This window comes from Nelumbo lutea, chromosome 4 (assembly GCF_056320005.1).
Source record: "Nelumbo lutea isolate HS-2025 chromosome 4, American lotus-T2T, whole genome shotgun sequence".
NCBI classification, from domain to species: Eukaryota; Viridiplantae; Streptophyta; class Magnoliopsida; order Proteales; family Nelumbonaceae; genus Nelumbo; species Nelumbo lutea.
This window is the reverse complement of record NC_142687.1, coordinates 11,754,440-11,865,045: the sequence shown is the minus strand read 5'-3', so window position 1 is coordinate 11,865,045 and position 110,606 is coordinate 11,754,440. Positions and strand designations below refer to the sequence as shown.

Genomic DNA, 110,606 nt, shown 5'->3' with positions numbered 1-110,606 from the left:
CGGGGGGCCTTACGCTGAGACTACTCATACGAGCGCTCCTGCATACTTTAGTGCTCTTGCTCACTCTAGGTCCGTTCATACGCGAGCTGGGCCCTCGGGCTCGGGAGCTCAAGGGGAGTTCAGGAGCGTGTTGACGCTGAACTATGCTCTTCAGAAGAGTAGGGAGGCTACTTTCCCCGAGGAGATCGCGGCATGGACCGATCTTCCTTTGAACTAGGTCACCTGTCGCGCCGTAACACATGCTATGGTGGTAAGTCAGATTTCGTCTGCCTTTTTCATTTTCTGTCGCTTTTGCTGCCATTGCTCATTTGTTTCTTTTGGTAGGTGAATTCTTCAATTCATGCCTTAGCAGCCCAAGTGGAGAGGAGCTTGCGACAGGCGCGAGCTACTGAGACTGCCGCCCATGCTGCTGAAGAGGCTTTCCGTGCTGCAAAGGCGAATACCCGAGCTGCTGAGGCGGCCACTTATGCTACCGAAGAGGCTGCTCGCGTCACAATGGCCAGGCAGGCGAGGTCTCAGCGTGATGTCGAGGCCATGGGGGTCGTTGTCAAGCACATGGCAAACTTGAAGTTGGATTTGCAGCACCAAGTCGAATATCTTCAGGAGGACATCAGGGAGAAAATGCAGATTTTTTCCCAAGGCATTGAAGATGCCAAAAAGAAGGCCGTTGAAGAACATTGCCTCTCCACGTTTTGACGATCTGATGGTGGATTCTTACAGAAGGGGGTTCAAGCTGAGCTGGTGGATGATCCGGAACACGTACCCCAACCTCGATGTTAGTGCCATATCTACTTCACATATAACTCAGGAAATGGCCAATGCTGCCGATGGCGAGCCAGACTCTGAAGGAGAGGCTGGGCCTTCGGGTGTTGTTGAAGTGCCTTATGATGGCGAAGAAGTAGCTCCGGGCATGTGAAGATAATCTTTTTTTTTCAAGTATCTTCTGATGGCCAATGTACTATTGTTTCTTGCAACGGAATAGATAAATCTTATTGCCCATGTTCCTTTTTCCCGAACTGATTCTTTGTCGAATTGATAATATGCCACTTGTCCGGATTATTGTACTTCTGCGACCTGTTTTGCCGCGAAGGCTTTTGTAGCGAACTGATTTTTTGTCGAGCTGATAATATGCCCGACTTTTCTTTGCTTGTTTACGCCGAGGTTCCTCTTGGCTCCGCATCGTGGCCCATAGGACCTTATAGCGATTTCGTCCACTTCGCTTGGCGGTTTATAGGTAGTATCGCCTTAAGTTCAAGATGTTCCACGCTCGAGGTACTAGTTTGCCTTCCAAGGTTTCGAGCTCGTATGCCCCCCCGAGGGCTCTCTTTACTTTATAGGGCCCTTCCCAGTTTGGTCCAAGTTTGCCCACGCTGGGCTCGGGCACCATAATCTTACGAAGGACCAGGTCGCCGACTCGGAAGCTACCTACTGCTGGTAGGCCGCTGTCTGGATGTGCGCGAGGTCCCTTACCTCGTCCAGTAGGTCAAGGTTAGTACGTAACTCATCTCCGTTTGTCCGATCGTCGTATGTTTCTAGTCGCAATGTTGGTACTTCGATTTCCGCCGGGATAACTACTTCAGTGCCGTAGGTGAGGTTGAAGGGGGTTTCTCCCGTGGCGGTTTTTTCTGTAGTTCGGTGAGCCCACAAGACACTTGGTATCTCTTTGGCCCATAGTCCCTTAGCACGATCCAGACGTGCTTTCAATCCGTGCAGGATGGCTCTGTTCATTACTTCCGTCTGACCATTTGCCTGCGGGTGCGCGACTGATGTGAAGTTTTGCCGAATCCCCATGTTCTGGCACCACTCTTGGAACTTGATATCCTCGAACTGCTTGCCGTTGTCGGAAATTAGTATCCAAGGTAACCCGAAATGACATATTATGTTCTTCAAAAGAAGTTCTGTATGTTTCGGGCCGTAACAGTTACCAGAGGTTCAACTTCTATCCACTTCGTGAAGTAATCCACTGCAACAACTAAGAATTTTCTTATGCCTGTTACTGGCGGGAATGGCCCCAGGAGGTCGATGCCCCATTGTGCAAAGGGCCACGGGCTGGCGAGGTTCATTGACGGAGGCACCAATCTGTAGTGTTTGCGCCGGATTTGTAGCCGAGGCCGGGACGGCGACTGTTTCCTCAGTGGGCGAAGCTCGTTCCTCACCCTGCTCCGCAAGTTGCTTTAGATCGAGATCATCGACTGCCTTGGTTTTTCCCTTCAGGGTGGCAACATAGCATTTGCAGGACTCAAGTTGGTCACCCCGCACTACCCCCACACCGAAGTCCGTGGGGAACTTCATTGCCAGATAATAGGTGGAGACCACTGCATGCAGAATATGCGTAATTGGTCGCCCTATTATGGCGTTGTATGGAGAGGGGGTCGCGACCACTAGGAAATCGTGGTCGAGTCTTACCGTGCACGGCCGTGTGCCAACTTCCACAGGTACTATTATTTTTCCCAAGAGCCTGACTTCCTCTCCGCTGAAGCCTACCAAAGGAGTGTGAGCGGGTTTCAAATCGCTTTTCTGCAACTGCAACTGGTCGAATGCCAATTTGAATAGTATGTCCGCCGAGTTGGCTGAGTCTACCAGTATGCGCCGGACTTCGAAGTCGCTGATCCTTAGCTTTATGACGAGTGCGTTGTCGTGGGGGTAATGAACACCTCGCGCGTCGTCTTCTGTAAAAAAGATCGGTTCTTCCTTCTTTGGCCTCTTGGGAGGGTTCTACTCCTCTTGGGCTGCTTCGCGAATTGACGTCCTTGCTGCCGCCGAAGTGCATCCTGCCACCACCGAACCGCCCACTATCACGTGGATGGTTCCCCGGACTGGCCTTTCTTTTGGGGGAGGTCACTGCAAGGTTTCGGCCGGTCTGTTGCTCGGCTCGGGGACATCCTTCCCGTCTTCCCCTTGCCGACCTGCTTTATTACTATTGTCATAATGTACAAAATTTCTTAAGTACCCGTGACGGATGAGTTCTTCTATCTCGTCGCGGAGATTATTACATTGCTCGGTGCTATGACTGTGATCTTTATGAAAACTACAATATAAATTTTTGTTCCTCTCGTTGGGATTGCTCTTCAGGCGAGGTGGCCACTTTACGTAAGGGGCGTCCTTGATCGTCTTCATGATCTCGGTCCGCCTTGTGTTCAATGGCGTGTAATCCGTCCGAACTGCTAAGGGAGCTCAGGGCGGCTGGCTCGGCTTCGCCTCTCGATTGTGGCCTCTTCTGTCACCGGGGTTGGAGGGCTCGCCTTTTCTTTTTCTTTTTTCAACCCCGCCTTCGTTTCTCCGGTTGATCTTTTCTTCTGTTCTCATAAACTTGTCCGCGAGTTTGAGGAAGTCGGCCATGGTTGCTGGCTGGCTGGCTACCATGTGCCATTTGAATTCTTTATGAGTCACTCCTCTTTTGGCCGCGGCGAGCTGTACCGCGGGGTCTAACCGAGGGATCTGCAAACATGCTTCATTGAACAATTTGATGTAGCTTTTGATGGGTTCTCCCTCTCTTTGGATCACCCCGAAGATACTTTCCTCGGTTTTCGGACACCTTTTGCTAGTAACAAAGTGCGCAGCGAAGATCTGCACGAATTGGGGCCAACTTTTTATTGACCCGGAAGCTAGGTTCCGGTACCAGGTGCGGACCACCCCTCTAAAGGTGGTGGTGAAGGCCATGCACATGAATGACTCACTTGCCCTAGCGAGGTGCATTTGCGACTAAAACGCATCGACGTGGTCGTTGGGGTCAAAGGACCCACTGTACTTGTCCAAAGAAGGGAGTTTGAAATCTCTAGGCAAGGGGACTGCCAAAAGTTCTGCTGAAAGGGGGGAAGGAACTGAGAGAATGGGGACGGTTTTTACCTCGCCCAAGCTTGTTTCTTCCTTGCCTCTGAGCTCGGGTAGCATGCGGGTTGCAGTTCGGTGACTTCTCTGGCGCCTTCTTTGATTGGGCCTGGTGCTGGCGCTGCTTGCCTCTGTGTTGCCGAGCTCGATGGGCTCGGATTGCTGGCCTGCTGCTAAGGCGTTGAAACGGTTCTCCGTGAGTGGGAACTCGGGCTTGGAGCGCCGATGTGACTTTGTTGGCGAGGTTCTTGACCCACCCGCGGGCTGCGAGGTTGGTGTGATCTTTCTTGGCTTTCGGCCCGGGGAAGAGGCCTGACTGTTAGGGGGGTTCTGTGGTCGGGAAGCCTCTCCTTGGTGAGGTCGTCCACCTTGGGGGGAGGCCTTGACCGGCTTTGAAACAGGGTGCCAAGGGGGGAGCGGCTGGTTCAAGGGTAGCTGAGGGAATTGTTGTTGATAATGGTGTTGGGAGAGGTGGTGCAACACATGGTGTTGCTGGAGGCTGTGCTGCTGGAATTGCTGCATTTGGGCTTGCATTGCCCGCATGCATTGCATCAGACCATCTATCTGGTTTTGGCAGGCTGCCAGTGGGACAGCAGTTGGTTCCGCGAAGTTCGTTTCGACGGGGAGTGGGAGAGGTGCCACCGCGTGTGGCACATTCAAGCTTGGGATCCCATCCACTGAAAGGGGGATGGTGAACTGCCCAATGCACACCGCAGGAGCATGAAGTTGCTCTCCGGTAGTGGCTATTTCGGTTCCACGTCCGGCACTGCTGGAGGAGGCCATTTCAGTGTTGGAGTGGGTGTTGGAGCTTTTGAAAGAAGGGTAGGTAGAAGAGATTTAGAGGGAGGCTTTTAGAAGCGTTCCCACAGACGGCGCCAATTGATGGAGAGCAATTCGGTCGGTCTTAGCTGTCAACGAACTCGCCTCTGAGCTGGAGCGTCAGGGAGCCTGAAACGGGAAAACTGAGAGAACTCCGGGGGGAACCCGGTGTGATAACTTCGAAGCTTAAGTCAGTAATCTCTCAAAGGCAAAGTGTAGACCAGATGACACAAAGTTCACATACCTTGTTTGTTGGGGGCAAGGGGCTCTTATAATCACTTCGCGCAGTTGCTCTGAGGCCCTTGTCAGGTCGGGTATGATTACCCTTACGTCTGTCAATTCGGCCGTTGTCCTTTCTGCTGGGACAAAACCGTCACTGCCTAACCGTCTCTCTAACTGGAGATGGCAGTGTCAGGTGGCGGTGGCAAGTGGCCGTTTAGAGTGTGGCCGTCAAGCGTCAGATCCCAAGCCAGTCAGGTGCGGCGCCCTTGGGAACGGACTTTCTCAGTGTCAGGAATAGTACAGTTTGTTTGGTTTTGGTGCCCTGAAGGTGTGGAGTGGTGAGCGAGGCGAAGTCTTGAGTTCGGAGGTATGTATAGGGTAGGTCAGTTCGGCGAGGTGTATCCCGAGCTGTTACCAGGTAGGTCGGTTCGGTGAGGTATGTCCCGAACTGTTGCAAGGCAGGTCAGTTCAGCGAGGTGTATCCTGAGCTGTTACCAGGTAGGTCAGTTCGGTGAGGTGTATCCCGAGCTGTTACCAGGTAGGTCAGTTCGACGAGGTATGCCCCAAACTGTGGCAAGGCAGGTCAGTTCGGCGACGTATGTTCTGAACTATTGCAAGGTAGGCCAGTGGATTTCTTTTCGGTTTGGGGCCAAGGGTGAGTTTGGGCCCCTAGTAGGGAGCTCGGTCCGTTGGTTTCTCCTCTTGGTGAAAACGCCTTAGGCTTGCTTTTGTGCCGAGCTGTTGCTTTTGCCACGTGTCGCATAACTATGACGTCGGGCCAAATCATCCTTCGTCAGAAACAAATAATCAAATCACTTAAGTAACTCAATGGTCAAGTGAGATCATGGACTTTGTAACTATAAGTGCTTAGATTCAAATTTTCACATCCACAAAAGTATTTTGGGGTTTACAGTTAGACGACATCTCAACACCACGTAAGAAGACCTCGGGAGCGCCTTGGAGACCTCTCACCTACCCTGATGACCTCGGCACCACTTCGACAAACTGAACTGCAAACGACCCGATAAGACTTCAGGTCGGCATAAGAGGCGACCTGCTTTCGCCAACTTTGCCTGAGTTTAGCTAGTGACCTGCTTGACGTTCTAGGCGACCTCCTTGTTCAATAGATTATCATCTCTGACTTCCTTGGGATCACGATGCCACATTGAAAGAGCCGGTTATCACCCCACCCACTTCGAACGGGACTGGATAGACACTACCTGCTTATGTGGAGTCCATCTTTGGGCATGAAACCACATCCAAACCAGACGGACCGAAGATCTCAGACGGATTTCATGAGCCTCATGATAGTTAGCCTATACAAAAGCATCCCCATTCACAAAAAAGGTATGTGCAATTTAGCTTTCACAGTTCACTAGCTCTCTAGTTCATTCGTTTTTACCTCTCCCAAAGCTCTTCGTTGACTTAAGCACCGAAGTGCCCACCCTTGGGTAAAGCAACCTAGATGCTCTGATTATCACTTTCTTGCGGCTCGACCTGGCAACCTACTCAATCCGACATCCGAGATGTCAGCCAGCAGGGAGCACCAAGTCATGCACCATCAAAAAGCAAAAGAGTTTATTATCTAAACATATAAATAATTGATATTCTTTCATTAAATTGACAAAAAGAAAAAGAAACATTATTTCTTTTAATCTGAATTAAAACAGGGTATAATCCATTAAAAGCTATCTCAACTACTTTGAGAGAGAGAGAGAGAGAGAGCACCATCCATATGAGTTTGAAAATTTTAGGGTAGATTTTGAAAATTTGAAAAAAAAAGAATGAAATGTAAAAGAGTCACAAGGTATTTTAAGTCTTTTACCCTTAGTTTATCTAAAATAGCACCCACATGTAATCCAAATAAACAATAATATATATTAAGATATTATGTTCAACTATAATAAAAAACAATAATATTCAAAATTAGTATTTTATAAAAGGTTAATGAAATGATTATTCTATCAAATCAACCAATTCACATTTACATCGAAAAATGTTTTTTACTTTCAACTGATTTATAGAAATAAAACACTAATAATAGAATAATTATTTTAATAATTTCAATTTATGAATCTACATATGATGTGTATCTTAGAAATTTTAACATATAAGGTATTTTTAAGTTAAGATAATATATTTTTATAAATTATTAATTAATATTAAATACCAACATATTTATTATTTACAAAAATAAAAATATTACTTAGCAAACATTTGAGAATTTAATATTAATTCAACCTTTTTGTTAGTATAAAAATGTAAAACTAAATAGACAATAATTAATTTAGTAATTAAAGTATAATAGCTGCATATGATTTAGATATTGGGTCTTCCACATTCTTACAAGTCTAATGTTTGTTTTAGGTTGATTATATATTTTTGTAGTTATTAATTGACAACATAACTTAAATAAGTAATAACATAATAATAATTTAATGCATGTAGTAATTCTGTCTTGAATTCTTAATTAATGCATACACTTCATTTGTGGCTATTTCAACTTTTAGATTCAATGTTTATTAATGTATTTGCGGGATTTATAAGAGTTTCCCTTATGTATGCAATTGTATCCATACACTTCCACTATATCAATGTATTTTCAAACATATCCTTATCTGTATTCAGATTCAAGTTTACTGATACTTTAAATCTTGCTTGATAAACTAACTGGAACAAAAAGAGATTGTTCGTTTCTTAAGCTCAGTTAGGAAAGAGTACAAATGCAAACACGTACCGTGCAAATACATAAAAATAATACAGAATATAAGATTTTGCACCCTACATATTTGTATCTCTACTCTTTCCAAACAGAGCCTAATATGTGCACATCTGGAGAGAGGGAAAGCAAGTGGCAAATTGGCTAGCAAAAGCAGGTCATGTAGGGGTGTCAATTGGACTGAATTTGGCCCAACCCAATCCAGTCCAATGTGAATCCATTTCAAATGGACGAGGTCCAATCCAATTCAATAAATATTTTTAACCAGTCCAATTCAATATCTAGATATAACAATCTGTTCAAATTTATTTCAATTTAGATTAATTCTAATCCAGACCTGATGCATTGACACCTATATTTCTATTTTCTATCAATGAACAGAATATTAACTTAATCCAACCTGATGATGCGCTATCTTCTCCCAATCCAATATAAATTCATTACGGATGGACCAGGTCCAATCCTATTCAATAAATACTTTGAATCATTAAGTTTGAATTAGTCAAATTCAATTTATCTTATTGGTCCGTCCAATCTGCCCAAATTAATTATGGTTTGGATAGATTCGAATCCAAAATCGGTCCATTGACACCCCTAATCACGATAGATCAGCTTCTTTTCTAAATCCGATCTATTGGGATCAAAGATCAAACTTATATTGCTGTATTTATGGGATTGAGTTGTCACCCGGCATGTTTTTTGGGCTCGATTTCCATTTGCCCCGACATCTTAATTCTCCATGTTTTGAGGAATCCTCCGGCATTGAAAAATGCACCTGAACTTGTGGTATTAATAATTTCAATTCTTCCTCCAATCTCTCAGTGGTTTTACCGTTTACGAAAACAAAAGGCAAAAAAAAATAATAATAATAATAATAAAATAAAAATAAACACCCTTCAGGCTTCATAAATAATGATTGTAAAAACTAAAAAGTAAAAACCTTCACCCTGAAAATCCCAACGACATAATTTTTCTCTCCGTTAACAGGCAAATTGCCTACAAATGGCAGCAAAACTCCAGCATTTCTTGCACGCAATGGCCTTCCTACCCTGTATCTCGTGCTCGTTGGCCCAGCATTTTGCTGTCACCAAGCAAAGTAATGACCTGAACGTGGTTGATAGTCAAAAGTTAAACCCCATATATCCTTCTATTTTGTTGTCAAGCATTCTGCTGTTAAAAAAACATGAATTTTTTTTGTTTTGTCCGCAATACTCCTCCGCTCTGGCATGACCACAGGAATTGAACACCGGTTTGGAACCTTTTTCAGGGAGTATTCCCCCCATTATATGACCGGCAATCTTGTCCTGGGCTATGTAGATGTTTATATTGCTAAAATAGGCATCCACCAACCCTTTCATGGTCATCAAACAACCAATCTTTAAGTACTCCTAACGGCTTACACTGGACACTGGTGAATTTCATTGATTTATGCTGGAATGCTGTCCACACAAAAAAGACAGATGGAAAATTGCAGATGATCAAGTAATAATGGACTATAAAAACTTGGAAGAGATAGTTATAAATCATGTTACAAGAAGCAAGTACATAGGAGCAATGGTTCCAAATCCACGTCTTTCTTGTTCCCCTATCCCCAAGCGGAGAACTGCACCAGATTTCCAGGATTTCAAAGTGCACAGCGCAAGAAATGCTAATCCCTGTAAGTCGGATTGAAAAAAGGAATTAGTATCCAATGATAATCAAAGAAGAACCATACAGATTCCACATGCAGAAACAAAATAACACCTTCAACAATCAACAAGGACATATTTACTCTCACATGGGAGGGCATAAAAGCAAAGCAAAGAAAAAATGGAGAAGCCAAATCCTCTCTAGTTTGGATATCATTAAGGTAGGTGGTGAATAGCATCAGTTTACTTACTGTTAATGGGTTATAAGCAAAGCCATGGGTAGACAACACTTACAAATCGTGGTCCTCTCTGCTGCTAAGAAGGTTGTAGTGAGAGCTTTGAAAATGATGAAATGGTTGGGTACAAGTGTACAACTATTCTAGGTAAATTATATTTAACATAATCTGTGGCAATAGTAAAGAGAATTTTATTTAAACATATCAAAAGACATAAATTAACAATGGATATGGCATTAAACAGAAGGGATTGGTGAAACATAAACTCCAGAAAGTATAACTTGAGGCCATGCACAAATAAAGCAAAGATACCATGGAGAAAGAAATCAGTCTTCTTCCAATATAGTTGGCCTGTGGTTCATTTATGCCTTTTAATAGTTATTTCTGGCCTTTTGGCATCTTAGAATAGAGGGAGTCATCATATAGATTCAAATTAATTTAAAAGAGTCCTAACAGGGATTTAAATTTTTTTTTTGAAGTTCAGATGAAATCATACCTTTTTTTTTTCTTTTAGCTGCTTTTCTTTTTTCTTTCTTTTTTGAAAAAAGTAAAAAATATTTGCATGATTTTAGTATCATTCTATAGGTGATTGAGCTATCCATCCAACCAGACCAAGATATTGTAAATCAGACGTGTTAAAGTTATAACTATCTTACCAATAAAGTGTCTCTGACAGAATTTGGGCCTTTCAATTTCTCTGGGTCAATTTTAGAATTGTCTGATTTGTTTAATCCAAAATAAGATTAGTGACATATCATTAAAGTGACCTTAGGAGTTAGAGTCTGTATTTGAGTGTCCTTATGGATTTACCAATGGGTTTGTCTTAGTTATGAAGCAGTTAGAAATTGTTTTGGGTAAGTCTTTTAGTCTAAATTGGAATATGCAAAGGGAGATCTGAGCCCTTATGTTGGATCTATGAATAGATTCATTGTAATTGGAATTTTAGGGTTGAAATGGTCAAGTGGAAAGCTTCTTTTGAAGTTACCTACATGTAAGTGTGTAATCTCCTTCTTTCTCTCTTTTTAACCTCTTTATCTCTGAAGGTGCATTCCCCATTCTTTATCTGCCGTGTTCACCCGATGGGACTACTCTATTCAGAAAAAATACAGCATTACATGTTATCCCCTGGACCTGGGATTCTCCATAACAACCCAACCCCGTTAATTCCATCTTGCAGATCTGGATATCCATCCGTTAGTCCCATCTCTATTCAGAAAAAATACAGCATTACACGTTAGCCCCTGGACCTGGGATTCTCCATAACAACCCAACCCCGTTAATCTTGCAAATCTGGATATCCATCCAACTGGGAAATTCAGGCTATTTACTAGATGTTTGGCCTCTCCAATTAGTAATCTTAAAGATCAGGGTCCTTCCAGTCTTGATTTGAACCAACTTAACACAACTTGACAGTCATCTTCCACAATGAGGTCATGCCAACACATAGATTGTGCTAACTTCAGGCATTGGAGCAATGCAAGAAAATCAGTCCTGAGGAATAAACTCTCACCTGCAGGATCTTACTACTTCAATTGCTGCCAAAAGCAATATCTAAACCCCAGGATAATTTTGTAGCAAATAATAAAGTGAAAAAGTGGGTAGCAATAATCATAAACACTACATAACAAGGACATAGGATTGTGCGGAGACTCATGTCATCTGCTATTTATTACATTAGCTCTAGAAATGCCAAACTTGCTATCAGAGTAAAGTCCATGCACATTATGATTTCTCACCAGAAGATACGAAATTTAGAATTGGACACAAACTAACACGTATTTACAGATATTCAGTTGTCATGTTCTGAAACATTCCCACTTCCTTCAAGGCTGGCAAGGGGAAAATGAGAGTGGAAGACTAGAATCAAAGTTTTCCCACCTCTGTGGGGGTCACAATCTCCAACTTGCCTTTTGATTCTAAGTCCATCCTTGACTTCTTTAGAGCTTATGGCTATCACCTAAATATAGATAGGATGAACTAATGTTATTCTTTTACTAGAACATCCTAAATATCCTTCAAGACTAAGGAAGAAAGAAGAAATAGAGACAGCCAAATGTGGTGGGATGATAAGCAATGGTGTACAAATATTCCCATGGTAGATTTGTAGCATTGAGCATTAACCGATCAACTTTAGGACCCATCATAAATACATACTTGTTCCTCAGTGTTCCATATGCTAAAATCAACTGGAAGTTCATTCAGGATAAGCAATATCTAACAGTCACTAGACATCCCTTGGAATTAACAAAACAGGAAGATTATATAATTATATGAGACATTCTTAGAAACATCAATTAGAGAATGCCACAAAGACAGGACAGTAACCAACTCAAAATGTCCTAGATAACTAATCTCAATGTATTTGTATTATTATTGTTATTATTTATCAGTGTGGGAAAGATGTTCCAAGAAACTTATAGGCACTTTGGCTTCTCAAGGCAAGTGTATGCAAAGACTTGTTCTGTTACCAGAACTAACATATATTTTAATTCAAATCAACAAAGCTGTTGGTCTACTAAATTGTTGCATATTTAAATTGTAACACAGGCAAGTATATTTGAGACCTGAAGATGTTTTTACTTGTCATATATGTGTTTCTCATCTCCATTCCCTCTTCCCTGCTGGACTAAATTATCGCTTCCCATATAAGTATTTTATTATATTATTAGTGCTAAATAAGGTTATAGCATAACTAAGATATAAACAAAGAAGGATTTTATGCACAAATTATACACTTAAAATATTGCTGTTTAACTGGCATATAGGCACCAACTGCCTAGAATTTAAAGCAAGGGTTAGTGTCTTAGCTGGGCAAGTTGAACTGCTATGTGATGCTTTAACTACACTGCATTTGATATTAAATACTATTTCAATATCAAATTCTAATCAAGACAGTAAAAGAGTAGCTGGTGGATATGGTGAAAAAAGGCACCTGATCTATGCCAGTTGAAATATTACTGGAAAATGTCTCAAAAAGTTCTAGATTAATTTATATCAAACTTCTTTCGGAACATAAAAAAGTGCTGACCCAACATATAAAAATGTTCAAATACTAGTATGTTTCACTCATTGTACTTCAGATCAGATCCTATATAGAAATCAACTTGAGAAGACATAGTTGCTGAAAATGAGCTTGAAATTTGAAACCATAACTTTGAAATGGTTAAGAGTTTAGCACATCAAATTTCTGCTCAAATTCCATAGATGCAGGATAGATACAATCATTTGAATACTAAGTGTACAAGTTACTATGAAGATAATAAAAAAGAAAGAAATTAACTCATCTAAACTGTACGAAGATTTTATATCAATTTGAAGAAGATAGTATTACCAATACTTAATCATGCCATCCCAGCCACAAGTTGCGACTTTGCTCTGTTCCAGTGGATGCCACTCGCACCCAATGCATACACCCTCATGACACTTCAGGGTTCTAAAAACTTTGCAGCTTTTCCAGTCCCAAAACCAGCACTTTCCCTCACCATCTCCTGACATAACAAACCTTCCATCTGGTGAAAAATTGACCTGGCAAGCATATCCTGCAACTATATGCCCTGCAAATCTCTTCTTCTTGTTGAGCTGAAACCTCTCCCTTGTACTGTAAATAAGAATTTGATTGTCCAAACTCTGGGCTGCAAGCCAATTTGAATTGGGATGGAGTGCAATTGATGGCATAGAATGCATGTGAGGCTCACTGATGTACTTTATAACAACAGGAATCCCAAATTCCCACACACGAAGGGACTTGTCATCACTCGATGTGACAAACCTTCTATTGTTGTCTACAAATGTGATGGTATTTACTGCACCCAAATGCTGATCATACTCTTGTGTGATTTGTCCAGTGTTCATATCCCACTGAACAATCTTCTTATCACTCATTCCCGCAAGTAGGATGTTCTGCTTATCATCATCTGGGTTGAGCTTAACAACATAAGGGATCTTCCCAGTAGAGAATGCTGATATTACCTTCCCAGTCTCCGTATCCCAGTACTTGATATTCTTATCATATCCAGCACTCAAAAACTTGGTCCCATCATTAGAAAATGAGATGTCTCGAACAGCTTTTGAATGACCCATGTAAGTCCGCATACACTTGCCTGAATTGAAAACATCCCAGATCTTGACTTTTGTGTCCATTCCTGCAGAAAGGAGCAGATTCCCATGCTTTGGAAAGAACCGAATTGCTGATACACCCTTAGTGTGACCACTCCATGTGTGAACCCACCTTTTTGGTATATAACAATGATCATTTGTTGCCTTAACGTCTTTTGGAGGGGCAATCCATGACCTACCCTGATAATCCCGTTCTTCTTTCCCATGAAAAGTGCTTTTATCTGTTACTACTTCAGTTTTATCTCCACCACCACCTCTCTCTTTCTCAGCCTTTTTCTCAGCATACTCCTCTGCATACTTCTTCTGCTCTTCTGTCAATTCTGTCTGCAACCCTTCCTTCTTCCCTGCCCATGGGCTCTTCCTGTTTTTTCTCAGCCACTCTTCTGATGCTGGATTTTCTACCTCAGACACATCCACATCATCACTCGAAGGATCATTCTCCTCATGCTCCGTTACTTCTTTCTTTTTCTCAAGCTTTCGCTTTTTCTGCTCATGTTGTGGAATATTGTAAACAGAAACACCGTTATTCTTCTGCAATGCATCCAAATCACCAATATAATTATTCCCAGCTGAAGCAGAGGGATCAGCAGCATAACCATACTTGTGGAAGGTATTGTATTGCTCATCAAAAATAAAAGGCTCTATTGCTGCATTTTCCACAAACCCTAGCTTGTGATTCCGCATGCCCTGAGCGATACCATCCTTTGCATAGGGGTGTGCAGGGCCATAGATTGGTGCCCAGAGTTGGTCGTATGTAGGGTTGAAGGCTACAGCATGCTGTGCAGGATCAATTGGTTTGTGAAGGGCTCTATTTCTGTCAGCAACAGTTAGGGCAAGCATGGTGTCATCAACCTTTGGAGCTGAGCTTTTTGATGGTAGAGGTATTCGAGGAGGAGATGAATCTGGGGAGGAAGGAGTGGAGGATGTTGAAGTAGGCTTCTGTTCTTCGTCTTCACCATCACTCTTATCTGTGTAGCTTTGCAGTAGATCCATGGATGCTTCAAAGGGTAAATTACAGGTTAAGGAGAGAGAAGCCCCCTTAAGTTACTCTGTGTAACAGGTGAACTAGGATTGATTCTTATTCCATATGAGCTGAAAGATAATACCAATATCAAGCGTTAGGTTTGCTCAAAAGATAAAAGATACAATACAAATATAGCTAACGAATGCTTGACAAAAAAAAAAAAAAACCAATTTTCAGCTTTACAGATATTGTGTCTATCAAAATCAACCAGTAGTTAATGCAAATGAAAAATCCATGCCAGAAGGATGTAGATAAAGAACCTAGATACGTCTATCCAGTTTACTTTCTGTTTTCAATAGCTGAAAGGAGCATAGTGCACCAAAAGAAGACACAAGCAGTTAATTCCAGATTCCCCCGCAGCACAATGACGGGAAAAAAAATTCCTATTGAATTAATCAGAGAGAATTAACAGAAACCCAAGGAGCCGTGAAGAGAGAGGGAGAGAGAAAGGATGAAGAAAAAAAATGAAAAAATTCAAGTTTCTTTACTTGAAAATTAACTTAAAGCCCTACTTTGTCCATCAAACCAAATACCTAAATCAACATTAAAAACCCAGCAGCCAACACATCATACACCCATCCGCGGAGAGGGAGAGGGAGAGAGAGAGAGAGAGAGAGAGAGAGAGCTTACGGACAACTGTTCATCGGAGGTGAGGATGGCCGCAGGCCCGCAGTAGACGTTAGGGTTTGTTGGCTCAATGATGTTTGGGCTCGGGCGCACAGCTTTTGACATCCAGAATCGCGGCTACTGATTACTGCCCCCCACGTATGATTTTGTTTTTGATAAACAGAAGTAACCGCCTCGGACTCGGAGGTTTATTTTACGACGCCCACGCCGATACCTGCCTTGGCCTCACGTCCGGACCACCATCGAAAACTTTGCTCCATTTATTTTCCTCTGTCCAACATGAGTATTGTATTGTATGTATCTGACTATCTAAAATCTGTATGACACTATCTCCTCTCCACTTGCAGCTGGCAGTAAACTACTTTAGTAATCACGATCTATGGAGATGATGGATGGAAGGAGAGGAACATCACGTTCATCCGTCAAACTGTGCTGGCCCACTTACAACATATGGGATCTGAACCATTGGATCTAATGGGCCCATAGTTCAAAGCAAAATCTTATGATGGGGACATGAGATCATTTCTGATTCATCTGAATCCTCCATCTTGTAAAGTGAAGCCGCATACCATTCGATCAACTTTCTAAAACCGTTCAAAAGATCAGACGGTAGGAATTGTTTGTTGCTGTATATCTCTATCCCGATCACATTTCAGAGTGGAGCACACACATGATATACATTGTACATTGTACAAAGATTACACATATATAAAGGAGAGGTCAGGATTTAACGGGAACCGGATTAGATTTCCAGCTCTCCTTCTCACAGCCATGGCGGGTGTGACATCCGCTGCTACTGCTACTACATCTTCTCTCCACGCCAATCCTCACACCCAGATCCATGCTAACCTACGCCATCACTCCACCGTCAACTCTAAATTCTCGTGGACCCCTTTTTTACATTTCCGGCACATTTATAAGAACCCGACGGAATCCAACAGATCTTACGGAGTAGCAAATGGCAATGGAGTCTTATCTGTTAGGGCTTACATGGAAAATAGAAACTCTGTGTCTAACTTCGCTAACAAGGTTATTGGTGCTCTTCCTGTTATTGGCCTCGTTGCGAGGATTTTAAGCGATGAAGGAGGCGTCGGGGGAGATATTATCGATTTCGCCGAATTCCGACGGAGGGTGGGGAAGAAATGTGGAATAACGGATTCAAGAGCTTTCTATGACTTTCAAGATCGGCGAGGCCGGGTAACAGAAATTAGATTCTATTCCAATTTTCATGGTTTCGGGTGATTAAATTGTGTGGGAAAGTTCATATTTCTTTTTTGAGTATTTGTGATTATATTTTCTTAGTTATAGCGAATAAATTATTTGGAATTTATGGAATTTTTATTTTATTTAGTTTTTGTGGTTCCGTTATTATGTCATTTCTATTGGCTTCTTCAAGATTTATATTATGAATTGTACTCGCAAAAAGAAAAAAAAAAGATATATTTATGAATTTATCTGCATCTAAGTTCTACGAGTCTCCCTAAATTAGTTTCCTCATTTAAATAATTGTAGGACCAACCCCCCCCCCAAAAAAAAAAAAAAAGGAATTTTGTTATGTCTAAATTCAGTTATTGTTTTTATTGGTAGGCAGGGGATCCTTTGTACGTTCTATTATGCTGTTGGTTGGCTGCAGTAGGTGCAGGGTTGCTAAAATCAGAGGAAATTCTGCAGGGGGTTGCAAGGCTTCGCATTTCGAATGATATTGAATTTGAAGAGGAAAACTTTCTTGCTATTATGAGAGAAGCAAAAGAGGTTGGTGGCTCTCATCATTTTCTATGTAAAGATTACTATTTCCAATTTATAGTGTTTTGATATGTAAATTCATTGGAAGTTGGCGTTGTCGCTTTATGTATGTGATTGAACAAGTACAAATTTATTCTGATAGGGAGGACTTGTATTTGTTTCTCTGGTAGAAAGCAAGAAAGATTTTGTTATGATTGCCCTACTTTTAGTTGCTTAAATTATATGGAGACCTAATTTTATGTTGATAGTCCACACCAAAAAATGATAAAATTAAATTGATGCAATGATCTTTCTGAAGTTCACTTCTTGATACCTGAATTGATAATGAGAATATAAATTAGAAGTTTTTTGCAGCTTATTCAACAGGAATTCCGTAGCTTCAAGTTTGGGGCTTTCCAAAAGGAGGATGTATAAAAAAAATGAAAGCCCTCTGGGGATTCAACCAAGTTTGCTGCCGTATAAATTCTATCTATGGACACCTGATTTTGCTAGGGAGTGCGACTGTATTGAATTCTCTGGGGATCCAACTAAGTGAAGCTCACAGTGAGGAAATCAGGTCTCTTGTCTCAACTAAGACTCAGCCTCCAAGAACCGCCCTCCCCTCCATTGAATTCAGCCACCTGATAGAGTTAATGGAGTCTTCTTGAACAGAGAATGAATGAAACCCATAGTAGTGCAAGAAGCTCTGCTTTGAATGAAGAATCAACCCCTAACAGACCACTAAAGGCCCATATAAACTCACCCAGGTTCGATAAGAAGACACTGCCGATGCCAGCAGGTCCAGGATTTACCATTGCATTGCCATCAAATCTGAGAACCAGTCAATAGCTGGCAGTATTCTAACAGAGCTTAGCGCGGGGGGGGGGGGGGGGGGGGGTAGGTAGAAATATTCCTGCTGAAGAAGATGACTGTGATTCCTTTCCTCCCATAATCCCCAAATGATTGTGTGTGAGGGAAGATACCCATTCTGATAATTTTAGTTATTGGCAACCTGTCATTAGAATATCTAACAGAAGAAGGTTGTCCGCAAAACTTTCATGCTCATGGAAGGACATCAAACATGTACGTAAGCATATTTCTGTGTGCTTTCTGTTTTTTTTTTGTAAAGTATTTAAATTAACTAACAGAAGGATATTGTCCACAAAACTTTCATGCTTATGGAAGGGCATCAAGCTTGTATGTAAGCATATATGTGCACGTGCCCTCTGTTTTTCATAAAAGGTTCAAATTAACTAGAAATAGTGGGAAAAACATGAGTATCATGTATTACCATATATGAGAACCAAGCCAATGTAAATATACAAATACAACAAAAATTTGAAGAGAACCTTGCATAATTTCCATTTTTCCATGTTTCACTGGCAAAGAGTCAAAGGGAAGTCCAGGTTATTCCACTAAATGCAATAAAAGACAGTACAAAACAGCTTACCCTCTGATAATGACTTTAACAAGGTTGCAAATATGTGAATTGTCCATTGTTGAATGAGATCCTTGGCTTGTTGAATTTGGAAAATATGCAGTTTCTTCATATATTACGGCAAATATTCCAGGGCAATTAGTGCATACAATGATACAATTTGCAATATGAAAAAAAAGCACTTATAATAAGCTGATCTTTACAAAGTGGTATATGAATAGCATACAATTAATACTTGACAACATAAAATGTATCATCAGTTATGTTCTCTGTAAGTGCTATAATATCTGATACTGTGTGCAACATGCACAAAATTCATATAATGGGGAGTCCTTGGTTAAAAAAGATTATTTTAGTAAAATCTACATCTTCCATGAATGTCCTTCACCCGGCCTTTGAGTCATGAATGCAACATTGTGAATGTTTTTGTTCTAAAATTGGTAGTAGATAAATGATGCTTAAACTCTAAATCAGTTGAGATGACAAACAATTCCATCTTGATGAAGGAATAAAGAAGAGTGTACCCTTGGTATAGGACTTTGCCTGATAATAGTTGTACCCCTCCCCCGCCCCAAAAATAAACAAATAAATAAATAGAACTTGGTATTTGATACTTGTTTTGCCTTTTTTTTCATTTCGGTGCATTTTGCCTTTATTTTGCACTACATACTTGATAAAAGCAATGTTTAAATGCAGAAACGAGCAAAGCTGAAGGCTGGAGCTCCTGTTATCCCTATGGAGATTCGAGTGGAAAAAGCTCTTGAAGCTATTTATGTCTGTTGCTTTGGTAGGGACCCCATAGAAGAAGAAGATGAGAGATTACTTTCCATCATGCTAAATGCAGTTTTCCCCTCTGTTGGGAAATCTGAGTTAGATAGGATTGTCAAAGCTAAGGCAAAGAAAGTAGCTGAAGGTGGTGAAAATGAATATTTTCCAGAGCCAAAGACATTATCAAAACAAGCTGTGGAACTACAAATGAAGGACCTCCAATTCTTGAAACAGAACAAGGACACTAGAAGTTGATCCCTTTCTCTTTTTTGTATCTTGTAAAGTAAACCACTTTTGGCTTGTTAATCCTGAAAAAAAGTCATACAAGTTGTTGGTAATCTTCTTGTACCCATTAAGTAGCAATTAATAGTAAATCTCCTATTAGTTGAACACCATTCCAGGGTTGTTTTTAGCTAAGGTAGAGTGTATTAGTGTAAGTCCACTGCACTTTTTATGTGCAAATGGATTGAGAGTGGCGAAATGTATCTGGAGCTTTGATTCAATGTACTACTGTAATTCCCTCTTTGTCTCAACACCAAAAGTAAAGAGAGACACCATTCCGATTTTTCAAGGCACACAGTCTGTACATAAATATGAAGGTAGTGAATTACTTTCCGACTAAATACTTATACCATATTTTTCCAGGCTTGGACCATGAAATATATGTTTTGAAATTATGAAGTTCATTCATTTATTCCCACAATCTGTACATAAATATATTAAGGTATTTTTCCATATATACAAGGTGTCAAAAGAAGGGTAAAACGAACTTTTGAAAAGCTTCAAATGTCATTTTTAGCATTCTGTTTAATTGAAGCTATGTTAGTGGAGGTGGGACTTGAGTAATTAACCCTAAACCATTGGGCGTTCTTTTTTTCGGATTTTGAGAGGGAGGAAAGTTGGTCAATGGGATTCTAAGAAACCCATGTTCTTTTTTTCAGATTTATGTAAGTGATACTGATTTCCTAGGTGGGTAAATAACTATCCCACCTAGGGGGAAAGTTGTCAACACTTGAATGGGACACAAACATGTCCCTTTTAATAATGGATTTTTATGGCTAAAATGGTCATTGTCTTATTTACATGGGTAAATGCACTTACACATTTATACAGGTAAGTATAAATGTACCATATGTCAAATTCAAAGACTCATCAGCTGCATTTCTCTTGCAAATGCCATCATCAAGAGATGCTGCAATAGGTTGCTGGAAGGTTTGGGAGAATTTGCATGCCCTCCAATATGATCAGAAACACCCGTATGAATCAATTTTTATCTTTATATACATGTTATTCTCCATGTATTTTTTTTTTTCTTCTCACTGGGATATGGGCGGTTTATAAAATGTCTAACTGCATTTCATCCACACTAATCTGAAAAAAGAACACGAGTGGAAAAATAATTTATCCACCACCTACCCGATACCCAGGAAAAATCTTCCCTTGTCCCCACATAAATCTGAAAGAAAAAACATGGGCTTTTTGGTCAATAGGAATCAAACTTCATTTTCAGGAAGAAATACATGTTTACATCACTCCGTTTAGATCCTAAACATAACTTCCCTCAAGGATTCTTCACCTTGATCCTTAATTTCCTGGCTATTTGTGCTGCCCTAGGATGAACTGGTCTCTTAGATCTATCACACTGTTCCACCTCCACCCAGTTGATAACCTTGAGTATGAGAGATTGTGGGACTTTCCGACTATCACCCTCTGTCATTCTTCCTCTTGGTTTCTTCATACCTGTCTCCAAGGCTTTTTCTAAGAAGTCCATAAACCAGTTTCCAGCTTCATTCTCAATCTTCTTACCCATTTTGATTGTATTGTTGATGGTGTTAGAGCTCGGCTTCTTGTTTTCATCGTTGTCAGTGGCAGTTTCAATGGGTGCTCTGCCGTTGAGGTTGAAAACCCCTTTTCTTTCAGAAGAAGGTTTTTGGCTTAGATTCAATCTAAGCTGCTTTCCCATGTCCTTCAAATCATCCCTATCTGGGATGGCTGCAACTGATTTGTATAATGCCAATCTTCTCTTGGATGACTTCTGGTCTGTTGAGTTGTGTTCAATTTCATGTAAGACGGAATTTTCTTCAGCTTGCTTCTTTAATGCATCTCTCTTGTCATGGTTTGGAGTTTGTGCCAATTCGCTACTTGTTGTAGCTGCTTGAATGGTTTCCATATCGCTTACTGCTTGTGTAATCTGCTGATGGAACTCCAGAAACTGATCAAAACAGGAAGCAGGCTCATCTGGTTTTGCTGATTTAATCAAGTCTGAAAATGTCCTGCAGAACCAAAACCAAACTAACGATCTCAATTTGCTTGGTAAATCCAACTGACCACTAATCATTTACAAAAAAGGAAAAACACAACATGCAGACCGGGGGGGGGGGGGTCTTTGTACCTGAGAGATCGAACTACAGTTTCAATTGCAGAAGCATCTCTTAATGCTTGAAGAGCTATTTTCTGAGCTGTTTCCCTTTGTTGTACAGCTTCCTGTTACCGGCAAATGTGAAGTTATGGAACTTGATAAAATAAATATTGTAATTAATGGAAATAAAGAATGTTTCATACTATTACTATCATTTACCTTCCCAAGCATACTAAGCTTCCCGGGTAGAGACATGGGTGGACTGATATTGTTCTTTGAGTCCGGATTGTCGCACTGAAATTTTGGTTGAAAAATTGCATTGTAACTTGAAGAGTTCTGTACATCCCCAGACTGATTTGAGGTCCCTATTCTAATGTTTCTTAATCTGGGTGGTGGAGTTGAACTCCTCTTTTCCTACAATAAAATCAAGTAGAAAATATATTCAGCTTTCCTTCAAAACAAGCTGAGAAAATGCAAACTTTTATATAATCCATCAGGTACTGTGGCAGGAACAGAAGTGTTCCTGTAAACAATATTCAGGTAGTTTTGCAAGAAGTAAAGAGATGGAGAAGAGGAAAGATGTACCTACAGTTGAATTAAAGGGACTTCTGGGGATCTTCGGCTCCAGTTCACAAATGCTCTTGCTCCTTGGAAGTTTTGATGCAGAGGAAGGGGCAATACAGCTCTTCCTAACTCTGGCAGGGCTTTCCCCCTTTGAATCCACCATTTTAGACAAAAGCCCACCCACAGAAGATCTGAAAACAACTCCTGAGTTTCCTTCTTTCTCCATTCTCCCTTTGATTAATGGAGAAATCAAAATGTTAGTACTCTTCTTCGTTGAACTAGGCCTCTCTTTTAGTGGTGTATTCTGATCTAAATCTAAAGGAATTGGCTTCACTGGCAAAGGGGAAGAAACAACATCTGTTCCATTCGGCTCTACTCCCCAAGAACCTCTTCTGTGAGCAGGAAGCTTCTGCGAACATGAAGTTCTCTCTCTGCTGTCTTTGAGACCAATTAGTGGTTCAGGTGTTCCCACTAATGGGTGTCGACCAGGAAGAAGCTTTGCGCCTTTGATTATAGGAACAGGCGACCCTGGCTCTAATTTATCCACATATATGAACTGCCCAAGCTGCATTTTATTGCTGAGGACAAGATCATCTTGTTCAAAGGGCAGGCTGACATAGATCGAATGGGAAGAATCAGATACCTTTATATAGAAACCGTGTTTGGGCAAGAGGTTTTTTTCATCGAGATCTGCAGGTACGATGTCTGTCACCTGCAGAAGTGAGCTTCTGTGCTCACTGGTGGCTTTGGTCCCTGTATTCATGCCATTAAGTAGCTTCAATAGAATTCCTGGTGCCAACGTGGCCATGAACTTCGAGTTCTGCACAAACAGATTTAAGGTGCTTGGAAGTTTATCAGTCACAAAAGTACCAAACAGAGCTGGAATCAAATAAGCAGAAAATTCACAGCATGAAAGGTCGGAAACAAAAGACCAAATTTTGGGCCATCGAAGTGGGTAATTGTCAAGATTCGAACTGAACCACGGGATAGCTAGGAAGGAAATAAGAATCAATAAAGATTACTAATCGGAAAAAGAGAAGGTGAATGCATTTTGAGTATCAACTGAAAGAAATTAAGAACAGGGAAACTCGTAATAGTGGAACAGATTCTCTCGGTAAAAGACAAACCAATCCAGAATCACTTAAGAGTAAAAGAAAAAGGCCCAGAGATTTCTTGATGCTGCAATTTCCAATCAATACAACATTGAGAGGAATCCAAATAGGAAATTCGCCAGAAACGATCAAGAAATTCTGTCTCTTTTTCCAATCCACCTCTGCCCTCTGGCGCAAGGAATAAGCAAGAAGAGATTGGAACCGTATTCTCTCAACTCGTATGATTCACACACCTCAAGATTGTCGAAATCTCTCAATTCTCGATCTTAGACGGGAATGCGCGCATGGCAAAGAGGAAGCAGTCTCAGGTCGGGTGATGGAGAAAGACGAGTTATCTTCTTCTCCGGTTCTCCCACCCTATAGCCTGTTAACGGTCAGTAAGGAGTCTTGAGAGCTAACTTTTAAAATTTGGACTTTGGAACGTTAGGGCAACGGTAATATTTCGCTGGCCGCTGGACGCCTGGACCCTCGGCGTGACTCATGATGACTTTGAATCGATGGAAGGACCGAAACACTGGACTCTTTTTACCTAATGACGAACATATCCATCGGACATTAATACCGTCTTCATTCTTGAAGGGCGAATTCGTCATTTAAATGATGCTAGACCGTGAACGTATGTATCTTACTAAAAATACCGTGAACGTACAGTTTTCCTAATTTGGGCGGGCTTGGGTTGAGCAAATGTTAAGGCCCAGGCCTTTTCCGGCCCATCGTCGTGTAAACTAAATTATTGCTATTCAACATTTCAACCTGCGTCTAAGGCGATTCTATGCTTTATATTTTTAACTAATTTTAATAGTAAAAAAGAGGATTAATTTGAATCACATTCAATCTTTTATGAAGTGTTCGTTTGGAATCATGAGCGGTTATTGAATAAATGTTGTTACATAAGCGCCACTTCAGCATTTCCTCATTATAAGGACTTGCAAGAATAGATTTTGGTTTATGTAAGTGCCTACTGTTGGGGGAATCCTGATCCCATACTTTTTCTCTCTGTAATGATAATCATCACAAAAGACCATTTTTCCAACCTTTTTTTTTATCTCCTATCTACTTCAACATCAACATTTTCTTAATTTGATTTGGGCTGCCATTCCTTTGTTTTCAAGTTTGGACATTCAATTTTTTTTAAGAATTAAAATCGCAAATTGAATCCTTTCTTGCATTTGTTTTTTTAAGGAATTGGAATCGATATTAATGTTTATAGAGGTAGATTCAATCGCAAATTGAATCCTACCTCTAGTAATCAAATGTTCTATTCATTTTCTCTAACCGCACCCTATCTACAATACATTGCAGTATGCACTTCTCACAATACAAGATAGGGATATGCTTGGGTGATAGTTGAGCTGGCCAAGGATGCTGTGTGGCAATCTCCACGGCCAGCCCCCCTCTCAAGCCACGTCGACGCCACACATAACGGAAGAGCATGACTAAGAAAGAGTGTCCTATACAGGCAAGGAAGCGACAGGGAAGAGAAAACCTCCTAAAGACCTCGGTGGATGCCATCATCTTGACAACCCCGAAAGCCCTATATATCTAGGACATGAACGCCCAAATATAAATAGGTATTCCCCGCTCAAGGTAAGAGACTTTTGAGAACAACTACACTCTTTGAATACCTCTTTGCACTACCTCTTCAGTCGAACCAACGTATTTCAACCTGCTCGGCCCAACCACATCCTTCTCGGACCTACTGGCTTGAGCGCCAAAGTACCTACCCGGGGAATAACTCCTCGGGCCTTTGACCTTTCTCCTAGTTGCAGATCTTGGTGTGGGGCTTCGTCCTTTCACCTCGACCTCGTCCAATTGGCAAGACTATTTGATTGTGCCTTCAGTTTGGAACAACTCAGATTGGATAGCATTAGATTGGCGTTGTTCGTGGGAATGTACAAAAAGTCATTTCCCAAACCCCTCTCTATACACTAAAAGCAATCATGCCTAAGAACACATCCAACCACTCCGGAGCTCGTTCCCCATCTCGGGGGTCCTGCTCCTCCACAGATCCCCACCTCGAGAGCCCCTGCATCAGGAGTAGTTGACCTTGCACAGTTCCAAGCCATGTAGTAGAAGGTCGACCATATCCTAGCCATACGTTGGGGCAATTGGCGCATGCCTCAATCTACTCTCCCTGCCGCGTAAGAGCCTACTATAGTCGATCTTCGTATCGAGGACCCCAAAAGGCACCATGCAGACAAGCATAGTGCCCAATTTTACCGTGAACGAATGCAACCATCCAGAAGGTCTGACTCCTAGCCCAACCTTGCATGCATGATGACTGCAATAGATCCACTTGGGTACTGTCGAAAGAACGGCTCGGCCTACGTTTGCAACAATCTCCGATCTCGATAACCAAATACAGCTCAGTCCGAGATTGGACTACGATCCTGAAAGGGGAAAAATCTGCAAACGTGGTCCCAACCGATAGAGACACTGAAATCAGAGAACTAAGAGAGCGGTTGGATGAACTGGAATGCAACCAAGTGGATAGAAGTGAAGCTCCTCCGATGGCCTGACCATCAGAGCAACACTACAACTTAGGGGTGAGCATTATTCGATTAAAACTGAATTACCGAACTGGAAATTTTGGTTTCGGTTTTTGGGTAATTCGGTTTTCAGATTTAGAAATTTGGTTAATCAAAAAAGTCGAATTAACTAAAATTCATTATATAATATATAATATGTTATATATTTATATATTAATTTATTATATATAATGTATTATAATGAAATTAAATTTCATAATATATATTATAGGTTATAATATATAATATTATATATATTAATTAAATTCGGTTTTTAATTGAAATAACCAAAAGTTGAACCGAAAATTTTGGTTCGGTTTTCATTTTTTATTTCAGTTTTAAAAAATTTTATTTATTCAATTCGTTTTTTAACTGAATAAAGCGAATGCTCACCCCTACTACAACTAGCCTACAAAGGAACCCGTCTTCATCTAGGAGATCGTTGAAAAGCTTCCCCTAGCCAACTGAAGACCCCTACAGTTTGAGAAGTACAATGGAGCCTTGGGCCCCAATGATCACATTGAGGGGTTCAAGGCGATATTGATTCTACACATCTCCTTCGAGGGCCTCATGTGCAAGGTCTTCGTTGCCACCCTCAACGGAGTCACCAGAACCTAGTACGCCCCCCTTTCGTCGCGATCCATATCCTCTTGGTGCAGTTCATTGTCAACCAAAGGCACTAGAAAATGTCAACCAGCCTAATGCAAGTTTGAGAGAGGAAAGGAGAGACCTTGAAGGAATACTTGGCAATGTTCAACATCGAGGCCCTTCAAGTCCGAACTCTAGACCAAACAGTAGCTATGGAAGCCATCATAAGTGGATTGTGCTCCTTAATGTTCAACTTCTCGCTACAAAAGAACCCTCCACCCAACTTGATCGCGCTCATGAAACATGCACAGAAGTACATGAACGACGAGAAAGCCCAGGCGCTACAAAGGAGCGAAGAAGACCAACATGATCGGAAGCAAAAGGACCATGATGAGCGCAAATCGGATAGAGACAGGGCACCAACCTGACTGCTGGCCGAGGGCCCCATCGTCAACGTACAAAAACTTTACTCCCTTGAACGCGCCATAGGCCAAAATATTGATGCAGATCCACAACCATAGCTCTATTAGGTGGCCTAGAAAGATGAAGTACTAGAACAAAAGGAATCGAGACAAGTACTGCAATTTCCATCAAGACCATGACCATGAGACTGAGAGCTGCCATGATGTATGCCACCACTTGGAGGACCTCGTCCGACACCAGTACCTTGGTGAGTTCATAGACATCAAGGAGCACAAGCCAAAGGGAGAAGAGTGCCACACTGACACATAACCAGCCCGATCTCCCCCATTCAGAGTCATCGCTGTCATCTCAGGCAGGATGGCCTTCGAATGAGAGAGTAGCTCGGCCCGCAAGGCCTATGCTAGACTACATCAAGTTGAAGACAAGGAACCAAAGAGATAGAGGCAGGATGCCCCCATCACATTCTCTGTAGATGATCTTAGGGGAGTTCAAACACTGCACGACGACGCCCTCGTGATAGTCCGGTGCATACTGGTGGACATAGGGAGCTCAACCGGCATCATCTTTGAAGAAACCTTCGAATAGCTCGGCATCGGGAAGGGCCGTTTGACACCAATCAACATCCCCTGGTGGGATTCTCCAGGGACTCATTGATACCCCAAGGGAAAATCACTCTGGCACTACTAATAGGCGACGATCTCATCACCACCACAATGACGATAGACTTCATTGTCGTTCGCATCTTGTCCCACTACAACACCATCCTCGGCTGACCTACGTTGAACTCTCTACGAGCCTCAATTTGCACGTACCACCTGACCATGAAGTTCTTGACCCCATACGAAGTGGGCGTAACCCGTGAAAACAAAAGAACTAATTGTGAGGTAGTGTTACCTGACGGCCTGTAGAGGGACACCACACGCCATTGAAGAACTCACCACAGAAAGCATGGACATGAGAAACCAGTTGCAAACATAGCGCAGCCAGCCCATGGAAGACCTCATCCAAGTGCCCCTCTTCAACGATAACCTCGAGAAAATAGTCCAAGTAGGATCTCTCTTAGAAGGCTGCCTCTGAGATGACATTGTGCAACTACTCAGAGACAACGCCAATGTGTTCACCTAACATGCTAGGGATTGACCCCAAGGTTATCACTTACCATTTAAATATCGATTCACGCTACCAACCCATGAGGCAGAAGAAGAGGAAGAAGTTTAGAAACTGCTCGATGTCAGCTTTGTCCGAGAAGTGGCATACCTATATTGGCTGGCGAATGTGGTGATGGTAAAAAATGCTAACAGAAAGTGGAGGATCTGTATAGAATTCACTGACCTAAACAAGGCCTACCCCCAAGGACAGTTTCCCTTATTAAAGATTGACCATCTTGTCGACACAACAATAGGGTCTGAGCACAAAAGTTTCATTGGCAACTTCTCCGGTTATAATTAGATCCAGATGCACCTAGATGACTAGGAGAATACCACCTTCATCACTAATCGAGGATTGTACTACTACAAGGTGATGCCCTTCGGGTTGAAGAATGTTGGTACCACTTACTAGAGACTAGTGAATCCCATTTTCAAAGAACAACTCGATTGAAAAATGGAAGTTTATGTGGGTGACATACTGGTGAAGAGCAAGAAAGTTGAGCAACACCTGGCTGATCTAAAGGAAGTCTTCGACACCCTCAAGAAATAACAAATGAAGCTGAACCCAATGAAGTGCACCTTGAGCGCCGATTTTGGAAAGTTCCAAGGCTTTATTGTTACATAAAGGGGAATTGAGGCAAATCAAGAAAAGATTCAAACCATCCTACACATGTAGTCACCGTGAACATACAAAGAAATGCAACACCTCACTAGACGGGTAACCGCACTAAGCAGATTCATGTCAAAATTTGCGGATTGGTGCCTACCCTTTTTCAAAGCATTAAAAAAGGTGAAGGACTTCTAGTGGATTGAGGAGTGCGAATGGTCCTTCCAAGAATTGAAGCGTTACATGAGCTCGCCACCCTTGCTCACAAAACTAAGCCTAGGAGACCAGCTCCTACTCTACCTGTCTGCTAGTGATGAAGTAGTGAACACTGTTTTAGTAAAGGAGGAAGGTTAGACCCAAAGGTCAATCTACTACATCAATAAGGTCCTCATGGGTGTAGAGACACGATACTCGAACCTAGAGAAGGTTGCCTTGGCCCTTGTTACCTTGGCGAGGAAGGCCAGGCCGTACTTTCAAGCACATAGCGTCCGAGTATTCACCGACTAGCCACTTAAGCAGGTCTTGCATAGGCTGAAGACATCAGACGCCTGATCATATGGAGCGTAGAACTGAGCGAGTTCGACATCGACTATGCACCTCAACCCACCATCAAATCCCATGCATTTTCAACATAGAATCCAGTCGAAGTCCCACCAGCCTAGACTCTACATGTAGACTAGGGGTGCTCATGGTTTGGTTAAATGAATAGTGGGGTATTTTTTCAAACCAAACCAATCCGATCGGTTTTTTAAATATCCAAACCGAAACTGAACCGATGCAACTGGTTAACCGGTGGGATGGTTAACCGATGCAACCGATTAACCGCATCTCTGGGATGCCAAACCACCCGAGGTGACTCGGTCTATTGGTTCCAACCCTTCCTCGAGTTCTACCTCTGGTTCACTAGGATTGTCGAGGGATGCAACTTGATTCGTAGAACATGCATTTGACCCCCTTGAGGAATTGTCTGAGCTATCCAAGCTAGACATCGGAAGGAGAAGAATCCCAGGAAAGTACTCACCCGAAAAAAAAGCAAACGGACTACGGGAACGTGAACGCGAGCTAAAGGCTTGAATGTGAGCAGAAGGTTTGAACGCAAGCTGAAAACTTGGACGCGAGCTCAAGAAGCAAAGCGCGGGATAATGACAGCGACTGGGGTCCCCCACTATTTATACCCACAATAACCTAGAATCAATGGTTTTGATCAAAGCAAATCCAACGACCCGCAGTCGCGCTGAGCGCACGTCTCCTGAGGCCAAGACGCGCACGTCTCTTGGAACTGAAAAAGGCGCCAACGCACGTCTCCTCGCATTAAAGGCGGCAGCGGCGCATTTTTTGAATTTTAAAAGATGCCCGCTGTCACGTCCCCCATGGCGCGCTTTTTGAACTTTTTAAATAAACGCACGCTATCACGTCTGTCAGCATTTGTAGACAGATTGGCGCGTTTCCCGTCTTTTTGGTGCGCGAGAAACCCAAAAAAATCCTGATGAATGCGCACTTCGCGCTTGCAGTCAACCAGTTTGGAGTACGTCCCTTAGCGTAAGGAGTGGGTAGCAATTGATGAAGGAAGATTTGGCCCGACCTCTTAACCACTCAACACGTGGAAAGGCAACAACTTGGCACAACAGTACGCCCAAGGCGCGGACTCCGAAAAGAGGAACCCACGGTCCGAACTCCCCACAAGGAGCACGAGCCCCCCCTTGGCCCCCGAGCCTTACAAAAGGCAACAACCCGAACTGGCCCGCTCCATGGCAGTTCGGGCCATATCTCTATCCAAACTCAAGACTTCACCTCACACACCACTCCAGCACTTCACCTCCGGGATGCCGAACTGAACAACTGCACCGTACCTAACACCGAAGGAGTCCGTATCTAGAGGCGGCACACCTGATTGACTTGGGACCTGACGCTTGAGAGCCACACTTCAACGGCCACCTACCACTGCCACCTGCCACCGCCATCTCCAGTTACAAAGACGGCTCCAACAAAGAGAGCAGTGGCGGTTCTGCCCTAGCAAAGGTGAGGACACCCGAACTGGCAAAAGCGCAGGTAATCATACCTGAACTGGCAGAAGCGCAGGTAATCATACCCGACCTGACAAAAGCTTAGGAGTGAGTGCGCGAAGTGGTTATAAAAGGCTCTGTACCCCCTAAGAATGAGGTATGTGAACTTTGCGCCATATGGTTTATCACCTTGTCTTTGAGGATACTAACTTGAGCTTTGAAGCATTCTCACCGGGTCTCTCACTGGGTCCCTCCCCAGAGATACTCACTTTCTTCCTCGTTTCATGCACCTTCTGCTCCAGCCAGAGGCAAGATCATTGACAGCTAGAACCGGTTGGATTGCGGTCCATCAGTACACATGATTTTTATGTTTTTGGTAGAAATGTAAGTATATACGTATATATGCATCTGTTATGTATGATTGTTTTATAAATATGTCAACAATTATAAGTTAGGAAAATTTTTCTGATGCATGATAATTATGTTATATTGAATATTAATAATGTTAAAATTAAATTTGACCTCAACCCCTGATTGTATGGGAAAAAACATCTGACAAATGGCAGTAGAGTTTTTGGACCAACCCGAACTAGGGGGTGCAAACTTGGGCGGATCAGATTTGGGGTTTTGTCAAAATTTGAATGGGCCCAGCCCGGAGGCCCAAACCCGAAACAGTGTAAAATACTAAATCGTGCCACCCTGAATTGCATCCAACCCGATGGGTTAGAGGGGAGAACACCTCTTATATTGGAGAGAGTTGACCAAGGATATCATCGGAGAACCCTAGCATTCTGATATCACTGCTTCTCATGTTTCCACTTGCCTGAATTCTTATAAGGTTCTTTCATATTATAAATTTATAATGTTAAGCGAACAATTTGGCTCGGTTCAGTCTGGTAAGCATCCAGCAACTGTGTTTGTGTTTAAAAAATTTATAGAAAAGTATGCATAGGCCCAATGCAGATTTCTGAATTTTACTGTAGAATTATAAACATTCAAAATGTCAAAAAACCCCACCTATACATCAAGACCCGCTCGTAAATTGACATCAATTCTGATCTGCCACCTACCCAACTGTACATTGTGCCTAGAAATTTATTATACCGGTTTTGTAGCTTGGCACAACTTATCTATTCCATTGCTGAGAAACTCCAATGCAACAGTTTACCTTAATGAACGCAATATTTTCAGTTATTCGATGGAGCAAGATCCGAGACGCATAAAAGTACAACCCCATGATGGACTATATAGTCCATCAAAGAAGAGCTATAAGCCCATATTACCCAATGTGGCCCATCTTTGTTTCGATTCTTTAACAAAAGACAAGATGGGGATGGGCCTTTAGTGTATCAAAGAAGACCTATAGGCCCATGCATCCCAATGAGCCTAGAAAGCTCAAATCATCCACGCAGTCGGTATGGACCAATACTATGTCTTGTAATGAGTCCCCATCATTTGTGAATCAAAAAAAAAAAAAAAGTGTAGAAGGTGAGGTTCTTAATTACCTACATGGCTGACGCTTATTTTTTTTAATTTATTTTTATTATTCACGTGATGTCGAATTAGGGAGCAAATGATTCGTGTCACCTGCAATCGCACATACAAAATAAATAATTATGAGAATCAAATCAAGCCAGCACGCAGTTGCTTTGTCAGGATTGAGGAAACAGGAATAGCTGCTGGTTTCAAGCTTCACAAGGCAAAAGTTATCCGATTGCTCAACCCAATTAATTATTTTGTTATCATTTTATGCTTTTAAATAAATAAGTAGGCACTCCACCTGCACAGAACTAATGCTTTATCATTATCCATACAATTATGCAATTTCTTCATTCTTATGGTAGGGAGGGGATATAATTAGAATTAAATGGATTCATTCGATATAATAATAAGTTGGGTGCATGTGAGGCCTATTAGCCATACCATGAACATTCGGCAGTTTCATGGGGTTCGATCCCACTTCTAGGTTTTTGCAGTAATGTTGAATGATAGTCTCGTAGAGAATCTCTACCATAAGTCATGAGCAAATGTCACATTACGAATTTTAGAAAGTTAACTATTTTATTTTTTGTTTTTTATTCTCGCACAAGCATACTCTAACTTTTTCGTTTTTTGATATCACATACTTCATATTATAATTAATTCCACCTGATATACCACGAAGAGAATGCAGCACTGCAGGTTTGATTTATTTGGAAGGGTACCAAGTGACCATCTTATCTAGTGGGTCATCATATTTGAATAGGCTCAGCTCGAAGCAGTGTAAAATGCTAGATGAGGTTCATTGACTTTATCATAGAAAGTGTGTGGTTCCATATGGTTGATCCCATGCCTCCGTGACATCAAGTGAGCTTTTTTTTAGGAAATTGTCTAAAATTCATCATGACTTTTCACCATTTCTCTTAATCTTATCATAAATTTTCAAAACGTCCAAGGAGTCCCATGTCGGTAAATTTGATAAAAAAGAACAATAAAAATATTTCTCAAATAGTTCAGTCTAAAAAATTTCTGCCCATTTATATATTTAAGTAAAAATGGAGCTTAAAAAAAAAGAACGCTTTTGATCACATCAAACTCATTTGACGCTCCATATCTACTTGTACAACTCAACCACACCTCATCCTTTTTAATTTCAAATGCAACAAGTAATGAGATCAGTAAAAGATCTATGGTTAAGAAGAGGACACATTCAGGGGCATATTTGTCATAAAAATTGCATTTATACTGACATGGACAATTTTTGTCAATGAGCACTGGTGTTCTAATGGATGTTGAGTTTTGAAAAAAAAGAAGTCACTGAAATGGGGTTCCGTGGACATTTTGAAAAGTTATGGTGAGTTTAAAAGAAATGTCGAAAGTCATTGTGAGTTTCAGACAATTTCCTTTTTTTTAATGCAAAATGCATTAAGTATCACTAGTCTCAATGCAAAATATCAGAGTTGGGGTATACTATTCAAAGATTTTAGGTCCTGCTTGGTTTGTAGGAATATGGGTATAGAATCAGAATCGAAATGAGCTATTCCGACTCCAACTGTTTGGTTGGGTGGAATCAGAGTCCCATTCTCATTCTTTCTAGAATGGCATTCCCCCATTTGAGGTAAGGGTCGTACCCTGCCCCTCCCTTGGGAATGAAATTCCAGTCTTGTTGATTCCAATTTTCATTCCCATTCCAGTCTGAACCAAACAGATTATGGGAATAGAGCATTCCAATTTCAATTCTAAAGGATTTAGATTCTAATTCTGACTGTGATCCAAACTGATCCTTAATCTCCAACAGGCCTGGACTTCTTGGATGGACCCATTTAAACTTTAAAAAAAATCCCAACCAGAGCCTGCCCAATATGCACACCTACCTAATCACAATTCACAATGGGACATCAAGTCCCACTCTATTTTCAAATTAATAAAGAAATCAAATGAATCTTGGTGGTGGAAGCAAGTAGTTGGTCTTCTGGATCAATTGAAAGGGATTTTTTTTTTCTCACAGCTAAAAGATGAGAACTCAGTCCACCTTCTTGATCCTTGGAATCCAGACGAACAATATTGGAATCTTCCTTTATTAAGACAGTTGTTTGAGGAAGAAATCATTAACCATATTCTCCTATTGAATAGATCTTTGTCTATTCACTCAGACAAACTGTCGTGAACGAATTCACCTACTGTATTCAAACAAGAAAGAAATTCTTCATGGACCTTCTACCATTCTCTTCGGGCTCAAATGAGAACCGGAATCCCATTTGGAAGACCAAAGTGCCATTCAGGTTCAAATTTTAATGTGTAAGGAATGGTGCAATGGAATGAAAAGTAGGGATACACTCCATTTCCTTAGGCTGTGATTGCAGTGCAAATAAATTTGTACTGATCCAAAACTATGGTAATGCAAATGATTTGTGTGTAAATTCTGATTTTTTTATTTCAAAATTTATCTTATTTTCTTTAATTGCAGCACAAATAAAATAAAATAACATCTGGAGCAGAATGAATTAAAATCCAAAATAAAATTGGCATTATTCTCATTTGCACTCCCATGCATTTATAGTTATACTAGTGCAAGTAAAATTATACTACAATCAAATTTAGCCTTAAATTCAATATGTAAAGTGCAAAATCTTGCATTTTGTATTATTTTATATGTGATGTGGGGTGACCCAACTCATCCCATTTGAGGTTGGGAGGCCCAGCGCGCCAGATTCGGGAACAAGATCCACTACAGCAGGGGTTGCCCTGCTTCCCTCGTATAGAGCCAATCGAGGGGTGTCCATGTGTCCCCGCAGAGCTCTCTGACTGCCCTCGTATGGCACCCATCTTAGGCATTCATCTACACCTACCTCCAGGCCGTTCAAGTATAAATAGGGGTGCCCCCCTCCAGGTAAAGGGATCGAATACAATCTTCAGTCTAAATTTGGAATTGGACTCACAAACTATATCCTAGTTCCCCTCTTTGTACCCCGTACTAACTTGACTGTTGGAGACTTTGCCTCGAATTCTCACCCGAGGTCTCTAACGTATTCTGCCTTGCAGCACCTCAGCCACCTAACTTCGGCTTCTACAGTATTCGGAACCCTCTTCGCCTCAGCCAGCACACCTCGGCCCTCAACAGCAAGCTCTCCAAATCCTCAAAGTATTCGACCAGCCTTCGGAGTCTATTAGCAAAATTACTTTATTGTTCTCAGCCAACCCGAACACCAACGCATAGTGTACATATTTGTATTTGAAGTCTTTCAAACTGAACCTTAATAAAGCAAATAAAAATTTTGCCCACTCTGTTTTTTCAATGCCACTTGGCAAAGCCACATGGCTAACAGCTCAAATAGGGATCAATCCCGAAGAGCTTCCCTCAACAAAACCCTAAGAGTTTACATTTATGTTGATGGATCGTATGATCCAGTAACTGGTGCAACAGGAACAAATTGTGCGTTTCTACAGAAGATCGAAGAATCAAAGCCTCATGATCAAGCAACCTAGCTGAATGGTGGGAAGTAATTCACGGCCTCGGAAAAGCTCGTTCACTGAAGATAGATCAAATCCGTTGCTCTTGTCTGATTCTCAAGGCATTGTGAATAGTATCAATGATGATGATAACAATGCACCATGGATGGTAGTCGGTAGATCACTGGTTTCCACCAACAACTGAAGATCAACAATCTGAACACCGTCAACTTCCACTTTCACAGTATCACGTACACGTCATGAAAACCCAGCTCAAGATCAAATGCAATCCCACAATAAGGCAATGGAACGGCTCAACAATATATGTGATGGCCAGTATGCTCTCCAATTGCATCGAGCGACCAATCTCGACTACTGGGTCATCTGCACCAATGCATTAGTTCTTCTGGGTGATGTCATTTCAGCTCAACTATGCATATCTCACTTTATAATAAATAGCTTTTATCAGGGTTATGTAATTTTCTCGCTTTTACCATCCAGGTGACGTGAGCTGCTAGGCCAGACCCAAACACTAATGCAACGCCTGTGTGCTGTAACTGCTGTTTGGTACTATGTGCATAATAGAGAGCATTAAATTTTGAGCTTGAGGAGAGTAGTAATTCGATCAGACAAGTCTGATACTTAATTGGGTCACTGGAGCAGCTAACTATAGGTAAGTAGGAAAGGCCTAAAATGAGCTGCTATTTCTTTATTTTGCAGCAGGTGGTGGAGAGCCATGAGGGGCTCATAAACTGTGCAGGACGACCTTGTTAGTACATGCTCAGTTCCTGCTTTAAAATGGTAGGTTGCCCGAAGGCACACCAGAATTATTACTAGTTACAACAATGGTCCTTGGGACTTAAATGCCCAATTAATAGTTTTGGTGGGTTGTGAGTCTGGCTACACCTTCCATAGTTATTAGATCTAAATAAGCTGGTATGATATAGTTGTTCTTTATTTACTTTTCTGGTGCTTCAAAATTCAAAGCATCAAACATCTTCTGTGTGTCCTTTCTTTCTATTGTCTGTCTTACTATTTCCAAATTCCAAGGAGACCTAATGCTGGATTTATGGCCTTAATTTCCACCTAAAACATATCAAATAAGCCATGTTCAATAACTTTTTGCTTTTGGTAATAAAGATCAACTGGGTTTATTGAACCAGATGCTCCCTTGTCCAATCACATCCTTCAGCCTCAATTGATCTGTGCTCGGGTCTATTATTTATAGGCATGAGCTGAAACCTGATGAAACCCTTTTTTCTGAAGCTGCAACAAAACTGATCTTTGGTACACCATTGTGACTTTAGTTTTATCTTGGTATTTCTTCATGTTTGGCATTAACTAATAGTGTTTTTTGTTGCAAAAAGTAAGTACTTGCACAGATGAAATTGATTGCAATAATGAGAGCAGCCTTGCTCTTTGTTTTATGGTCAATGGAATGAAGGACATGTTTCATGGCATTCATGTAGCCGATCCCATATTATTGGCCAAATTAGATGATGATCTTATGGGAGAGAATGATACGTTGTAATTATTCATCCCAATATCATTAACTATTCAATCCAAACAACACCCAGACCCACCCCTTTTATGTCAATATGGTCCACAACACCAAGACCAAAGCCCCAGCTCAAGCTGATCAAATGACTAGCTGTGTGAAATGTCTCCACAATTAGAACTCTAGCATCTAATCAGGATTGGCTGCAAATAATATTCTAAAGGCTCAGTTTGGAAAGAGTATAAATGCAAATATATACTGAGCCAAACTAAACAGTAAAAACTGAGGTATTAGCCTATTAGGCTTATGGTCCTACTCAATACTCTTCATTTCAGAATTAACCTTTGTCCACTTCAAACCCTTAAAACATCAAAACTTTAGAAATATATATTTTTACCATTTTATTTTATTTATTGTAACCATATTATATTATTTACTTGTATAGACTTTGTACCCAAAAAAAACTAGACTTTAGGACAAAATATATGACGAAATCCACCTGAAAATGCAAAAACCAATCTAAAAGCGGTAGTGTATTCGTAGATCATACTTACATTCAACCCTGAACATGACTCCATAAATGATTCTTGAATCTGCTATCAAGAATCGAATCAGATGCCACCAACCCAATAACGCAATTTCCAATGGCTATCAACACCTCTCCATGGCCAATCTGGTGCTTTATTGGTTTGTAATTTATACGTTGAGTTCAGTTTTCATGCTTTTACATTCATTTTACTTGTATGTGTGTACGCATTTCAGAATTCAGAAGCTCCATTGAAGCTGACCGAAACCTGTTACAATGTTTGGAGCGGATGAGACGGTAAAAAACAGTAAATGTGACGTGACCTTGCTGGTTTTGGTGGGGACTGGGGAGGTAGGTAAGTTTTGGATCGAGCAAGTGGAAAGTTATTTATATTGGGCCTACAGGGTTCCCAAATTAAATCCATTTCAGAGTTGAGACTGCCCTCGAGAGCTTCACTCCTCTGTTCCCTTCAAACCGATGAAATACTCTCTATTTGGCGCAAGAGTTCACACCGACCATACTAAAGGAGAAGTAACGCGTCTGACGTCCTTGTGCATTCTATCAGATCAAAGTTATTACAGATTTATGGCAAATATGTTGCCGTAGTACGAGTTTCTAACGATTGCATGGATGATGTTTGATTAAATGATCAAAACAGATGTTGAATTAAGTGCGAGTAATCAATTGCACGGTGCTTGACAAATTGGGAATTATAAACCGTTAATAGCATTTTCACAACTAAAAATATTTGAAGGAGTGCTTCTCTGAAATGGAGTAACGGCCAACTCTTGTACTCGGAGTGGGTTTTGTCCTTGTCTCCTCTGCTCTTTATCGTTTAGCGTTTTTCACTTTTTAATCTTAACCTGAGCCCAGCTCCATTTCTCGGCTAACCAGTAACCATCTTGTCCTAGGCGTCGGGCTGGACCCAGTCCGACTCTCACTCTTGCGGATTGCGCTGGAGGCTCAACCAAAAAGAGGAAGCATGAATGTAAGAGTCCTGAGTCTGCTTCTTCAGCTGCAGGGCCGCTTGGGAACAAAACACTCAACTATGTCTACGTCATTTGTGGCGCCAACCGCCAAACCCCCCACCCCGAGTGAAGAGTGAAGGTAATCGAATTTCCGGCGCCCTGTTGCTTGGTTTGCACTCCAAAGCAACTTTTTTCCAGAGAATATCTGTGCAGTATGCTGCCACCGAAATTGGGGTGTTCCAACCGATACGCAGCCTGTTTCTCACTTTCTAGTTTCTCCTCTCTTCTCCCTTCCTCTCTCTCTCTCTCTCTCTCTCTCTCTCTCTCTCTCTCTCTCTCTCACTTCCTTTCTTACTTTGACCGCACGCCTAATCAGGAATGTCACTCTAGTCATGTAAAAACAGAGCACAAGTGGTACGGGTATAGGAGAGTGAGTGGTGAAGAAGGGCACACAGACTTCGTCATGATACTTTGATTGGATTCATGTCTACGGGTTGTTTCCCACTCTTATCAGCTTCACAGTGACCCAAGCAGTAAAAACAAAGTGAAGAAGAAGAAGAAAAAAAAAAAAACTGTACTCTTGACTCTTGAGAGGTACCTGACCACGGACTACAGACTACCGATAATTACGCCATTCGTTATGCCCAGCCCACTTACAGAACCTTCTTCCACTGCACCCCCACTGTCCTGGATTACTGCCTTATATGTCCCACTGTTGTTCCCACAAGGCCAAAATCTTTTTTACTAAGAAACCACTAACAAATTGTAATTACTAGTCAGATGCTAGCTATTAGAATTTAGAATCGCATTGAGTTGGTCTTCGATTTCCTAAGCTTATAATCTCAATTATCTATTTTCTTCCCAAACAATATGAAATCTGTCAGCCCTTTTTGAGCTCTGCTGAGTGCTGACAAATACAGTGCAATTTCTTTTATCTTTACTTGGAGTCTAGACTACACATGACAGGTAAAACAGTACATAGAACGTGGTGCCAGCGTTACATTGGCCCATCTAGCACCCAATTTCTCAGACATTAGAGGAGTTTAGATTATGAATTGATTTTAGTGCTAGGCTCATTAGTCCACTCTCTAGTTGTAATAAGTTCCAGTGGAAAGCAGAATGGTTGGACCCCCTGTGCCATTAGACCCATCAATTGGCCGATCCAATCGTGAGCGCCTCCGTCTGGAGTCTGGACTGGTGTCTGGTGATGCAACCCAGTAGCTTTACAGGGTGGTGAAGCACTATAAGATTTCACCAGTATATGTATAAGGCTCTGTAGGACAGGGTTTCAAGTAGTGTATTGAAAACAAAAGACATCCTCAGACACCATCAAAACTTTTACAGAGGAAAAGGATGAGCGCGTGCATCGGGAGCCTTGTCTAAACCAAAGTAAGGAAAGGACATTCATCGCTGGATGAGGGTGTTCTGTGTTCATTATCATTATCGACCGCGTCAGAATTGAAGCACAAGGGAACAGAGAAAGTGGAGCAATACAGATCGGCTTTAAGTACACTTTAATCATTATCGTATGGTGCACTATGCGCAACGGATGCAACCCCCACTGAGTTGGTCCTCTTAGAGCACTCTAGGTCGAAGACAAAATTCCGACCATTTCATCACTTGGGGGAGCTTTATTCTTTTCTCACTTCTCACTCTTTTCATTATGCCCGTGCCACCCTGCAATAAGCTCCTTGATCGATCACCTGAAAAATATTAAGAACAAGAAATTCCTCCACACCCACTACCAAATCCAAATTCCAAGTGTTAGAAAAAAAAAAAAAAAAACAGAAAATATACCCTGTTTTCTATGCATGAAAACGAGAAACCGTGATGCATATGTACACTCAAGACCAGACAAATTGCCATTGCTGGTCCGTAAACTTGAGCTGATGGGAGAGAAAAACTGATTCTCTCTCTGTCGCTGTCTCTCTCTATCTCTCTGTTTTCTGAAAAAACGAAAAAAGAGACGGAAATGCGGACAGAAACAAGGGAGGGTTGAGCGGCCCAAGATGATCGGCGGGAGGAGCTTAATATGATATTATTATTAGTGCACCATTCATTCATTCACTGCCACACCATAACATTGGATGGTCAGTTTGGTCACGTCCAAGAATCCAAATGGCGTTAGTTTATCCCTCTGCGTGGTTCCCCTCACGCGGAATGTAGCTGTAAAGTTGAAGCTTGCCTCTTGTCTTCTTTTATCCTTTTTGATTTTGATAAGCGCTCTTGTCTTATTTATCACATGCCTAGTTTATGAGCAGAGATGACGATTCATTCATGCAACCCAACCCAAAATCCATTATTTTATTTATTAAACCATTTCTATTGTCAAATAAAAGAGAATTCCGAATTGAACAACCAACCATTTCATTAAAATTCATTTCAAGTTGAAGATCACTTAACTGAGGTATTAAGAAAGAAAATCCAAACAAAGCTAACTGAAATTGGGTAGCCCTGGGTCGACCCCGCGGCTCGATTAATGAGATCATGGGTTCGACCCCCGGCCCAATAGCCAATAGCCAATATATTTCTTCATATATATACTCATCATCTATATACTAACCAAAAAGAAAATTTGAAAAAAAAAAGAATTTTTAAAATTAACTTATTAATCAGCAGCATCAGCAACCGCCCAGGTCATGTCGTTCTCGAAGATCCAATGACACACCTCAATCTTACCAGGGCTCGACCCCAAGGCGACAAAGGCTCCATGTCCGGGGCTCCAGGCTGACGTGTCAACGTGACATATGGCTACGCCGTGGTTGATCTTGACCTTGCTCTTCGGCTCTAGAATGTCGACCTCGTAAACCCTAACCTTAGGAACGGCGTGGCAGTAGTAGACCAGATAAGGAAACAAGCTTTGATGACACGATACTGACTTGGTGATTTTTCCACCGTTGATCCCTTTGACGGCACCGATCATCACGTTTTGCTTTGACCCCTCCACGCTCTCGGTAGTCCTCACCACCACATTGTGACCCAGAACCGATACTGCGAAGTCGATCATGTCCTCGATGGAACACACGCACTTCTTGGTCTCGCCCCGGCTCGGAGCCCTCTCGCACTCCTCCAGCGTGTTCCGAAGGATGCTCTCCATAGTCGAATTCTCGGTGGCGTGGAAGATCTGTTTCAGCTCTGAAATTCGTGAGCTCGAGAATGGCAATTTCGATGTAATCGATCGAGGCAAGAACGACCTTGGGGGCATCTTGTCTCTTATGTCCGGCATCGGCATTACGGTTCCTTCCTTCAGCATCGCCTCCCGGAAGAATTTCCCCGGCTCCACCAACCACCTGTTCGGGCTCTTGCCGCTGCTCACCGAGGAAGAAGATGTGGTTTTTGCGGAGCTCGGGTTGGTGTAACCGGCGAAGCTGACGCTCTTTTTGTTCCCGTAGTCCTTGAATGTGTTGTTGACGCCGTAGGTCTTGAATCCGATCGCCTGACCCAGTGCTCCCTTCCCGTAGCCCTTGAATGTGTCGGTTCCCTCATTGAAGGACTTCCCGTAATTAGCAAAGTTTACCTTGGCTGAGTTCGAGTCCTTGGCGTAAGATAAGAAAGAATCGTCACCCACATTCGATCGGTCTCTGTAGCTGGAGAAGCTATCCATCGCCGCGTTTCCTCCGTCGCCGTAGCTCTTGAAATTGTTCTTAGGATTGTTGCTGTCGAAGCCGTAAGACGTGAATGAATCATTAGCGCCGTTAGCCGTCTCGCCATAGGCGGTGAAGGTAGAACCGACAACGTTCGACTCCTTGCCGTAGCTCGAGAACCCAACTGGAACACCGTTGCCGTTGCGCCCGTAGCTGGTGAATGACTCATCCCCTGAGTTCGTCTCGTCGGTATAGCTGGTGAAGGACTGTTTCCGGCCGTTAGCGTCCGACTCATAACTGGTGAACCGGAGGTTAGGAATGTTAACTAATTGGTTGTAGTTGGTAAAGTCACCCGAACCGCCGGTGGCGCTGGAGCCGTAGGTGTTGAAACTCTGGTCTACGACGTTGCCGTTAGGGGCGTAATTTGAGAACTTGTCATTGTGGCCGGTAGAACCACGGCTGTACCGCCTGAACGAATCGACGGGGACATTGATGTTATCCGAGTAGTTCTTGAAGGAGTCCACCCCTCCGAGTTGAGACGTTCCGTAGTTGGTGAAGTTTCTGTTCGAATAGGAAGCAAAGTTGGAATCTTTGTCATGCTTCTCCAAGCTCGAGGTTAAATCGGAGAAACAGAACAAATTGGCAGACGAGCAGAAGGACGGAAGGCGAGAAGAAAGAGCATTTTGGTCGGCGAGTTTGGTGAGAACCACCGAGTCGACGGTGCTTAACGGGGAGGCTTTGGAAAGAAGGAAAGATGGTTTGGGCAGATTGTTGGAGATCTGTTTGTTCCAGTAACGGATCACGAATGCTTTCGCCGTAAATGGGTTTTCCCCAGGCGAGTATTTGGCGAAACTTTGGCCGATTTCGGCGAAACAAACCTGCATTGATACAAAACAAAATTTGGTAAGAAAGGAGACACATTATACATAAAACACAAAGGAAAAAATAAAAAATAAAAAGAGCAATCGATTGAGAATGCAAGATGAAGAATGGATTCTCACATTGAAAGATGAGAGGAACAAGGAGAGGACGATGAAGAAGAGAGTAGTAATGAGCCTGAGCTGTCCAAGCATGTTTCCCCCACTTTTTCTCTCAGGCTTCTTTGTAATGGAGAAAGGAGAAGGAGAGAGAGAAAGAGTCGAGAATGCCGGTAGGTTGGGTGGAGCTTGAGATATAAATAGGTGATGTAAAGTTGAGAGAAACTCCGCTTTCCTTTTCCTCCACTTCCTCAGAATGATTATGGTAGGTGATTGATTTAGTTTTAGAAAGGGTAAGCTCTGCAATTAGAAACAGAAAAAAATAAATAAAAGAGAAAGCCGGGATTGTTTAATTAGAAGGAAGGGTTGAGATTTGAGAAGAGGAAGAGGATGAGAGAGGTTCCGATTCTGGTTCTGAGGTGAGAGGAGTGAGTGAGTGAGTGGGGGTAAGTTTGAGGCTTTTTCTACTTAATGAGGTCATCGTTTGTTTGTTTGATTGATTGAATGCACGGCAAGGGGGCAGTACATAGTGATACTGCCAGGGCTACAGCCTACAGGTAGGTGTGGATGACCCGGCAACTGAACCGACCGGGTCTGAAATCGAGTCAAACTCAGGAGAGACTGAGAGACAGGATTTGGGCAAATTATTAATAGCGGAGAGTGGACAGCGGTGGTGGCCTATGGTTGGTAAGTTGCTTGAGACGAAAGCAAAAGTATTGAGTGCCCACCCCCACCACCAAATCCCTAAAACTGGAAACCATTTCATATACAGATCATGTTTTGCTTATAAGTGAATAAATACGTAGAACTGTAGAAGTGGAAAGCTGCTATTTTTGAATAATGAAGGGAGAAGTACAGGGACAACCGGACAACTGCAGCTGTGAACCTCGAAGGGAGAGGGAGTCTAGGTTTTGACAAATATAAATGAAAATACGAGTATTTATTAGGGAGAGTTGCGATTCTCCCCAATCCCTTTCCAGAAGGATCACCTAATCCCGTTATCATAAAAACCGACATCCCACCCCAGAATCAATGTCACAATTCACAGACACCCTCCAACTCCATCCCTCCTAATTGTTTGTTTTATTGGTTTGTTCCTTCGTTTTAAAATCAAGACCCAAAAGATCCTGATTCCTGATTCCTGTGAGAGTAGTTAAGCTTATTGGACCTAGAGGATAGAGCCTACCTAGGCTTATCTACCACCCACCCCTATCTGGGCTCCTGGGCCCATCGTCCATCTTGATTTCCTTTTGCAATCTCCTTCCATCCTTACAATTATTATGAAACAGAGTTGCTTGGTTGTTCATCTTGCGTCTTGCAGTTGCAGCCCTAGCCAAGACTGAGGAGTTAGCAGCACTCCTCAACGAAAAGCGCCCTGTCCTGGGTCCTGTTTGGCATGCCTCCACAAAAGATAAGGCTATTTTCTGGTAAATGCAGAGGCATGCAGTTGCAGGCACCATTAGCAATCTGGTTGCTTTGCCCATCTTTTCAATCTGGAGAGGCCACATGAAGGAATGATGCAAATTCTTCTCGAGTCACTGACTGCAAAAGGGAAAAAAGGGAAAAGCTTTTTAGCCGCATAGGATTCTTCAAACTCTTGATGAAGAGCATGGTGACAGTGAATGTTTTTTGCAGTCGTAGAGCTCGTTTGTTCAGTTCCAAACTTCCAATCCTTGACGAAAACAAGCTCAGCATTATACATTTCCTCTTCCTTCTTCAAAAACTGAAAAAAAAAAAAAAAAAAAAAAAAGAAGAATGGCTTATGGATTATGGCCTATGGGCTGTCCCACTCCCACAAGAGAATTACAGTTACTAAGGTAAAAGAAAAAAATAACTTGGACACCATATATATATATATATATATATATTGTAGTAAAACAAAAACAAAAACAAATAAAGAAATTGTTGTGTTGTGGCCTTGGATTGCAACTTGTGGTTGTGTGTAGTGTAGGGGCACGGGTGCTTTGGCCACCATTTCGGTACTATTGCTCCCCGCGTTTTTGTTTTGTTTTTACTCTTTTAAAAGACTCGTGAAACCGCGTTGAAAGGAACTCCTCTCCTTTTTTCTTCACCCTATAAAATAAAAACAACACTTCTCTTTCTCTAATAACTCAGACCACCAATTTTAGTGCCAGAGAGAGAGAGAGAGGGTCACAGTTTCACATACACAGGCTTCAAAAATCAAAACTATCAAAGACCGGCCCTTGTGTATTTTATTAGTGGTATTGCTTATTTTAGCGCTGGACCACTGTTTGGAAAGAATGGATTCCTATGCTGCGAAGACCACAAAAAATTCATAATATTTGCTACTTCCCAGAGTTCCTCTTGATTCTTTATGCAAAAAAAAGAGGCTTCTTGTTTGACTCGAAGCAACTTACGACATGGGCAATATCCATTTCAGGGAAGACTCTTTACTCTTTGCAACTAAGAAGTAAGAACAGTATGCTATATATACAATATATTTAGTCACTCGCCCGTCACCACCTCACTGTTTTTATATGCATCATAAATACGTCTCTCCACAGCTCTCTCTCAGACCATAAACCAACCAACTCTCACTGTGGGTCCTGTGGGATTCCGTTCACCTGTGTAAGTTCACTTGGCATATAGAACTGAAGTTAACCTCCACGTGTGTAGAGTACTGCAGTCTGTAGTGATATATATAGTGGAGCTAGCGACTGAAGAGAGTGAGAGTTGTTGGCTCGTTGTGATTGATTCTTGTTAAATCGTGGGCTCTGTCATGCAGACTCAGTCCACCACTAGTAGTGCATGGCATGCATCTGCCTAGAGCCGGCCACCTCATTAATCGTAATTTTATAACCAGATTATTGGAGTTCTTTATGGGTTGTTTTGCTGCAGAATCTCAGTATAGCTTCAGCTTTCAATATATAATGCTTGAAATGAATACTTAATTACTACATTTCAAGCGTCCATGCCTGAAAGTGAGTTTCATTGGACGCATGAGAGTGATTCTTCAGTATTAATTAATATTATTTCAAATGGAAAAGCGTTCACCAACCCAAAAGGAGAGTGATTCTTTTCTTCCACCCTTTGGATGAAAAGTAGTTGGGCCCAAAAGCCCACTTGAGCCCAACATCAGGCCCAATAGTCTAGGGGTTATCTGTTGAGCTGTCCACCTCAGGAGTACAACTGTACAGTGGATCCTCCAACTCCATTATTGTCCCAAAAGATCAGGGATTTATACTACTTGTGATAAACATGGGAAAGAAAATGTAAGCAAGTTACTAAGCTTGCACGAGTCGGTATCTCTTATCCTTTCATCTCCATGCAGCACATGGTAGGTGGTTGATATGGACAACAGATGAAGCTCTCTCTCTCTCTCTTACATCTGGCTCTTGTCTTGGGCCTTTTGGCTTTGTCTGCAGTGCAAATGTGGACTATGACTACGACAAAGAATTAATCATTGAACACTTACTATTAGTTGACTCGCAAAGAGTTGCAACTCACAGCTCAAAAGAGATGAATAGTTAAACCTTTTTGTTTGCACACGTATGGGCGCACGTGTGGATGATGGGCAATTGGGCACCCCCCAAAAGTGTTTCTCTACTTATGTTTTTTTCCTTTGCTTTAAAAAGAAAGCTGATGTTGTAGATGCTTTATTCATTAATAAGATAATGTTGGTTATTTTGGAGAAAACATACCCCCACCACTACAATATGGATTCCACCAATGGAGTTTATGTGGCCAATTTTGAGGGGGGGGGGGGGTTGAACAAGTTAGTAGGTTTATTTTAAGAGTGGCGCTTTTGAAAAAATTGGATATTGCACCTCTCATTCAGTTGGAATCGAAATTGGAATTGAAATCTTTCAGAATCAGAATTAGAATGGTCTATTATCATTATCTTTTTGGTTCAGACAAAAATCAGAATGTGAATTAAAATTAGTTGGAACCAAATTTCATTAAAGATCAGGGAGGGAAATGTGGAAATGCCACTCGATGAGAAATAAGAATGGGATTCTGATTCTACCCAACCAAACTATTGAAATCGGAACCAAATACAACCTTAAAACTATGGCAGCATTTCAGACTCCAATCTTATACAAATATTGGTGCTGCATCAGCACCTTGTAAAATAATAGAAAGCTACTTTTCCAAGTTTTCAAAATGCCTCTTTTTAATTTGATTTTTCATTACCACTAGAAAATGTTTACTTCATTTATGGGTCGGATCGGGTTTACGGATTGGATCGACTTTTTGCCAGGTATAACCATAACGCAATGGGTTTCAACGTGCAGTTCATGCATGGGACTCCGGATTTGCTAGAAACCCTTGGTTGATGCGATGATACATCTGGTAACAGTACAGTCGGGATCGATTACTAGCCGCGTTCTGCTGCCCTGATATGCTGACAGCTATCCCAACTTCGTGTGTGATATCAATACTACGTTTAGCAATATTTATGCCAGATGCCAGATGTCTCTCTCCTTCTCTCCTATCTAGCGCTATTGAAGCCACACCGTCAAGGAAATTATTCTCAATTCCTACTATTAAGGATGCTTTCAGTTGATAAATCATATCTTCCATTGCTCTACCATTCTGATTTAGTTGTATCTTTTAAATTCTAGCTTTATTCGTATCTTGCAAATAAAGGCAATTCTGATCTAGAAATTTAATTAAATATGAAAGAGTTGGTTGATTCAAACAGTGTTAAATGGGGCGTCAAAAAAAAAGTGTTAAATGAGAAAAAAGACATCTTCTTTTGGGAGCTTCTGTTAATAAAATGGTTTTTCCTCATAAATATGAATAATAAGTTTTTGGCATTCAACTAGTGACCAAAATTATTACTAGAATGTTAAGAGCCAAATCAAAAACAGAAAGTCTCATTGGCATAATGGTTAAAGCTTGTTGGGGCTAAAGGTAAAGCCAATTGTGTTGGAGGATTCTAGACACAGCCTCTACCTCAACGTGATATCCAGAGAGTACAATATTTTCAGAAAAGAAAAGAAAAAAGGATTTGCTTACGAAGTTTTTCAACAATGATTCCATTTGGTTTAAGAGACGATGGGGTTTGTAGCATATTTAGAGTATCAACAAAAGTTGAAGGAGAGAGAGAGAGAGAGGGCAAAGGGAAATGATAGGGCAGCTGTGACTATATTAGATTAGTAGGAAGGGCAGAAGAATGTGATTAGTAATATCTCAAGCCACAATTAGGCTTGCTGCTTTGCCCTAGACGCACCGGCATTGACAAACACATACTATAATAATTAATAACAGAGTTAATGTTTTGCTAGCTCTGGATGAGAGTCGAGAGAGCAGTGCCCCATCGACCATCGATTGCTTCACAAGTTGGTGGCTAACTTCCTATTCTCAAAAAAGCCTTCACTGCGAATCCATGAAATGGATAGTCTATCTCATCTTGTTCTTTAAGATGTTCCTTATAACTGTGTGCAGTATTACACAAACGAGTTTGGGAACTCCTCCCAACAAAAGCTGCTGGCATGGCTATGGCCTAAAAGTTGGTGAATCAAGACACTAGAGCTTCAGGAAAAAAAACTTCATTATCTGTTCATTCATACATTCAAACATTTAATTCCACGGGACGGCAGAACAAGCGATTCAATACAACCCGTGACCAATGTGCCCAACAAGTGAATCCAGCCAAGACCGCCAACCTCCCTGAACACACCTTTTTTATAATTTTATTATTTGGGTAAGCCACCCACATTTTTCACTACTGCAATCCCATAAATTTCACACCAACAGACCAATTTCCCACCCTATTCCTTTTAATTCATGGGTCAATTGTGATCGGTGATTCTGAATCCAGACCCAATACAGAGCCGGCAATCATGCAATTCTATACAAAGGACCAGGCTAACTTTCTGGGCTCAGGTTACAACTTGTAACTCTACTTAACTGGGCCATTGTAAAGATTAATGTTGAAGCTGATCTTTGGTCTACACATCCAAGGCTCCAGCCATATTAGGATATATAGTAGCTTTGATCTCCATTTTTTCTACATTCGAATTTCAAAGCACGCTGCATCACATATATATAAATATAAAATATGAACTTGCACATATAGAATCATGTTTGAGTCACGAGTAGAGCAGAGACATCGAGAACCAAAGCATGCAAGAATCGTACATGAAACAAAAAAAAAAAAAAAAGGAAGGGCCATATTTGTCATATCATTTATAAATTGTCTCGTAGCCGAAGAGGAATTCCTGTCCTAAAATAAGAAACAACCATAAACAAGTTCTATGCAGCTGTTTTTATCACATCTGTCGGGTGCAATCACCATCTGCATCGAGGTCTTCCTTGGAAGGTCCACCGGCTGCCTCAGCTGCTGATTAGGTATGACCTGACTTCCTTAGTAGTAGCTTCAAGATTTTTTGTCCTAAAAAGAGAATTTTCATGGATAACTTGGACCCGGATGCCCAGGAAAACAACAGAAATACCACTTTTCCAACCAAAAAACCACAAAACCCACATCTTGTTTCACTCAACTTCCTCTTGGGGGTAGTGAGGAGCATATCACTTTCCATCGATTCACTCTTCGACAACATTCACCAGTTCATATTCCACCAGTGAAAGGTTGTTATCTTCCTTCACCGTGAAATTGGCAGGTTCAGTCACCTCAACACGACCCCATTTGTCCACAGCAAGCCTCATTGAACCCTTGAACATATCAATTTTTGCATTCCGCAGGATTACAGTAGTGTCAGGCTTCATCAAGTCCACTGGACATAAGACATTGTCTCATTGTGAATAATAATATAATTATATAAATTAGAACAGCAACAACAATAACAGTGGTAGCAGTAATGATGACGTTAATAATTACAATAACAAGAATATTGCAGTTGTAGTTGTAACAAGAATAAAAACAAGCACAACTATTAGAATTAACGGAGGACCTTGTATGAATCTGGCAACTGCCTCTTGGAAGCATCCACAAACAAGTAAAGTTTATGTGCAATGTTGTTTTTTTTTTTGGAATAAACAAGAAACATTCATCACTCAATGATATTTAAAACGTATGCAAAAAGTGACATAACCATGCATGCCTAGCATGTAATGAAGTCCCTATAAAAGCATACAACTACAAATAATGGAGTAAAATATTACAGAGCTAGTAATTATCAAAAAAAAAAAATTACAGAAGCTAGTTTACCAAAAAAATATATACAAAGAGCTAGGCATGGTACACCTACAAGAGGAAAAAAACTATCAGTGGATAGATGTACATTAACCTAAAAAGTTAGTAATAGACAAATATTAGTGATGAAGAAGCCCGATTCCCCACACAAATATACAATCATTAGCTCTAGACAGATGGATCCAAACACATGCCTCCTATTAGAACCGTAACCTAATATGCAATGGCCACAAAAATTACCTAGGTAAAAGACCTACTAAATAATGGAAAAGAAAAGGGAAAAGGTGTCCCCTCCTTAAAAGAACATCCCAATTTACACATAGCCAAAAGAGGAAAAAACATGATGAGATAACTCATTCTAATAGAGTTCTAAATTTCCATTCTTCAATTGGTACCCTACATGCATATTTTCCTTGGAAAAGTATAGCCATCTCTCTTAGAGTTTTAACCCAGGGATGAAGTATCCATGAGTTAATTCATTCTACGAGAAAAGAGGTTTCACATATTCAGAATTTCAATATGGCAAATATCTCAATCCTCAAGGTTTACCATACAGACGTTATGACATTATCCTTTAAAATGGCCCAGGTACCTTGTGACAAAAAAGGATAAGAGATTGCAGCAACAGCAAGTTAGAAGCAAAAATAGAGCAAAAAAAATACATCTTGAAAAACCCACTGGCATGAGTTACAAAAAGTATTAAGTACCTGGAAGCAGTGAAGCAAAAAAGTTCTGAAACATGCCAATGAATGATACTAAAGAAGATGCAAAGAGAATCAAAAACACACTAATGAACCATTATCACCATGTGCAGTCAATACCTAATCACAGTTGGGTGTTTGGTGTTTGTATGATCATGTCAGTATCACCATGCAACATGAAAATCCAAGGCAACTCCAGTCCAGGCTAAGCAATTAATCCCATGTTGAATACAGATTCAAAATATTAGATCTTCAGGTTTAGACTTAAATCATCCTCAACACCCCTGAGTTGCTCCTGGTTACAAACCTCAAACCATACAGAACTCATGCTTTTTTTTCACTACAGAACTCACGGTTGGGACAAACAAGAAAGTATGGAATCGCATACAGTCAGTATAATAGGCATTCGTTACATATAAATAGGTCACAAGACATGCTAAATGTTAAATATGTTGTGTTTGGTTAAAATTCTGATCCAAAGAATCAATATTTGAAGAATGAGTTTTGAGCCAAAAGTGATTCTTTTTTTAAGTTAACTTCTTAGCTACAAAGAATCAAGTCTTAGAGTGAGTTTTAAGCCCAAAAAAGGAATTGCTCCAGTGATTTCCATACATCCAAACTTAAAAATAGTTCTTAGAGTTACACAATTAATTCTATGTAAGCATGCCAAACACAGTATATGTTTCCAAACTGAATAATAATGAGATAAAATAGTTCATTCTGCAAATGGAGGCATTATTTTCCAAACTTATAAAGAAGTGGGGCAGATTTCCAGATCGGCACTTCATGCCACTCATGCTTTGGATTGGAGAAGGAGCTGAAACGCACACAACAACTTGACAACATTTTGTCTTCCCATTTTTTGGTTGTGGTAAAAACATCACAATGGGAGTGAAACACTTTTTTTTATGTTTAGCATCTCAACTATCTCTTTCTTTCTTTCTTTTTTTTAAGTTTCTAATATCTCTTTCTTTCTTTTTTTTAAGTTTCTAATATCTCTTTCTTTCTCTCAGTACCTAGGAAAACTTGAGAGCCCCTGAACTCTCAGACTCATCATCATCATCATCCAAGCCTTGTCCCAACTATATGGGGTTGGCTACACTAATCCTGTTTCATCATTCCATATCTAAGCAACAAAGACAATATTTTTCATTGAAAACTCATCACTAGCATCAAGATAAGCCAGCAAATGCCCAATAGTCATCCAGCCATGCCAACAACCTCATTTGATATGTTGATCTTGATACAATTAAGATAAAATGGCACAATAACTTTGGCACCAAGTTAAGAAGAGGAAAAAAATAAAAGAAAATTAGAAAATTTATTTCACTAGAATACATAGTATATCTTGCATACACTATTAAAGGTACATGACTTTATTGAAGCATTGAAGCTGTTGTGCATGGGGAAACTGATTTTCCTAATATCAAGTAAAACATTTTCCATTTATAGACTGAGAAGCCCCAAATTGAATATAACCAGAGGTACAAATGTCAACAATCCAGTGATTCTAACCAGCTCGTTCTGAAGAAAATGCAACACAGCATCAGTGTTGTGGACCTTGTATGGTTAATCAGTTCTGGATCAGCCCCAATCTGATCTAACATACTAATGAAGAAATTATTTAGAGATTGGTATAAAAAATTGGTGTTATTCTAAATATACAACTTATAGATTTAAATTCCTAGCGAAGACATTTTTTTCCAATGGTGGAATGCATAGCAGAGATGATTCTTAGTAGCCATCCCGCTACCAAATAGCAACTGCAAGAGAACCAACCCAACCAAATCAGATTTGATGCAATGTCAAATTGGGTCTGCATTCCATCCATTCAAGTGCATTGAGCACTAGACTGGTTCCAGATCTACCCTAATCCAACCCAAACCCAATTCATCTGTACCCATGATGACCTTTTCCTGGAAGAATGTAGATCAATTAGTGTTACAAATTACCAAAGTAAAATGTGACTCCTAAAGCAAAAGTGCAAGACAAATGTCTACATCTATATTTCCAATTTGGCATAAGAATGTAATATAGCAACAATTACAAACTAGAATTAGAAAAATAAATCTACAATGAGTATATATCTGATGCATGAAGTGTATGCTTATATGGGTTGCAAGACCAGCAAAGGAACTAAAATACGACAATTACGATTGGACCGTGAGGAGGGGTTCTAATCAGTTCTGGAAAACAATACCTTGGTCATTTCTGGCTGTAAATACAATCATTCCAGTCTCATCACCGACCAGGCACTCAGCAATCCTCATCTGGCGTACTTGAGGCCCATCAGGACGACCCTTCTGCAACACCATTTTTGAGCTCACCACCTTCACAGTAAGGGTGTGTCCACTAGTTCCTGGACGAAGCTGATCAACCTTGGTGAAAACCGGTTTTCTCATTCCGGGCTTTGCCTCAGCCATTTTTAACCAGCCTCAAAATTCTAGAAACATAATAAAATTAGAACCAGAGCACTTGCAACATCAAGGGGGAAATGAAAACAGATTTCGGAATCAAAAATTTAAAAATGTAAAACATAACGAAATTTGAATAGTTAGACGTGATAATTTGGATTTGTAAAATATAAATTTCCGGATCAAAAAAGAAATAATAAAAACGTGTAAAGCAATCCGTGATTCGACGATATGTCCTCGACGAGATCCATTCTAAAGAGCATTATCAATTTACCTTTTCTTTCTTTCTTTTTTTTTTTTTTTGGGGGGAGGGGGGAGGGGTGGGGGGGCACAAACTTCACTCCCGTTGATCTTTTGCTGATCAATCAAGTTCTCAATGTGATGAAAAGTAAGGAATTGGTGCGAACCAGTTAAAACCACAATGTGCAAAATAAACCCTAGACACCAAATCAAAACCCTAATTCCGCTTAGGAAAAAAAAGCAACAAATTTCACATTAAATTGGTCGAAAGATCCCAAACCAAATAAAAGGAAAAAGACAGGAATCAGTGAGGAGTATCAGTATCTGATCTGTAGCTTATTGTTGCAAAATGTGAGAATATCAAAACCCTAATTTTCAGATCAAAAAGGAGGGAGTGATTGGAACATAGTTCTCTTATTTAAAAGAAAAACTGATAAATAAAACAAAGAAAAAAAAAAAGTGAAGAGCTAAAGTTTGGAATCCCCTTAACTGCAGTGGCAACAAAATGCAGGCGAACGAGCGAACGATTGAGAGGGATCTAGCTTGGATTGTGCTGTTGATTGGGAAGCCCACCATTGAACTTACCTTTAGAATGAAGGTTAATGCAGTTCTGGCCGTCGATTCACGACCACTGGCGAACTAATCTCCATCGTACATGTGGACATTGTTGCAGACTAGTCCATAAAGTGTTCTTTGCCGCTTTCCGAGCTTGGTGTGGTCACTGGTCAGTGATGATCAATAGACTAAATGCCCTTGGGCCTTACCTCTCCTGACTCCTGAGTCTACGCTATACCCGCACCCGATAAATTTCACAAAAGGTGTTTGGTTCCGTTTACTTTTATTGAATAAACGTTTTGTATTTGTGTGGCTATAAAACTGAGAAAAGCTATTAATGTGGGCGTTTTATGACACATAGGTGTCATTAGGTACCGAATCAGCAAAGTGCCAATAAACATCTACTTATTTCAATAAGCTCCAAAATAAAGCTTCATAAAACGGGAGAGGCGCACAAAAATTGATGTTTTCTTTTGCAAACATCGATATGTACGGAAACAATTAATGAGGCTTTTGCTGATGAAGCGCATATGTGGCACCATCTACTCATTATCTATTTGGAATGGTTGTTGTTTCTCCAAAAAACGGTGTCACATCAACACCATGTAGAAAAAAACAGTGCTCCAAGAAACAACCTTCAGTGTTGCAGCATCGATGCCAAACATATACTCAATAAACGTAAATGGACCCAAACACATAGATACTTTTAAAAAGTGTATTGTGTATGTAGAGAAAGTGGGAAATGTGGAGGAAAGTTCTGGAAAATAAACCCTTAATATTTTAATATACTATAGAATAATCAAATGCTATTTTTTATTAATTTGTTGGACACCCATTATTTTAAATTTAGGTAAATATTGTACTCTCTTGGTCAAGTCTCCAAAGGTTCAGAGAGATGATGGGGAAGATAAGAGAGAAGGGAGAGAGAAGGGAGAGATCTCCCTGAGAAACCTTTGGGTTTAGAGCTATGTGGTCGTCCTCTTGAGGGGAATTTGTCATCTCTTTTATAGATATAAACCCAAGGCTATAAGGAGAATGATATAAAATGAGACATTTCATACTAAGAAAATTGATCTTTATTTTTATGTCAAGCACCATTAGGGTTTCGTCACGTGTCTAATGAGATATTTAAAGGACAATGTTTCATTTCTCCTAAGGATTATCACGTGGCATATGTAGGCTACATTCCCTTACGGTTCCTCTATGGACACATGTCGATGATAAGATCTTGATCCGACTAACGTGTTCGAGTGTTTCATTAGTTATCCTCGAAATGTCTTGTCATAACTCACTATGACTGTAATGAATGTTTATCTCCCGTAGGTGGGTGTCATCGGCCTCGGGTTTGTCCACCATTTCATTACAGTCATGGACCATCATTTTGTGTCCATCGCAAGGTGTTAATTGTGTATCCATCACAAGCCTTGGGTGATATTTACAGGTACCAATAGGTGTTTTATAGTCATTGCAGGTTCCAGGAGGTGTTTTATGCTCATTGTGGGTCTTGGATGGCCCTTTGTTCTTATCGTAGATCTCGGGAGGCATTTTATACCCATTGCACGTCCCGAGTGGCTTTGTGTGCTTACCGCAAGTGTATGAGTTTTTTATCATTTTAATAGTGTTTTTGTACCATTGCAGGGGTATCCCAATCAAGATTCCTCCATATGGTTTTCCTTATGCATCTTCATCATAATCCTGGTGATAATAAACTGAATTTACTTACAATATCAAATTTTATTTGTAAACAATAACTTGTTTTATGGAACTTACATCATTTGAAATTAGTTTTTTTAATATAGAGACAACTACTACAATGAATCAAATTTGGGTCTACCTATCATCTGTTTGCAACTCCATCCCAAATGATAAATTCTTTTTCATATTTCCATCAATACCCGAATGGGATTAGGGATTCAAATTATATCAAATTAAATCACCCAATGTGTGCCCATATCAAATTAAATTGCCTAAATGTACTATGCCTAAATCATTTATGTGTTATAAGTCATTAAATAAAGAAATGTACGAACAAGCCCAATGCAGATTTTTTATTTTCATTTCACAGTTACAAACATTCAAAATGTCAACAACCCACAACCTATGCACCAATACCTGCCTATGAATTGGCATTAATCCCGAACTGGCACCTACCCCAACAGTACTTTGGGCCTACAAATAATGGCCTTGGGCTGAACCGTCATTCTCCCTAAAAAATGTATGAGGTCTTACATGGAGCAATAAAATCATAATAGATAATAAAATTAATGGGAAAAATAATACCATCCAAGTAAAAGGAATTGAAATGTGTTACACTTTGTTTAAACTGAACTTGTTGTGCACCTGTTGACCGTATTTTTTTGTAACCGCCCATAGGCATCATATGTCATTCAATCAAGAAATTGATACAAAAAATGATGAAAAGCCCAATAAAAAAAATCCAGAAACAACTTCTCAAGATAACAAAATATATAACTGGATGAAGGAGAACATAAAGAACTTTTGCAATCAAATAAATGTGAATAAATGTCACCAACAGAAGTAGAAAAGCACATCTCCAATCAACCACATACGACGAGTGAATCTGCCAATAGAATTCCAAATGACTACCACCGATGGAGAAACTATGAATGAAACTCACCTTGAATAGCATCTGTTGGAGAACCGCGAACAGATTCAAATCATGAACAGAGAACAAAACCTTGAGAAAAAACTTAAGAAAATGCCTCGAGAAAAACTCGAGAGGAAGGCTCTTTCAAAACAAAAAGAGAGAGGGAAAGAGGGGGAGAAACTAGAAGGGGGAAGGGGAAGGAGAGCCCAGATGGTCAGCTCCCTTCGCACCTATTGACTGTAAATCTCAACATCTAATTACCTATATATTCGGGAGTTCACATCTGTGCCCCATAATGTCCATCATCGGGAGATGTACCTAATACAAGGTCAGGATGTATTGTGGAGCATTGTGGGGCGCCCCATCAATGTCTATCAATGCCAATGAATTGGCATGTGGCATGCTAGAAACTATAAATGTGTATAGCCAATTTTGTGAATGGTTCTCATGAAAATTGAAAAGTTAATCAAACCTTATATGCCTTTGTATTTGTTTTGCCTCCAATCTCAAAACAAAAATGTAGGGTGGTGTGTGTTGCGTTACTACAACAAAAACAAAAACTCTAAGGCCTTTATAGAATTGGAAACGCATAGGGTACGATGCACAATCTTGAAACAATTGACAATTCATAATCAATACGGAGGAGCCCGACTGACCTACAAATTTTTGTAATGGGGGTTTTAATAATAAATTATACTTGGATTATTGAATACTTAGGAGGTGTTTGGTACAATGGTATTGTGTTGTTGCTGCTGCATTCAATACAAATTTACGGTGTGAGAGGTTTTTTTACATGAAATGTTTTAAATGAGTTGATCAAAACAAACTACTAATTTTTTCATTTAAAATGTCAAATTCAGCATTTCACACAAGTTTGTAATGATTTACCGAAAATACAACATCAATGCAACTACATTATACCAAACACAACCCACCTATGGGTGAAAGCGATTTGAAGCAAGTAACTAAAAAAACCGAACTTCCTTGAAGCGATGCCAAATAGGAACATGTCCTTAAATTGGAAATGAATTCTAAATAATGGGACATTTCTAAAATGAATAAATTGGAGTATTGAGAATTGAGAGAAACCCTTGTTTTGGATTGACAAATGATAACTTTCAACACAAGGGATGTAGTTCGCACTGATCTTAATAGCAAGGTCAGTGATTACTTAAATCCTCAATCAAACTATTTGGGCCTAACAAAGTTAATGACCAAAATAACCCCACAATTTAAAAAAAAAAATAGAAGGGATTTATTTGCTTGAGTCCAATATGAAAGATCGTATGTGATGGGGCCCTAGCACAAATGGGAATTTCACAATTAACTCTGCCACCTATCCATACTTACAACCTGAGAGTGATAGTGAGTGGGTCATCATGGCAAAAAACTTCATTCAAACCCTCAAGGTGCAATCGAGGGTCAAGCTCTTTTTGTGGTTCCTTGTCATGTAGAAGATCCTTACAAAAACTAGTTGGTTAATCTTGGGATGAACTTAGATACCCTTTGCCTAATGTGTAATTTAGGGATGAATCTTTAATGCATATTTTGTGTGAATATGGTGTATCGACACAACTTTGGCCTTGAGTAAGTCATCTCCAAATTAATTCTTCTCCTCACTTCAAAAGTTTTGCCCCCCCCCCCCCATTATTACTCTCCAGACTAAACTTTGAATTAAGTTACATATGCTTCCTTGTATAGCACATTCACAACCCATAAAAATAAAAAATTTCAACATTACCTACCATAAGTAAATCAGAACTTGCACCCATCAGAAATTTCCTATTTTTTAATAACAAAACACTTATATTAAGAAAAAGGAGGAACAAACAAGGTTCAAAAAGAGTTCGGCTTCAATCTAGGCATGTTGCGTCTAGGCAACCTTTGCGCATTCGGAGGACGTATCATGTGTTCTGAATCATGTGAAGGGCTGAAGCGTGCGAGAAGTCTTCAGCCTTCAGCTCCTCTCCTCTCTTTTCGCAAATGAATCTCACGCTCTCTCTCCCCATCCGCCCGGTTGATTGCACAACCATCACCGACGGCGGGATCAACCTCAGGTATTGTATCTTTTGCATCTATTCTTCTTCATTCACAAGTAGTGAAGAGTTCACCGACTACAATTTTTAACCGCACGCACTGCTCGTTGACTGAAATCTTCAGCTCTCTCTAGTCTCTACACTTGTAATCTACCTGCACAGGCTAGCATAAAATTTTCCATTTCAGACAAAAGATAAACCGAACCAGCGTTAATTGTTTCCCACCCACTGAGGTTGTAACTCAGAGAGAGAGAGAGAGAGAGAAAGTATAAAACAAAAATATATAAATAAATGAAGCTTTTAATGTCTACCGTTTCAGTTTGAACTTTTTTTGGATCGTGTTTTACCTATATTTCTCTTTGTCCAATCTCTTTTTTGTTCGACCAATCTCACCTAAATTCTCTCCATTAAGATAATAGAATGGGAAGTTCCATCTGGGTTTTCTTTAAGAGCACATTTCTTCCCCTGAGCCAGGGACTCTTGTGATTCCGTCCATTTTCCAACGAAATCGGCAGAGCCATTCGTGGGTATTCTTTGCCTTAATAATTCAATTTGTTTAAGATGGGTAATCAATTTATGTGCATGCCGAAGAAGGAAACGAAATATATTGGGTCGACGAGCAAGAGGAGAGGGGGGTCGTAGAGGAAAATGGCGGCAAAGTAGGAGTTCTTGCACCGGAAGGCATTGTCGATGGCACCAGCTATCACAGAGGTCCGATGGATCGATGTCATGGCGTATTGGGTCGATGAGCTCTCGGAGGCAGACTTTTTCTGATCCCTTCTCCAATGGAAAACAGGTCTGATAGCAACCATATTCCTCCATATAGTCTTTGATTGGCTTTGGTTTCATTACCTTCTGTAATATGTTTTATTTGACACTTTAAGACTTGTTATGGGATTCCAGAGGATAACGGTTTCTAATTGCCGACACGTGGTGTGTCATCCGAATGCGTGAACGTTGCCCATACGCAGCATGCCTGGACTGAAGCTGAACTCATTCCAAAAGGGGAATAGATAACTGCTCCTTTACCCTAACAAAAGATATAACTTTAGAGGCCAAAATACAAGCGAATAGTTTAAATTTCTATGAACATGGCAAAAAGAAACATCACCAAACTGAGATAACAACTGCTTGCTATCCATTATTGCCCCTGGGTTTGGTAGTATGATGTTAAAGTAAGTCACATAATAGAAAATGCAATAAGATATCTTTACATAAAAGAAGAGTTAGAATATGGTTAATCCACAAATAAAGCAAAAATACTTTTAATTAATATTCACATTTAAGTTAAAGTTATTTTTTATAAATGATTCATTAATGCTTTAATTTACATTAAACAATAATGTATTTATGCTTTACAACAAATATAAAATATAATATTTATAACTTTCTTTTTTGAGAATTTGATGTATTTATCAACAAAATTGTATGAAACATATGTGTCTTGTTGTATTAAATTGTAATGTATTTATTCATATGTACCATTAAATTTACACTTCTCATGTATTTATAACTACTTTTGGTTATTTCAATATTAAATTTAGTGTTTATAATGTACTAATGTATGGGCATGTGATATGCACATGTGCAATTAAATGCTTAAAATATAAGTTAACATTATATAATCAAATCTAAAATGTATAACTTGCACCAAAACCAAGACAAGTATATGGTCTATATATGATAAGATTGTTGGGATTTATAACAATTTCTCTAAGGTTGTGCTCAGAAGCAGTGTAAAATGGACAAATGTAAAAGTACATCAATGTGGTTTTACATCGAACATTAAAAAAGTTGCCGTTGAACTTCGAAAAGCATGGAGAAATGCATTGATTTTTTACATCAATTTTATCAGTGTAGTATTTACATTAATAATCTATGTAAAATTTTACTTTTGATGATGTTTTACATCGATTTACAAAGTAAAACTCCACTCCATCCAAACGCCAGCAAATTTAAACCAGAGTGGAGTTTTAAATCGAGTTTGATTTACACTCCATCCAAAAGCTGATAAAACCAAATTGGCATAAACTTTTACATTGAAGACATTTTACATCTCTTCCAAATGCAGCCTAAGGGGAATTTTCAAATTTTCCCATGTCACAAATTTTCATCTCTTTATAAGTTGAGAATAATAACATGTGAGGGAGTTTGACATAATACAAGGGGATAAATACTATACCAAAGGTGGAGATTTTGAAATATAAGTTAAAAAAACAAATAAAATTTTGTAAGGTAGAACAAAGTAAAAGTTTCTATTTCCCTAATTTATATTATGTTATTATAAAAAGTACGAATGAGGGTGTGGAATTTTTTTAACTAAAATGCCCACATTTGTTATTTAGTCAATCTCTAATTATGAAGGTTGAAAATGTAATTTCAATTAATGCTTTTCACCTCATTTAATCCCCTCTCATTAACTATTGTATTTAAGGTATTAACACACATTATCTCTTATTAAATCCCATATTTAAATTAAATTTTCACTAGTAAATGCTACTAATTAGATATATGTCCAATACTTTCAATAATATAAACCCATATATTTTAAAACTCACTCAAAAACAATATCATTATTTATTAAAGTGATGACTAAGCAATTCAACTTTCCAAATTAAATTGGCTAACTCATGAAGTCATAGTTAGATAATAAAATTTTTAAATAAAAATAATATATAAAATTAAAAAATATATAGAAAAAATAGACACATTAATGATATTTTTATTAATCAAATAAAAAGCAAGTGTAATAAACAATAAATATTTTGATTGATGATGAAAATAAAATATATAATCTAGAACTAACCAAAAATGAAATCATTTTCATATTTAGCGGAGTCAATAGTTCACCTTTTGGGTTAAATCTATCAACCTTTAATGTCATGATTAAATAATAAGAATTAATAAAATAAAAAGTACATAAATTTTACAAAAAAAACATTTGGACACATGTATAATATCATATATTTAACATATCAAACAAAAAAAATGTGTAAATAATAGTATTATTTTTATGCACGTAGAAATAAAAGAAAAATATAGAAAAAATTAAACACATCTATAACTTCAAATTTAAACTATTATTAAAAATATGAAAAAAAATTGTGAAACTTTCTTTTAACTAAAATACCCATTTTTTAATTTAATCCATATTTAATTGTGGGGTTTAAAATGTAGTTTGAATTACAATTTTCACCTCATTCAATTCCCTCTCTTTAAATCTTACATTTCTTTTGATAAATAAACAAATATATATATATATATATATATATATATACACTAAGAAGATAAAACATCACAAAAATAAGAGTCTAGCCAAATAAGTAGGCCTATCATTGATACCCAAAACTCTGTAGCCCATTATGAGGTACTTACACAATTAGATTCAAATTTTGCAATATGCATCTGATTAATAATGAAAAACAAAAGTATAAAAAATAAAAAATTACATAAATTTCATTAAAAAATGGATACATTATGCCTATCATTATCATCATCTATAATTATCACATGTAAAGCCGACGAGCACGGCCCGACCTGCAAGCCCACAGCGGGCCATGCTCAGCCTATCCAAAGAACTAGCCATTAGAGACCCCCCCGCTAGTTTCAACTTTTTTTTTTTGGGGGGGGGGGGGGTGGGGGCTCCAATAATTATAAACAACTATATAGGGGGGTATTTATGTATCTCGGTTTCGGGGGAGATAAAATGACAATAATGCTCCCAAAAAACTATATAACAACTACTTTAGAGGGGTATTTAAGTAAAGTGATAAATGACTTTATACTAACCAAAATAACCCTCCCAACAACAAAAAAACAAATATTTTATGATATTTTTTGGAATTAAATTGTTTTCAATTCCTATAAATAGCTATATTCTCCACCATTCTCATCACACAAATTCTGATATTCTCTTAGTCTCTTAGTCTCATACATAATACTCTCATACTGTCTATACTCTCCAATTCTCAACTTGATTAAAGTTTCAACAAAAAGACGATTTCTTCGGGTATCGCAAATTAGCAATTTGGGAGCTTGGAGGCTTCAATTGTTGAAATTCCAAACTGACAATACAGGTAAGTGCAATTAAATTGATTTTTATTGTTTTTAATTATTAGAAAAATGGTAGGCTCCTCTCGCTCTCAATGCCAATTCCCCAATGTAATCAATGTTGACAATGTCTTTTGGTCACAATATGATAGTGTTAGTGCTGATATGGATGATTCTGCTAATATTATTGACGTTCCCACCCCTAGTATTGCTAATAGAGGTAGGGGAAAGAAAAAAGATAATACTATGATGATTAACCCAGTTTGGATAATATTTAAAATAGAGGAGATTTAGGGGAAGGGAAAGAGAGTCATTTGTCAAAATGTATGAGTGGTTATAGCTATAGTAGTATACTGGCCACTTGGGTAGACATTTTAAACACCGTATGATGAAAGAAGAAGAGGGGAAAGAAACATCACAAGCACAAATAGGAATTGAGATTTTTGGTACTTTTAAATATTTACAATAAAAAAATGAGGCAAGAATTAGCAAAATATATTGTGCATACTGAACATCAATTTTTATTAGCAGAAGATAATAAAATTGAAAATTTTGTACATAAATCTATAAATTCACAATTTAAAAAAGTTTATTGAAATACTATTAGAACATATGCTTTAAAATTTTTGTATTCATATAAACAAATTTTAATTTATATTTTATCAAATCTTAATTATAGAATTGCAATTACTTCTAATATTTTGACATCTAGATTTAGCATAAGTTATATTTGTATTACTGGTCATTGATGAAAAATGGGTTTTACATAAACGAATTTTAAGTTTTACTATGCTTGAATTGCCACATACTAGCCTAATTATTGCTGCAAGTATTTTAAATGCTTTACATATTTATGGAATTGAAAATAAACATTTTTCTATTAGTTTTGATAATGATAATAACAACGATTCAACAATAAATATTTTAAAATCTTAATTAAAACCATTTTTAGATGGTAAATTATTTCATATTAGACGTGCATGTCATATTTTAAATTTATGTATTCAAGATGCTTTAAAAATTATTTATCATCATATTTATAAAATTAAAATTTGTATAATATATATTGAAAAATTTTGGAGCAAGAAACAATAATTTAAATATTTATGTAAAAATTATGGTTTAAAATATAAACATTTTGTATTAGATGTTCAACATAGATGGAATTCTACCTATTTTTATGCTACAAAGTTGTATTGTATACAAATAAATTCTTACTGATTTTTATAATGCAAAAATTCCATACAATCGTATATTTGATGAAGATTGGAAAATGACAATTTGTATAAAAGATTTTTCATAATTTTGTATGATGCAAAAAATGAAATTTTTTGTGTTTATTACTCAACTAGTTATCTTTTAGTTAATCAATTATTTATAATTAGTGAATGGTTTGCAAAATATAGGAAAAACCCACAATTTCAAAGTATTGTTGAAATAATGGAAAATAAATTTAAAAAATATTGAGAGAAAATTTCTCAAATTTATTGCTTAGTTGTGATATTAGATCATAGGATTACGAGAGATGGTTTGGAAATTTTACTTGAATCATATTGTGAAAAATATGAATATTGAAGTTGGAAATAAAATATAAGAGATTAATAATTTATTATTTGAAATGCATAGCTTATATGAATTAAGTGGGTGGGCATAAGAAATCTTGTACATGTGCAAGTTCCACTTCTAAAACAACTTTGTTCATTTTCAATAATGGAGACAAAATCCGGTATTTACTATATAAGAGACAAAAGTCTACTACTAGTTCATCAGCAAGTTCATTTATTTAACTTAATTTTTATTTACAAGCAAGTGTTTATACTTTAATTGTTTATTGCGACAACGAGGGATGAGATAATTTTGATATTTTATCTTAGTAGAATGAATATGAAAAAACTATTCAATTCTTGTCTTAGTGTAGGTATAGGGTGTTGAACTGCAAGAGAAGCTATATGAATGATGAAAGTTTGGTGATATGCGTCTGCCTTAAATATTGGCTGGATGCTGAAGATAGATTACAATACAAAGAAGGCATTGCATTGCATTTGATGTTTCACCTGAAGTAGATGGTAGCAAACAAGGAGATGATTAGATGATGATGCAAGTAGAGGTGGAACTTGAAGAAAAATGATGAAGTCAACGTTTTTTATTCTCTTGTGTACTCAATATTTCATTATTTCAATTATTGTAATTTTGTTTCAAAATTTTAAATTATTGTAGTTTTCTAATTTTATTTATATTAGTTCTTATTTTCTCAACAACGTAATTTTTTATTTTTATTTTATAATTGTATTATATATTTTTTATATTTCATTCATCCATTGTCCATTGACCATTGTATTGTTCAAATTCAAGAAATAAAATTCATGTATTTTTCCAATTTATTGTCCATTTTGTATTTTGTTAAGTATTTAAGTTTTTTTTTTTTTAATTTCTTTGTTAGTTTTTTTATTTTTCGAATTTGTTCCCAAAGCTAAAAGTAATTATTAAATTAAGTAAAGTGAAGCATTTTAGCAAAAAAATCAAGATGTAAAAAAAAAAAAACAGTTTGGCCCGGATCGGCCTAAGCCCAAGGCCCAACCTGTAGCCCAGCATGATATGGGCCAGGCCTACTACACGGCTTGCAGCCCACCCAGCATTGGCCCATTGCCCAACCGGCCCAATACGGTCCTGCACGGGCTCATGCCATGAACCGTGTTGGATTGATCCCTCAAAGTATCCCAATGAAGAAAAACATGGCCCGATCTGACCCGATACATACTAATAAAAATTTGGATGGAATGCATAATCACCACTGCAGCTGTACAGTGAAACTATTTTGCAGTAAAGTTTTCAGGCAGATCCAGACCGTCTATTAGTTCAAGCATAAATCTGATCGTAGAGTTTAGTCCGGATTTTGGACCACCGTTGGATGACCCGGCTACCGACCTTCGAAACTGAGTGTATCCGGATCCGTCACGTTACTCGTTGGATTTCCATATTTGCAGTGTGTACAGAGTTTTTACGAGTCGATATTTGCTCCCAACAGTCCGCTTCTCAAATCTCAAACCAAGCTCAGGATCACAGTACACTACATTGGAGTACATCCCCATCGACAGCATCTCCCATGAATAATTGTGAGGTTAGTGTGAGGAGCGTCATTGTAACGTGCAAATTCGGACTCGCCGAGATGAAACGTAACCACAAAAAATGATTCGCGCCGCTTTTTTTGGTGCTCTGGTGATCTTTGTATATATCACAGGAAGCAGGAGAGGGTACTCAAAACTTGCAGAAGTGTTGCAGAAATGGACCCAAGTAGCTCGATACCCACCGTTACCCAGCGCGAGCAGTGGATGGTTGAGGAGATGGTCTCTCAGATTTATCAGCTCTTCAGCAGTGTTCCTCACCATGCCCAGACGATAATGTAAGGAGCTTACTTGCAGCACAATTTAACGTTTGTAGTGCAACGGTTACAATTTAGGGTTTTAGTATCAATTTCTCGATTTGAGCTATTTGTTTCGTATTGTTCTTATTTACAATGGCTACTTTATTTTTATTTTTATTTTTTAAATTCCTGATCCCATTGGCAAGACAGGTTGGAACTTCGCCGTGACCAGCACATCGAGTTTCTGATCAGGGGTCTCAGACAACTTGGTCCTAGCTTCCGCTTGTTGGACGCCAAGTATGCCTCTCTGTCTCTGTCTCTGTCTCTCTCTGTCTCTCTCTGTCTCTCTGTCTCTCTCTCTCTCTTTCTCTCTTTTGTTTTACGGATTGGGTTTGGTTGTACAATAGTTATAGTTTAGGTTTACTTTGTTCAGCACGGATATCTTCTTAGTTAGTTTGGTTTTCTCTCAGTAATTGCTCCTCTTTATTTTTTTTTTCTTAATTGATTAGTAAATTGTTCTTCAATCTTGTTAGCCAAGAGTTGCTACCTCTGATTTTCCCCTCATATGTATTTACGTTGTAGAAACGCCATTAATGCAAGATTGCAAGTTTGCAACGTATGTTCTACTAATTTTCATTTCTTTGTATCCAATACCATTTTGTTATAGTCGTCCTTGGCTCTGCTACTGGATCCTTCACTCAATTGCTTTATTGGGAGAATCCATTGACTCCGACCTGGAGAATAATTCAATTGACTTTCTCAACCGCTGTCAGGTAGGAGTTTTAAGTGCTCCTTTCACTTCTTTTTGTTCTGAAAATTTTCTTGTTTTTTTCTCTCTGCTTTTGGGCCGATAAAGTCATAATTATCGTCAGCATCAGTATCTTTCTGGTTTTTGTTGGTGTTTTTTGTGACTGAAGAAACTGCAAATGGGTATCCTAATGGAACAAGAGATTTCTTAAGTCTGTGCAGCGCAGCAAGTGCATAACTCTACTTGTAGGGTGCACTGACCTAAGCTATATTGCTTTTTTAGGTAGTGTGCTATATTGCTAGGGAACAATGCTTTACTTTTCACGGTACTAAAATGGTTGGTGGAACTGCAACAATGCCGAGGATCTATGGAATTTTATGAGTATAGTGTTTCCCAAATCAATTATGGTGTAATATGTTGAGTTGGTTGCGGCTATTTAATGAGATCTGGATATAATTGCAGGCATACAAAATATTCTTTTACAGGTCATGGATTACTGAGTTAGGATAGTTCGTTGGGAGTGATTTCTTGCAGTTGCCTTTTGGCTTTCATGAATTTCAAAGTATAGAAAGCTGAACAATGCATTTGATGAAAACACAGAAAGATGCCCTGGCATCCCAACACCATTTCTTCAACATTGACGATATGCTGAGCAGATGCAAAGCTGCTGCTGCCTGGCTGCTAAGTTGAGCCCTCCAAAATAGCCCCTAAATAATCTTTCACTAATGCCCTTATGATATTTATTTGTCTTTTAGTTTTGACCATAGCTTAGGTAAATCTCATCCACTTCTATTTTCATGTTCATAGTCCATTGTGAAATTGGCAATAGGTGATGACATTTAACAATGAATGCTTGGGTTCTCTTGCCTTTATTTCTTAGACTTGCAGTAATAATAATTTCAAGCCCATTTTTTTTGAAGAGAAAGATAACTTATATTCAAAAAAGGGGGAGGAATGTACATAAGAGATGTACAAACAGGCCAGAGAAACACAAAAAGAAGGGCCTGGATCAAACTAAGATGGCAAAGAGTTAGCACTATACAAAATATCCCTTCCCAAGCCTTGCTTTGCTAAAACATCTGCTGTACTATTGATCTCCCAGGGAATCCATCTAAAGGTGCAGTTCAGCAGAGAAGTCAGCTCATGAATTTTAGCAAGGAGGTGAGCTAGCCTCCACGGTCCCTCATCTGATTCTTTTGCCCACTTAATGGTAATCCTTGAGTCTCTTCTAGTGCTAAAGGACTGAAAAGGAGCCTCTTAGCAACCCTTAAGCCTTCTAGAAGAGAGCGGACTTCTGCTTCAAAGGCATCTGCAGCTTGAACCGGGCCACTAAAGGTCCACAAGGTCTCCAGTAGAGTTTCTAACAATGCCCCCCCTATTCCAGCTGCTGAGGGAGGAAGCAACAGGTATTCACATTCCTACTGCAGGAGAAGGAGTTGGTACAGTTGGAGACGAATGCACCCAGTTTCTTTGTAACTCCCCTCTGCTCACCCTTTCTTTCAAAGAGCTGGTGGACCAGCATCCAAGAAAAGATTTGGGATAAAATCTTCTCACGAATACTATCCAAGGAGGAGAAACTATCTTAAAAAATTATTTTGTTCCTTTCTTCCCAGATTCCTTACATCACAGCATGAATTACAACTTTCCAAAGGAGCTTTCCTTTTTTTCCCATCTTTGGTTTGACCCACTGGGCAACAAAATCAGTGACTGAACTTGGAGGAGTCCAACTGTAGCTTCCACCAAGAGATGCATCCAGAAATAAATTGCTAAAGATTTTTGGCAAAGCTGCAGTTAATTAATAAGTGGCCAATAGACTCTCCATTCTCAAAACACATGAAGCAAAAAATGGGGGGAAATATATCTCTTTCCCAAGAATTTCTTCTCTAAAATGTCACAAGCATTCAGCTTGCCACATGCTGCCTCCCAAACGAAGAAAGCAACTTTTGGGGGAACAAAGGAGAGCCAAATCCTTTTGTCTATGTAGGTTGGGGGGGACGGGACCAAATTAGCTTGTCTTGAGATGAGGGGAAAGGAAGGCTTCTGAGATTGTGGAGAGAAGACGGGAAATGTCTGAGATTTCAGAATCTCTTAAGGCTTTACGGAAGTTAAAATTGCATGAAACTTGGTGGTTGGCCAATTGGATGGTTGAGGAGACCAGGGCATTTTTATCACTAACTAAGGAGAACATGGAAGGGAAAGAGATGGGTAGGGGTTTGTTGCCCCACTAGAGGTCAGCCCAAAATTTTATTTTATAGGAGCATATAGGTATATGGATCCTTGACCACCTCTATCAAGTCTATATGGACACATTTCTAGGAGCATTTTTGGTGTCATGCCTTATAATCCCCTTCAAAACACTGGTTTGGTCAACTGCCTAGGTCAAGCAGAGTCCATCTACGGGAATTTGTATAAAACTTTCTTTCTTTTGTTTTCCTTCCTTCTTTCTATCTTTCTTTCTAATAAATAGGTGATAAATGGATATCATTTGGGTGACTGTTTTGGCCACGGGTTCTGACATCTGAGCTACCCTTTAGGCGAGTATAAGTAGAACTTTTGTTTTTAATAAATGAGATGATATGGATATATATTTTGTTGATCATCATGACATGGAAATGCCTTGTTATTTCATTTTCTAGGTAGTTGCAAAAAAACTTGTGCATTCAGGGTTGGTTGTTCTCCCACATTTCAGCAACATGATATGATTATGAATGGCTCTATCTTACATCATATATGCTTCATGAATTTTCTTTTGAATGGCTAACTAGCTAACTACCTTGTTGAATTGTATGAGGTTAGGTATTTTGATGGACCATGAATCGTTCATGTAATCTCTAAGCTCTGTTTGTTTCTCATTGCATTCATGTAGGACCCAGATGGTGGTTATGGTGGTGGACCTGGACAGGCAAGTGCAAATAGTCTCTTCTGCAAAATGGCCCACTTCTGATTTTATTTCCCAGCAGCATATTTATTGGGAAGTTGCTGGCTTCATGTGACAACTTTATTGTGTAATATGGAATTCTAATTTTCTTCAAGTATTTGAACAGATTTTTGTTGAGTGCGCTAGTTTTCTTAATTGAAGTTTTGCAAAAAAAAAAAAAAAAAAGAGGCATGAGGCGTTAGCCTCTCAAGAACAAAGAGGAAGATGAGGAAGAAAAAGAGGAAGGAGGATTTCATCAAGAATGAAAAATGCATAAGTAACACTAGCTTTAGGGGTTGGGGGGGTTGGGGGCTAATGGGGTCTAGGGGTGAACTTTCTTTCCCCTTCTCTTTTCTCCACTCCACTCCACTCCCCTTTCCTTTCCTTTTCTTCTTTTATTTTTTTTTTCTCTTTTTTCTTTCCCTTCCCCTTCTTTTGTCCCTTTCATTCTGTCTTATAGTATGAGGTGTGCACTATGCATGAGGCGTATGAGGTGTATGGGGCATATGCTTCTTGCACCTGAGGCATTGATACCTCTGGTATATGCCTCAGGGCGTTTTGGCAGCATGTTGCCTGGAGGCATGTCTCCAGGTGTATGCCTCCCATGCCTTTTAAAACACTCTTTAGGTCTTTAGGACTGTGCCTCCATTAGGTTCGTACAATTCTTAAGGATTTGGTTGTTTGCCCCCTTCTAAATGTGTGGTAAAACACCAAACTTATAACCTGAACTAGACCATCTGTCTGCAATGAAGTAGCAATCTATTTTGCAACTTATGAAAAGATGGGGTGGCATTGTCTAAGTGGCTGATCAGGCATTGCCTAAAGAAAGATTCCCTTTGTTGTTGTTGTTGTTATTATTATTATTATCATTATTATTGGGATAAGTAAAACCTCTATTGCTTTCACCCCCTTCGATATTATAATGGACTGACTGATACTCTCTCCCTTCCCCTTCCCCCAGAAGGAGATTGCCCACGTATTGTTGCATAAGGAATCTTATGGTTGGTAAATGTAATGGAATTCTGTATTCATGGTTCTTATGTTCATTGTCCTTTCTTTGTGCTGAGTTTCATGAACGATCAATATAGGACTTTTGAAGAAAAATATATAGAACACTCAGTCCCATTCATAGTTTTTCAAGGTCTCAAGACAAAGCTTGGTGGTGGGGGGGCCTAGTTGTCTAGGCGCTGGAATTTTTTACATAGAAACCATGAATCTTAGGGTAACTCCCTAGGTTTTGTTAGCAACCGGCAACCATCTTTCATTGATAATTATTTTTGAACTTAATAAAAAAGTATAAGTTTCATATTAAGACATAGAAAATCAACATATTTATAAGAAGAAATAGAGAAAATTCTGAACATATAAGGGCTGAATCTCTATTTTTGTTTAGGAAAAGGAAAAAAGAGGAGGAGGAGGAGATGATGATGATGATGATAAATAATGTGCTGATCAGACAATTTTAAGTTTTTCCTGGCTTATTGGTTTAGGTTTAAGTCTTTGGTTTCAAGACAGCATGTACCAACACGTGTGTTGGTTGAGCGCTAACAAATAAGAAAATAAAAAAGAAACTAGTATGAAAATCCACAAAATGAACATTATAGTTTAATAGCATCTATTTAATTATTATGATATCAAAAAACAAAGAACATAAGTGTTTCATAGCAGCACATACAAAATAGATGGGCAATTAAGTGATGCAACCATCAATGGTGCCTTGTCACCTAGGCAGGCACCTAAGCGTAGCCTTGACAACCATGGTTCCATTGAAGCTGGCAAGCTTCATGTTTTGGAGGTTAATGATGGTATATATGTTTCTCAATTCCTCATGCTAAATGAAGTCTAGATGAAAAATAACGAGCTTTGTGTATATTGGATGGATATTTTCATAATTGAAGCAAATTCTATGGAGCAAATGTCACTGGAAATTAGCAGGCATATGCCAGATTAAAGTCTGATGATGGTTCTCTGGGTCCTTTGTTCCTTCTATAATAGGTGATGTTTTCCAGATTAATGGGAAAATGTTACCCAAGGTTTTCTTGATTTGTGCATGTTGTCCTTCCATATGGTTCATGTTAGTCTTCTTTCTTATTCCAATTTTATTGGGTGTAGCCAAAGAGATGAAAAAGTTACCCAACCATTTTCTGGCCTTATGGGGATCATACTTGTTGAGTTGACCTTGGTGGCTCTTATTGGAACCTGTAAATTTTCAAAAAGGACTTTCAGAGCTGTTGCTTTTCAAAGTGGCTTGGCAGATTCTCAATGAGGCAGAATTGAATGTTGGGTTTGAGTATCCATGATGTTCTGTGAATGTCATCAAGTTATCGAGTTAGGGTTGGACCATCATCTTGTTTGGGGTTTTGTTGTAAATTACTTATTGAACTCCCTTGTTCAAGATGTATGCCTGTATTTTTTTTCCCGGGACAGTCCTTTTGCTGATCTTTGTACTTATGTTTTTTCCTATTACACTGGTACGCTCTTGAATGACTTCCTAGTTCATTCCTTCTCTCTATGCTGGGTAAGCTGGCATGCTGGGGTGATATTTTTAGCTTATTCTGACTTTTGTTCTATGCTTATATATGGTATTGCTATTTTCTGTCAAGTGTTATAAACAGATTGGTATATGGTTTAACAAGTATTAGCTTCATTACTCTTCCTCATCTTTTCTCCTTTTGAATCATTTTGGACATGCATTATCCCCAGTTACCTCATCTTGCAACAACTTATGCTGCGGTCAATGCACTTATGACATTAGGCGGCCAGAAAGCTTTGTCATCAATTAATAGGTGGTCAGTTTTATTTTCATCTTGGCCCACTTTTTAATGATATTTGGCCATTGTTACCCCGAAGTGATTTGACATGATATTGTCTTAAATGTTTCAGAGATGAAATGCGTACGTTCTTGTTGCGAATGAAAGATCCATCAGGAGGTTTTAGGTACGACATCACCAATTTCACATTGATGTCATGGACTTTCCACATCTATTTCACATGTATATCTGCCAATGTGTTGAAAGACAGCCTTCTTTTCTTTTCTTTTCTTATTTTATTTTATTTTATTTGGGTGAGTCTTCATGATTATAAAATTTTGGCTGTCTACCTTTTTTGCTCTTTTTCTTTATTTTTTTGTAAGTAACTTTAATTAAATAAGTAATAATAGGAAATAACATAGATGTTTGGTTAGCTCTCCTGTTTTATCGAGTCTTTTCTGAATGAATAAAATTCTTACTTTACTTTTCAAAAAAAAAAAAAAAACATGGATGTTTCTTCACTTTCTATCCTACTCACATCTAGCCAAATTAGGGGCCTGTTTGATATCAAAATGATGTATTAGAAGCATTTGCTTTACTGGCTGCAGAATAGCAAGGCTGTTATCAGTTCTATTCATATGACCGCCTTTTTTTTCATAGGTAACTGAAAGAATTTTATTAATATTTAAAATTTAAGAGTACAGGATTTACCAAACACCCAGTGGAAAGTTAGCCTCAGCTAAACCCACCAGCAAGAAAGGAGCAGAAAAGAAACACAGATCACAACAAGTACATCACTTGACCTCAGTATGTGCTTTCCCTTGTGAACCCCTTGTTTTGCCAACCCATTTGCAGATCTTGATATCCATATTACTATGCTTCCAAATCAGAATGATGTTTTTGATCTCTTGAACAGTGAATCTAAAATTCCAAGGAATCTCCTTACTTCCATTTATCCATCCAATTACTCCTTTAGAATCCCCTTCAACAGTCAAGTGTCTGATATTCATGAAAGTAGAAGTTCAGGACTGTTATCAATCTTGAACCCTAATGGATTTCAGGTTCGAAAATAAGAAAAAAAGGTAAAGAGGAAAGAGGAGGAAGAGGGAGGAGAAGCAGTAGAACACAAGAGTTGAAAAAGGAGGAGCAGAAGCTTAATCATCTGCCACCGCCACTTTAATTAATATTTATAGGTTATGCTCATTACATGGAAATGACAGATATGCCCTTAGTCTTTACATAACAAATAGAGCAAAAAAAGACTGAAATAAATAACAACTGAAACAACTAAATGACCGATAGCTAACCCTAGGAAGACTAGAATGCCTTCTACCCTACGAACACAGTGGGACTGTAGCTGTGGGGCCCACATCAGTGTCGATCAACTTCAATATGTTTAGTTTTGTCATGCTGCACCGGGTTGTGTGCTATATTAATAGCCACTTGAGAATCACAATACAACATCAGGGGCTTCTCATACTCAATACCCAACTCCTCAAGTAGTAATCTCAGCCACTTCGTTAGCCATTGACCTGTACTCAGCTTCAGCACTAGATCGGGAGACAACACTCTGTTTCTTACTCCTCCAAGGGACCAGGTTACTTCCCACAAGAGCACAATATCCAGAGGTAGACCTTCTGTCATCAACACTCCCAGCCCAATCGGCATCCGTATAGACTTCCACCTTCATGTGGTCATTGTTCTTGAACAGTATACCTCTACCCGGGCATCTCTTCAAGTATGCTAGTATTTTTTCTGCTGCTAGAAGGTGTGTGGTTCTAGGAGAATGCATGTACTGACTGACAACGCTAACTGCATAACTGATATCTGGCTGAGTGAGGCATAGATATAGGAGCTTTCCCACTAACCGCTGGAACATAACTTTGCCTTCAAGCAGCTCCCCACTCTTTGCACTAATCCTGTGGTTCTGTTCAATGGGTGTATTTGCAGGTTTGACACCCAGCTTTCCAGTTTCAGCCAACAGATCTAGAACATATTTCCTCTGAGAGACAAAGATCCCCTGTTTAGATCTAGCAACCTCAATACCCAAAAAATACCATAGTGTACCTAGATCTTTCACCTCAAACTCTTGATGAAGGAGCTGTTTGAGGGACTCAATCTCATGGCTGTCGTTTCCTGTCACCACAATATCATCAACATATACTGCAAGTAGTGTCAGTGAGGACTCCACCCTCTTGATGAACAGTGTATGATCTGACTGGACATGTACATAACTGAACTTCCCAAGGGCTAGTTTGAATCTATCGAACCAAGCTCTAGGTGACTGCTTCAAACCATATAATGCCTTATTGAGCCGATAGACCTTCTTACCTACCTCTGTATCATAGAATCCAAGAGACAATTGCATATAAACCTCTTCTTGCAAGTCCCCATTCAGGAAGGCATTTTTAACATCCATTTGGTACAAAGGCCAAGTGTAGCTTGCTGCAAGAGATAATAGAACCCGAATGGTGGTCATCTTGGCTATCGGGGCAAATGTCTCCAAGTAATCTATACCATAAGTCTGAGTGAACCCTTTTGCAACTAGCCGAGCTTTGTACCTCTCAATGGAACCATCCGCATTGTGCTTCACAGTAAATACCCATCTGCATCTAACTGGTTTCTTTCCTTTGGGCAAGTTAACTAGCTCCTAGGTATTATTTTTCAACAGGGCATCCATTTCAACTTGCATTGCACCTTTCCACTCTAGGACTGATAGGGCTTCTTGCACTGTTCTTGGAATAGGGACATTAGCAACGGAAGTGAGATAGGACCTGTAGGAGGGAGATAGGTGATCATAAGACAAAAACTGGGAGATGCAATGGGCTGTAGATGTGGTGCAATGTTGTTTTCCTTTACGGATGGCAATGGGAAGGTCAAGATCAACTACAGGGGGTGAGGTAGCAACAATGGAAGGAGTCTCTGTGGGCCCTGGGACTGTAATATCTGGATTTGGAGCCGCAGAAGAGGTCGGAGCTGGTCGGGACTGCTGATGACCGGGATCAACCTGCCTGCATCGCCTGTGATAGACTCTCAACTCCCGATCCCCCTGATCACCCTCGCTACTGCAACCCTCATCACCCACTGGAATAGGTAAGGGAACAGCCCCAAAAGTATTAACCCTGCCCTCACTGCACTCCCCCTAAAGAAAATGACCCAAATCTCCACGCTCACTACTCTCCCCTGAAGAGAGACCCGAGAATAGTAGGGTGTCTCTTCAAAGAAAGTGACATCCATGGATACAAACTTCTTCCCTGAGACAGGATCATAGCAACAATAACCCTTTTGAGTTGTGCATAACCAAGAAAGATGCATATGGGGGCCTTGAGTTCGAACTTGGAGTTATGTGGACCAAGAAGCTGAACAAAACAGGTACAACCAAATGTCTTGAGGGGAACAGTGAACAACTCCTCATCTGGGTATAGAAAGGAAAAAGGAGATGACAAATCAAGAACCCAGGAAGGAACCTGATTAATAAGATATACTGCCGTGAGGATAGCGTCACCCCAGAAGCGAATAGGGACATTGGAGGTAAACATAATGCTTCTAGCCACCTCCAAGACGTGCCTATTCTTCCTTTTTGCAACCCCATTCTGCTAAGGTGTATGAGGGCAAGTGCTTTGGTGAATAACCCCATGAGTAAGAAGGTAAGATGCCAATGGCTTAGCATAGTATTCCTTTGCATTATCAGATTTAAGAACTTTGATCTTGTCATCAAACTGGGTTAGGATCATTTGGTGAAAGTTTTGGGTCAGGGCGGGAACCTCATCTCGTGAACGCATAAGATAAACCCAAGAAAACCGGGTATGGTCATCAACAAATAACAGAAAATATCTGTACCCACCTGTGAAAGGAATGTGATATGGCCCCCAAACATCCGTATGCACAAAATCAAAATGACGATTGCTCCTTTTATTGCTCAACGAATAAGAGTGTCTACAATGTTTAGCAAACTCACAGCTTTCACATTGCAACTGGGACAACTCAACAGACTCAAACAAATTAGGAAACAGACTCCTTAAGGACCGAAAAGACAAATGACCCAATCGGTTATGCTTTGGCATAACCGAACTCACACTCTGGGAAACAAGTGACTTCTTATCCCCTGACTCTTTCCGACGAGAACTCTCCCCGAGCAGATAGATCCCATTCGTCTCATGGCCAGTCCCAATCACCTTCTTCGTCTTCAGGTCCTGAAAAACACACCGGTTAGGGAAGAAGGTTACTGAGCAGTTCATGTGTTTGGTAATACTACTGACTGAAAGAAGGTTAGTATCAAGCTTAGGGACATGTAAGACAGAAGGCAAGGAGATGATATCCGATAGCTTGATGTCACCCTTGCCAGAAATGGGGACAAGAGAGCCATCATCAATAGATACTTTATCCCTACCAGAAGATAAATGATAAGTGGTAAACAATGAAGGCAAGCTAGTCATATGGTCGGACGCACCTGAATCTATTACCCAACAGGGTTTAGTGGTATCTGGAGCTGAGGCATGGCAGGCTGAGGCTCGAGTACCTGAATGTGCGGAAGCAAATGTGGCAGGGGCTAATGGTGACTGCGGCGGCTGAGCTGAGTTCCCAACTTCCCCTTCTAACTGTATAAGAGCAGCTCGAACTGCAGCTAAGGTCTCTAAGAATGTGCCTCTTGTGCCAGACGAGGATGCTGAATTAGTATGCACTGCCACATGAATGTTACCCTTCTTGCTTCTTAACTGTGCCGGGACCAAATAAGGATGTAGCTTACAACATGTTTCTTTTGTGTGTTTGGGTTTCTTACAATGCCCACATACCACATAACTGCTGTTCCCAATACTGCCTTCTGCCTGATTCTTAAACTCCATTTCGGTCAAGAACCAGAAGTCTCAAAATTAGGGTTACTACAGTCAAAACAGCACTTGGACTATCAACCACAATCGCAAAATCAGTATAGAACCAGTCTGTACTCACAGTAGATGTACATGAAACAGGTATAAAACTGATATGAAATCAGTAACCACACACAACAGCAACAATCCGAACCGTTTTCACCCCCTTAGAAGAGTTCGAAAACTCCAAAAGCAAACTGAAAAACAGTTTGAAGAACAATCTGATATGCTGAAGCCGAATTGGGGTTTTAATCAGTCCTGAAAGCAAATTCTCAGCTGTACACTCCAGACAGTACCGTACGGATAATGCTTGTAGTAGGATTAATATGAAACCCTAAAATTGATCAATGTTGAGGAGAGAACTATTAGGGTTTGCCTCAGTATTAAGACAAAACCCTAGAGAATAGAAAGATAAAACCCTAGAGTGGTTCGGCCGCCCTTGCTAGATAGGTCCAACCTATCTTCTCTGATAGTACTTCTCTCAGAAAATAAAAAAATTACAAAAGGATGTTGTTCACTGCCTCCCAAGGTTACCCGAACCCTAGCCTTCTCTGATTCTTTCTGATCACCAACTCGCTGCAACTGTGGCAATTCTTCAAAAAGCTGCTAATCCTCTGGAGATCTCCAAGAACCAATCAACGAACTCTACTTTCTCAGCTTCTAGCCTTAGATGGTTCTCATGTGGTCGGCTGGGCTAGACTCACATGAGAAACCCTAGTTTGATACCAAGTAGAAGTTCAGGACTGTTATCAGTCTTGAACCCTAATGGATTTCAGGTTCGAAAATAAGAAAAAAAAGTAAAGAGGAAAGAGGAGGAAGAGGGAGAAGCAGTAGAACACAAGAGTTGAAAAAAGAGGAGCAGAAGCTTAATCATTTGCCGCCGCCACTTTAATTAATATTTATAGGTTATGCTCATTACATGGAAAGGACAAATCTGCCCTTAGTCTTTACATAACAAATAGAGCAAAAAAAGACTGAAATAAATAACAACTGAAACAACTAAATGACTAATAGCTAACCCTAGGAAGACTAGAACACCTTCTACCCTACGAACACAGTGGGACTGTAGATGTGGGGCCCACATCAGTGTTCTCTGCAATGGATTTTGTCTGTCTAATTCCATAAGGTTGAGTTTGGATGGAGTACAAATGCAAATATGTAGAGTGCAAAACCTTATATTTTGTATTATCTATGTATTTACGCTGTACATATTTGAATTTGTACTGCTTTCAAACTGAGCCTAAAGAGTTGTCCATGTATCTGCCTTGAGTGGTTCTCCAATCTCTAATTCCATAAAGAATTGTCCATGTATCTAAACTTCAGTTTCACATGGCCTGTCCTAGGGGGGTTCCAACCAGAAAGGGAATATGCTTTAGATGTTGATGACTCAGCAACAATCTCCCAGTTTCATACTATAAAATCCGATGAGAAGGGAGAGAAAATCTCCAATGTTTTAAACCCAATGTACAACTTTGACTAATATGATTTCCTCCTCCAACCTCACCTAGTTGCCGAAAAAGCATTCACTTCTCTCTTCTCAAACCACCCATAGTACAGCTGTCCTCATACATATCCATAAAAATTTTCCCGATGTCTTGGTTGGGTTGAAATGTCTTTAGACAGAAGGCTCCTGAGGTTTGTGGGGGCTGTCTACCCCACCTTCACCCAAACTCTGTGAGAAAATAGTTCCAAATAGCAGTCTTGGCAGGAGATTAGTAAGTGAGATGTACTTTTCCCATTTTCTTTGCAGATAACACAAATGTATGGAGACAAATACCAGAATGTTTTTTTTTTTTCATCAGTAGATTTTCACACAAATTAATTTTATCATGGTAGGCCTCCCAACAAAAAAGCCCTGATTTTAGGAGGAACAGGACCTTTCCAGTTGACTTTAACAGGGAAGTTCAGGTTTTGGTTTGGGTTACTAGAGAGGGCTGAATGATGTACAAGTCTACAAGAAAAAGAGCTTGAGGAGTCTAGACTATAGTGGCATTACATGTATATGTTGTCCCTGGATAGTCCATTGACCATGTATAAACTCTTGTAATGAGGGCCTTGCTGGTGCTTCTTTTGATGTATACCATCCTTTATGCATATGTTCCGTGGTTTATTTTATTTAAACATGTATAGTTCTTCTAATGAGGGTTATAACTTCTATTTGTTTTTTCTAAATACGATTATGCTTATAAAAAAGGCTAGGGACTGATTTGACGCAGAAAGTTGATGAATAAGAAAGTGGACAAACTAACAAACTAAGAAGGGCCTAGTGGCTTAAAATGAGTTAACTTTAAGGATAATGTAAGGCAGCATGGGTTAGGTAGTGTTCTCTTGATATTTGGTGGCCTACATTGGTTGTTTTGTTTTGCTTTGTGCTCAACAATGAGACTTCTGGAAATTGGAAGAGAAGGAATAACTTGATTGACAGTTGAATCCGGTTGAACCAGTAGTATGTTAGCTTCCCTAATCAGGAATGTTAGGATCCATGGTCTTTCCAGTCCTCACGGTAACCAATCTACATCAAAAGCTAATTTCAACCAGTGGAGAACTGCAAGTAGTTCATCTCTTAAAGAATTTCCCAACTCTAGCTGGACTTGAAAAGCTCATCAATAATCTTCCTGCATGATCTCTTAAGACATCCCCATACCTGACTGTCCTCAGTTGCTAAGAGAGCCACTGCCAAAATTCAGTTTAATCCATCCAGCTTCCGGCAGACACAAGTGGAACCCATCTTTGATGAGAAAAGTGTCCACCGCGGGCCATTCTTGCAGAAACTCCTTTGATTTGTCATCACTTAATATGCTACTTTCACCATACAAAGGTCAGTTATAGTGCGTGTGTCTTAACTAATATTAACACATGGAATCTATGATTCTATATTATTATGCAAACAATTAATTAAGAATGGCTTACATGCATAGGCACATGCACAGGGGGAAGCATATACAACAAATTTAGATCCTTATCTTTGTTTTGTATCTCCATCTGAATTCAATTTTAATCCAGTGAGCATGCAATTACAATCAAAGGTAATGGATCTCTTGATTAATTGTCAAAAAATATTGTACCTATTAAAAGTTTAAACTTAATTCATTGCTATCAGTTGACTTCAGATATAAATTTAGCAAATTGTAATGATTTCTTTGATCATTATCTAAATGTTAGTGATTTTATATTTTTATTGTCAACTTTATAATGAATACCCCCCTTTTCCCCCAGTTTTATTTGGTTCAGATTCATATGAGATTCTATATGACAATTTGCTTGGTGTGTGCACATGATATTTAGAATATTTAACTTCTTTATCTTGAAACTGTCTTTACTTGATGTGACCAAGATCTTTTTCCTCTTTATTTTCCCATCAGAATGCATGATGGAGGTGAAATGGATGTCCGGGCTTGCTACACTGCCATTTCTGTAAGTCAGATATCTGCTTTCTCAGTCTTGCATGGACATAAACAAGTTGGTCAGTAATGATTACTGGAATATATTGTTTGAGGTGTTAGACTGGGGAAACAGAAAATGTACCCCTGGAGATTGATTGATATAACAAAATAAACTAGGGTTTGAATGCTGTTTATGAATGTGTGTGTGACTTACAGCACTGGTTATGAAAGTTGACAATTTGGAAAATGTGGGAATTGAGAGAGACATTATGTTTAGCTGTCCCTTAACATGTGCACAAAGTGGTTGCTCTCAGACTTGAACCCACATTCTCATGTTTTTCAGCCTGAGTTTTTTTCCATTACATCAATCAATGGCCCCTTTTAATTGTTATATATGTACTTTCAAATTATTATTTCAGTAGATTCAATTATAAGATTTTCCCTTACATGCTCAATCTCATATTTAATGTGAACAAGTGTTGGTTTATATGACTCTGTTTATGGTATGCATGATTAAGTGATGAAAAGGAAACTATCTATAAAAAAGTGATGAAAGGGAAACTACAAAACAAATATATGCAACATGGAGAAACATATAATCTTTGATGCATTGATGGACAAGCATATGGTGTTTAGTAGTTTAGTAGGTAGATGATTGAGATGGTCTATGAGCCAGGTTGTGGTACTGAAAGAAGCTAAACAATGGTATCCGGAAATTCATAAATTGTATCTTCTTTGATAATTAGATTATAATTATTAGAAGCTCTGCAGAATGATTATGGCTGGTTTGGATATGACCCTCTTCTTAGGCTCCATGCAGTCTAGCTTTAAGGGCTGTTTGGAAGCATGATAAAACTTGCCTGGCCTTACTTTCATCATTTACTCATTTTGATGAACTTGGGCAGGACTGCTGGAGAATATTGCATGTTGTACTTTTGATTATTGTGTCCATCAAAATACCTTATAAAGGGAATTGCATTGAACAGAAATCAGATTAAGTGTTCTGCCTACTTCCTCATGCATTTTAGTTCACAAAATATATTACAATATCCTTCTCAGATATTTTTCTTTATTATCCAAGCTTAAAGATGACTATTTTCTCTTCACTACCAGGTTGCCAGTGTTCTGAACATTTTAGATCCTGAACTGGTAGAAAATGTTGGAAATTATATCCTAAGGTTTGTAACAATTAACAAATAGTTTCTCTTTGCACTTCAATTGGTGTTCAAGCTGCATTTGTTGCCTGTATTCTTGATTTTTCGGTAGGATATCTTTTATTGGTTTAGTAGCTTTGTTGGGTCTAGCTAGCCATGTGCTTGACTGCCTACTTGATTAGCTCTTTTTGGCCATTTAAAATATAGTAAGTGCATGCATCCATATTCTCTCACCAATCTCTAGGGAGTGGTATTGTGACTCATTTCTTTTAGATTCATGCCTGAATGCCTGTTATGATGCAAATATGCATTTCTTTAAATTAAGTTGAGTACTATGTCTCAAGTGTTTTACTTCAATGTTAAAACATATTATTAGCATTCAAGAGGTTAATTCATGCTTCTTCTATTGGTTCACTCGTTTCTTTTAGATTCAGGCCTGAATGCCTGATATGATGCAAATATGCAATTCTTTAAATTAGGTTGAGTACTATGTCTCATTGTTTTAATTCAATGTTAAAGCATATTGTTAGCATTCAAGAGGTTAATTCATGCTTCTTCTATTGGTTTTTCTTTGATTTCTAGATGTATAAACAGAAGGTACTGATTCATACATATTGTTCATTCACGAGGATAAAAGCACCCATGATGTCCATCAATGGTTGTTCATGATGTTTCTCTGGTCATATTCTGAGTTGCAAACAGATGAGCACTCGGCTGAACTGCTCATTCTATTAAAGACTAAATCAGTTAAATGGTTCTGTCAATCACTGACAAAAGTTATAATGATGGGGAAGGGGGAACTACAACTTAGTGAAAATGTTAAAGAAAATCTTCATTTGGTCCAATCAAATTGATGCTATGTGGAAAAGAAAACATGAGAATTAGACTCAACTTAGCCCAACTAAGCCTTGCACCAACTATATGGGCTTGGCAACATGAATCCTGTTACAAAATTCCACTCTATTCGGTTACATAAGAATTGAGTTATGAGTAATACTCCAAAATATTCCTGAGCTAAACCATTTTTCCTACTCATAGATTAATATATGATTTCTGTCTGATTATCATTTGTATAAAAACTTAGCAAATTTTCTCTAGTTAAGAAGCCACTGTTACTAATAGTAGCTCTTCCTGTGAATGCTTTATTCTGCAGGATTTCTTCATAGAAACAGTTAATCTGCAAGAGACATGCATTGGTTCAATTAATCTTGATTGCATTTGAAGACTTGCTTCGTCATGTTGCATATCTCATCTCCATGAGATGTGCATTAGTTCGGATAACCTTTCTGTAGATCAGTGACTGGCTGTGCTACTTTGGGACTCATTGACCATAATAAATTGTTATTTCTTTTGGTGAAATAAATCTAAATCCCAGGATATATTTTATATCACTGTGGAAAGAGGTTTCCTAATAGGGCCAACTAGGGAGCTTGCCTATGCAAAATATATAAAATTGTTAATATTATTGACTTGGTAGTTAAGTCAAAATTTAATGCGTCTTTCTTGGATTTTAGATAAATAAATATAATCATATACAGGAATTTTTTTCCTACAACCTTATAATGTTTATAAAATCATTATTTACAGAGAGATAAGATGGATTATTTTGTGTCTGATTTTGAAAGAGGATTTTTTATCGTCCCAATCCAAAGACCCTGGATTTATCCCTCTGTCACTTGTTTGTCCTTGTGGGACTAATCTTTCCCATAGTCTTTATCTACTAGAGTTTGATGACAAAACTGATAAGTTCGATATTATTTAGTCAATAATTAACTATATCACTGAGGTATTATGAAGGGGTTTGTTGCCAGTAAGTTTCTTATGGTTTTACATAACCAGAATTTGAAACTGGTAAACAACTTCCATCCTTAATCCTAACTAGTAAAACATGTTGCAAGGACTTTTCTTACTATGTAACTGGAGCACTCATGTAGCTAAATTGGCGGATCCTTTATTTATAAAGTACCTTCCAGTTGATCCAAAAGATTGAAGATAAGAACATTGCAAGAGGGAATTTATTAAGGCATAATATCTCCATATAATGGTTTGTCTCATATTTTTGTTAGAATTAGTCATTTTGAGATGAATAAAATTGAACTTAAAGCATACAGAATCAAAATAGAATGCTTGTTATTTTCTCTCTTGCGTTGGTGTACAGCCATGAATCAAATCAAACCACCAAAAAAGCAACCCTATGTGATAAAGAAGCCTAACCCTTGTGAAACAGGTTCTTTTGCAAGCGGTGAATTGCCAACCACAAATAAGATCCTGGATCAACAGAATTACTTGACTAGGTATCCATGGTTAGATGCAGTAATGAACAAACCACTTTTAGGAATATACTAGCAAGCTTTAGATTGGGCCTTTGCATCGCCAATTTTACTACAATATGATGTCAAGTAGAATGTTTCCTTCTCAAATGGATTAATGTATGAGGATGCTCTTTCCATTGCACATGGAGCTGAATAATTTTACTCAATGGTGTCTTGTGAAGCTGTCAGACATATGAGGGTGGCATTGCTGGAGAGCCTGGTTCTGAAGCTCATGGCGGGTATGGTTCTGAAGCTCATGGCTGGAGAGCCTGTCAGACATTTTGTTTGCTGTTGCGATCTTTAAATTGCTTTGTCTTTTGTATGGTTGCAATAGGTACACCTTTTGTGGGTTGGCCACAATGATTCTAATCAATGAATCTCAGCGTTTGGACTTGCGTAGTCTAATTGTAAGATGTGTTGCTTTGATAACCCTCTTTTTGAACTGTGAATTATCAATGGTTGCTTCTCTCAAGTACTTAAAAAGAAACAGTTGTTTATCTTAAGCTGAAGAGCATGGAAGTTCTAATTAGCAGATGAATATTTTATTTTTTGTAGTTATAGAAATTATCTTGTTGGACAATCATTGACTGGCCTCATTTCTTATTTTTAATCATTTTTTTGATCACACAGATTAATATCTAGTACATTATACACATTAAACTTTTTCTATAAGAATTATAGATATTATGTTTTTATGGTTATGTGAATTATACAATTTAAGATACTTTTTATTGTTTTACTGTAGTAGTGATGAAGGATACTTGGACATGTTGCTTATAAACCATAAAACTGGTTTCAAGGAGATGTTATATCAATACAAGGTGGGGTTATGGGTTTGTTGAATCTAAAGTTTGAGGGTGAAACTGCATGCCATAGCACCTTTATTTAATCTTTTATGCTGTTAACTGATAGATACTGTTAGAACTGTTAATATTCTATGTAGTATGTGCCGCTGGGGCACTATTGTCTTTTTACTCTTTTATTTTGTCGCCCTATATATAATAATAAGCATACTTCTCGATTCCAATCGTTCTCTTCTCTCCCTGCTCTATTTTTTTCCCCATTATTTTTCTATATTTTTCCACTGATAATAGATACATTTTCATTAAGAAAAGTTCAGTATGTCATATGAAAGAAAAGAAATGATCTAAATCCACGTTTTCCATGCCTGCCAAGTTAGACTGTACAAAATGTTCACTATGCCAACTCCCATGTTACTAGCCATGCAATCTAACACTGTCAAATCAACCTTATGTTGTTCAATACATTGTTCAACAGATACGGACTAATCACAATCTAACTCTGGTGCAAGGTTTAAAATGTTGATGTCGATGGAAATGTCGCTTACCAAAATATAGGACATATGTCGGAAATGTCCTGAGGAAATATTGTAAAAATTAGAGACATTGTGGAAATATTATGAAATATGTGGAAATATGCAAAGATATTTTGTAAAATGATAAAAGAAGCATGAATACATAAAGCTAAGAAACTAAGATCAATAACAAATTAGTAAATGATGATTTACTGATTTATTATGCATTTTGATGTTTTTACAGGATTATCTGATATTTTCTTTTCTTATTTTTAATTCTGATTTATTATAAATTCTAATGTATTTATTTCATTTCACACTAGTAAATAGAAATACATTTATTCTGATTTTTTTAAATATTAAAGTTATAATACATTATGCTTTATTATAAATTTAATAAACTGATTCTCCTTTTTGTAGTATTAAGATTATGATAAATTCTGATTTCTTATAAAATATAATGAATTTATTATGATTTTTAGTACTAAATTTATAATAAATTATGATTTAGTATAAAATTTATTAAATTTATTCTGATTTTTTATATTAAATGTAGAATATGATTTATTATAAAATTTAATAAACATTTTCTGATTTTAATAAATATTTTAAAAAATACTAACTAGTTAATATTTTATTACTTGAAAAATATTTTACGTTTTGTATTATAAAGTAATTAATTTATTCTTTTGTTTTTATATTTTGTTAATTCTTTTTTATAAATGTTTTGTTTGAAATATTAAATAGAAATTATTAATGGAAATATTATTAATGTACATTAGTCGACATCTTGTCGAAATTAGTTGACCGAAATTATTAATGGAAATATTTTTTGGTTATTTGGACCGATTTGGTCGACATTTCCGAAATATAGGAAATGTCGACTGAAATAATGTAATTTTTATATTACCATCCATTTTCATGTCGGTGAGCCTTGACATCGACATATGTTGTGCGACGTTAGCGACATTTGGCAACATTTGAAACCATGCTCTGGTGTAGGTCAAGTAAGCAGATTGTCGTATGTTGGCCAAGGTTTAACATGATTTTTCTGGAGATAAGTTGGATGCTTTTAGGGAGGATAAGATTTCTGTCATTCTTTGGTGAACTGAGTGCTTATACTTTACATGCTATACTACTCGTACATAATAAATGTATAGCTTTTTGGTCTTGCCCTCCTTATAGTAATACACTATTTTTTTAACACTTGTTAAAAAATGTTGATTTATACATTATTATTATTATTATTATTATTATTATTATTATTATTATTTGCACTTTATCTTTCTTTTTTCTTTGTGCTTGTCTGGACCAAAGGCAAACAATATTAGTCAAATATGATGAATAGTGTGCTTACTGTATGTATCTGTTATAAGGATACCCTTTTTAGGTTTTGTTTTGGGCTTATATTCTGCCTTGTGAATTTTCTTTTGTTCTATTGCTAGGACTGGGTTGCATTTCGTCAAGGAGTGGAGTGTGGATTTCAGGGAAGAGCAAATAAATTGGTTGATGGATGCTATTCCTTTTGGCAGGTAATGTTCTAACATATCTGGTTCTCTAAGTCTCTCCCTGGATCATTCTAAACTTTGAAGTTATGCCAAAATGTCACTAGGGAGCTGTATTTGCATTAATTCAAAGGTCAAATTCTGTCATTGTTGAACAACTGAGGGCATTGGATGTTGGAGGAAGCCTGTCTTGGAGGAGCATATGTACTGGTGCAGCTTCTAATTTATCTGAAGGTGAATGTGGTTCAGATGTTATATCGTATCAAACTGATGAGAGGTTCCATGCTAAACAAAAAGGTATTGTTGTTGTTACTGTTATTAGGGTAAACTCCAGAAAACTTCCCATAGTTTGGGGCGTTTGGCACTTGATACCCCATTTTTTTTTAATTTTTTGGCAGATTCCCCCAAGCTCTTGAACTCTTTGCTGGTGTTGATGGTAAGTGGAAAGTTACAAAATTGTCCATTTAGTATGGATCAGTGACAGTTATAGGCTATAAAAAACAATGTACCAAATAACACCTAAATATAGATACCACCGAAGCAGTGTTTTCAACCTGTTGTTGACCCAAATGGTCGAACTGTCTGAACTGTCACCGACCACGATTTTCCGTCCAGTTAGGCTAAAGCCTGGGATTTGCTCAAAAGTCGTTGACTTGGTTAAAAACATCCGACCCAGGTGGTTGAACCGTTGACCCATTTGACTTGGTCACCAGGTCACAGGTTGCACAATCAATGTATGTGCAAACTTTGGGAGGCCATAACCTTGTGCTTGGATGTCTGATTGGGGTGATTTTTTTTTTTTAAATTTTGGATAACTTTTTGAGACCTATGTGTCCCAAGGAGCTGAAGGCGCCTTGCCTCATTAGTTTCACAAAAAAACCATTTTTGGTCTCAAATTGCAATTTTTAGCATTTTAGAAATGAAAAATTAAAAACTGAATTAAATATAAAATAATGCATATATTACATGTAGAATATAATTATTCATTGATTATTGATATAATGTATTTATACCTATATATATATATGTATATACATAGTACATACATGTGTGTATGTATGTATTGTTAAGATTAGTTTTTTCCTCTTAGAACACCAGTGGGAGAGACTTCAGGTTTTACAGTTACAATGATTCTTCGCCAAGGTTCAACACTTAGCCCTTGTCCATTTGCATTGATCATAGATGAATAGACTAAACATATTTAGGAAGAAGATCCATGGTGCATGTTGTTTATGGATGACATTGCAAGACAAAATTAAGATTATGGATAAATTCCCTAGAAACAGGAGGTTTTAAAATAAGTAGAACTAAAACTGAGTATATGACATGTAAGTTTAGTAATAATAAGAGTGTAAATCAAGATATACTTAGGATTGGAGCCCAAGAGATGACTAAATATGACCATTTCCAGTACCTTGGTTCAATACTTCATAACAAGGGAGAGATTGAGGAGGATGTCACACAAAGAATTAGAGCAGGTTGGGCAAAATAGAGAGGTGCATCTGGACTTTTGTGCGATATTAGAATACCACTTAAATTAGAAGGAATCTATGACACAGTTGTAAGGCCAGCTATGTTGTATGGAGCAGAGTGTTGGGCAGTCAAGAAACATGGTCAGAAAATGGGTGTGGCCTGTGAATACTAAGATGGATGAGTGGAAAAACTAGAAATGATATGATCAGGAATGAAACCATCCGTAGAAACCTAGGAGTAGCTTCAATAGGTGATAAAATGAGAGTAGATTAAGATGGTTTGGTCACGTTCATATAGGATCACCAATAGCTCCAGTTAGAAGTGATATGTTACAAGCAAGGTTCAAAATTTTGATACGTATTGGGCCATATCGGCCGATACATATTGTATTGATGGCCTCCAGATACGCCTTTGTAAAGGGTGTGGCCTGGTTCAGGGGGTAGACGGGTCTTAAACTGACCCCTCTGAACCAGTTTGAGAAAAAGCTACAAAAAAAAAGAGCCAAGATACAGGTCGATACGCCCCAATTGGTGTATTGGCTTGTATCGATATTTTGAACCTTGGTTACAAGTGGAAGGAGCTAGAAGAGCTATAGGGGTAGACGGGTAGAAGTAGTAAGAAATGATTTAAGCACTATGCTGCACTAATAATTAAACAGTGGAAATAGAATGGATTGGCAAAACAGGATTAATGTAACCGACCCTTTATAGTTGGGATGATGATGAAATGATCATTTTGATATCATAGTGTTTTTGGGGTGTTATTTGGATGGCCTAGACTAGTAGACATTTTAGTACATTATTTAGATGGTTGATAGGAAGAAACCACTTTGATGGTTTAAAACTTTGGGTTGATTTTTTACATGATTTGAATGGGCTAGATCGGATGAGATAGAGGTGCAACTTGGGCAGACTTAGGCTTACTATATTTTTAAAAATTTGGATGGGTCTGGCCTAATGCATTGTAAATTCTTCAAATCAGGTATCCACCTTGCAACTCTAATTTGGTAATCACATCATATGTGCTTCGATTTTTTTTTTTTTGAATTTTATGCAATACTTGAATGTCTAAGATTAGTTGAAATATTGGTGCATTATTTGAATGGAAAAGATTAATTCATAGCTGTTAATGGACCACTTTGATTTCATAGAATTTAGTATTTGTTTGGTACATTATTTGGATGGTCTGATTTGTTGAAATCTTGATATCACATGGATGGTTGAGATTCACTGATCTTAGGAGGTCATTTCAATGGTCTGTATCTTTTGGTTGATTTGGTACATCATGACATGTGCTGGATGTTTTTTAGAAACATTGGAGAATTACTTGAATGACAGATATTGATGTTGGGGCTTATGTTTGAGAATCAGATCCAGAGGTCAAGCCAGATTTTTGTCTAGGTGGCTGTTCACTGGTTTGACCATTCGGGTTGAACAGAGGTCAAGTCAGACTGTTAAACTTAAGTAAGGGTTACTTTTACATGGTGATATCAGTTTAAGTTTGGTTCTCATCCCTTGGATAAGAGTATTAGGTTAAGTTGTGCCTTGTAAAGAAAAAGAGAGGAAGAGGAGGGGTGGAGAGGATTTGCTACCACTGCCATCGGTGTCGCTGGTACCCCCTCCCTCGCGCTCTATCTCTATTTGATTTGCATCTGCATCTGCATCTGCATCTCCTCTCTTCTTTTTGTCTCCCTCTTATTTTGAAATAGTTTTCCATATATTATTATTATTATTTCAATTTGATATTTATTTGTTCATTTGAACCACGATTGTGAATGCCTGGTTTAACCATCTGAGTTGACCAAAATCAACGGTTTTCTGTCTATTTCTGGGTTTTGGGGTAAGAAGGACCCAGAATCCTAGTGACCATTTGACAATCTGACCAGACAGGTCAACAATGGTTTTGAGACTTCCGTTAGAATGATTATGCCAAAAAAATGTTTTTTAGTAATATTTAATGAACAAAGGTAAAAGCATCTTATAAATCAAGAAAGGCAGATTACATGAACATTGGTGTATTCCATCCATTCCTTTGGCAGAATGGTTGCAGAGTGGGTTATGAGATCATAGAGTGAACGCTTAGCAGGAATCTGCCAAAGATAAAGAATTAGGGTTTTGCAGGGGGGTAAATGCCAGACCCGCCAAAAACACAGTGGGGTCTCTGGAATTTCCCTTAATTATGATGATGATGATGATGACATTCCGGTGTGGCTTCAATTTCCTTGTGCCATCTGATGCAGAACTTTCAGATATTGGTCTCAACTTTATCAAGATACCCGCTGAATTGGGGCCTCTATTTCACAGCGTTGCGTTGCAACAATATATTCTCTTATGTTCTCAGGTACTTTTTGCATGCTGAGAGGCACATCTTACTAGTGGATTTTATTTGAAGATCTCTCTTTAGTAAGCTTATTCGAAGATTTTTCGTTTCAGGTTTTGGTCTATTTTATCAAAATTTACCTAGTCATAATGGAAGGAATTTGTACTTAGAAATCGAAACCTCAGCCAATTACCATAAATGTTTTCTAGACGACTAGACCCTATCATATAGATAAATATTCTGGTCGTGCTAGTTGCTACTGACGTGATTAATCTGGAATATTAAATTATAGTTCTTCACAGAGTGCGCCTCACACCAACTTCACGGCAAGTATTTGGGAGATATTCTTAATGCACGTCTGTAAGTGCTATGAAGCGCACTCTGTGAGGAGCAAATCTGGATTCGACAAGGATGGCCAGCTCATACTTGTTGATAATAAACTTCATTTTTTATGATAAATGCAGGTACAGGATGTTGGAGGGTTCAGAGACAAACCTGGGAAGCACAGAGATTATTATCACACATGTTATTGTCTTAGCGGTCTTGCAGTCTGTCAATACAGCTGGTGCAAGGACGTCGATTCCCCACCTTTAACCAAGGCAGCGCTCGGTCCGCATTCCAACCTGCTGGAGCCCATCCATCCCCTCTTCAATGTCGTGTTACACAGGTATTATGAAGCCCACAATTTTTTCATGGGGTCTTAAAGCATCATTAATTATTGTTTCAGTCCAAACCAAGGCCCCCAGCTGGTTCGTTGTCTGAAGCAGATGAAGCACAAGTATCGAATGTCTTTACAAATTGTTGTCAGTTGTATTAACAGGCATGTGTGTACATGTTATATATGGTAGAGGCGATGCTCACATTATACAAGGATCAAGGATGCGATATGACCATGTACTTTGACATGGACTATTTTAGATGTGATGTTAACGGGGATTTTGATTAAATTTCAGAGATCCCTCGGTCTCATAATGCTTATATGAACCGATGCTTTCAGTCTGCTAGATGCTTTGTCAAATGTAGAGGTTTATATGAACCGATGCTTTCAGTCTCTGAGTCTGAGCTAGGTATGAGACAGTAAAATTATGTCCAAGAGCTCATACGATAAACGCCAAATTTGACATATGGCATGAATGAATAAATGAAAATTGCACTTGCATTTTCAGCAATCGAGAGAGTATCTAACTTTGAACATCTTTGTTGGCCTAAATTCCTAACAATACGCAGCACTACTTGGCTCCATGAACTTGGGATGGAGCAGCTGTCCATCCATATATTTGGAAATTGGAACTATTTAGTTGGTGGGATTCAATCGTAACAGGTATCTTCTCTTTACACAATCAAGGTTCGAAGTTATAGTCTTATTGTGTACACAATACACATGAAATGTATGCTACACACACACACTCCCAGCACCAGTGCTTGAAATAAAAAACCAGTTGATGGAATGCTTTGAATTTATTGCGAGTGTTGGTGTGTTTGCATTTTATTGATGGGTCTCTGGATTGTTGAAATGCAAGGTAAAAAAAAGTATCAAGTGTCGTATGTTTTCCATACTTTATACCGAAAATTTCAATGTTGAGCATGTATATGCTTAGAACCTTGTACACTGCTTAAATTACTGCATAAAGAGAGAAATCTTTCATTGCTGAAAGTTTCAACGCCTAATTTTGAACAAAAAGCTTTCTCATTGTTGAAGAAGCAAAACAAGTTGGGTAGAAAACAAGTCATTTTCTCCTCTTAAGGGCAAATATGTCTATAAGGGTAGCTTGGATATTTCAAAAAACCTAATAGGTCACATGATGCACTTATGATCATTTTTCGTTCATTTTCCTCATAGAAGGCTATTTAGAGGAAGTCATGGTTTTCACAACTGGACCAGACCGGACAGTTGGACTGGAAAAACCGGGAAGTGGTCACATGATCGGTTCTGTTTTTCCCCAAACCCGCTTTTTTCTCTAAAACCGTTGATTTTGGTCAGCAAACTGCTGAACCAGCCGGTTAACCACTTGAACCGTCTGAACAGTTTTGACCGTTTTTTTAAAATTTTAATTTTTTTTTAATTTTTTAATTTTTTGTCAGAATGGGCTGGCTGTTTGGATCGAACAATTGGACCGTTTGAACTGGTAACCAGACCCCTGACAGGTTTAGTCACCGGCAGTCACCGGTTTGGTTTTAAAAACCATGGAGAAAGTTTTCGATACTCCTTTGAAAGTTTTTAAGCCTCTCTCTCTCTCTCTCATGTATATACATTTGATATTTTAGATTTAAATTCATAGTCTCAAACCCCGGATTGGCCAGGCCCATAAAGAGCCCTAGTCTCGACCCATGCTAACTTGTAGCGGCAGTTGCCCTCAGCCGAGGACTAAAGAGTTGATCAACTATGTGGCTTTGAGTTATATAGCATAGTATGCGTATGATGTACAAGAGGGACCTTAGAATGGAATGGTATGGATTAATGGCAATCCTCATTTTTACTACTCCGGATCAAGGTTCAAAATATCAATATGCCTAATATGCCGGTAGGGGCATATCAGGCGATATCGATATTGTTTTTTTTTTAATTTTTTTTCAATACCGGTTCAGGGGGGCTGGTTTAAGGTTCCTCCACCCCCTGAACCAGTCAGAACCCCGATACATCCACTGTAGGGATGTATTAGGGAGGTTTCGAAATGATACGTATTGGCCGATACGGGCTGATATGTATTGATACTTTAAACCTTGCTCCAGATCTGCTACAAAACAAATGTTCATAATGAAAAACGCTACACAACCTAATAAAGATCCGACACGCTGACCCGGTGATTTGCTCAATTTGTATCTGTATGAATAACTAATGTATTCGTTCTTACTAGGGGTTACGTAGCCTATTGTATATTTCTTTGTTTGTAACAACACTACTAAGGCTGCATTTGTTTTTAACATAAATATGGACCAATATAAAACTCCACTTTCAGTCTATATTTTCATGCCTTTGTTTTTAGTCTATATTTTCACTCATTTTAAACTCATTGGTGTTGAACCCCATTCATGACAGTTTACATGAAAACAAACTCAACCTAAAGGAGATCAACTGTGGTTGTAAGAGGTTAGGTAAGTCAACTATGATACTTGTAACAAGAAAGGAATGGGGATATCATCATGAATGAATTAGTGTAGCATGGTTCAAAGTATTGATACGCCTCTGTATATCACAGAGATGTATCAGTACTTAGATACAAGTGGAAATACCTTTTTTATTGTTTTTTTTTTAAATTTACTTTTTGGGAAGATATTTAAACATATTTTTTATTTAAAAAGAGTATGGTATCAGACCCCCAAAGATATGATACGATATATTCGATATGAAGCGTATCGTATTGAAAATTTGAACTTAACACAATGCAAAGTACAAATTAGGGCATATAGGCGATCTATATGTAAGTTATCACCATTAACATACATACATGATACAGCTCTAGAAATAGAGATACTGTACTTTATTATCTTGGGAAACAGGGAACAGGGACGGAACACCTTCAATCCAAACTTCAAGTGCCTTTGGGCATGACATTGTACTTGCAATCTTTCTTCTTGATGCATCGGAACATTATCTTTGCAGCATCAATACCTGAAATATTAATTTCTCAAATTAAGTGTCTTACTTAGAATTTAGATAGACTCTGAATCCATGCCAGCTTCTCAATCAATGAATCAGTAGTACTCATTTCTCTCTAATCCCACAATTAATATATACAATTAATTAACACTTAAATCCATTGGCAAAACTAGACATAATTAAAAACCTAATTAATAAACCTGCAAGGTAGGCTCCATGCACGTAACCATTGTAGTGTTGGCTAGTGTGCTCGCCGGTGAAGTAGATCCTTCCAACGGGTGCCTTTAAAAGAGCACAAACCAAATTATAAATCCAAGTGGCACTGTTCTTCTATATATTTATATATATGTTATTTATGAAATAGCGAATGTTCCTTTTTTATGGAATTTTCATTGGACATTTTTTATTTTATTTGTTTAAACATATAATGGGCATAAAGAGGGCATATATGCTCTTCACTCTCATTTTAGAAACTGACCAATTATTGCTATCTAGAAACTGTCCATTTATAACTTCAGAAACTATTAATAAATTTTGTCTTAGACATACTGCCACGTGCAAATGCACGTACATATTTACTAGTATATATCAAACATACAATACTTATCCTTATTTGATCATACTTGAAGCGGTTAACCCCGATTGGCCAATTTGAGAGTGTTCCCTTGTAGAATCTGTTGGACCACCACCTTGGAATCAATATGTCTGTAGGCTCTGGTATATTCTTCCCAAACATGTTTCAAACTCGGTGCCATTTCCAGTGAGCCAGAATTTGTAAGGGAATTTGATGAATATTTTGGTAAAAACTGCCATATCAACCTGGTATATGGCCAGGATCTTCCATTGCTGTGCCGAATTTATAAAATTTCAGCTAGATTAATTCATCCATCCTTATTTATATATTCAGTTATAACAGTAACAGCTGTTAAGTACACTAAATGACAGTCCCCCATACTCTATTAGTAGCCCTCTATAAACCACATCCTGACCGTAAAGTTGGCAACAATTCACGGTTAGAATTCATCTTCTGTGCGGTGAGACTAAAAAATTCTGACCTAAACTGATCAGTCATTCTCCCTTAATTAAATTAAAGGACTAGTGCTAACCGGCAAATCAGGGTGAAAGTTGATGAGATTGGTCTGCAACACACCGATGCTGACAGAGACCATTACGTATGCAGCTCTGTAGATTGAATCATCCTCCGTCTTTACAATCACCCCACTTGGCGACTGTTGTATCTCTGTCACCACCTGCGAAACAATTGTCAATAGTAAAGATGTAAGCAACTATTTTATCTATCATTCTTCTTTAAAATTTCAAAATAAAATATTTAAATAAACTTGTAACATTTTCTATATCAAGACTTTTAATTGGCTTTTACTGATTGAATTACGACAATTGGGGAAGATAGAGAGGAAGTAAATGAAGTAGGCAGCATCAGATTCAAATTCCTTTTTTTGCAAACAACAACACATTTTATTGTCATTATAGTAATATAGTTTTCAAATAAACTAATGATTAGTTTTTTATTTCATCTTAATTATTTTGGGGTTCCCCTAACTACTAATTAAAAAGATGGATATTCCTCTAAGCAATAAAAATTTCAACTTGATGAATTTGAATTATTTCTGAAGTCTTTTTTCTATTATAAATTTACTAATAATTGTTTCTTATTTTAAATATTGAAGAGAACTATAAATAATAATGCAAAATTGCAAATAGGTAGGGTTGCCGTGCTTTTGAATGTTTGTCTAAGCAACAGTTGTGGAGGCTGTTCCTTGCTTTTGCTGTTTTAGTCAAGGCTACAAAACAAAGGTGTGGGGGTTCTCTTCAGACTCAATCTCTCTTCATTCCACAATACAGATAAAAATGAGTTCACATCTGGGGCACCCCACATCTACCGATAACAGTACGGGAGGTGATAAGAGATCATCGAGAGATGTTTCCAATACAAGGTGGGGATATGCTGTGGGATGCCCCCGTGGGGTGCAGATGTGAATTCGATAAAAATGATTTGTCTTCTTATATTTTATTTCTGGTTCATTTTTTTGTGGGTATTCTTAAATTTCTTGTTTTAGATAGAATCTAATAAAACAAGAATTGAAGCTCTTAGGTATTTTGTTTATGTGCGCTCAAGTTGTTTCTCTTAGTGGAAATGCTTTAAAATTTGTAAGCTTCTCACTTCCCACTTGATATATTTCTAAATTTTAGAAAAAGGAAAGTAATTTTGGCTTCTGTTGATCTTTATTTTGAAATAACTTTGGAGAATAATAAAGGGCAAAATTTTTCACAAAAGGGTAATGGTGTCATACTTGAACAGATTAACAAAACTCTAACGGTAAAGAAGGATTTAGTTATTTATCATAACACTTAAGGCTATGTTTGGTTTGAAGGAAAAGGTAGGGAAAGACAAGGAAATCAATACAAGATTTGTAAAAGTTTTTCTGCCTTTCCCTTTTTTTCTCTACATTTTCCTTTAAATCAAACATAGCCTTAGTGATATTTTTAAAACAATTTCTAAACAAATAGGGATGGGTAAATCAATTTCCGAATATTTAAAGAGGTTTAGAAAAAAAAAAGAGTAAATGGTCTTTCACGGTGGATGATACGATTAAATCTCTTGTTTTAAAAAAGTTTTTTTGTTGTTTTGCATGAGCATGAGGTGGCTTTAATTGAACGGGATTTCCTATTCACTTTTTCTATCCATTCTGGCTGCAATTCATGACAGGACGGGATCTGCTACTCACAAATGAGGATCTCACATGCACATCCATCCTGCATTCGGAACATCTCCGATGAATAATAATTAATAAGTGCGGGAGATGTTCTCAATGCATGCATGCTAGGATGAGTGTGTGAGGCGCCAGGTGTGAGGAGGAGATCCGGTCTCATTCACGGCGGGTAGGGAGAGTGAGTAGAAAATCTGGATTCGGCTTTAACAACCACCGTGAACGACAATTTCCACTTTATCAAAAAATGTGAATGCAATTTGGACAACGATGGGATTACACTTTAATAGCCAAGTGTCAAGACTCGAGAGTCGAGACCTACTCTACCCGTCGTGTTGTCATCTCATCTGGCTACTTTAATGCTTGAAAAGTGATGAGTCGTCGAGTCAGTCACCTTGTGAAGCTTGAGACGAGGGTCGGTGATGACGCCGGCGGCATCGGTAGTTAGGAATTGCTTAGCGATGTAGTAAACGACGGTCTCGTAACCTTTGGGATCTGCGACGAAGTAGAGATCCTCTCCGAAGTTCGAAAACGTCGGCAGTGGTTCCGTGTTCTGCAAGCTCGTCTCCCGCGGTGGCTCGGCAAACTCGTAATCGTTGGTGTAGTAGTCCACCGCCATATCGATCGGCGTATACGGAACCCTGCCATTCTCGTATGTCAAATCCAACCGTTAGATGCTGCACGCACACCCATTATCATTAAAACAACAAACAGAACAATAAGGGTTCAGACTTTCAGTCCTTCATTCTTCGAAGTACTGCACCACCTCCGTTTCTTCCTGTTGCAAGAAAGTGAGACAGCTTTCAAGTGAAAGATGGTCACGTTAACGTAAACATTCCGTCAGCTGTTTCCATGGATGATGGTGAAGTTTTTTCTTTTCGCTTAGTTTGGTAAGAGTATAAATACAAATATTGGTATTCATTCTGGTAATAAAAGAAGAAACGAATAAACTATATTTCACATAAAAAATTGTGTGCAAAAAGAACCCTTCCCATGTCTATTATAGCCCCTACCCTCTAGATATAAAGTGATAATTTCAGTTACAAATAAAAGTCTATTCACTCACACAAAAGTGATAAGTCCACTTAAAATTTATACGTAAATATTCTAATCCTTAAAATGTGGCCACTTAAAATGTTATGGTAGTAAATGAATTTTATTCAAATGCAGTCATTTCAAAAGTAACCATTCAGTAACTTAAAAATATTTAAAATATTAAATGAATAAAAATAAAATAGGTAAAATGCAAAATCCTCCGGTAAAGTTTTTGACAATCATGAAAACCTCTTCTTTAATTTCACTTTAAATTTTAAAAATCCGTTCCATCACTAATCCCAGCAGAAAACATGCATCAACTTTTCCAAATACCCATGTTAACCTAACAAAGTTGGCAACAACATACGCAAAATCACTATTGTATCTTCGTTCCACTCAACCTTTTTCAGTCCTAGTTCTACACTCCCCCAAGTGAGCTAGCTCTCTTCTTCTTCTTCTTCTTCATTCAAATAATGCAATTCTTCTCGATGGCCACTAGAACAATAGCCCTCTCTCTCCTCTTGCTTTTAAGCCGGGGTCACAGATGCACACAATATCATATGCATCCCAACAAAGTACCCCGAATTCTCGATCTTCAACCAATACTTAACTCTATATCACTCATCTCACCGTAGAGATCAAGAAATGCGAGACCATCACAGTTTGTGCAGTCGACAATGGCAACATGTCAGACCTCTTGTCCAAGCACCTCTCCATCTACAACATCAAATTATCAAAAACATCCTATCCCTTCACGTTCTCCTCTATTATTTTGGTGCATAGAAGTTGCATCAAATTACAATGTGGTCTTGACTTCCACCATGTTCCAAGCCACTAGATCCACCCCCAGCTCTTCTCGCTTCATCAACATCACCGATCTCAAAGGCGGCAAGGTTGGCTTTGGTGCCGAATCCAACCACGAAAACCTAGACACCACCTTCGTCAAATCTGTAGAGGAGATCCCATACAACATCTCCAACATCGATGCTTAAGGTTGCTAAGTCTCCCAAGGCATCAAAACATGAGTCACCATCGGTACCAGAGTCGTCCATGTCCTCGAATGGTGAACTGTGTGATCAAACAGTGGCTGACAACAACACCATTGTTAGATTTAATGGTGAGAGATGGACGATAGCGATTTTGGATTTGTTGCTGCCGACTTTGTTCGGGTAAAATGGGTATTTGGAAAATCTAAGGGAGGATTTTGTGATAGAAGGGAGTTTTTTGTTGAGTTCTTTAAAAATCTAGGGGAGGATTTTGTTGAAGTAAAACTAAAGGGGAGGTTTTTATGATTATTATAATCTTCAGGGGAGGTTTCTGTATTTTACCCAAATAAAAATAAATGAAATTCATAAAAATGACTAAATAATTAATACAAATGGTATGAGTTTCATTCTTTTAGATGAAATAGTATTGCAAACTAGATTTAACTTTTTTGGAAGTGTAACCTAAATTAGCTTTTAAAAATAAATAGTAAATACCGATTAAAGTGGGTTACTGCTTACAAATAAGAACTAATTTAATATCTTAAATCATATTAAAAACAACATAGATTAATAGTGGTTTTCAAACAATGTAGACTAGAATAGACTGTCAATTACAAAGATGTAAGACCCATGTTAATTTTTTATAGTTAAATAATACATTTCAGATTAAATGATACCGTAGTTACACCTTAGTATGGGGTCATTATCTATATAAAACATATTAACTCTCTTACATCAAATTAAAAGCCTAACTAAATGTCTAATATAAATAATTTACAAGGGATTATCAAACACTTGGAGCAGTGGGTAGGAACTATAAAACTATGAGTAAAGTTCAAAATACCGATACATCCGAGACATCTATATGGGCATATTGGGCAAATCAATACAGTTTTTGATGCATTTTTTTATTTTTTTATTTTTTTCACAACTGGTTCAGGGGGGCGGTTTAAGGCTCCTCCACCCCTGAACCGGTCAGACCCCCAATACACCCACTATACAGGTATATCGGAAGTGTCCCGGAATAATAAGTATAGCATATCGATACTTTCAACCTTGACTGTGAGTACATATATTTTCTGATGCACAAGCTCTAGTTGCTAGAATAAAAAATGATATCAAAGATAGTCAGTGGTATCTTCAGCAGCTAATGGATTACCTGATGAATACATAAAAGTCTTTTTTTGATGTTATAAATAGGAAGTATAATGCATTAGCTCATAATTTGGTCAATTTTGCTTGTAAGAATCAGATAGACAGTGTGTATGAACACCAATGATATATATGTACATGCACATATTGATGAATGATTGAGATCTGTAAATAGGTTTTATGGTGGTTTTAATCTAAAACATGAGTACTCTTATATAAATAACAGATTTGTCTGAAATTTCTAAATTCTTGAACATCTTTATAAAGATATTAGATTATCTCGGCTTCTTATATATGCATGATATCACAGAACATTCTTCCCTCTTTATTATTATTTTGTTTTATTTATAGCTATTTTTCTTTAATAATCAAGCTCCAAACTGAGTACCTGAAAAAACAAACCCCATAAATGGAATACTGGATTGACCATGCGTACCAAACCCTAACCATAATTACTGTAGGCTGTAATTAACTTTAAGGCTATGCTTGGTTTGAAGGAAAAAGGTAGGAAAGGAATCTTATTGTATAGGTTTCCCTACTTTTCCCTTCAAACCAAACACAGCGTAAGGGAAGAAGTTCTTAACTGGTTTGTAAGGCGTTGGGACGTCAAGATGGAGATGTCCTCCTGTCTATGAGCAGACATAGAAACCGAAATGTTAATGCTGAATTCGGAGCGCATGTCTGCTGCATCAAAAGCCGTCTGAGCTTCGGATTTCTTGTACAGCCCACCTCTGTAAATTTACACGAAGAATACTGAAAATAAGCACGTAGAAGCAGCAGCAGAAGAAGAGAGGAATAAGAGTATCGACGTCGACGGTAATAATAAGTCGAACGTACACTTGTTTATATGTGCTTGCGGTGAGGTTATCATAGTCAGAGACGAAAGTCCTAAGCTTAAGCTTATTCACCATCTTCCAGATGGGATTGACTTCATTACCACCAACTCCTTCTACCCAATTAGCTCCAATCTCCACAGACATCCCCGCAAAGTTGGTTTTACAAATGCGACCACCGATCCGATTCGTTGCCTCCAGTATTATTATGTTTTTTAATCCGGCAGCGACCAGCGTTTTTGCCGCTGATATCCCTGAAAATGAGAAGTTTATATTAGTTAGAGATAGATATATATGGAGAGAGAGAGAGAGAGAGAGAGGATGGAATACTCACCGGACATTCCTGCACCAACAACAATCACAGTTGGAGAAGGCTCTACGGCAGTGGCTCCTCGCGAAAGGATTCTCACTGCAATGACGACGATTAGTAACGCCATCATTGATTTCTCCATGCTAGCTTCCGCGCCTCTCTCCTACACTGCGTCCTCTATAAATAATGGGAGAACAAGTACATTCTCATTAATTTGCAAGATTTATTTTTCTTTTTTTAAATATTTTTCTTGATGATATCTTTAAATGATTCATTTTTTTAGAAATATTACGTGAACAGTGCTGATTTGATGTAAAGATGGCCTAATCTATCTATTTTGTTAAATTGCTGAAAACTCTATCAACCTTGTGATTGTTACTGAAACATTCCGTGAGGTTATCTGGTAACTAATTGTAGCATGGTTTTTAAAAGCGAACAGGTGCCCCAACCGGTAAGGGGTCCGGTTTTGAAAACCATGAATTGTAGTCATCTCCTCAACTTTCAGATACATTTGCAACTAGACCCCTCATTTAAAATTGTCTAACAAGCCATAAAAATGTCTAAAATATCCTTACAGTTATTACTGAAACTGGTATATGTTTATAGAAAATACAATAATATAAACTTTATAAACAACAATAATTTAAAGTTGCATAAGTAGACCCCTCATTTAGAATAGTTTAACAGCCATAAAAATAAGGTTCAAAATATCGATACGCCTGTAGGGGTGTATCGGGTGAATCGATACTATTTTTTTTTTAAACCGGTTCAGGGGGGCCGGTTTAAGGCTCTTCCATCCCCTGAACCGATTAGACTCCCGATACACCCACTATAGGGGTGTAACGGAGGGGTCCTGGAATGATACGTATCGGCTGATACATGTCGATACTTTGAACCTTGCATAAAAATGTTCAAAATATCCATATAGTTACTAGAAAACACAATAGTACAAACTTTATGAACAACAAAAAAAAGAAGAATTTAGAGTTACAACTTTACCTTTGAGGGATTGATATGAATAGCAAATATTGAAAATAAATCAATTTTAGAAAAGAGATTGAAAGGGTTTGGGCAATGATTCATATGAACTGAAAATTTGAAAAATAAACATTTTTTTTTAAGTAAGTGCATGGGTATTTGGACATTTTTTTCATGCCTCATAAGTAGAAGTATAAATTGATTTAATCAAATTCATCAAAAGAAATAATTGCGCATTAGACAAAAGGCATTAATCAAATAAAAAAATGATGGACAAAAGCAAAAAGTCTCTACTACAAGTAGGGTTGTCACAGGTCGAGTGTAGGTTGGGACAGGGTAGACTTGGAACCAGCCCAACAATAAATGTCAAGGAACCGGAATCGTTGCAAGTTCTATAGAGTCTTAGTTTCAAGCCCAGAACCGATCTCTAACCCGATTATAATAATCCTGCTGAAATATTATACATTTAATATACATTACATAATATTTTAGCAGGTTCGGTTTGCTTCGAGACGGGGTAAAACTGGTTCCGAACCAACAATACTTGAGACAATAGATTAGGAACCGCTGAACCGGAACCAACCCTTCAGTACATATGCTGGAACCAGAACCAGTCCAATCAGTTTGCTTCCATCAAGTTCATCCATTGACAGCCCTAGCTACAAGTTCTTGCTTGTGATTTTGAAACTAGATTTTGATCAACTTGGGTTTGACATCAAAGAGGATGGGAACTTGTAGATTAGCTACTGCTACTATTGCATTGAATTCAGCTTTAGACATTTGTCTTTAGATCTATACTATTATTAAAAGTATGAATGAGAGTGAAATTTTTGTTTGACTAAAATACACAAATTTTTGTATTTGCTTCTATCTTTAATTATAAGGGTAAAAATGTAATTTGAACAAATACTTTTCTATTAATTCAAATATCTCTCATTAAGTCTTATATTTAAGGTATTAACTCCCGTTAAATTCATTTAATATTATTCTTGACTAGAATACCCATATTTTTTTAGTTTGGTCTCTCTGTAATTGTGAAGACAACATAATTTGAACTACTACATTTCTACTCATTCGATTTGCTCTCATTAAGTTTTATATTTATGGCATTAACTCTCATTTTTTCATTGAATGTAATTAGAGCAACCACTTATCTCCTCATTCATTAAGCCTTTTATTTAAGGCATTAACTCTCATTAAATCATTGAATCTTATTCTTGACTTGAATACACATATTTATGAATTTTGTCTCTCTAATTGTGAGGGCACAAAATATAATTTGAACTGCTACATTTCTCCTCATTCAATTACCTCTCATTAAGTATTAAGTCTCATTTTTTATTGAATCTTATATTAATTGACTATATTAAAAAAAGGTGTGACAAGGATTAATTATTTTTATTGATGATAAAAATAAAATAAAATTTAAAATCAACCCCAAAAATGGAGTTGCTTTCTTTTTCTTGCTGTCATAACTAAATAATAATAAAGATTAGTAAGATGAAAATACACAAACGTATAAAAAATACAAAATAATTGTAGAAAACATTTGGGTACACACTTACTAGTTTATTTAGTATAATCATCATCATCGTCACAAAAAATTGTCATATGCAAATCATGTACACACTTACTAATTTATTCAAAAGTTTCAACTTGGTTTGCGATGTAGCAACCATAGTTTTTGCTTTAGGAAAGAGCTTTGATTGAGGAGCATGGTTTTTAAAAACAAACCGGAAACATAATAGCTCATGGAACCGATTTTCGGTTAAACGGTTCAATCGTCCGGGTCGAACAATTCAACTCGTGATGTCATAAATAAATTAAAAAAATATTTATAAATAATAAAAAATAGTATAAAATTAAATAGAAAACAAAAAAAAATACAGAAAATAAAACTATCTAAATAAAAAATAATACAATACAAAATACATAAAGAGTATAAAAATAAAATACAAAAAAATCTAAAAAATACAGAAAAAACACAAAAAATCAGAAAAAATAAATCAAAAAAATGCAAAAAATACATAAAAAACTCTAGAATGCTAAGTCCTAAAATGAAAAAATCTTTGACCTAAAATCAAGATTCACAAAGATAGATTCCCCTGGCACCAAAATAAAAGGGGAGAAATATGAGCGTTTACTCTAGAATGTTAGATTGCTATGCAACCAAGATTGATCTGTAAAAGACTTCAATGCACATTAACTTTACCTAATTGATAAAAAAAATTACACTAATTTTTACTTGGAAGTGCTGCAAATTATAAAAAATGCTAGCCATCGTTGGTCGCCGTTAATTGCAGTCAGTCAGTTTCTGTCGCCGCCAAATGCCAGAGGTGTTGGCCGCCGTTGCAAACTCGCTGTCACCAGTCGTTGTTAGCCGCTGCCAGTTGGTGTGTGTCGCCATTGAACGTCGGAGGTGCTAGCCGTCGTAGGTGGTCAGTTGGGTGTGAGGGATGGCTGCCGCTACAAACTCGCTTTCCGCAAATCGCAAAAAATGCTGGCCACCGCTACAAACTCGCCGTCACCGGTCGCTGTTAATCATCGTCGGTCGGTGTGTACCACCGTCAAATGCCGGAGGTACTAGCCGCCGTAGGTGGTCGGTTGGGTGTGAGGGCTGAATGGAGTGAAGAATGAAAATGGGGTTCTAACCCTACATTCGATTAATTGATTTGGGATGGAGATATTAAAGGAATTTTATTTTATTTAAAACATTGAAAATAAAAAAGAGAACCCGCGAACCGCTACCCAGGTCGAACGGTTTAACGGTTCGATCGCCCGAGTTAACGATTTTTTGACTTTTTCAACATTTTTTAAAGATTTCCAATTTTTAGTGTAACCGGTCCCGGAGGCCTGACCGGTTACCGGTTTTTCTGGTCTGGTTTTGAAAACCATGTTGAGGAGCATTAAGCACTACAATAGGATGAAACATGCTAGAACAAAAGGGAATATTAAATAGTAATTAATGAGCATTTATAGGCTTATTTGTTAGTTTTAGTCATATTAAATGTTAATTAACATGGAGGTTATGTTAGCATTAAACCTATACTTTCTTAACTTAAAAGTCATGCTTGTTATTAAGGTCTTTTTTTTGACAGGGAAGAAAGAGGGGTCTCTCCAATTCTCCATCCATAAATGTCTACAAGTTGTAGCATTGAGGCAATTTAGTTTTGCATCCGGAATTATATTTTGAGTTTAAGTCTTTCTTTGAGTAGCTTTTGAGCTCTTTTATCTATTTCTGCTCTTGTATTGCTTTTGATTGTCTTGTGGTTTCTTTTTTTAATTTGTTATATATTTAACGAGCGTTCAAGTTCTTTCATCCGTAGTCCTTACTCAAAGTCTTGGGTTGCATTAAGATCTTTATTATTGCCTCCATTAGAGAGATGTGTGGTAATGTTCCACTCACTAACACCATCTTTGCAATCGACTCAGATGATGAGAAAAATCTCCATTAGAAAGATGTGCGGTAATGTTCACCACTTTCTTTTTGTTAAGGTCGTGCCTCAGCCGGTCGAAGTCGCTACGTGCATGGATTATATATGGTGGTGTGGGAGAAGTAACAAGAAAGTGAAAATGTAGAATGAGGATACAAAGAATTGGTTCATAAGCTTTGCCTTGATATTTGAAGGCAACAAATCTAACTCAATAAGCATACTATGTAATTAAATCATCATGGACCGGCGGACAGCCATATCATCCATGTTCTTATTAGACATGAGTTAATTATTGATCGGCATTTGTAGTACTTTGAAAGTCCATCCATGATACCTTGAAATATGAAATTGGGTGGAAAGAGAAGTAGTACGGGATTTGGACCAATTGAATAAATATTTATAAAGTTGTTGAAGATTCATCTTAGTAAGCATAATAGGAAGATGATGCAGCATAGAAGGAAGTTAATAAGTTTTATGCAAATTGAGACTACTACAAGACATGCAAGAAGTAGAGGTGATGACAATGACCCAGCTTTGTAAGTATTTATCGAGATAGAATCATCGTGGAATTTCTATCTTGGTTCGTTTTTACCAAGTTAGTGCTATCTCAGGATTTTTATTTTAGTTCGTATTTACTAAATTAGCGTTATAGCGAGATTTCCAAAATTGTATTCAATTAGGAATTTCGTTTTTGAAGAGATTTAGTATGATTATAATAATGAGTGTTTTATTAGATTAAGAAACTTCTTTGTGGGAGGCATAAGGGTGTAAGTCTATATAAAGATCAGATAAGGCAAGGATAGAGGAGTTTTATGTTGATTTTCACTTAAGTATTCAGTGAGGAGTTGTTCTTCATATTTATTTCGGCTTTAATTATTTTCTTCAAAACTTCTCTAAACATGATTTGTTTTCATACTGCATCAAAAGACAGGGGTCATTTGTTTTAAAATGATCAGAATTAGATAAACATATATAAAAGAATTCAAAAAGAAAGGGAGGGAGATCAAAATATTGTTTGTCCCAATTTCGTGTCTTCCAACATGATGCAATATAATTGTTGAAAAACCCGGGTGTGGGTTGGATGCAGTCTTGATGAACTGGAGACAAATTCATAAACAGCTTGAACTATCCACTTGGGATTTCCTACTCATTTTTCCTATCCAGTCTCTACCGGCTGTGAATTGGAGCCACACATCTTTATTATGAATTAAGAGATGTAGAACTCCAATTCACAACAGGTAAAAGTGGATAGGAAAAGTGAGTAGGAAATCTGCCAATAGAATTAGCCATGCTTATAGCGAATACAATCAGGTGGCAAATTCTTTGTATGACATGGTTGGATGTATGACACATTCTGTCATTTTGAATACAATTTCTTTTGAAAAAAAAACAGCTCTTTCTCCGACCAACATGTGCTACGTCTCCATCTCTCTCTCTCTCTTCAACGAAAAATGTACATCTGTTATACTTCATCTCCTAAAATCTATGTGACGTATGGGGTGCAATCGAGCCAAGTTGACTTGAATTTTTATGTCTTGCCTCGGTTCAACTAAAGTGTTGCTAAGTTCGGATTTGAGTTCGACTTCAATTCAAATTTTATTTTCTGGTTTGAACTCGATTCAATTAAATATTCGATAAGTTTGAATTTGGTTTGAAAGCTCAAAAATAAATATATTTTTGTATTATATTTATTTATAATATATAGTATGTTCTTATATTATATATGGAATATAAAAATATATTTTATAATATTTATTATAGATTATATTTCTATATTTTGTAATGTATGTATGCATTTTTATATTCTATAATTTATATATTAATCGAATTAGGCCTGCAAGTTTTTGAGCCAAACCATTTATTGGTCAAGCTCGAATTCGAATAACTAATTGGGCTTAATCTAGTTTTCAAACTCAATTAGGATCAAACTCAAATCGAGTCTAGTCTAACTCCAACCAAAACTATTTGATTAGAAACTCAATTTTATTGTAGCCCTACTGTGAGGCTCTCAACTAAAGATAATCATTTCATCATTTCTAACCCAGCCCACTCTAGAAATGTGTGTGTAGTGTTTTCGAATTGTCATTGATACGGGCAGTTGGATCAATCGGCCCAAAAACCATCGGAGGCAACAGGTTTCATTTCACCCTTAACCCAATCCTTGACCAAACAACAGTTTTTGGCTGTTTTATCGACAATCCGACCCAACGAAAACACTGACTACCCATACTGGGTTATGTAACCCCTTAATAACTTTCTTTAATAAGAAAATCTACAACACCTACCACCCCACTATTCAAGTAGCCCTCATCATCCCTTTAAACAACTTAAACTACAATATGAAAGAATAACATTCTAAATACATGAATCAAAAAAAAAAAAAAAAACCTCTAGGCATGTGAAAAAATCATACTACTGCAAATAAGAAACACTTATTCAATGATAATTCTCTCCTCTGCTCCTGCCACCATATCCTTCAAGCCAGCCTTCAATCATAATTTATCCGACTGTCTTAATATATACATTAAATAACACTTAATTAAATCCATTGAGACAAAAAGTAGAGATAAACCTAATTAATTAACCTGCAAGATAAGCTCCATGCACGTAACCATTGTAGTTTTGGCTAGTATGCTCTCCGGTACTCTATAAATAATGTGAGAACAAGTACATGCTCATTAATTTACAAGATTTAATTATTTTTCTTTATTTAAATATAATTTTTGATAATACCTTTTCAATGATTCATATTTTTTTTAGAAATAAAAAATGAACAGTGCTGATTTGATACAGTATGTATTTGGTTCCATGAGTTTTTATGGATAAACTGTTTATTTATATATTTTCACTTTAAACCTTTTTTGTTTTTTGTTGTTTGGTTGGACTTCACTTTAAACGTTTTTTACTCTCCAGCCTCCACCTCATATTAATACCCATTAAAGTGCGCTACATCAGCATTTGGTTTCAAGATACGTTGGGGCGTTTGGAGAAAGATGAATTTGACGTTTCCCCAAATGCCTCATGCACAAAAATCAAAGTGTTTCAGTTTTCTTCCATTTATTTGATAAATGGTGAAATCAGATAATTGATTCATATTGTTTCATATGCAATAAAAGCCAATGTCTATAAGATAAACGCTTTGTACGATTTTGTCTTGAAAAACGAGACAAAATCTACTTTAAACATTTTGTATGATTCTTTTTACACCTCAGCGTCATTAAGCACCACTAGACACCATTAGGTGCCATATAAGCCAAACAGTGAAAAATCGGTCTTGAAAATGAAAAATGTCAAAATTGATGTTTTTTCAATAAACGGTTTAGACGATTTTTGAGAGAGCCGTTTATCAGAAAAACAGCTCAACCAAATAACTTTTTAGGCATTTTCTTGTTAAACACATCTCCAATGCTGAACTGGCACCGTTTCTTCCAAAAGCTACATTGATACCAAACACCATCTATGTGGTGTTGATGTAGCGGCATTTTTTTAATAAACACGCACGAAATCAAACACAGTCGTAAAGATGACCCAATTTATCTATTTTGATAAACTGTTAAAAACTCTTAGTCGCCTCGTTTGAAGTTTCAGATACAGTTGCAAATAGATTCCCTCATTTAGAATCGTCTAACAATAGCCATAAAAATAAAAAAAAAAATTGTCCAAAAGATTTTATTATTGCCGCCGTTGTAGATAAGGTTCATGTGGTAATGTACTACTTTGATGTGCCTTCTAAATCTGATCCCCTCACTGACACCATCTTTTTCAATCAACTCAGATGGTGAGAAAAACTCTTTTATTAATTAACTGAGACATGGCTAATAGAATTAGCCTCATACGGAATGCAATCAGGTGGCTGACCGCATTTGGCAAATATGGTTGAATGGCCTCTAATTAATAAAATTTCTTTTAAAAAAATAAAAGCTCTTTCTCCGACCAACATGTGCTACATCCCCATCTCTCTCTCTCTCTCTTCAACGATAAATGTACTACTGCTATACTTCATCTCCTAAAATCCCTGAGACGTAGGGCTGCAATCGAGCCTAGCTCACAAGAATTTTTATATTTCTTGGCTTGGTTTGATTAAAATGTTGTTAGGTTCCAGTTCGATCCAATTAAATATTCGATAAGCTTGAATTCGGTTTAAATTTTCAAAAATAAATATATTTTTATATTTTATAAATATATATGATATGTTTTTATAATATATAATATATATTCTTATATTATATATAAAATACCAAAAAATATATTATAATATGTATTATAGATTATATTTTTATATTTTGTAAAATATGTATGTATGTATTTTTATATTTTATAATATATATTAATTGAGCTAGCAGCTAGTTTTTGAGCAAAACATCTTATTGGTCAAGCTTGAGTTTTGATAACTAATTAAGCTTAGTTCAATATTCAAACTCAAGTCGAGCCTAATCGAACTCCAGCCCAAAGTATTTGATTAGAACTCATTTTGGTTGCAGCTCTACTGTAAGGCTCTCAACTAGGAATAATCATTTCTAATCGAACCCAATCTAGAAATTTGTGTGTGTATATGTGCAGTGTTTTCAAACCATTGTTAACTTGGATAGTCGAACCATTGTTAACCTAGTCCTTGACAAAAAATTGTTGACTTGATCAGTGACCCGCTGACTCAGGCGGTCAAATCGTCAACCTGTTCAACCCAAACAACAGTTTTTTTTGTTGTTTTTTAACTTTACTTTTTTATTTTTAAGTTGAAACAAGTCATCTGATTGAATC

The 110,606-nt window shown here is 38.3% G+C and overlaps 6 protein-coding genes, 1 long non-coding RNA gene and 1 pseudogene across 13 annotated transcripts; 3 read left to right on the top strand and 5 right to left on the bottom strand.

Annotated features, from left to right (window-relative positions):
* Window positions 1-8,984: 8,984 nt before the first annotated feature.
* Window positions 8,985-15,552, bottom strand: LOC148853932 (Transducin/WD40 repeat-like superfamily protein). Of its 2 annotated transcripts, XM_088983950.1 has the most exons (3): window positions 15,223-15,552; window positions 12,784-14,660; window positions 8,985-9,243 (listed from the first exon to the last, which is right to left on the bottom strand). In XM_088983950.1, exons 2-3 carry the CDS (start codon window positions 14,559-14,561, stop codon window positions 9,237-9,239), a joined length of 1,785 nt encoding a protein of 594 aa, XP_088840076.1. In that variant the 5' UTR covers window positions 14,562-14,660; window positions 15,223-15,552; the 3' UTR covers window positions 8,985-9,236. The 2 variants fall into 2 exon arrangements, with proteins under 2 accessions (XP_088840076.1, XP_088840077.1); XM_088983951.1 differs by lacking the exon at window positions 8,985-9,243 and having other exon boundaries at window positions 12,780-14,660; window positions 15,223-15,501.
* A 372-nt stretch (window positions 15,553-15,924) lies between these two features.
* On the top strand, window positions 15,925-19,722 carry PDE329 (calcium homeostasis regulator). The gene is made up of 3 exons (XM_088983952.1): window positions 15,925-16,416; window positions 16,807-16,971; window positions 19,076-19,722. Exons 1-3 carry the CDS (start codon window positions 15,991-15,993, stop codon window positions 19,400-19,402), a joined length of 918 nt encoding a protein of 305 aa, XP_088840078.1. The 5' UTR covers window positions 15,925-15,990; the 3' UTR covers window positions 19,403-19,722.
* Window positions 19,723-20,623: 901 nt separating this feature from the next.
* On the bottom strand, window positions 20,624-23,559 carry LOC148853930 (protein CORTICAL MICROTUBULE DISORDERING 4-like). 2 transcript variants are annotated; one of them, XM_088982254.1, is made up of 5 exons: window positions 23,416-23,558; window positions 22,096-22,890; window positions 21,726-21,920; window positions 21,540-21,631; window positions 20,624-21,420 (listed from the first exon to the last, which is right to left on the bottom strand). In XM_088982254.1, exons 2-5 carry the CDS (start codon window positions 22,876-22,878, stop codon window positions 20,709-20,711), a joined length of 1,782 nt encoding a protein of 593 aa, XP_088838380.1. In that variant the 5' UTR covers window positions 22,879-22,890; window positions 23,416-23,558; the 3' UTR covers window positions 20,624-20,708. The 2 variants fall into 2 exon arrangements, with proteins under 2 accessions (XP_088838380.1, XP_088838379.1); XM_088982253.1 differs by having other exon boundaries at window positions 22,096-23,559.
* Window positions 23,560-34,853: 11,294 nt separating this feature from the next.
* LOC148853929 (uncharacterized) lies at window positions 34,854-38,102 on the top strand. The gene is made up of 2 exons (XR_016112875.1): window positions 34,854-36,209; window positions 37,669-38,102. It is a non-coding gene; the product is annotated as an uncharacterized LOC148853929 (long non-coding RNA).
* A 2,648-nt stretch (window positions 38,103-40,750) lies between these two features.
* Window positions 40,751-43,583, bottom strand: LOC148853928 (polygalacturonase 1 beta-like protein 2). The gene is made up of 2 exons (XM_088984333.1): window positions 42,986-43,583; window positions 40,751-42,862 (listed from the first exon to the last, which is right to left on the bottom strand). The coding sequence occupies exons 1-2, from the start codon at window positions 43,055-43,057 to the stop codon at window positions 41,009-41,011; spliced, it is 1,926 nt and encodes a 641-aa protein (XP_088840459.1). The 5' UTR covers window positions 43,058-43,583; the 3' UTR covers window positions 40,751-41,008.
* Window positions 43,584-48,949: 5,366 nt separating this feature from the next.
* LOC148853927 (uncharacterized protein At4g28440-like) lies at window positions 48,950-54,301 on the bottom strand. Of its 2 annotated transcripts, none has more exons than XM_088984329.1 (3): window positions 54,025-54,301; window positions 52,986-53,228; window positions 48,950-49,665 (listed from the first exon to the last, which is right to left on the bottom strand). In XM_088984329.1, the coding sequence occupies exons 2-3, from the start codon at window positions 53,206-53,208 to the stop codon at window positions 49,475-49,477; spliced, it is 414 nt and encodes a 137-aa protein (XP_088840455.1). In that variant the 5' UTR covers window positions 53,209-53,228; window positions 54,025-54,301; the 3' UTR covers window positions 48,950-49,474. The 2 variants fall into 2 exon arrangements, with proteins under 2 accessions (XP_088840455.1, XP_088840454.1); XM_088984328.1 differs by having other exon boundaries at window positions 53,930-54,300.
* An 11,597-nt stretch (window positions 54,302-65,898) lies between these two features.
* On the top strand, window positions 65,899-91,797 carry ERA1 (Prenyltransferase family protein). Of its 4 annotated transcripts, XR_016113186.1 has the most exons (16): window positions 65,899-66,088; window positions 66,260-66,346; window positions 66,717-66,822; window positions 69,664-69,699; window positions 72,418-72,500; window positions 72,598-72,651; window positions 80,695-80,746; window positions 81,829-81,893; window positions 84,364-84,420; window positions 84,516-84,588; window positions 86,942-87,028; window positions 87,109-87,298; window positions 87,400-87,437; window positions 90,714-90,814; window positions 91,258-91,460; window positions 91,614-91,797. XR_016113186.1 is itself a non-coding variant. In XM_088985730.1 (15 exons), the coding sequence occupies exons 1-15, from the start codon at window positions 65,970-65,972 to the stop codon at window positions 91,639-91,641; spliced, it is 1,341 nt and encodes a 446-aa protein (XP_088841856.1). In that variant the 5' UTR covers window positions 65,899-65,969; the 3' UTR covers window positions 91,642-91,797. The 4 variants fall into 4 exon arrangements, 3 of the variants coding, with proteins under 3 accessions (XP_088841856.1, XP_088841857.1, XP_088841855.1); XM_088985730.1 differs by lacking the exon at window positions 87,400-87,437; XM_088985731.1 differs by lacking the exon at window positions 91,614-91,797 and having other exon boundaries at window positions 91,258-91,526.
* A 2,526-nt stretch (window positions 91,798-94,323) lies between these two features.
* On the bottom strand, window positions 94,324-101,563 carry LOC148853925 (polyamine oxidase 1-like; annotated as a pseudogene).
* Between the last annotated feature and the right edge of the window lie 9,043 nt (window positions 101,564-110,606).

Excerpts from the sequence above, each read along its gene's own strand:
- LOC148853932 (XM_088983950.1), bottom strand. The coding sequence starts at position 14,561 with ATGGATCTACTGCAAAGCTACACAGATAAGAGTGATGGTGAAGACGAA.
- PDE329 (XM_088983952.1), top strand. The coding sequence starts at position 15,991 with ATGGCGGGTGTGACATCCGCTGCTACTGCTACTACATCTTCTCTCCAC. Across the intron at positions 16,417-16,806 it reads TTCAAGATCGGCGAGGCCGG|GCAGGGGATCCTTTGTACGT; the intron begins GTAACAGAAATT and ends TTTTATTGGTAG. Across the intron at positions 16,972-19,075 it reads TTATGAGAGAAGCAAAAGAG|AAACGAGCAAAGCTGAAGGC; the intron begins GTTGGTGGCTCT and ends GTTTAAATGCAG.
- LOC148853930 (XM_088982253.1), bottom strand. The coding sequence starts at position 22,878 with ATGGCCACGTTGGCACCAGGAATTCTATTGAAGCTACTTAATGGCATG. Across the intron at positions 21,921-22,095 it reads GAAGTCCCTTTAATTCAACT|GAAAAGAGGAGTTCAACTCC; the intron begins GTAGGTACATCT and ends ATTTTATTGTAG. Across the intron at positions 21,632-21,725 it reads AGCTTAGTATGCTTGGGAAG|GAAGCTGTACAACAAAGGGA; the intron begins GTAAATGATAGT and ends TGCCGGTAACAG.
- LOC148853928 (XM_088984333.1), bottom strand. The coding sequence starts at position 43,057 with ATGCTTGGACAGCTCAGGCTCATTACTACTCTCTTCTTCATCGTCCTC. Across the intron at positions 42,863-42,985 it reads TGTTCCTCTCATCTTTCAAT|GTTTGTTTCGCCGAAATCGG; the intron begins GTGAGAATCCAT and ends GTATCAATGCAG.
- LOC148853927 (XM_088984329.1), bottom strand. The coding sequence starts at position 53,208 with ATGGCTGAGGCAAAGCCCGGAATGAGAAAACCGGTTTTCACCAAGGTT. Across the intron at positions 49,666-52,985 it reads TACAGCCAGAAATGACCAAG|TGGACTTGATGAAGCCTGAC; the intron begins GTATTGTTTTCC and ends TCTTATGTCCAG.
- ERA1 (XM_088985729.1), top strand. The coding sequence starts at position 65,970 with ATGGACCCAAGTAGCTCGATACCCACCGTTACCCAGCGCGAGCAGTGG. Across the intron at positions 87,029-87,108 it reads GATGCTATTCCTTTTGGCAG|GGAGCTGTATTTGCATTAAT; the intron begins GTAATGTTCTAA and ends AAATGTCACTAG. Across the intron at positions 87,299-90,713 it reads GTTCCATGCTAAACAAAAAG|AACTTTCAGATATTGGTCTC; the intron begins GTATTGTTGTTG and ends CATCTGATGCAG.